Here is a 144,179-nt window from a genome sequence, read left to right as displayed (position 1 = left end):
GGCATTCATCTAGAAAACTGCTATCCCTCCCTGCCTGTATGCCTCCACCTGAACTTGTTTTTGAACAATATTTCTACTCTGGGCAGAGCTCACCCACAGTTCTGCAGCAGAGGAAGTGCCATTCCAACTCCTCAGGGAAAAACCATAATTAATCTCTTTGTTAGTTTTTTCCTAGGGAAGCACTTGTTTCTGATAGCAGATTTCCCCCCCCCCGCCCCTCCTGTACTGCAAGCTTTCTTTTAAATAAAGCAGTCATTTCCAATGCATGTCACTTTCCCAGATTACTTAAACTGCAGATGGCCAACCAAAGTAACAGGGTTGGAAACATTCCCTGGCTCAGCTCGTAACTGCAGAGGTTGGATGCTGGATTTGTATTTATTCCCATACCTTGAGTATTACATGAACCAATGGGAAGAGACACAATCACACAGGAAGCAGCAAAATTTAGGGTAGGGACAGGCTCAACAGAACTGGAGGAGTCTTTTGTCAAAGATCCAGATGAAAGCAAGCAAGGTCTTCTTCACATATGAAAAACATTTGTCTGTCTCCTCTACCATCTTTTTTTCTCATGGTGATGTATCTTCCGTGCGTGCCTGAACCGCATGCCAAACTGTTGTATGTCTGAAGCCACGTTGTCAGCTATAACTAATAGTTCTTGTTGTAGAGCTGTTGCTGACCTAAACTTTTTCTGACAGTGATTTCACCCCATTCACATGATTGGTGTCTCCTAGAAAGTGAATGTGTCAGATGTGATTGCTGGAGTAAATTGATGCATGCAATTCAGCTGCTCATACAATCGGTCCTGTTCTTAGCATGGATATTTCAGCAAATGTTATGTCAGATGCATATCAAGCATTTCATTTATCAGGGATGTACATCTTTAACAAACACAGCCAAATCCATATCCAGCCAAACATGTGAATGGAAATACAATCAGTGTGTTATGGGTCTTCTTAAACTAGAGATACATTCAATTCAGTAGGTGATTTATTTGCTAACTAAGAATGATGTATGTGATGTTGTGGATGATATACCTGACTTAGTTCAGCACCTGACAAATCCAATTCAGGAGGTGACACAAGGTATCATTTTTGCAGAAATATATCTGATGTACTAGGTTATGAATTTGATATAAATTAGGTCTTTTTCTTTGGTGAGCAATACTTTACTTTTCTCCTAAGGTATTTGACTGTAAACTGTATAGGATATACATATCTTTCACATTAACTGCTAATAAATGACATGTCCATTATACCCTGTAACATTTATCCAGCCTTTTGAATGCTGAAATGAACAATAGGAAGTGACAGAAGCATTGCTTTTAAAGGGTGCTTTTGACACAACATGTGAAAGATGGATATCAGATTAGCTAAAAGAGAAACACCAAACATCTGGTCTGCCAGCAACCAAAACCAAAAGCCCTTCTGCAGCTTTTCAATGAACTTTTAGTAAAAGTCTGCAAAAGTATCAACTCTGCTTCTGAACATACTGGTTTGGAATTGCCTGTTATGAGAGGAAAAAAGTAATCTTCCATGGAGATCAGTAATATTTTTTAATTTTGTTACAGTGATTTTTATAATATTTTGAAGCCATCCTGGACCTCTGCACACACATATACTGAACTAAAGATATAGCACCTTGCCAAATGACATGATCCCACTCAAGCTTTTCAACAACAACAACAAAAAAATCCTTCATCCAATTTACATTACGGTTTTGACATTGCTATCATCAGCAAGAAAAAAGTATTAGCAGAAATGAAAGCTAAAGATATCGTCTGGTATTTTTAAAGTCCTTGCATCTATAATGTACTCATTGCTGGCCATGCATAGAGAAATGCATAGAGCCTGGCTAAAACAGCTTATGTTTTAAGATGATAAGCGATACATGAAGGTCAGGGGAAAAATAGATCATACACAAACCACAACTTACTAAAAAAAAAAAAAAAAGAATAGAGAATATTGCTTACTGAGGCACATTTTAGCTAACAGCCTTGTTCACTTAGCATACATTTTGCCAAATCCAGTGCATAGAACTACCAAGCTTCAGAATTACAGATAGCATATTCCACTCAAAGGACAAGCACTTTTCACTAACAACCATTGCTTCCTCAGAGTTTAATGCAGAGATGGACAAACTTTCTTTCAATTGCATTACACCAAGTAAGGCAATTTCCTATTACAATGAATCCAAAGGATCCTGTCTGGTGCTCAGGGCAGTTCTAGCATGGTCAGACCAACTTCCAGCTACACAAATAGTAACTTAAGACCACCAGACATCAGTGCTGCTGCTTCTTGAATTGCAGAACGCCACCAGAGCAAAAGTAAATAGCAAATTAGGTCTGATAGTGTAACTATAAATGTCTACATATCAAGAGGCAAAAATAAAGGGGTATTAAGCTTAAGTTCTGAGCCCTCAGGCTGGATTGAAAGAAGGGGTGGTTCCCCATTCCCCCCCCCAATCATATATAGCTACATGAGGCAAAATTACTGCACCTCGAGGGCAACAATAACCTCTTTGAGTTTTGCCTTGGTAAGGGAAAATGATCTAATCTATGAGAGCAAATACCTGTAGATTATGCAGATCTGGTTTTCAAAAGGTCTCCTACCTTATGGATCCACAGTTTTGAAGTGATAGCTAGGTTAGAAGTGCATAGGCAATTAACAAATATTTTGCTACTGATATAAATTATGTTATTAATTTTGGGGGAAGGAGTTGTTGATTCAAAGGTACTATAATGAGTTTGTCCATCCCTCCCCTCTGCAATCTGGTGACTTTTCATGTAAATTAGGCTTCTCTCCAGACATTTGAACAGTCAGCCAAACCCATAATGCTGGTGGTAACCTGAAGAGCAAAACCAGAGCAAGACAAGTTTTCTAGAAGATGGATGCCTGCACTAAGATCGTCAGAATGTCTTGGGGACATGTCTTAATTCTAAACACAAGGGGAAGCATTGGGCATGAAAAAATTTTGAGGTGGCAGCCTTGTTTTTAAAGGCTAGAAATCCTGGCTTAGACTGGTGAACGGAGTTGCAGGTTAAACAGCAGAGATATTGAAAAAGCCATGCAAGAGAAACCACTGAGTAAAGTCAGGGAAAGGTTGTTTGACACCATCATGAAAACATAGCCAACTCCACTCCAAAATCCACACATTCTGGGTCTAAAGACAGTGTAAGGAAAGGAAGCTCAATTTTTTTCATGGCACATGACAGATCGTGCTTCACACTTTCTATGAAGGAACTCCAAGTATACCAGTGCTTTAAGATGGACCTTAAGGATTAAAGCCTTATCCTTATGAAATTATTAAAAAAAAAAAAAAAAAGACTTTTACATTCATAAAGCCAGACTTTATTAGAATGAGATGTGAAACTGTTAACTATTTAGACAGACTATGTCTAAACAGACATAGTCAAAATAACTATAAAAGACAATAGATGAAGAAGGACTTAAAGTGTGTGTTCCTATGCCTGTCTCCTGTTGTGCCCCTGCAAGACAAATTTTCATTTTCAGGCTTGTTTTCATTCAGCTCAATGACTTTCTGGTTTGCAGGAAATTCTGCATAAACCCCTCTAGAACTTCTGTCTCCTCTGAGTCTTGACTGTACCTCTGTTCTCTGCCTCTCTCAACGGTCTTTCAGATTTTCTGCTCAAAATGCAGTCTCACAGATCTTTTCTGCAAGTCTTCCTCTGCTGCCTCTCCTGCCTACCCTACCACATCATCTTTCCCAAGTGTTCTCAGCTGTTTTTTCCAAAATCAGATCATTTCACTGACTTTTTTAAGAAAGTATAACACAGAAAATGAGACTAAGGAATCATAACAGATCCTTCGACCCAGTATGAGCAAAAATTCATTATTATATATTTAGACTCCAGTGCAATTCAGATATTAGAATTACTTGACTTGGGTCCATGTTGAAAAAGAATATTCTCATTTCAATTTAATTATAACATACATTATCCTAGCCCACCCCCACTTTAAAAAAAAAAAAAAAAGTGAGAGAAATACAGAAAGCTTAGATTTTTAGTCTAATTCTACCAATCAAGAAAAGGTTTGTTATACTACGTATTCCTGTCTACAGCTGTTAATTTCATAGTCAGAACATCTCATACTTAAAAGAACTGTACCAACTGGCTGTCTGACGTTTTATTAGTCATATACTTCTCATTGCTACGGATACCCTGAAAGAAACTAACCAGTGAGAAAGAAAAGCGTGTTAATGAGATCAGGACACTTTTGGTGCCCAAATGGCACTAATACCTAAGCTCTCTGAAAAGAAACACTTGCTATTTTGATCAATATACCAGAGTTTGAAGGAGTTCTCCAGAGCTGCTGAATTCAGCTGCAGAGCCGTAACCCCAGAGTAGAAAGTGAGAGATCAAACATAACCAAGACATTCAGCATACAATGCAGAGAAACAACTTCAAGACAGTATTTTCTTAAGAAGCACGCTCAAAATATTAAAAACAAACAAAACCCTACCAGGATTATGGTGCAAACAATCAAAATCCAATTCCAAGTATGTAGAAACAACACTTGAACAGAAGTCTATTCTTCCCATGTTGCCTACAACCTTATCAATCTCTTCTCCTAGCACTTCAAAACACTGCAAGATCAAAAATCTCCTATCCTCACTCATTTTCTTCTCCCAGGAGAAGAGACCCATATTTTTATCTATCAGTTCTGATTGGCCTCAAGCTGTAAATATCCCCACCTGGCTTTCCACTTATAATTAGGGCAATTAGCCTCTGCCTCTCTGGGCTCATTGCCAGTACAGTCCAGTTGATTTTTCCCTAAAGATACAGAAAGCTCTATCACTGGAAAAAGGCTGCAGCCACAAGCAAACAGAAGTACAAGACAAGAGAGTCCGGTGTGATATACTGTGCTACGTGGTTCGCTCACTGATCTCACTCAGGAATATTCTTTTCTGCAGGTACAGACTAACTTGATCTTAAGTCATCTGAATTCTATAGAAGCCTTCCATGTACATCAGAAGGTTTCAGTCCAATCTGTTATCATCATAAGTACAACCTGGAAGACACTTTTCTGCCTTATTACATCTGTTATCCAGTCTGATTCTCACCTGATACAGGCTAGACTATTATTATTTTTCCAGTGTCTAAAACCAACACTTTAATTCAGCTACTTTTTTTTCTTTGCCAAACCCTGAAAGTCACTGTTACCACACTTTGATTACTGCATCACTTTACTCAAGGAACTTCAAATGAAAGACTCAAGTTTTTTTAAAAAGAAAAACACCTCCCCCATGGGAAGCCATAAAGTAAGAGTCACATAAGGTTTATTATAATGTATTGTATGACAGCTGAGTTTAGCCTAAAGATACACTTGAAAGGTTGCATATTTTCATGCATCTAGAGCTGATAAAAATGTGCTCCTATGTGTATGTGCTAAGGTGTAAACTTTGATAAAAGGCAAAAATGTGGTTCTGAAATCTTATGTTGCATTCTGCCATCAGCAGTTTATTGCCAGCTGAAATGCAGTTTATAAACAGTGAAGATGGATCTAACAATTCATATCATTATGGTCAATCCATTTTTGTACTAGGTACAATAAATTTGAGTTTCTTGAAAACTGCCTGTTAGGTGTAGAATTTTCCTTTATGGACTCTGAAGGCTATTTTATTTCTTCAACTCAGCTATTACTTTAGAAACACTCACCTCTAACAGTTAAGAAAAGAGGCTCAATATCATGTGATTTTTATCAGGTAAATGTAATCTAGAAATAAGAAGATTACATGGAGTTTGTGCCTAAACAAACTGAACAAGTTCTTGTCTTGCTATTTCATCCTTATAACATAATTCATTATACAACTTAATGGAGGAAAACTCTTATGTAACACTGTTCTTATTCGGAGAAACATGATTTGAATGCGTTTTTTTCTGATGTTTATGTAGAAATAATGTAAGGTTAAAATTGAAAATATTAATACTTGTTACCATTTCATAGAAGTGGAAGAGCATGGTAAGCACACTCCAAAGATTTTACTGTGCACGTAGTTACAGGGGTTCGATGCTGAGACACTAAGACAACTTTATCACACAAATAGTTGTTTATTATTGTTCTAGTCCATGTCTCTGCTGGTGCCAAAGGTGGCGGTAGCCCCACAGTTTGTGATCACCAGTGGTTAACAGCCAACTCTAATAAGATTAATAAGCAAATAACCACAGAGACCGAGTCTCTTGGATCATGGTCTAGTAATGAAACCATACGATTTGTACATTTTTAGGTTGAAAATAATTCTTAGGTTTCATTTTGAAATGGCTTTATGTAATAGCATGTTTCATTTGCTGTAGTAAAGTAAGTTTTGTAATAGCCCATCTGTAAGTTCTCTAGCTTCTTAGGTTTTTTTTTTCAGTTTGATGACAGTGAAATAGTTTAGTAAACCAAAAAACACTAGTCTTGTTTCTTTCTTTAGAATTCTATTTCATGAGAATTTCCACATGAAGCATTACCATTTTTGTTCCTGTTCAGAAATGACAAAAATTCCTTTAGATAAAATAAAATAATAGTTAAACCAAACCAAACCAAAAACCTTCTCCCTATCTATCATCACCTAATTTTTAAGAAAAGAAAACCGCAACAAATTCTTGTTGAGCTATGGTTTTGTAGCAGACTCTGTATCTTTTCATGTTTTTAACTCACTGGTAATATTTAACAGCCTTTTTGACCTTTTCTGTTTCTCTACACCAAGGGCCTCCGACCCCATCTTGTTCTGCTAGCTGTCTCTTGGAGTGTTATACTTTAGATTTGTGTGATTTGCACCTTTTTTTTTTTTTATTTGCCTTGAGAGAAAACAGGGTTTTGTAGAGCCATAAACTGCCATTTCACTTCATATTCAGACTTGATTTGTATTCAGGGCTAAGCAGCATTCTGGCCCAATGTATTTGAAATGTTTCAAGGGAAAGAAAATCCCAATCTCAGGTGTGCTTGAACTGAGGACCTGGGAAGGAAGCCCAGATTTAGTGTTAAGTGTACTTTTGTTTGGTGTGTGAGATGATGCAATCCTGCTTTTTTATGTTGCTGTTGCTAGTACTGCAGTATTCGTGCTTGCACAGAGGACTGGCACTATAGCAAACTTCCCCACTGCCGTGGTTTAACCCCAGGCGGCAACTAAGCCCCACGCAGCCGCTCGCCCTCTCCCCCCTGGTGAGATGGGCAAGAGAATCAGAAGGGTGAAAGTGAGAAAATTCGTGGGTTGAGATAAAGACAGTTTAATAAGTAAAACAAAAGCCACGCATGCAAGCAAAGCAAACCAATGAATTCATTCCCCACTCTCCACGGGCAGGCAGGTGTTCAGCCATCTCCAGGACAACAGGACTCCATCACACCTAACGGTGTCTTGGGAAGACAGACACCATCACTCTGAACATCTCCCCTTCCTCCTTCTTCCCCCAGTTTATATACTGGGCATGACGTCCTATGGTCTGGGATATCCCTTTGGCCAGTTTGGGTCAGCTGTCCCGGCTGTGTCCCCTCCCGACTCCTTGTGCCCCCCCAGCCTGCTCGCTGGTGGGGTGGAGGGAGAAGCAGAACAGCCCTTGGCTCGGTGTAAGCACTGCTCAGCGGTAACCAAAACATATTATCAAACCTGTATTCAGCACAAGTCCAAAACATAGCCCCATACTAACTACTATTACTTTTAACTCTATCCTAGCCAAAACCAGCACACCCACTGTTGGTTCTGCTACCTAGGCAGTGAGCTGATCAGTTTCTGTTAATCCCAGGAGGATCCTCATCTTCACTATTCTATGTAGATGCCAACTGAGGAGCCGCTAAGTGCATCGTCCCATCCCAGGTGCAGCAAGAGCGTCTGGCTGCGGTGTCCATAAGGAAGAAAGGCAGATGTGGGAGATGAGAGGAGGCCACATTGCATCATGCCATTACCTTTTGGCAAGTTGATGTGATTCATACACTTTCAGAAAACTTTAACTGGGCTTTTCCCAAGTTCCTTGGGAGAAACACTTGCCTGCTGAGAAAAGGCAACAAAACACATGCATCCGCAGAGTATTAGCTGCCTCTGGGCATCCTTTCTTACCTTTTTTTATTTTCTCTGTGAAAGACAAGGCTCTCTACCATATTCCCACATCCTCCAACCATAACAAAGGCTGTGAAATGCTACATATAGCACAGTCGCCTAATTGAAACAGTCAGAAGTGATAGGTATTTGTATTCTGGCCTGCAGACTGATCAGCCAATCCACAAATTGATTGAGTGTTGCCATTGTAGAAGATGAGACAAACACCAGGACAGACTCCATAAAGTGAAAGAGCCTCAAATATTCCCATTTCACAGAAAAAATCCATTCAGAACATCATAGGTTTGCAGTAGAAATTTGAATTACACACTAGAAAGATTGATAGGACATACAGAAAACACCTGGCGTCATTTTGTCCAATACCACCAATACCAGAGTACAAGATCTTGACTGCTATGAGTTAGGACAAATAAGAAACTATGTCAGCTAGACTTAAGGAGGGACTGTCAGCAGAAGGAGTTTGAATCTATTAGACAAGTTACTTCATACAGTTACTATTAAAAGCAAACCTCAACTCTAAGCCAAGTTATTGACAATTGACTTTGTCCTCTTTTGTCTCTGGTCACCTGCCATAGGGACATTCACGCAAAATAACCAGGAACCTGGTTATAATAACCGGGAGAAATAGGGTATTCTTGCTTTCAACTTTTCTTGGAAACCTCTATAAAGAATTATTTTTGTGTAAAGAATTATTTTTGTGTAAAGAATTATTTTTGTGTAAAGAATTATTTAGACTCCCATAAGAAGTACAGCTGGCATCATTTTTGCAACTTTTTCTTAATATAACACAAGAGGACAGTGACCTATGACTATGCTCCCTGTGTGTTAGCATTGTACAGACAAACAGAACAGAACCACCAAGGCAGGTGTTATCATAAATCTTCCCTTCCTGTTTTCCATGCAACCAGAAAAAAACCCTACTCATTTCATAGTTAGCATGGCTCTAAATATAATATGTAATGTCTTCTGTGTGTTACCTATCTGTGTGCTCCCAATTAAGTACAAAGAAAGTTATTTTTCTTCCATGGAGATGATAAAAAACACCCTCCTTTAGGGATACTATTTGTTGTAGGCATGAGCAGATTGAGGCTTTATCTCTTATTTTACTATTTAGTTTTCATACTTTGATTAAAGTTCATTCGAAACCATTATGAAGAAGCCTTAGGCTTAAATTTGGTTGGATTTTTTTGGTTCGTTTGGTTTGTTTTCTTCCATCCTGAGTCTTGTCCTTCCAATCTGCGAAATGTCTGATACAGAGCCCAAATTAATTGTCAAATGTATAGATAATCTCTGTGCATCTTGGAAGAAAAATGCATTTTCAGATGTTTGCCCTTGATAGCTGAAGTTCTATTAGCAGCTGTGAATTGAACATTTTTTAAAGTTATGCAAATGAATTAGACATTTACAAACACAGACATGCAGGTCTGTGCAGACCACCCTCTTCTTAACAAAGCCGAATACTAACTTTTGTACCTGTTTATAAAAAGTGGGTTTTTTTCGGTTTTGATTCCCAAGCTGTGGCATCTCAGAGCAATCTACTTTGTGGTTGAAGGGTTGTAAATTACCACAAAGTAAGAGAGTGCATCAAGGAAAACTCTCCATAAAATATATCATAATATGCCCACATCTTGGTTCTCAGAGGGAAAAAAGGAGGGAGTAGAGCAACATTTTTATATTTGTATATAAAAATGGTACATTTTGGCATTGATTCGCTTCAGTAGCCATTACTGCTAAAGGTTGCAGACTCATGTTTCACACCTCATTGTCAGAGGCAGCTGACTCAAAGGTAGTGGTTTGGGTTGTGAGGATGAGGCAGGGAAGGAACCCCTTATGTGGAAGTAATTTCTGGGAGTTATAGATGAAACAAATCTCCAAAGTAACACGATGATTGCATTCCCCATTATGCTGATGTACTTTTAACAAACATGTGTCTAGGCTTTAAACAAGGATCATCTTAATTTGTTTTTTCTGTTTATTTCTGTAGGCATTCTAACCCTTTCCAGCAAATGTTTCCCTTCCCTTCTGAGCCAAGTCTTCTGTCCTCTTTTCTTCTTTATTTGAAATTTTGACATCTACATTGCAATCAGAACAATACTTGGTACAGCTAGTGTGTTGGACTCTAGCTCATTCCTTTGCATTCTGCTTTTGCCTGGGCCACCCTTGTTTCCAATAGACTAATTTCTGTAGAAGTTCCTGTATTTTTAAAAATTGTCCTCACATGGTCTTATGAAATACTGTAGATATCATCTTCTGTTCTTCTCCCTAAAGCCCAATTCATCAAAAAGTGTAATTTACTCCTGTGAGGGAAGCTGAGACTGGAGAAGGAAGTCTGATTTTTAGTTTTTGTTTTTAATTCAAAATTCAGTTCACTTTCAGGTCAATCATAATTTGGTTGTATATTAATGTTCTATTAGTTTATTAAAAGAACTTTTGTATGCAAAGCATGCAACCATTCTGATCAGTTCCACTTTATGTCAGACTGTGGGCTTTATGCTAAAAAAAATGTGTTCCTCAAATCAGCTTTCAAGTGGCTACATTCTACATATTTTTCACATTTTTACTAAAAATCTTAATAATTGCTGCTAAACTTGGTTAAATACTTGCTACTTATTTCATACCACATTGAAGGACACAGCAGAATACCCACTGACTGTAGTTAAGGCCAGAATTTCACCCCTCGCACCTGATCTATGGTTTTCACAGCTTTTTGTATCCTTTGTTTCCCTTATTTTATCCAACAGTAAGGTGACCAAAACTCAACTCAGTCTGAGGATTCAAATTGACTTGAAAAGGATTTTTATTTGATCCTCACATGTAACTATATATATGCTCTGGTTGAGGAGAAATGCTCTCCAATGCAATTACATTTCCAAGGGCCATTTTGAGATTCCATCTTATACAGCGTGTTCCATTTTCCACATCCTACAAATCTGTTCATCCTGGTGCATTCCTTTTTGCTTGTCTTCATTCATAAGTTTGACAATTGCTACCAACAGATACCATTAGTGAATTGTTACCAAATATATCTGAGAATTTGTCTGAGAGTTCTGCTAAAAACAGGAATGGGCAAGAAATGTACAGTGACGATTTGCTTTCCCTCAATAGTTTTAACTTTTAATTGAAGGATTTAGGTGGTGAGCATGTCTGAATCTGCTCTCTGCGTAAATTTCAAATAAGACACCTGCTATGAAGTTACATTGGAGGCTCCCAGATGCTCTTGTGGAAGGTGGCTCTTAATATTCCAGAGCTGCTGTTGGGCAGTTCTTTACATTACTATGATGAAAGAAATCAGATGGAAAACATTTTCTTTCCCGGCTTGCCATACAAGATCTTCATTTGTGGATAAGATGTGATTATATCCAATGAAATGTTACAGTGGAACATCCAGTGAGACATTACAAGCACATACTCATGGACCATCTTGCATTTTGAGCTATTACTTCCATGCTGTGGAGGCCACAGCTATGGACTGTCTAGCATAGCTAAAAGCTTATAGCAATACCATCGTGATACTGCATGGTGTAATAAGTGCCAGAGGAGAGACGTATGCATAGGGAAGCACACCTGTGACTTCTGCAGCTTTTCATTTTTATGAAAATTGGACCACTACAATTTTGCAAGACTGTTTCATCAGTCATGTCTGAGCAGTGCTGTAAGTTACAGCCTATTAGGGGAAGTTAACCAAGCAGATTTCTTTTCCCAGTCTCAGAACAGAGCTCTTTCTTTTTTCCCACTACTGACAACATTTCTCCTGCTGTCATGAACATAAAGTCAAGCTTTTTCTTTGCTTTTCCTTCAGCTCAGAAAGGTTCCTTTCCCCTGTCATGAAGCAGCGTCCTCTCTTGCCCAATACTCTCATAAAGCAGAAATTGTTCACCTGGTGAAAATTATTAGGGTACATACTTTAATCTTTAAAACAGTATTGTTTATGGGCTTTGCATTACCTAAATTGGGTTAGATTTCTGACAATAAGATCATTTCTGATCAAAAAAGCTACTGAAGATGTATCCTTATTCACCAGATCAGTAGGATGCATCATCACAGCTGCAACCAATTGTTTGCTAGTCATTATCAACTTTTCTTTCTTTTATAAATCCTGACACTAAAATGTACATCCTGAACTGATTTACACAGATCTTCTAGGGAAGAGATACTATAGGATGTATCAATCAAAATCAATCTATAACAAGAATTTTTTTCCTTGTCAACTTTGCCATGCTTTCATAGATCATGTAGCCCAAGAGCTGATGTGAGATTTCTTTTTCCTGGCTATAATTACTAATGCATTTAGTATGTTCTCTGTATGCCTAGCATAATGAAGGAGCTGCACATTAGTTCAATGTTGAAAGAATTACAACATTATTGAGCTCATTTATCAACCAGAAAAAGCACATTATATTGATTAAAACAGAGTAGTTAGGTTCTTTTGTGATAGAAAGGAGAAAACCTAAGCTTGAAAGAGAAAACTATTATTCTGCAGGTTATTCCAAATAGAAAATTTACCTCAATTCGTTAAGCAATATAAGTCAAAATACTCATTCCTCAACTCTTGGCCTGACCTTACTGTCAAAAATCTTGGATGAATGTTCAGAAGGAAATGTGATCACAAATCAAAAGGAAAGACTCCTTGGACAGCAACTGTGCATTGCTCATCACAATTCAGTTCACACTACTGTCACAAAGGTAAAAAGTGCACATGTGGGAGCAGAAATAATAACAGCAGGAAAAAAAGAAATAAAAAGGACGCAAAAAGATATAGGCCAGATTCTCAACTGATGTAAATTTGTCTATGACTACTTGAACAACAGAAATCAAGCTGATTTACACCACCTGAGGAGCTCATTTCCTTATAGGTTTGGTGTCGTGGTTTCATAACTTCCCACTAACTCCCTCTTACAGTGCTGTACAGTTGGACTACAATGGTAGATGCTGCATTTGTTCTTCAGCACAATATCAAGTGGAAGAATAAAACTATTACAATTTTCATTATATTAAATTGAGGCAGGTTTTGAGGTGATAAGAAGTGGGTGACACACAATAAATTCACTAGAATTTCCTGTCTCAGCTACTACTCAGGAGCAATGTAATCTAACATGGGTAATCCAGACTTTTTTGAATGAACTTTTCAAAAACAGTTACCACTTACAAAATCTCAATTTCTGACCTTTTAGAAATGGTTTTCAGGGATTCTGAGAGCCCTGTTGAACCTGCTGAGATATTTTCAAAGTCTGGAAGGAAGCCCTAAAATAGGTCCTGGGAAACTGAGGCTTCTATGATTCAGACTAAAGTGTTAATGGAAATGGATAAGAACAGTGAAATAGTAATGATTACTGATCAGTGTCGCAGGCTTATGGTGCTATTACAGCTAAGCTGTTTTCGTACCTCAGGAAAAAGAAGAGTATTTAAAATCATAAATGTAAAAATATAAGATTAGTTTGTCTTAAACTCTTCAGGTAGTTAGTTACTCCTCAGAAATATGAGATAAAATTCTATGTTGAAAGAGCCTGTTTTTGGAGTGTGGGAATGGAAGGGGGAAAGATTAGTATTTTGATGTACCAAAATGTACATTACTACTTTTTTTGTATGTCTCATGAAGAAAAATAGCTCAGTCGTTTCATCTGGAAAAGTGGATCACTGTGTATGCCCACTACTTTTATCCTCTGCTTATTCTGGAAGGAAACTATTCTTAATGCACCATAAATAGTAATTTCACTGACATGACAGAATATTACAGCACTACAGAAGTCATTATGTTCCTTAGTGTCAATGATCTGCAAAGTAGGAACAAAATTGTGTTTTCTTCCATTGACATAAAAGTCTAGTAATTCCACACTATTTAGTGGGATTACTCCTAAGGTTCACCTGTGTAATTGAGGCAGGAATCTGACTCGATGAAGTATGGAAGTAGAGCTTAATATGATGGACCATAAAGACATTAAATTGAAGAGCCTTTTATCCCCCTATCAAGGAGTACCCCATAAGCTTCTGGTATATGCATTGCGACGGCTCCTGTATTACTGCAGCTATCTAAGCAGGTCAAAAAACAACATATACAAGAGTCCAAACCAAGAAATAAACACAGTTAAAATGCCAACACATCTATGACAGATTGTAATGTCTCTCCAGTCTGTCAGTAGTACAGGCAGTGAGAGTCAAAGATCTGCTGGTTAAAGAAACCCCTAGTAAGTTGTAAATCCATAGGTTATAATAGCTCCAATAGAGCCTTCAGATTTTTTTTCTGTCAAAAGTCAGTGCATATAATTGTTCTTCTTCCAATTTTGAAACGCCTGTGAATAGTATATGTAATACAGATTAATAGGCTTGAAAAACCTTTATGATACTGTGCCAACGAGCTCAACACTAAGCAGGCAAAATTCATATATAAACATTGTTGAAGCATGAAGTTTCTCGCTAGGGCAGGGAGCTACATGGAATCATCTTATTACAAATAGTTCTTTTTGTCTGTTGGTGGTACAGTCATGTTCTTTCTTATTTATTTTTTTTAACCATAGATGTGGCAGTGCTAGCCTGTGATCCATAGTTGTAGTTCCTCTCATTTTACCCACATATACGTTTTAACTATGTACAGAAAAAATGGAATAAAATGTCAACAGCTGCTATTAAAATAGTTTAAGGTCTTTGACAGCCCTTGAAAATAAAATGTCCTCCTCCTATCAGCTCCAAAATCTATATCAAATTTTCCTTCCTGACTTTTCTGATTTATGGATCATTTTGAGTGTGACAGATACTAAAACTGTCTCCATGTTTATGTTTCGTCATAAACACACTGTATTTATTTCTTTTTTGTAAAGGCTGCGGCAGAGCAGCAGAAAGGAAGGTTGCCTGCATATGGCCTCCTGTCTGCTTTACGTTCCAGACCTCCGGAAAGAGGAGGTCACTCTGTCTCCAAGAGCTGCAGGTGTGCCAGATGTGGCAGCCTTTAGGTGGAGGCAGAGCCAAAAAGGAGCTCAGAGGGAAAATGCAGAGGCTGAGAGAGGCTGGCAGCCTGCGGCTGGCCCTCGGGGCACAAAGAAGGAGATCCCCTCAGGGCACGGGGAAGGATGATATCCCCTTGGGGCTGCCTGCCTGCAACAGCTTCAGCCCAGGTAACTGCCTAAAGATGCTCAACTAGAACGTGCACCAGGAGGAAAATACTCAAACGGCAAGGATACAACAACCATTCCCTTTAATTTGTCTCAGCCAGTAGATCAGTGGTTTTGCCATTTAATGAGTTTACTCAGTCCAGTTTATTCATTTGTCTTCTGGTTTTAAGACACTGGAAAACCATTGATACGCTTGCTACAAGGAGAGAGAATAAGAGGTCCTTCTCATGGGTTTGGCCAGCTTGAGGTCCTGTTCTGCTCAGGAGAAAGGATTTGCAAATTTTTTATATGCATTGACTTCCCTCCTGGCAGGAGAGGTATATGTTTTCAAAACAGTAGAGCAATCCAGTTTTGAATTATACAGCATTCCCTGACTTTGCGTGACACATTTTTACATTGCCACCTAATAATGGTTTGGGGTTATGTTTCTTTCCATAAATGTGTCCAGATTGATCAAACTGAGCATTAATAGTAATGACCCATTACTACTAGGTGATATTTGTACAGAGCTAGCAACGCATCAGAATCACGAGCTGAAGAGAGTGTATGTATAAGCAATGCATATAAAAAACCCGAGTGCCTCAGCAGTCCTTTGGCAGGGAAGAGTTCAGCAAATTGCATCCCCATGCAAGGTGCCCAAGCCTCAGGGGTAATTCCCAACGTCATTTCTGTAATTCACTTCCCTAGCAGAGCGGGCATCACTGCTAAGCACCTGAGACAGCTAGCTCTAGAGACAGCTTTCAGAAACGTTTACAATTTTAACCCCCAAACCTAACTCCAAGCAAATTTAACCTGTGGAGAGTCATCGACAGCATCCAGCACTGAGGGTAATCCTGCGAGCAAAAGGTTACTGTGAACACTGCATCCTTAATTGGTGGCTCTTATTGGGACTGCAGGTGAGAGGTGCTAAGCAGTAAAAGAGGTAATAAGTTGCTAAGATTAAGCTAAAACTGTAGGTGATATTGTTAGCCTTTGTCTCTAGACAGTGCCTCAAATAACAAGTCTAGCCACATTTCTTCGTTCTCTTTTTCTATTGAAACTAAAGTACTAGCAACAAAACATATGTGGGTGAAAAGAGTAAGTTCACTATTCCCTTGGAAGGATCAAAGCCAAACAAAGCAGAAACAGCTTACCAAGGACATATTTAGGGAACCTGGGGAGCCAGGGAATGTCTGTTGCCATGCTGAAAAGGGCCAGGTGGGCAGGTGCCAAACCTGACAAAGCAATTCTCTATAGCACGCAGAACCAACGCTCCTTCTGAAGAGAGCAGATTACTCAGAGGAATGCAATAGGCCTGGGCAAAATCTGAGATGTTACAGTAAGATATTGCTTTTGTAAAATAAAAGGGATATTTTGAATTGCTGAGGCTAAACAGATTTATCTTAAAAATTACTAATTTGGGCTTCATTATTTAGAAGGAAGGAAAGAGTAAGTCAGATGCTAGTCTGAGAGTCCCTTACAGATAGATAATTGAGAGACATGACTTACACTTTTCCATGCCTTAAAACACTGTTCTGTATTGGATCAGACCTAAGGCCATCTAACTAGGCATCCTGTTTTGAACAAGGGTAAAATTGGATGCAGGGATAACAATTGGCAAATGAATACCCTCCCTGGCTTTAGCTGTTTCCAGCTCACGGACTTTGTAAGCAGAAGTAGTTTCTTCCACCATGAACTCTTCCCATTTACTCCTCAATCCATACAAACCTTAAACATCTATAACATACTTCAGCTGGCAGCTCCACAACTCAGCTGGCCTTTGCATGAAGAACCTCGTTCTGTTTGTTTTGATCGTGGTGTCTCCTACCTTCACATAGTGCTCTCAAGTATTTGAACCATTGATCTCTCTCCAACCTCACCGTGCCACACATAATCCTGTGAATCATCGTCATAACTCTTCTCAGGTGTCACTGCTCCAAACTGCAGTGTCCCAACATACTCATTCTTCACACAGAAACCACAGCGTTACCTTCGATTGTCCTGGCTGCCCTCTTCTGAACCTTTCCAGTTCTCTATACCCTTTTTAAAATGGGAGCATGGGTACTGAACGCAACATTTCAAGATGCAAGCTAACCATGGATTTATACCAGTGACATATTAATGCTTTCTGGTTTGTTCTCTATTATTTTTTTCTAATAATTCCCGGCATTTTGTTCACTTTTCTGAGAACTACCAAGCACTGAACTGACATTTTCATGGCACTTGCTATCCAATCAATCATAATCCCTGCTGTTAACAGGGTTACGAGAGAGAACCTCACTCCTGCAGGGTAATGGTAAACTCAAGAAACCATCATTTTATGCGTGAAGTTAGAATTATTTTTTCCTATGTGTACCACTTTACATTTATTTGCATTGAATTTTACCACCTATTTTGTTCCACTCTCAGGAGGTCCTTCTGCAATTCCTTCCAAGCAGGCTGCAGTCTTTGTCACCACACTGTTTGCTTCCTTTTCCAGCTTATTTATCAATATGTTGAACAACATGGGTTCCCATCCAGGTCCCTCAAGAACTTCATTTGTGATTTCTTTCCACTGAAAGAACTGACAATTTACTCCTGCTCTCTGTTTCTTGTCTTTTATTTACCCATAAATACTTATCTATGTGAAGATTTTCCCTCTTATGCTCTTTAACCTATTCACATTTTTAACTATCGTATTATTTAAAACACCCCAAAACTACTAAAAAGAAAACAAGCTATAAATGATGTCTAATACAGAGCTTTAACAAAGTTCTAATCCATTTTATCAGAACTCCACTGCCGAGAATCAAACTATGTTTTTTCTAAAAATGAGGTGCATCCTGACTTGGCTTATGCCAGCAGAAAACTCAAAGATGACGGCAACTCAGGCATGTATAGCTAAGCTAGCTTTACCCTCTCAGGCTTGATTGCACAATTGCTGCAGTGGTGAAAAGCTCAGTGCAACCTAACCAAGTTGACAACCGCTCGCCTTCTCAGGAACTTTTTCTTTCAAGCTATTTTGGCTTTAAATGTAGAAATGTTGAATGGGTACTGCAGACAATCAGTTTACAAATAGCAAAGAATTTCAGTAAGAGTTAGTGATGATCTGTTGTTTAGCAGTTCACAGGAAAACCCGACATGTCTATGGAAGGAAAATATGGGTTATGTCTACGCAAACAAGAAAACATTTAATTCAGTTGCTTGAGAGGAGTTCTTCAAAGCATTGTCCTGATTACTGTGTGTTTCCAGAACTGAATGGCATGAACAGTGGTGAGCGCTATATGAAGAAGAGAGAGAGAGAACTGTTTGCCTTATTCAGCGTGGTTTTATACTGAAATTAAATTGTTGGCATTCTTTCATTGGCTCAATAACTTTATAAGTAAGATTTTTAGCTTGTTAATTTCTAGTCTAGTTAATACCTATGACACAATACCTCTGACTATGTGTTTCTTTTTCTTGTGCTAGAATTTTCACTGAACATCTGAAAGTCTGTTATGCTTTCAGCTTCATCAGTGTTTAACAAGAGCTGAAATTCAGCTTTAAACAAAGCCAAGCAAGTTTATTTTTGCTTCTTGAAGAATCTTTAAATTTAGATAGTTATGATGAAATCATTGCCATTTATTTTAAATAGTCTTTGGAGATGAGCTTGTATTTGTGAGTTCGATAAGGAAGTTGTTTAGCCTCTAACAGGTAACTGTTTGTTAAATATAAACATTTTTTCATGATTTAGGAAATGTAAATAGTTTTGACATTAATGTATACTGGTAGCATCAAATGATTTTGATGTGTTCTACATTCACCTCCTCCAAGCTTATATAACAAAGAAATCAGAAAATTGGTTCATTCTTGAAATGTAAAATCAGGCAGCAAAACATGCAATATTCACAAGTATTGATCCCAGAGGAGATTTGAGGTGTTAAGCACTGAAAATGTTCCCTTAAAGGAAGCCTGTTCTTTGGGACAGCGGACATTCAGGCGTTTATGCTATGCTTTTCAAGCATGCAAAGAGCTGACTGTGCCATCAGGAATGACAACTTGTGGGAAGGGTGGTGAGCAGAAACACTGATGGAGATAGTAAGAACTGAAGCAGCTGACATATCTGTTGTGTAGGAGTATCTGATTTTGGTGCCAACATTTTACTAATGAATCTGAGTTATTTAATTGCTCAGCCCATGAAAGAGCAAGACTCCAAGCACGGCAATACAGCCGCGTATCAGACTACGTACCACTTATGTACCTATTACCTAAGGATTACCACCTAGGTAACAAACCCAGGGTAAGTGACTTTCTTTTGCATAAACAGCACTCCAGAACTACACCCAATTAATGGCTCTGGTGAATGGTAAAGATAATGCAACATAGACATGTCATATCTGTGGGATATGGACATATCAGAATGAACATTCACTTGATGCATATATTTAATAGTCTGTGGTACGTAGGTGAATGTTATTCCCTAGAGCTATCAGGTATGCAAAAGTACTTTGTGGCTTGTGAAGCTAGATAACTCTAAAAGTAGTACTTGCTGAAGGTATGGCACAGCATTCTTTTCTTCCTCAGCCAGGAAAGCCCCAAGCACTTTTTGATCTCTGACTGTCATATGGAAATACACACACAGGATCTGAGGATCCAAAGGAAAACAACATGTCCTGCTTGAGCAAAAAGGAACAGGCAAGGTTTTAAAATTCCCCATATGTGCAGATCTGGATGCAGTGGCGATGCATCTGGATGCCGAGTACCCCAGCAGCATGACATCTCTTGGACCACGGGACATAGAGAACAGCCTGCAGTGAACATATGGGCGAAGGGGTAGAATAGGTACCAGGTAACCCACCTGGTAAATCAACACCCTGCTCCATCTGAAGCTTTCCTGACCATGCTGCCAGTGAGACAAGCCCCAGCAGTTCTTCCAGACCTTTCTCCTCTGCAAAAATAGACACGTCTTCATTTGGAGACTATTAACATCAGTATGTCCATTCTACAGCCTAAAGAGTGAGTCACAAACAATTTGTGTGCTCCTGTTGAACAGAAGGAAAGGGCACCACTGAAAAAGAAAAATGTATGCTAAATCCAATGGGCAACAATGGCATGTGGTCAGTAGGAAGGAATAAAAAAAAGCAAGCTACCCCATTATGTATAATTTACGAGCAGAAAAGGAACTAAGTTAGCTGATTTAATTTCAGTTATTTGCTCATAATTTAGGAGACTTTCTAATAACTCAAACTATTGTGAAGATAACAATTTGGAGCACTGTATAGATTAATTAGCACTAGTACAAGTCATGTGCTATGTATCTTTCTGGTACTTGCAAAGATATTTCTGTTAGATTTTGACAGGTGGCTTTACAGCTCTTAATGCATTTAATGGACATTTGACACCCAAATGATCACCTATTTAAATTGTTCATGTTCTCAAATTCAGAGTTATTTTCTGAACACATGGTTGGTAGGTTTTGTTTGTTTGTTTTTATTCTGTAACCGTTAAACATATCACAGATTACAGAATTTAGAGACAGTTAGAGGTTGTTGTTGCTGTAATTTCCAGCTGAGTAGGACATGCTTTGAAATTAATTTCTTATTTTCAAGAAAGAAGAAAAAAATTCTTTTCAGTTGCTGACACTTTGATATAGGTTCACATAGCCAGTAATAATAAAGGCAGTCCTTAGCACTGAGGAAAAACTAATGCAGAGACTCAGAAATGGAGCAAGTGGAAAAAAGTGCACTCAGGAGTAAAGAACAAGCTCATAAGAGGTCCATAGCCTAGGAGAAGAAAAAGTACAGCACACCTTATTGGTCAGCAATGGCAAGAGGCTAGTAGAAAAAAAGATGCTCTAAAAATGTTTTATTGATGACAAAAACAGGGGTATTATTCTTGGAATGAAAGCTCTGGCTTAAAATAGCTCCAGTATGTTTCCAAATCAAAATGGAGAAGCAAACAGAAGAAAACAACTGTTCCTAGTTGTATTTAGGATCTCCTGATGTTTGACTAATAGCTAGCTATTCCTTCAAGTAGGAGAGGACTTTATGTGCATGGTGTAAGTAAAGCAGTGTTCTTAATACCAGAGTGATTTGATACTATGTGTTCAGTGATTTATCTGATGTTTCCTTTTGTTAATAGATTTAATATAGATATTTACTGAGTATTTTTCTTTATTTTGTAAGATAATTCTTATGTTTGTCTTGTTATACACACGTACAATATACATACTATATTTATATGTGTGTATATATAGCTATATTTGGAATATGAGTGGTAGAAATAGAGGGGGAAAAAACAAGTACTTTTTGAATTCCTTAAAAAGGCCTCACGCATACTTTTTGTAGAACAAGCAATGAATGAATGCTTCTATATTTGATTATTGCTTATTAAGTACAACTATTATAACAAAATAAATTAGCTTGGACTACAAAAGTTATTACGTTTTCCTTGATAGTGAGAAAATACCAGACAAAATGTATCTCTGTAAAATTATTTTTACTTCTTTGTGTACCCATCTTACGCATTGAATGAGCTTAGGAGGCAGAGTGAAAGTGGGAGCTGTAAGAAGAGCATGTGATCAGGTAATTGAAAGCTGTTTCCCGATACTCAGAGTGACAGAATTACAATTTTGCAGAAAACTAAATATGTCAGTTCCTTATTTTGGTGTGCTTGACTTTGCTATCTAATTATTATCTTTTCCAATTTAGCCTTTTATTATAGAGCTTTCAATGAGCTGAATTAAGTACTTGCATCAAGGGGAAGGGTTAAAAATAAATATACATAAATTGGGTCTTCAACTTCGGAGATATTCAGACCTTGATTTGGTTGAGGTTGGGCGAGCAACCTGATTTAACTTTGGAGTTAGAGCTGCCCTGAGCATAGGTTTGAACCAGGGGACCTTCAGAGGTCCCTTCCAGCCACAATTATGCTGTGTTGTGTGATAATATATCCTGCCTGAACAACATCAAAGAAGTGAAGATCATCTTTTCTACCTCTTAATTTACAGAACCAATTATACCGATTATCATCTGCACTTTGTTATTGGTGGTGTGTAAGGTAGAGTGTGTGGTGGGGGTGAAGGGTCGGATGGAGAAGAGGCACCACTGGACTTACTTAGGGCTCGAATGAGTAACTAGGAATAGACCACTTTTTCCCACTTTTATTTCCCTCCGTGCATTTGGTCCCAGTACTTCCCTCCATGCCATGTTTAAGGTTGTGAATTAGAACTGAAAGGCTGATCAAAGCCTTTCATCCTTCCCTCTTCTTACACCTCTTCCTCAGCCACCGATGTCTTTCTAGTTCATCATTTGCAATTGTCGCTGATGCCAAAGCGTTGGCATCAGCCCAGCCCATAGATTAGGATGTTCATGTTCAGTTATTATCTTGGTCAGTTTGCTAAACCTTTCCTGAGGAAACAAGCTACAAAAAAGAAATCTTGGCTGTCAGCTGATTATATTGCAACCACACCTGAGCAGAATGGCAGAGGAAAAGACAAGAGGCTTCTCAAACTCCTGGGCTTTTTCCACATCCAATTTCAGACACCGATGGCAAACATCAGAGATGTCAGAACTTCCCAAAGGGTTCCTCAAAATCATTTATAATGAAAGATGTCAAGCAAACTTATCAGAAAGCCACTACCAGATCACTTGATAATAAATAGACTAAATAGGAACGATATTTAGAGTCACTAAACAAGCTACAAGATGTATAAATTGTGATTTGCAGCTAGACAATCTTGGGATGTTTATACATGCATATACACACACACACGCATGCACACAAACATACACGGAAGAAAAATATAATATTCCCTAAGCCTAAGTGAATGATTATTTTTGTAAGACTACTATATAGCTTTCTTACAAAATATGAACTGGTGGTAGAAATTTAAAAAAAAAAATGACACAGAAGATGAGAATGCAAATGGGAGTTTACATAATGCAGAACTTTTATATTGGAGTAAAAAAAGATGTGTTTTCCTATAAATCCCAAAAGATTGCTTAAAATATCATTGCACAATAAACTACCATCAGGAGCTATGTATAGAAAACCAGATTTGTTGGTAGTCCTGAAACACAGTATGAAAATATAAAACTCCATGTGCTACTCTGTAGGCTGGTCTGAGAAATCCAGTGATCTCTTTAGACTTATGAAGTGCATAGCAGTAACTTCCATAGTTAATAATATTAATCTTCATTATCTGTAAATCTATTTATCAGTACTATTAGCAAATGTAATTCATTACAACAAATAGAAGTAATATTACTTGTAAAGGTAATTTACAAAAAAACAGATACTTTCTATAGTAGCATGCTTTATATCAGACCATGGTAATACAACCTCAGCCCATTTTACACTGTTGGCTAAGCTTATGAATTGTGCGTGTGTGGGAGGGCACCAACTGATTAAATGTAGTGTTTGCTACAGAATATTGTGCCATGGCATTGTGCAGCACAGGAACCACCAAAATATTCCAGCATCTGCTACTTGGCTTCTTTCATTGAACACTGTATGTAATATAGGTGTGTCTGTGCGCATGTATGTAAATGTACACATGTATACAAGTATATGTATGTATGCACATTTCCCTTATATGACCTCCCCTGGTGGGAACTTTAGACATCAAGATGCGGTTGTGTTCTCTCTAGTCTTTGGTCATCACTCATAGCAAAACCCATGCCAACAGCCTTCTGCCTGTTATTACTGAGTGACTGCTGTTTCCAGCTGCCTTCATAAAACTAACCCTGTGGTTATATTCCCTGCTGTGTGGTTGTTGAAAGCCTTTTTAGAGTATGGTAACTAAGCTCTGTTGACTCAGGTGTCAGAGAAATTATTTAGCATTTTTTAATGTGCCGATTTTTTTTCATGACTTGTTACAGTCAGTTGTGCAGTCAAGTTTTCACTTGCACAGACTTTTTCAAAGTCTGCTGTCACAGAAGGTTTTTCTAACAACCATAGTTTCCCTCTCCCACAGTCTGAAAGGAAACTTTTTACATCATTCCTTAAAACAGAAGATCACAATTAGGGTCAACTGGGAAGATTAAAAAAAAAAAACCAATAAAAAATATAAAACTTTTAAAGTACTATTTGCTCATGGTTCTTGGCCTACTGCTGCCTTCAGAAAACACTCCTAGAAAATGCCCTGGTATAATGTTACTGATCTGGCATTTTTAGAGCAACATGATTTTCTTAACCTTCAGTAATTCATTCTTAATTGCAAAGTGCTTTCAAGCCCTCAGATGGAAAGCAATATAGAACTGCAAAGCATTAGAATTAATAATACAAGTGAAAATTAAACGTTTCGTGAAACACAGGTAACAATTTGTTTATATGTCTGTCTGCACAACCCTTTTTTTGCTATGTTTAAGGAGATTTGTGTATGTGAAAAGTAATTTATATTGCCACGGTGTTTTTCCTAGGCTTTTACGCTCTCTTTTCAATGAGCCACTTTTAGCAATTCACGCTTTTGAAAAGGCTCAGCTTCTGTGCTGTAAATGCATGTGCAATAAGAACTATGAAAAGTGTTGCTCATGAACAATTGACAAGTTGGTGAAGAATATATGAAGCTTATTTTTATCTTCTTATTTATCTGAGGTTTATTCTTCACTCCTTTCCAAGTCAAAATAAAGTTTACCAAGAGAAATATCAATTGAAAATTATTTACTTCTGCAAAAGCTATCTTTCAGAAAATATATGGAATTAGCTTCCAGTTAACCACCTAAGCAGAGGATTAAAAAATAATTCCACATGCATTATATTTCAACACATATCTTTATTACCAGTGTCCATATGCTTGCCTTCCAATCCTTATATTTTTTAAATTGACAAATTCAGAAAAAAAATAGTTATGATGCCATATATAACTCTAGCTAAGAGTCAAAATCTGGTTTCCTTAATGCAGATAGAATTGCCTTGATTATATTTTAAATCATTCTCATTCTTATTTGTTCAGAAATTACTTTTTTTATATCCAACATTAATATGAAATTAAAAGGTCTATTTTATTATCAAACTTGGATGTCATTTTTAATTTTACTTTATTTATGCCTAATTTAGTCTTAATGGGTAAGTTTAAAAAACTGTATAGGAGGGAGGAAAAAACATTTCCTATTTAAATATTATCTAAATAAATTTTTTTAAAAATATGTATGGATATCTCAACAGTAACTGAAGGTAAAAATTTCCAGTAGAATTTATTCTCCTGTTTAGAGAAAAAAATCAAAGTTAAAAAATTTGATAATTAAAACATATGCTATTTGAAGAGAAATATTTTGAATATATACTGATATATAAGATACATCTGTTCTCACTAGGAATTTAAGTTAGCTGCTTAAGCCTGAACTCATCTTTTTAGACCTGTTTTATAATCAGAGGAGAGAAACAGACACACTGTAGTGATCCATCTTATTGCAGAATAAGAATTAAATTAGATTAGAAGTATTCCCTAGGTAGGTCATATAAACGGATGTCTGCATTTTTTTTCCTGTAAGAGGAGGTCACTCATTTCTATGACTAGCTAAGACTTAGATATTTCACTCTTAGACATTTAAAGGTTCCCACACTACTCTAGCAGAATTTTGTCACATGCACTTATCTATTTAAAATCCTACAAAGGCATTGCATTTTGGACTCTACAACTATCCCAACAGTTTAAAAATGCCTTCCTGCTAAAAAAGAAGTTAATATAAGATTGTAGTAAAACAGAGTGTACTGTATTTGTCACATTATCATGCAATTATTCATGATCTAAAGAGAAAAGGAAAGAACTTCTTCAATGAAAAGCACATAGGTTTAGAACGCGACGCTCTTCACTGAAATATGGCATTGACTCCTTACCACTTTAAAGTAATAATATTTTGTTCTTCAGAAGATCATTACAACTTCTATTAAAATTAGAGCAAAAGATATCTGAAAGAGAATGTATATATTATGTTGCAATATGAGTGTTTCATACTGTATTCACACTGTGGTGTTGGACAAGCTCGAGGCATTTAATATTGGAGGAGTTTACAGAGTGTGACATCACAGCCAGTCTGAGTTTTCACAAATACTTAAATGCAGTCAAAATTTCTCAGCAGATACTGCTGAAATAATACGTCTCGTGGGATTTTATCAATGTCATTGGAATTATTTTGGGGAAATGAACCTCTCTTTTTCATTTAAGTTTACTGTTCTGTATTTCTAGATTTCTGACTGTTGTGATGTATAGTATTTGTAAGAGTAAAGTTGCAATGCAAAATTCTGACACCTCATTCTGAAAATCCTTCAGATTTTTTTCGTTATGAAAAATTTGAAAAATGTTTTCACCTATCACTTTTAGATATAAAAATTATGGAAGAGTTCCCACTTTCACTCAGCGTTATGAATACTACCAAACTCATTACAGAAATCAATTGTAGGAATAAATATTGGGAAGAGGCATCCATAGTTAATTAAGTTTCACACTCTCTCCTGCCAGAGTTCAGCAGCTCTTCCAATAGGCATATTTTGGAACTACGCCACCTTTTAAACAAATACCACCTGTCTCTCTGCTGGAGACAAGGAGACATCCATCAGGCTTGATAGGCTGTGAATCTTCTAAATACAGTGAAAAAAATATTATCTGAGTTGAAAGCAAGGGGTAAAAGGAAGACTCTGCAACGTAAACTCCCCTACTTTGTGGTAATATCCATCTCAGTGCATCTAATTCATAAAGACACTATTCTAATGGTTTCCAATGGATTCAAGTACCGTGGGTATCATCCACTGTCTTACTGGAGTTGCTGCTTTCTCCTAGTTTGGCTCCAGACTTCTCTACAACAGTAAGTTTTAAAATCTACTGCTGTTTTCTTGTTCCTTTTTATCTTGTTAGTAAAACAAAACCATGCATTTTCTTCAAGGAAGCTGTTCGAAGTTGTTGAAAAGTCAGAATTTCTTTTCACACCCTACCCCACCGCCCGCCCAAAAAAAGAAAAAAAGACTGCTAATTCTGAATGCAAATTAGAGGTTTCTCAGAGAAAGGGAAGTTTCAAGTGACTTGCACCACTTTACCTACAGGTCATTCAACCTGACCTCAACCGTGTGAGCTATGACTACTGCTCCCAGGGAATCAGGATCAGCTTGAGGTGTCCTGGGAACTCAGCTGAAGGAGCCAGAGGAATTCCCTAGACTGGAACCGAGATCTCTAAAAAGTCTGAAATTCCGCGGGGGGTTCAAGACCTTCCACTCAGTCTTCTCTCTCTTAGTCTACTGAAGACCCTCACCAACTAGCAAGCAGAGACACTCTTCCCTGTACAACACCATTTCTCCCACCTACAAAGTTACTTACGGCATGGATAGGTGAGGTACCATCATCAGGCTAGATCTTGCAAAAATGTAGACAGTCCCAGGGAAAATTTTCCCATTTCTGTCTGAAGATTCCACTAAATAACCCAGCTTGAGGATTCAGACCTTTAAGAAGTTGGGTAAGTGAGTGTTTCTCTCTGATGCTGCACTCCGTGATAGATCTCCTTCACAGGCACCCGGTCCTAGACTTTCTCAGTGTCTCTCCAGTGAAGTCACAAGGGAAACAGGGAACTTAAAGCAAAAGTTTAGCTGCTTAGAAATAAACCTTTTGCTACCCACAAAATCCAAGCAGAATTATTTATGAAAGCTCTTTTGTATCATAAAAGGAAGGATAAATAGATGTTATGTACACATAAAGCTGTTTCAAGTAGGGCTTTCCCAATTCACCAACAGAGGGAATAGAAAATGCATTCCTTCTGGGATGTTATTGGACGTTACGGTATTTTTTTTCTGAGCCATAATATATGCGATTGTTCCACAGGTTTTAACAGGAGAGAGAACATCATCTTGGCTATAGGGTTTTGATGTATTGTAGGGGATGGCAGTTGTTTGTCTATGCAAGAAGCATATGAAAAATGTTTCTCTGTTTTCAAATTTTTAGGGTAAAAATTCACACAGCATTCATGCACCCCATCCACAAGCTGTACTGAAGGTAGATCTGGGAGGGAAAGGAGAGATGTGACTTCTGGCAGAACTTGCCAGTATTATTCCGATTTAAGGCAATTAATCTTTGTCAACAATTAGTATGACAGACAAAATTGGCTTAAATGATTGATCTACTCTCACAGTGACATAACAGCTGATGAACCTAGCCATATAGGTCAGAAAGTCAAAATGAAAATGATAATGAATAGCATTATGCAAATTTATATCAAGTCAAAGAACGGGGAAAAAAATCAATCTTAACAGTAAATTCTCTTATTCTTAAGAATGTCTGTTTTGACAAAAAGAAGTGAAAAGGGACAGATGAGAGACCTTTGGAAGCTAGTCCCTTCCTAGTTGTAACACAGAAAATTGTTGCTAACAGGACTTATAGGGACTTTTGCATTAAAAAGCTGATTTTTCTCCCAGTGAAACATGTTATGCAATATTCTTTACAGTTGAAATGCAGCTGTGCGAGAACTACAGTGAGGATTAACAGTTTGGAAAAGACAAGCAAAGTCTGGTAAAACTATTTTGTATGAGGTAAGAATTAATTATGCATACATCACACAAGATTTCTGCTCTTGGAAGTATTAATCCATTGAGCTTGGGAGTCCCACCACACTCCAGGACCTGGGCAGCCTCTGATTGCCCTCCAGCCTGTACTGGGGTGAAACTGGAGTATGCACAAGCCTTTCTCCCCATCGCAGGAAAATAATCCAGGCCTTGAGGTCTGTGGTTAACCTTAGTTTTGTACATAGGAAGACGGAAGAAATATAAATTCCAGGGGCAGCACTATAAATAAACTTGAAAAGTCAAAGCACTGATGATGCTTTGGACTTTTGCGATCAATACAGTACTTCCCTGATTATGAGAGCTTGTTGTATGGGGGATACTTTTTCATGTCTAGTTTATGTAAGCCTTTGTACGTATTTACTCATGTGTGTAAAAAAGGGTAATTCCTCCAATGATTACACCCTCTGCGTATCAAAGGTAACTATACTATGCATTTGCAAGAAACACAGTACTTCTGAGGAGTTTGAATCCGCTGTGAATGCCATAACTGAAAAGCTTTCAACTGCTCACTGTATTCAGAAGTTTCATCATTTGACACGGGAGAGCCACAGCATTTTTCTTCCTCTAATGTCAGAGTGGGTAAGGCTGTTGTTATGTTGGAAGGTTTTACTACCAGTGCTAGAGATTTTCTCAGTATTTTTACTCCCCTATTAAAAAAGGAACACAGACTTTAGAAGGACTCACATAATTGACTGTGATCTTCTGTTTCTTTTCATTTTATGAGTAATTCACTTTCAGTCTAAATTAAACACCCTTTTAAAAGCCAGGCCTTGCAGACTCTGATTTCTATTCCACAGTTACTATGTATAAATTTATTTTGCACAAGCATACTTTTTCAAGCAATACAAAGCACTTAAGACACACATCATGCCACTGCCATGGCTCAGTGTGCTTATGTTTTCTAAGATCAGAGCGCTGGCTGTCAGAGCAGTTAACAAGTATGCTGCTTCAATTCAGCATTTCTAGAATTTTCGTCTAACATATATGATCTCTCAAGCATAATCAGGAAGGAGATTATCCTGTCAGAACCTTCATAGTTAGCTTCGTCTCTAGAAGCTTGCAGGTTTCCATAGTGTTTGGTTTTTCCCAATGCAAGTTATACGGATGCCCTGTCCTTCTCTTTTACTAATTCATTTTGAGCAGAATTGGAAATGAAATTCACATTTTGCTATGCATCTACATTACAGCAGCAAGTAAGGTCTGTCCCAGCTCAAAGACTTCTAGCACCAGATTCCTGTTTTTTCCCATCACCACTGTAATTAGTGTTCTGCTTTCATTAGTGTATTGGCTAGTAGTTGTAGGTAGCCACGATCTTTTCTTTGAACAAAGGGAAAAAAGAAAAGGGTGAGAAACGAAGACATAAAGTGCTGCAATTTCACCTCCGTGAAAAGGAAACCCCTCCTTCAGGATTTCCCAGCAGTGTTGATGTTACAAGGATTAGATGATTAGAGTATGCTGTAGGAGATCTAAATTGCTCAGCAGCTGCTGTTTGTCAGAATGGTTTGAATGGAAGAGAGGCCTAAAAATTACTTTTTAGGTGAGGTTACTGACCAGGACAGCTAAAATAGCCTGTTAAGAGACTCTTGAATGGAGAATGAAGAGGTAGAATACATTTCTTATAGCTGTTAAACTCTGGATGGACAGCAGTATAACATAGCTCTCAAAATAGGGAAGAAAAAAAAAACAAGTGAAATATATTTCATCTGCTTTAAGAAATGTGCCTTCTCATTGTGCAGGCAAGTGAGTTAGGGCCAAGGTTGCCAAAGATAACGTGCCTCAGTAAAAGAGCAGAAAAGAATGAATAATAAACAGTTGTAAATCTTAGGGAAGTAATGTGGACCTTCTGTGTCAGCAAACAGCTGGGTTTCCAAATGGTCTCAGTTCCTTAGTCTGGAATTATGATGCTTCCAATACCCTGTTTGACCTTGGATTGGAAGGGCAAAAGTAATACTTCTGCTGGCTTCGGACTGGATTTGCAAAGCTAATGGGAAAAGGAAACAAATGGAGAGCCTGTATTGAGTTTATTGCATTTTGGATCACTGGGTCCTGTATCACTGTTTCAATTCTGCCCCTGAAATCTGTGCAAGCTCTTGAGCAGCTCTCTTCCCTCTGTATACCTCAAGGTAAGGAAAAATGGCAAGGGGGCGTTCCTGATACTTACGTCCTTCATGTGGGAAGGGGTACTATAGATCTAGACTGGGCATGACACCTTCTTTCTTCTGAAGAAAGAGGGTCAAAAGGTGGTTGCTAAGTTAGTACTTTATCACTTTTCTTAAAGGGAATATTTCTTTCTATCCTCAGGAGGTTGTTTTCTTCGCTGAGATTGAGCATTTTTACATACAAGGGGGGAATGACTGTATTGGTAGGTCAGTGTCCTCATGCAGGAAGACTTTTGAAACGTCAGCTTCTCCTGAATCAGAACAGAAATTGTCTTATGTCCTTGTCAGTCACTTCAAAATCTGTCAGTTCTTTCTACTGGCCTGCTGAGCACTGAACATGCTACAAGCTGGTTATTATGCTTTTAATAAGACATATAGCCATGGTTGGTTGCATCTTATCATACTCTGGTCATGAAGTACAAGAAGTCTTCTGTCATAAAGGGATGCCAGAAGGAATACTGTGAAAGATGTTCTTTTAAAAACTCCTCTTTTTCTCATGCTGGAGGAAATAGCAGAATTACTAACTTCAAGTCCTAAACAGAATGAGATTTGTTTAAATGCAATAAAGCAGAAACAAGCTTTGTTCTTACTTCTCTTTAGAACTTTAAGATTTTAGATGTAACCTTTTCAGTCATTTTTACATGATCAAAATATCCTAGTCTTCTGTTTGCTTTTTAATCTTACATGAAAGCTGAATAAAATATGAATCAGTGATTTGGACAATAGCCTAAAGGGCTTGGAAAAACCTGGGTACATGCAGATCTCCTGCGTGACCTTACACTTAATCTTTTCATGGCTTTGGTTCTTCACTTGCAAAATCAGGATTTGATAGGTTTCTGCCTCACACACATTAAGGCCTGTGAAATGCTTCAATATCAAAATCTCCATGGCTGATATTAAATAACCTAAGTAAACAGCTAACAGTCATTACTCTGGTAGCTGAAGCTTTAAGAAAAACACCATATGTTTTGAGACTCACAATAACACCATGAAAAGTGGCAGCATGACAATACTGGCTGTGTTTGCATGTCCTCAGGACAGATTCCCTGGAGAGAGCCCACACAATTTCTTCAAGTGTCCTGAAAAAAGAACCAAGAAATGAGGAATTCCCAGGCATTTAAGTATATTTGTTTATGAAGAAAAAATAAAATGATTGCTTTAGTTCAAGGATTTTATGGAGGAAGAATTCAATACACTGCATGAAAAAAAAATCTTGAAACTATGGGGCTTTTTTTCAGATGTTCATGTTGGGGCTTCCTATGAAGTGAGCATTAAGACCATCTTCTTGGTTTGTTTGTCTATTTTTGCACCCATGCCAGCACGCTGGGGTCCTGAAATGAGAAAGGTTCCGTTTTGGGGGGGCTTTTTTCTTTTAAGACTTTTGTCTATCAACTTAGCCAATGAGACAGGCCCTCATGAACAAATACGTTGGAAGAAAGAGTCTGTCTTGGAGTTTGTGAGGGCTTAGAGGCTGACATGTTTGGACTTTGTTCCTGAAGTGAGCATACTACTGTTTTCTTTTCCTTTCTTTCTTTCTTGCTCTCTTTCTTTCTTTCTCTTTTTTCCTCTCCTTCTCTCTTTCTTTGCCTGCCTTCCTTCTGTCCGTCCTTCCTCTTTCTTTCTTTCTCTCTTTCTTTCCTGGTCACAGCTTAAAATCCAAGAGAACTAGACCTTCCTCTACCTTCTGCATCTTTTCCCTGTGACCTTGCACTCAACCCAGCAAGTCTCAAGGCTCCACAGTGACCTAGAGGTTCCTGTTGCAAGCCAGAATAACTTTTTTCACCTCACCTGTGAAATTTAGCTGCACACCATCTTGCTGTGCCTCCCAGCACCCTCCCTCTCTCCTCCACTCAGAGGATGATTCCCTGCTTGCCATGCCTGCTTCTCCTAAATGGTCCCGCAGGCACTCCAGGAATTTTCCCTGGATGCACATGCACAGAGACTCACAAGGGACAAGTACACTCTCGCTCTTTTCCAGCTTTTTCCTGACCTGCTGCCCTAGCCATATCAAGGCACAAGGCTGTCTTGCTTCCCGGTGCTCAACCCACATTCTTTTTTATTCTGTAACACAGGATAAACTGCAAATAGCTCCCCCAGGAAAATTACCCCTCACAGAAGCCAGTAAGAAATGTTGAATTGTTGTGTGCAAAAATGCTTCTCTATCCTGGACTCTCTTTTACCATCGTCTGGCTCCAGTTTGCCTAAAATGCCAAACTTCCTTTACCTCAAAGAAAACCTGAGGCAGAAATATCTCAGGATAAATACTAGGCATCTAGAATAATGCTGTTGCAGTGTGACATTTATAAAGGTATCCATCACAGAACTGATAAGACAAGATAGAGTCAGTGATAAAAAGAAAAGAAGGTACGTTCATTCTTCCTAGTAATTTTAAAACATCTAAAGTATCCATTCATTCATTTTGTTTTGTTTAGGGGCTCTTTAATTTACTACTTATTGTGGGTAGTTCATATGGATGACAGTGTTGCAAATAAAAAGTTCAGTTCTTCTGAAAATTCCATATAAATGGAGTTCAAATTGAAAAAAGAAAAACACCAGAAATAAATATAAAATTAGCATTAACAATTTTCAAATAGATTTTTAGCTGCTTAGTATCCTCAGATAGGTAGGCAATTCTGCTTGCTTCCATCCAGCAGACTAGCTTAGTGAAGACAAACAGAAAGCAAAGAAAGTGCTTAAAGCTCCCTCCCTACATTTTTTTTCATAATAAGTTGCTGTGATCCTTCAAAACCTAGTACATGCACTCATGATGTGGGGAATAATATGTACTTTTTGAGGGAATAGTCAAGAAATGTCATTCTGAAGGTTGGTTTCATTTTCTTTCCCTACTACTCTCCAGGTGATATTGATCATAGTTCCTCAGTCACCTTAAAATGCATTAATTAAAAACAATAAAAGAAAGGAAAGAGGGAAGGCAGGAAGCAGTATTTTGTTAAACTCTTATGTATTAATAGTCTCTCAGAGCTTTCTTAGTAGTCATTCATTTTCATTAAATAAGTATGGATAATTCTTTCAGCTAATGGGCTGTACGTAGAAAAAGAGAATAAAGACCCCCACTGAAACTTTGGTCAGGCTGGGTACTCGGAATGAAAATCAATGGATTGGATCTCAGAGCCTCTTGTTCATGTTGAATACGGATGGCATTGTTTAGCTAAAAGCTGAAAGAATACCAGTGTGAACTGGAAACCCTGTGGTGTCTCCAACTTTCAGTTACTCATCAGTCTGGGGCTCTGTCAATACATTTTGAAGCTAACAAAAATGCAGAACAGTAGGCTAACTCTGCAGATCAGTGCCATAGCTGTAATCTCTCCCTAGCATAGAAATTGTATGTTGTGCCTGGTTCCTTGAACAAAAGGAGACAACCAGCTTGAAGGCCACGAATGCAGCTAGGAGTCATGGAAGAACTGATACGCTTGATGTTACACACGTGCTTATAAGAATTAAGGAGCTGAGCTTCGAACCTTGAACTCTTTCCACGCTACTTCCATCAGAAACAATCTACTTACTTCATTCTACCAAGACATTTTCCTCTGTCTTTCCTAAGAAGTGAAAATGCAGAAATAAGTCCTTTTAAAAGTAAACCAAGCAGTACATAAAAGAACTCTCCTGGTTATCAGCTCCTACTGTGACTTTCTCAGGAGGCCCACCTTCTCTGTCCTTACCTTTTTAAAATCTAGGCTGTTTTGAGTAGACACTGTTAAGATTTTGTGTTTTTTCTTCAGCAAATCTTCACCTCATTAACGAATAAAGGTCATGCGACCACTCACTTTAAGTTAACATAGTTAATATCTTTTTAATATAGTAATTCATTAATATCTCTGTCTAAAAAGAAATCCCATAAAGGCTGAGATGACTTATCCAAGTGAAAGCCCTCCTTTCAGGTTGGAAAAAGATACTCAATACAGTTAGGTCTGCCAGGTGAAAAGATAGGAAAAAGATACAGAAAGTTGTGGTCATCACAGTGGGCTAGCTCTATGTTACTGATGAAATGACAGTACCAAAAATCAGGCATTACTGAAATGTTAATGGTACTTGTCATTGTAATTAGGCCACTGATCTTTAATGAGGAACTGGCTTGCATGATTTAATTACAAAATTTTGTTAGGGATATGCTGCTAGGGATGTGACTGTATATCATCAAGACAAAGGCCTGACTCCTGTACACTGCAGTTTGTTTGACAATTTTTCACTCGCAATGTGTGTCTTTGTACAATGCAGATGGTAAAGTCTGACTAATGTAGAACTTGGTACTAGTGAAATAGCAACAGTCATTCAAAAAGCAAAGCAAAGAAAAAAAGAAAAACCTAACCCCGCAAACCATGCTGCAGATTTAGAAAAATCTTCAAAACTTGGGGTTTATCAATTAGTTAGGAAGACTGGAAATAAAGAGAAAGAAATAATGAAAAGGAGAGAGGGTTAGAGAGAAAAGAAGGACATTTATTCAGTTACATGATTGATTGGGTAACTATAAGCAGAAAAGTTTGAATCACACTTTGTCCTTCTCAGAAATGCTGGAAATAACATAGGACAGTAACCGCTTACTGCACTGATCCAGTGAAAATGAAACAGTTTCTTCAGAACTGCAGTTTCACCTTTGTCAGTTACTGAATATACCAAGAGCCTGAATTAACCCAAGATAACCTTTTATAGGTGTGGGGGGGGATCAGATATTAGGTTTCCCTTGCAACTGGAAGGTGAGTTGATACCTTCCTACCACCCTGAAAAGGGCATACTTCTGACCTCATGACTCCTGATAATTTAAGAGATGCCACTGTAATAGGTCCATTTCTGTTCACCTTTGCCAACAGGGTTTATCATCCAAAGTGGCAATCTAGGAAACCAAGTGTGGTGAATATGGATGTTCTGTGTAAGGGTCCTGTATAAAAGAGCTCAGTTGCTGAGAAGTCCATATATACCACTTCAGCATGAACTAGAAAACTGTATCAAAGTCCAAGAGACAGAAGACCTGAGGCCAAAGATGTCTTAAGCAATAGCTATTATTTCTTTGGTAGAGGTGGCTTGTCTCATGACCCTCCTCTACTGTGTGTCATTTGAAACATTGGCCTCATTCGGAACTGTCAGTATATAGATTTGTTCTTATCACAAGTTGAGACCTTATCATTTCTACACAATATATAAGTAGTGATAGCATGGGCTGGGCGCCACCTTTACTGCTGGTGCCTATGTGAGGTTTTAGTCTGCTGTAAGAATCGCTGTCCAAATAAGATTTGGGCAAAAACATTACATTCCAGCCCAAACATTCTATGATTCTAAGAAATGCAAGGGGAAAAATGGACACATGTATTATTCTGGCACTTTATCTGTAACGAACCTGGTGGGGGCAGGGAAGAGGGGAGGCCTCTCATCTGCCAAATAAGGTCGCATCAGCAGGATTCTTTTCCAAAACAAGTTATCTCTTTCCAAAAATAACTGTTCACATCAAATAAAGCAATACAATCAGAGACGATCCTATGGAAAAAAAGTAAAAAAGAGAAGCTCTTGATTTTTTAGGACAGGGCTTAAGGTCTACAGAAAGGACCTTATAGATAAAACTAATGTAGCTGTTCATTATCATCTAACTTTGAATTGCTATATCCTGACAAGACCTGCCACATTCACCAATGTACCTTCTGTGTGACAACTGAATAAACATTGGGCATCTTGCAGAATGATGAGTTTATAGAGTGTGGGAAATGTTAATTGTTGTTCTTTATGACTTCCTGACAGAACTTCGAACTTATGTCCTTTTGCAGTACTTGGTCCTTGAGAACAAACATGTAGCAGAGTCAGCAAGCTATACCACACCTACTTGCTCCACGCAATAGATGAAGTAGATCCTCAACAGCTTAGCAGCTCACCAGCTGCAGAGCCAGGCTGACCAGACCAAATTTGCAGAACCAGGACTTCTGATTTTTCTGTAGGCAATGGTGATCCATGTGCTGTGGCCAGAAGTAAAACTTTAACTGTGAGGGCAGCCCTAGTGAAATGGGAACAGGGACACAGGCCAGACACCACAGAAAGCAATTCTTGATCTTTCTCAAGTCTAGATTTATTTTGCAAATGTTTGCAGTGTCAATACGCTGCTTTGAAAAATAGGAACAGGGATTCAGTTAACAAAATGGTAGCCGCAGCAGATCCACCATACAAACCACACTATATCCCTTGATGATGGATTTGCCTTGCCTTTGTAGAGTTGCCTGGAGATAGTTCTTCTGGGAACGAGACCACAGTGCTGCAAAGGATTTGAGGAGCCCTACTTAGTACATTTCCATATTCTGTATCTCTGCCAAGAAGATGGGGGCAGTTGGAAATATGTTAATTTTGCAATATCTATAATGAAGCCATGTCCAGTTAGCCGTTAAAAGCAGCTATGTCATTTGCCACGCAATCACTTTTGCTGACTGAAAGAGAGAGGAAAGAAAGTATTCTTTGTGGAGCTTCTATGCCAAGTCTACAATTACCAAGTTTCAGTTTTATTACTGCTTTTTGTAACACAAAGGAGTTACAGTAGAGTGTATGATAATGCCATGTAATAAAAAGTGTAGAAATACAACTTCTCCCTAGTCATATTGTAAAGTATGATTAGCAGCAAGTAATGGAAGGTGTCATTCTTTACTTGGCATTGGCATTCTAATTATCAAAGGCCAAGGGAGAAAACTTTATGGCTTGATTTTAACTTAATTTATTTTAGGCATGGACTGTAAGAATACAGGCTAAGGCTTGCATGAAAAAAATGTAGGTGGAGTTTTTCTCTTGCTGCATGTACATGTAAATTTATTATGAAAATATTTGCCTGTGATGGTATTCAGCTGGGAAAGGAACCAGGGTGGTCTGCAAATAAAATACTTTATAACAGGAGGTCACAGACTGCAAGGAGAGAAAATTAGTTGACTATATGAGAAATATTAAGTAGCCCTTGGAGGCGTCCTCTGGAAAAAAATGAAAATCAAAACCATAATACAGGCTAGTTTGTGGATTTTACTTTTTCCTTAAATTATTCCTGATTACCTGAGATACTTACAAGGAAAAGATCTTTGTCTGCTTGAAATTTGTCTATGCCTGTTCTGAATAACAAGAAAGATGTCTAAAATTTCCTATATTTATATTTTCAGAAAGAAATAATTTGTGAACTACAGTACCAATTCTGTAGTCATTAACATAGATGCAGATCTTTACTACTATCAGCAGTCCTACTGAAATCTGCGGTGCTATCAATGTTTGATGTTATTTGAGGCAAGGTCACAGAGAATATCTTTTATTAGACAACCTGATGCTGCTAGAAAATTCTAACATGCTTTTGGTTACTTAAGACATCTTCCTAGTATCAGAAGGGAGATCATGTCTCATAGCTGTGTTACAGCTGCAACAGCACTACTCCTTTAAACCTATTTGCATAAGTGACTGAAAGCCTGACTCTTAATAGAAAAATGATGCCTGAAAGTGTCTGCACCACCACTACTACAGATGTAGTAGCATGAGCACTTTTTTTTAAGCATTAATTTTTTAAAATTCACTTCTCTGCCCTGTTTCCACATTATCCCCTCAAGTGCAGAGCTATAAATTTGTGTGAATCACATAGTGAACCTGAGTTAGTAAATACCACAGATGAAAAATACCCTTAATAGAAAAATACCATCTTATTTTTAAACCAGATGTGGTTCTCAGTCCGGAACATCTACCAGCACAACTGAGTCAGTAGCATGACGATATGAGTAAGTGGGGAGGATCACAGGTTAAGATTGCTTAAGTTGACACCATTATTGAATGAATGGCTCAAGAAATTCTACCCTGGGACCTACCTACATCTTAGAGAGGCCCCCTCCCATCTGTTTAGCAGCACCTGCTATCATGCTTTTAGATACGAAAATAGAATTATAGGATCACAGAATCACAGAATCATAGAATGTTTGGGTTGGAAGGAACCTTAAAGATCATCTAGTTCCACCCCCCTTGCCATGGGCAGGGACACCTTCCACTAGACCAGGTTGCTCAAAGCCCCATCCAACCTGGCCTTGAACACTGCCAGGGATGGGGCAACCTGTGCCAGTGCCTCACCACCCTCACAGTGAAGAATGTTTTCCTAATATCTAATCTAAATCTACCCTTTTTCAGTTTAAAAGTGTTACCCCTTGTCCTACCACTGCATGCCCTTGTAAAAAGTCCCTCCCCAGCTTTCCTGTAGGCCCCTTTAGGTACTGGAAGGCTGCTGTAAGGTCTCTCCAGAGCCTTCTCTTCTCCAGGCTGAACAACCCCAACTCTCTCAGCCTGTCTTCATAGGAGAGGTGCTCCAGCCCTCTGATCATTTTCGTGGCCCTCCTCTGGACTTGCCTCAACAGTTCCATGTCCTTATTTTGGGGCCCCCAGAGCTGAATGCAGTACTCCAGGTGGGGTCTCACCAGAGTGGAGCAGAGGGGCAGAATACCCTCCCTCGACCTGCTGGTCATGCTGCTTTTGATGCAGCCCAGGATACGGTTGGCCTTCCGGGCTGTGAGCACACATTGCCAGGTCATGTTGAGCTTCTTGTCAACCAACACCCCCAAGTCCTTCTCCACAGGGCTGCTCTCAATCCATTCTCCGCCCAGCCTGTATTTGTGCTTGGGATTGCCCCGACCGATGTGCAGAACCCTGCACTTGGCTTTGTTGAACTTCATGAGGTATGCACTTCTCGAGCCTGCCAAGGTCCCTCTGGATGGCATCCCTTCCCTCCAGCGTGTCGTCGGCAAACTTGCCAAATTTCATGCACTCAATCCCACTGTCCATGTCACCGACAAAGATGTTAAATGGTGCCAGTCCCAATAACGACCCCTGAGGAATGCCACTCATCACTGGTCTCCACTTGGACATTGAGCCATTGGCCGCAACTCTTTGAGTGTGACTGTGCCGCCAATTCCTTATCCACTGAGTGGTCTGTCCATCATATCCATGTCTCTCCATTTTAGAGACAAGGATGTCACGCGGGACGGTGTCAAACACTTTGCACAAGTCCAGGTCGATGTCATCCATTGCTCTTCCCTCATCCACCAACATTGTAATCCCATCACGGAAGGCCACCAAATTTGCCAGGCACAATTTGCCCTTAGTGAAGCCATGTTGACCATCATCAATCACCTCATTATCCATGTGCCCTATCATAGTTTCCAGGAGGATCCACTCCATGATCTTGCCAGGTACAGAGGTGAGACTGACTGGCCTGCAGTTCCCCAGTTCTTCCTTTTTTCCTTTTTTAAAAATAAATCTCATCCAGCTGAAACTGCAATTAAATTCTTGATTATCCCAGTTGGAATTCCTTCAGAAAATCAGGTTTAATACTTCTGACCCTTTACAATGGCTGCACTGGGATTTTTAAAAGTAGAGTTGACAAAAGTGTGACTCAGGGATGGATTTTGTGCATACATGGGGGGGGGGGGGGGGGGGCAGGTAGTAAGTAATGTGTAGCCTCATGTTATAGACTACCTAATGCAGAACCTACCAAGACCATGACAGGAAATGACTGTATTACTGTACAGCCCCCCTTCATCCAAGTGCAGCTGAATCTTGGTTTCCCTTATGAAAGACAAATACTTGGCACCATATGATGTCTCTTAGTACCCTTCAGGGCATTTGTTCACAGCTGACTCAAAGAATATTACGATCTGTTGAACCACCATTCAGTCTTCCATAAACAAGTAATCTGTGAAAAGCTTCCATATGACTAAGCCATGTCTTGCTTTTTCTGTAAAGATGTCAGACATCGTAAAGTACAATGTAGCTGTGGAATCACTTGATGAAATAAGAAATAGTGGTTTTGATGTCATAATAAAATTAGTCATTTTAGAACAGCTTTATTTTCTGCAGAGAGTAGTGAAAAAACTTAAGCATCTGCCATACAAAGACCCATTTCATAAATAGTCAGAAGTAACAGTAAAAAAATACACACACACAGAGCCCTCAAAGATGGTGAAATATTTGCCAGTACTCTAAGTTGTTTCTAAGTGAGGGACAGATTCCTTTGGTGGTATAAATCAGTGCAGCTCTGCTGGTTTCGTGAACTACACTGATTGAAGCTACAATGAAAATCTAGCCTTCTGACAGTTTCTCTGGAGTTATTCCTGGCACAGAGATGCATCTTTAAAAGTTCAAATGAAGACACATCCTGTGCTCTTATGTCAAGAGCTACCTCTATATAGGGTATTATGAATATAGTGACATCTAACAGACAATAATACCTTCTGGGAATTATACCATGTCCCATTTATTCAGCCAGAGGTATAAGTTGTTTTCTGAGAGTTTATTTTTAACTGGTTGCCCTGATCTAAACTGAGAGTAAGTAACATCCAATTTATCATGCTAAGAGGCATATTAGATACCTCAAAGATTTTTGGCTGGTATAGAGTATAGTCACATTATTATCTAAATGAGAAAACCCTACAGTCTGCATTTTATTTTCTAAGGTCACCATTATTTCCTGTACTTTCACAAGTTATTACTAAACCTCCCCTAGTCAATCAGTTACTTGTGTTCCAGCCTTTTATCTACCTTAGCTCAGTGGTTTTTGAATATTTTGGTTTGTTGATTAAAAAGAGAGGAAAAAAAAAAAAAAAAAAGAAAAATCAGTCCCAGACTCCACAGAGCCCTTTGGAAACTTTTCACACACACATTGCTGTGAAACACCTATGAATTTGCTTTTCTATGACTGTCTTTAAATCATTTAGAACTGTCATTCAGGGAGTTTCAGACCACTGATTGAAAATCATGCCTCTAGTTTTCTTAGTGTCTCAGTACTATGTAACTGTTCAAGTATAACCCCTGAAAAAACCAGGGGAGTTGTGACCACTCAATTCATCCTACATGTCCCTTTTTTTTTTTCAAGCAGATGTAGTACCAGATGTTGTTGTTCTTAGCAAAGCTCTTGCAATAGCTTTGAGTATTCCTCATCATCGCATACACCCTTTCAAAAATTAGGGGGTCATGCAATATCACTCATACTTTAAATACCCGCTGTCAAGTCTTTAACTATCAAATCAATGCTTCCCTTGAACAGAAAACTGTGCTGTCAGTCTTTCACAAGGCAATGCGCATAGAATGTTCTTGCAACTGATGCTGTTATGTTTGGGGTGGGGGGAAATGAGAAAGAAGGTCTGTGGAGTAAGATATCCACATAACATATAACTGTAAAAATGGAATGCAGTGAATCCAAAGCTATATGCAATATGCAATACAGTAATGAGCAATCAATTCACATCTACAAAATGCTGCTTAATTGCAGAATCAAGTCCTTTAAACCTGCCAAAAGTTAGCTGCTTTCTTTCCAGCCATTATAACAGGCTATCCATCTATTCACGTATGACCACATTTCAAGCTATCAAACTTACAAGGTACAATTTTGGCACACATAATTACTTTCTAAGTATTACCACAGAAATCTCAGCATTCAAGGAACAACGGGTAATGTCTTCTCCTAGAAGATATGTAGGTATACAAAGGCAGGACAAATATTAGGCTTGGCCCATGGACCTTAAGCTAAGATCCAAAATGCATTAATCTATTGCCACAGTGACCTGACTGCCCCAAATTTCTGGTCAGATGCTTCCCATCTTCTCTCACAATAAAGAGATTCAGGTCTCCCCCAGAAGTCCCTGGCTACACTGCACTGCACATCAGGGTGGCCTCCTGAGCAAAAAGGACACATAAAGAACCAACCCCAAATCCCATAGGGTGTAATCAAAGGATACACGAACATTTTTTTCAAGAATTTGAATTTTTTTTATGCAAAAAGAAAAAGGACCAAATTGCGTTGAAAGCAGGTAATCACAGGAATGTAAAGAAGTCACTCCATACACAGTTTAATCTCAGATTTAAGCCTCTCTTTCCCTCTGTTCTTGGTTCTCTTGAACTAGATCCGTGGTTTTCAGATATAAACACAGGGAAGGAAAACAACCCCAAAACCCCCACAACTTTGTTGCACAAGACCTAGATATACTCATTGGTTTTGATTTGGTTTATGCTCAAGCTTATTAACTGACACTAGCAGAAATAAGCACAAATAAAATCACACAGTGTTTCATGAGCTTCCTATTTCCCAAGCAATCCTGTTCTTAAAATTATATTGGTCATTATAATAAAATGCATACTCCTTGACCCCAAACTGCTCTGGGATACTGAAGAACAGAGTATTTCAGCTTATCCTGTGCTTATTAGTCTAAAGTTAAGTTGTTGATGAATGAGCAAAGCAGAACATATTACTGGTGGAAGAAAAAAAACCAACCAAAAACGTGTAAGATAGGACAGTATGCCTCCTACTGTAGTAGAGCTCTTACTAGTTGCTCCCTTGGGAAAAGCGGTGATGAATCTCTCTAGTTTGCTATCCGCAGAGAACAGTATGTGTACTTGCCTAGTTAATCTACCTTCCTGCCCCTGAAATCATGTTCTCCTCCTAATTCACCACCCAGGTCATTGTACTGGTCTCCTAGAACAAAAATAAAACATACAATAGGCCGTGAATATTATCGCCAACTCTGCTTAATTTATTTCCTTTTCCAAAGGGGAAAAAGCCAGTATTTGATTAATTTTGTGCCAAACTGTCTTCTAAAAATGTGTAGTTTTGTCCATCCCAGAGGTCAGAGACACATGATCTCTCATTTCTAGGAATCCATCCTTTGATGTGCAAAAACGTCTGGCCAAGATCTTCACAAGGGGCTATGTTTTTTAGTTCCCACCTCAAAGCATGTTAAATGGCCTGATTTTGGAAAGTGCTGATCAGACTCTGTTTAAAAGTCTATAACTTCTGAAATATCTCAGATTAGATATCCTAGAATTTAGGGACTTCAGAATCACTAATTGCCATGATCATATTAACCCCCACCACTGGTTTCCAGTCTCCTTTCAAAGTACTGAAAATAGGTATTGGCGCCTAGCTTATCAAATTCAGTTACTATGGATTTTTTTCCTCCTCATCTGGTAACTGAATGTATAAAATCTTGCTTATTTGAAATGTTATATGAAGTATTATATGCATTGCAAATCTAAAGTAGCTACTGTTTTGAGCTTAAATTTTTATCTAAGTCAGTAACAAGAGGAAGTCTGGTTAATTTAACACAAGACAGAACCAGAGAAATTTGTGGGTTTCCATGGTGAAAAGCCCGAGTCATAAAGCTGGTTAATAGTACAAAACTTGTATTTTCAGAAATTCTCTAATAACTGTGGTTTCAATATGTGCAAAAATGCTTTTAATTTTATTAAGCGATAGCTCTTATCCATGCTTCAGGGAAAAAATTATAATAGTCTGCCACAGAAGTCTAGGATCCTTTCTAATAACATGTTTAAAACAAAAAAGTAATTACAAAGTCTGATTTAACCCACCCACAGATCAAGGAAATTCAGGGATGTAGTTTCCCCTCTGCCCTCATGGTTACCTGGGCTTGATTTTGCCACTTTTGTTCACCCAGTGCAGCGTGAACCTCATTTGATGAATTGAGCCATTGGCTGAGACTAACCATTGGCCATTATTCTCCATTAATAATTAGTAGCACTGAAAATAACAATCCGTAAGTCCTAGGGACATATTTGTATTTGAGTGTCAGTAGGCTGGCTTCTGGTGAAAGACAGAAGAGTGATTTGCTCTCAGAATAAAAGAAATATTGTTCTCTTCTTCCACACTCCTTTCACCATGGTTGTATCTTCAACTGTATGAACTTAATCAGACAGATGCAGACATATATGATCTATTAATAAAAACCATGAAGAAATCAGTTTCTGTAAGCATTACCACGTTAACTGGAAATCACTTTTTTTTTTTTTTTTTTAAAGTTTTTAATTGTGTGGCTACACGATACAATTCGGACAAACTTGCATAACATGCATCAACCTGTCTGAGACTGGGGAAACAGCAAACGAAGACATGAGGTCTGGCTTAACTAGAACTAGTTGAGGATTTTAAAAATTAAATTGATTTTTGTCAGAAAGTCCTATTTTGAGGAAATCCATGTTATTTTTTAGATCTATTTCACCAATTTATGCTAAGTGTAGACAGAGTAGAGTTTTTGGAAACCTCGCTGATTTCTTGCAAGCTTGCCTACAACATTGCTAAAGAGCTTACATTTTCAGATTGGAGTTTCTAGAGCAATTTGCCATGTAGCCTATTTCTGAAGCTTCCCAGGCTTTTTACAACTAAGTCAGTCCTTCTCTGAGAACAAATATTTAATTTACATTCTCACTAAGAGTCATGATTGCATGACTCAATCTCAGTAATATCAGAGTTGGACTGAAGTACAGGAACTAGGAGTTGTTACTTCCTGTCCTTTTTAATCAATCTTCTCATTGAATTATCTTTTTTTTTTTTTATCCAGACCGGCCAAATAGCAGTTGTTAGTCTTTCTCTCTTCATTTATTCCAGCCTCTTCAAAACAGAGTTAAGAACGTGTTTTTACTCAGCAAATGAACGCGCGTTTGCATAAAGGTGCATTTGCAGTACAAAATTTATACTTAAAAGCTGGGATTCTAGGCACATGATACTCAGAGAAATTTAAAATTACTGGCATGCTACTGATTTGTAAATTAGTACTTGTAAATGGCTCAAACGCAATCTTTGTGTTCAATACAACTCTTAAATTGCCTATTTGCAGAGGATAAACACTAGATATTCAAAGAGTATATTGCTTATAACACATATGTCTCTTGGAAGTCTGCTCTCCTATAATATTTATTTAACAAAGAGAAAAGGATGCTTTCATGTGTCCTTTAAAAATCAGGAGTTTGTGCTTTCATAATTGTTAAGCACCTCTAAGTAGGTCAAAGACTATGTTCTTGAAAAGGTTTAAATGGCTACTTACCACTTAGAAATAAAAATGCAATTAGGCCAAACCACGTTTTTGAACAATCGAAGAAAATACTATTACTTAGAAAAAGGCTTAGAGCAAAAAGAAATTAAACACAGGAATGAAGCCGATTGTCATTGTTAACTTTGCTGCTTCTGTGGGGTTTATTTTGCCTCAGAGTGAGGATAAATGTCTGTGTGTGTTTTGCATGCCTCCCTTTAGCATGTGTTTGCCCATGTTTGCAAGTGTGCACTCATTCTCGGACGCTGATACAGCCATACTCATTGCATGTGCCAGCACGTCTGCACTAACAGCATACTAAAAGGAAAGAGTCTGATGTAGGCAAACTCTTTCCCTTTCTTCCCCTCATGAAATCTTTTCCCATTTCAGAATCAACAGCAACCGTGACTGACAAGCCCATTCTCACCTTCCAGATAATAATTCCTCTTTGGAATTAGTCTTCCCTCAACAGCTTTTACATATCTGAATATAGTTATCTCCCAAACAGTATGTATCTCAATTTTTGCATTTATTAAAAAAAAAAAGTCATGGGAAATTTCCACCCAAATAGCCTTCTACTTTTGTGAAAAGAAAGATGGCCACTAAAAGCTTAAAACACTTGGTTTGCAACTTGACCAGTGGAAATTCAATTCATATATCTTTCCATGACCTTGGAGATGAATTTCAAAGTAACCTGAGCCTCAGTTCATATTTTTACTACTTCCCATTGCTTTCCCTATCTATGCTGCAGAAGTTATGCTTTCCTGCCCAGTAATGTCTGGGAGAAGTTTATCTGACCTTACATTAGACATCTAAGTCTGAGATTAGGTTTAGGTTTAAGTTTGTTGTATAGTCAGTGGATGTGAGGGGCAGGTCATCTCATCACAGGGTAGATTTCTATAATAAAGCATCATGCGGAGAGCTCTCTTTCTTTTCAGATATCAAAGGGAGCCAGGGAAGACTAGCTCTTACTTAAACCTGTACGGCACCAGTGTTAGAGAAGGTGAATCCCATCCTACATCTGGAATAGTCTGTCCCTTTCTATTAAGCCCATTGTCAAGGATAAACATGACAGAATAATTTCACCACGATGGATTTATTGATGGTATAGCTTCTTCCCCTCAGATTTCTCTCTTACTGTCTTAATTAAAAGTTCAATAGCTGGTTTTCTTTGACTCCAGCTGTACAGACCTTTGTGGACTTAATAGTTTAACAAATTCCACTGGTGTCAAGATATGAAATATGGCATTTGGAATAGCATTATGCTATAGATTGTTCTTCTCACTGCTTTGAAGAACACAAAACAAGATAGATATGTTAAATACCAAATCCCACAATATCAAAAGAAAAAAGTACAAATAAGAAAAAGCGTGTGAATGGTTTGTGGTGATTAGGAAAAAAGGCATGTATGACTACCTGGATGAGGAATATGTTCTTAAAGTATATAGACTGCTTTTGAGTTCCCCTGGGCTATTTATTTCCTTATTTCTTAAACCCACATTCATAATTGCTCTAAAATAATACTTGAAACACTAGGCTTGGCTGGCATGTTTCCAAAACCAAGACTCCTTAAACTCAAAAGGTTTTGGGACCACACTATAGAGCATTGTCATGAAAGGAACAGAAAACCATCTGTGGTGACTCACAGCCACTTGATTAAGGTTGGTTTTTTTTTCATTAAAAAAAACAAACTAAAAACACATTAGTGATTATAGTATACCTTTCCAATATGCAATGAGGAAAAAAAAAAGCAGAGGATTCAAAGATAATTACCCTGTAAAGGCGATGTTCAAATTATCCTGTCACATCCCCATCTTTTTGTCATTGCATTAGCTGACATTATGACCTTTACAGGGTCTGCTTTGAGAACCCGGTTAGCATCGGGCATAGCTTCTAAAAGAGACATTTTGCAGTTGTCTTTGTGAACAATAAATAAAAAAATAAAAACAAGCCAAAACCCCTCTCATCTGTGCATCTCTCCTTACATTGTACTATTGTTTTATCAGAAGAACACAAGCAATTCCTCGGACTCTTTCATTCCCCTCCCACACCAGTTTGCCCCTTCTGCCTTCAGTCCTCTATCTGCTCTGCCCATGCCCTTCCTGTGTTGTATTCAAATACCCCCTTATTCCCAAATTACTTTCCATGTGTATTTTCCTTCCAATTACATATCCACTTTTTGTCAATGTCTCCTTTGGGCCCTCTTTACCTACCCTGAAATCTCACCGCCTTCAGATCTCTTGCCCTCCATCACATTATTCTTTTTAGATTAAGTTGCTTATTTGATAGCCTATAAAATTATCACACTCCAACAGGTCAGTCCTTAGTCCTGATAACAAGATCCTTTCTTCTCTCAACAGGAATTACAAGAAAAAGTAAGTATCTCCCATCCTGGTGGAATAAGCAATCAAATTGCCCTGATTGATTGCCAAAGCTCTCTGACCCTTAAAATCTTCTTTCATACTGCTTGCTTCTCTACCTCTGCTGACTCAGATATCAAACCCAACACTTCACAGTACCAGACCAGGCCTGGAGAATACTCAGTCTGCTTGTTATGTCCCCCTCTGCGAAATAGGGCTGGCGTGTCTCTCATTTGGGTGGTATTTACCAGGGTAGACCAGCCTGCTACAGTCCTAGCTACTAGACATTAGCCCCGAAGATGGCTGGCTTAGCTAGACAGTCCACCAAGGTGTAGGTCTCTGACCTGAGTAGCAAGATCAGTGTCGTGGTTTCAGCCCAGCTGGTAACAAAGCACCGGGCAGCCGATTGCTCACTCCCCCCCCCCCCCCCCCGCCCCGGTGGGACGAGGAGAAAATATAAAGAAACACCCGCGGGTCGAGACAAGGACAGGGAGGGATCACTCCCCACTCATGGTCACGGCATGAGACAGGCTCAGCTTGGGGAAGGAACACAATCGATTTCACTTACTACTGACCAAAACAAAACAAGGATAATGGGCAGTAAACCCAAGCCTGGGAACACCTTCCCCCCCGCCCTCCCTCCTTCCCGCCTCAACTCCGCTCCCGGTTCTCTCCACCTCCTCCCGCCGGCGGCGCAGGGGAACAGGGGACGGGGGCTGGGGTCCGCCCGCCATACCTGGTCTCTGCCGCTCCGTCCTCCTCAGGGGGACGAGGAGGACTCCGCACTCGGCCCTGCTCCGCCGTGGGGTCCCTCCCGCGGGCTGCAGTTCCTCACAAACTTCCCCGGCCTGGGTCCTTTCCGCGGGCCGGTCTTCAGTCACAGACTGCCTCAGCGCGGGCTTTACCACAGAGTCCCGGCCGTCTTCGGGGGCTGCTCCGCCGTGGGCTCCTCTCTCCCCGGGCTGCAGGTGGGCATCTGCTCCCCCACTCCCCTCCGTGGGCTGGGGGGGACAGCCTGCCATCTCACCACAGGCTGCAGGGGCATCCCCTCCTCCTTCCCTGACCTCCACACCTGCAGAGGGGTTCCTCTCACACCCCACTCCCCTCACTCACTGCAGGTTCCCCTTCTCAAACCTGTTCCCCACAGGTGTTACCACTCTCACTGACGGGCTCAGCCTGGGCCAGAGGCAGGTCCCACCTGGAGCCGGAGAAGCTTCTAGAAGCTCCTCACAGGAGCCGGCCCTGCAGCCCCTACCCTGCTACCAAAAAAGCCGCACCACACAAACCCGTAACAATCATACATAAAAAGCCAATCCAAACTATCCAATACCAAAAGAACCATTTTTTGTTCCAGCCACTTTAGAGGTGGATAATTGAATCATGGTGGATCAATTCCTTCTGATACATTCTTAGCAGGAATATATATGAATACATATATTCACTTAGGACATTCAGCAGCTCTGACAGAGATATGTGATTGACTTGTTTAATGGGTCCTTTGTCAAGCATCTGCACTAAGCCTCTTTTACTTTGGATTGTAAAACCCCAATAAAACCTCTACACCATTTTTCCAGATTTTATAAGTATGTATTGCAAAGCTCTGCTAAAAACAGTAAAAATGTCTCTCCATGGAAGTACACTAATTATTATGGGCAATATTAGGAAAGGGTTTACCACCAGGTTTAAATGAGCAACTGATTGACAGTGGAATATGTTGGATTGTTCTGAAAGCATAATTAGAGAAATCTCACTCTCATAGCTATTAGTGTTATTTTTAAACCTGCCAAATATAGATCAGAAGTCAAATGAAAATATCTTTAAAGGCTTGTGATCATTCATGCAAGTCTGAAATGTATTTGGGAATTCTTCGTCAGGACATCTTATATATCATGGCCACGGGACTTTAAAATCACAGTACTGATGAAATGTCGCTTCAGGAAACACTTGAGTGACATTTAGTATTTAATGTTTCCCTGGACTTCTCTGCAAAGATTAGAGAAGAAACAGTTTTAGATTCTGAATCAATATTATCACACCCGAACTGATAGAACACAAAACAGAATATTATCCCAATGGCCTGCAGGTGAAGTACATTTCTGTAAAAGAACTTTTTGCACATCTCCTGGAGTGCATGTATTAAAAAGGTTACAGGGTTCTCCCTGCTTTCTTGCTAAGGATTTTTTTTTTTTTTTTTTTTTTTTTTTAAGATATCCATGAACACATCAGGTGTACCCCGGAAGGGAAATCTGGTATTTTAGAAATATATATACACTAGAAGAGGCATAATTTTAAAGTGAAACTTAAGGAAATCAAGACTTTCCTATTGAAGACAAAACACAGGAAAGAAAAAATAAAAAAAAAAAAAACAGGAAAAAAAACCCATGAAACAAACTAGCATTGATATGCTTTTTAAGATTTTTGAATATTTCCAATCCTTTTGAATGAAATGTAAGGAGAAACAGCTGCTCTGAAGAAAAAAAGAATGTCCTATGCAGTTCAAAGTTAGGGCTGGTGTAACAGGTTCACTACCTGACAAGAGATGCAAGCTGCAAACATGAATACAGAAGTTAAGGAGATCCGTGGAAGATCTCTTTGGAGGAGGATGTCGGCAGTGTTTAGGTTCACTGAGAAATGAAGTGTCTGAGTTTCATTGGCGGTCTCTAATTCCTGGGGTTCACGTATTAGACAGTGTGTCCCATTCTTGGGACACATATCCCACTCTTGAGATGTGTATCCTGATCACATCCCTCACAAACAGCAAGAAGTATTCTGTTATTACTCTGTATACATATTGTTTGCCTTTGAAAGGCAACGTGGATGGAAAGCTAGGGAGGCAACTGTGTTGGATTTATTTTAGGGCAGAAGGAAGATGAGAGATGCCTAGCAAAGAGTCACCTAGTTACCCCCAAAACTCAACATCTGCAAGATTACTGCAAAAATCCCATATTCACTAACACTTGTTCAGCTACATGTAGTAAGTGTGCTCTGGCAAGTATTCACAATCCCTTTTGTTTGCTTTCTGTGAATATTCAGGAGAATAATGTTTGATGAAAGAGATAGTGTTCCAAACCCTTGTGCAAATATGTATTTATGCCAGAAGTATTTGCATGGGGATCTTGAAACTGAGATTTTTCACATAACAATAGAGTTAACCCCTATGCTTCCAAATCCTGCAGAAAATGGAAAGAAGTTGTTCTACCATACTGTTTAGCTGTACTTTCCTCCTTAGTTTAATACATCAGGTTAATGATCCTAAAAACAGTGACTTCAGCAAGACTACTTACAATGGCAGAATTATCTATAAAGACATAGGTTTCAGGAAGGGACAACCTATCGACTAGAGGCAGGATTGTGATCTGGGTTCATTTAACTGCTGCTACAGTACTGAGTCATATGTAGGACTCAATTCAGTTACCCAGACATAGGTGTCAAGTGATGTTGAGATGACCTGCAGTATCCCACTTGGGTTCCAGCTGCTACTTTGCTTGTCCCCTGTAGCTCCTGCATCTCACCATCCAGCCCCAGGCAGATGTGTCAGATACCCTGCAAATCCCACTAAGTGCCCACGGTTAGAACACTGAATTGCACCCTTAGTTCAGGTCTCAGTTTCTTGGCAGTAACAAGGAGGTAATCTTCCTCTCCTAGGAAGGAATATCATGATGATGAAAACCATCACAGTCTGTCCCCAGATATTACCTGTTGTTGACAGTATGATATTCTTGATTAACTGTGGTTTTATTGAAGTAAATCCAGATAGAAGCATAGGGAATAAAACAGGATTTTATAAACCTAAAAATAAGTATATTTTTAAACAGGAAAATTATTTTAAATGAATGTTATTTATGGATTGTTTTTACTACAGTGATACATGCAATAAAAATGATACAGCATTCCAAAATTCACAATTTATATAGATTACAGAAATATCTTTTCGTAACTCTTAATCTGAAGGATTATGGATGATCAGCTATACAGGTATTTATCTACCCTCTAGAGATAAACAGAGGGATTGGAAAGGGATACAGTAGCAGCTGTGACTGATGTACTAAGCTTGATTAACAGGACAGGACAGTCACATGTGTATGTGCACAGAGTATACAGAAAATCCCACATGCCTGAGTGTTCCTCATACAGACAAAGATGGCCAAAGTTACATGCCATGGTAATAAACTTATATGTAACAAAGCAGGTCCGCAAAGTGCTAGGAATCAGTGACCAGTAAAACCTTTTCATGTGTATCACCCAGTCTCAGACAATTCCTGTCCATACCTCCTTAAAAATATCAGTCTTTGAAAATGAGTATTCCAATAAACTAGAAGAGGAAGGAGTCACTTTAAAAAAATCTGTGCCAAAGGAGGACAATGTTTCAAATGTTTCATAGCCTTCCCTTCCTATGTGCATTATCCACACGTAGCTGTAACTCCAACTGCTGCAAATTGCAAGTCTTCTAGTACCAACAATTTAAGGGCTACACGCATGACATTCAGCAGTTCCACTGGGGAATAGTAAGTGAAGTAATTCCACTGTTTAGAAATCCCAGAAAATCACAAGTAAAACAATCTAACTTTATTGGCATTTTTATTCAGTAATCAACACTTTTTCTTGACAGTTAGAAATACCAAGAAGTTAAAACACTGTCTGAAATTTAAGGAAATACATCTAAAGAAGGGACCAAAGTCTGACACATAGGCATTACTATCTGACTGATACTCTTAGACCACTACCATTAGATTCCCCCCCACCCTGCCCCTCCCAAATGGTTGAGGTTGGAAGGGACTTCTGGTGGTCACCCAGTCCAACCACCCTGCTTAAGCAGGGCCACCTAGAGCAGGCTGACCAGGACTATGTCCAGGTGGCTTTTGAATATCTCCAGGGATGGAGACTCCACAGCTTCCCTGGGCAACCTGTGCTCGGTCACCCTGTCGTGGTTTCAGCCCAGCCAGCAACAAAGCACCAGGCAGCCGATCGCTCACTCCCCCCCCCCCCCCCGCCCCGGTGGGACGAGGAGAAAATATAGAAACACCCGCGGGTCGAGACAAGGACAGGGAGGGATCACTCCCCACTCATGGTCACGGGCAAGAGACAGGCTCAGCTTGGGGAAGGAACACAATCGATTTCACTCACTACCGACCAAAACAAAACAGGATAACGGGCAGTAAACCCAAGCCTGGGAACACCTTCCCCCCCGCCCTCCCTCCTTCCCGCCTCAACTCCGCTCCCAGTTCTCTCCACCTCCTCCCGCCGGCGGCGCAGGGGAACAGGGGACGGGGGCTGGGGTCCGCCCGCCATACCTGGTCTCTGCCGCTCCGTCCTCCTCAGGGGGACGAGGAGGACTCCGCACTCGGCCCTGCTCCGCCGTGGGGTCCCTCCCGCGGGAGACAGCCCTTCACGAACTTCTCCAACGCGGATCCTTTCCACAGGCTGCAGTCCTTCAGTCACAGACTGCCTCAGCGCGGGCTTTACCACACAGTCCCGGCCATTTTGGGGGGCATCTGCTCCCCTCCGTGGGCTGGGGGGGACAGCCTGCCATCTCACCACAGGCTGCAGGGGCATCCCCTCCTCCTTCCCTGACCTCCACACCTGCAGAGGGGTTCCTCTCACACCCCACTCCCCTCACTCACTGCAGGTTCCCCTTCTCAAACCTGTTCCCCACAGGTGTTACCACTCTCACTGACGGGCTCAGCCTGGGCCAGGGGCGGGTCCCACCTGGAGCTGTGGAAGCTTCTAGCAGCTCCTCACAGGAGCCGGCCCTGCAGCCCCTACCCCGCTACCAAAAAACCCCACCTCACAAACCCAAAACACCCTCACACTAAAGAAGCGTTTTCTGATGTTTAGAGGAAATATCCTGTGTTTCAGTTTGTGCCCATTGCCTCTGGTCCCATCACTAAGCACCACTGAAAAGAGCCTGGCTCCATCTTCCTTGCGCCCTCTCTTCAGGTATTTGTATAAACTGATAAGATCCCCCCTGAGCCTTCTCTTCTCTAGGCTAAACAGACTATTTCTATACAATCTTTCTGTCAACATCATTCTTAAAGATGTTTGCATAAATCTGTTTGCAAAATTTTAATCAATAACAGGGGCATTGTACAATATGATCTGCATTGCTCATTTCAACATTGAGTTTTAAACTAGACCTAAGTTAAAATGTTACCACTGAGAAGAATTAATTTCCTAAAGGTAATAAACCAAAAATATGTCTCACCTTCAAGTGGAAAAGAAAAAAAAAAATTGACAGTCATGCTTATAACCGATCATTACTAAAATACTGAGAGAAGAGGAGAAAAGGAGTGTGTATTATAACACAGATCAAGGCAACATTTAAAAAAAAAAAGTGGTCAGAATGAAGGAACAGGTATACTGGGTTAAATTTTAAAATGCCATCCTGAGGCAGAGAACAGAGAAACCAAATAATATAAAAAGAGAGGGAGTGATATGAATTGTTCCTGAAAAACTCTTTAAGGAGGCAGAAATGGGGAGCTTTCAAAATGGAATAAAAAGACAAAAGAACCAAACAAAAAGAGGAAATGGAGGGAGAAAGTAAGTGTACAGAAGGGGAAAGTAACACTCTCCTGATGGAGGTTCCATGTTGGGATAGTCTATGAAAAGCAACAGTGAATTGTTTATGATGCTGCAATACAAGCTATTGCTGATGTAGGAAGACTGATTAATAGCTAAGGCACACAACTGGGAATGAAGACATACTGTTTCCATTTCTGTTTTTCGGACACTCAAGGCATGATTTTGACCCAGAGATTTGTATAAGTGCATCAGTAGTATTTCAATTAGTGCCAGCACTTGTGCATCATTTGCAATATATATTACTAATTTTACAAATTAATATTAAGCTGATACGTAAGTTAGCTAGAAGTCCGAGCCAGGCTCTTCACAGCAGTGAATGGCAGGAGGACAAGAGAGAATGGACACAAACTGGGAAAAGAGAGCTTTTGACTTGATATGAAGAAAATCTTATTCACCATGAGGACTGTCAGGCACTGGAACGTGTTGCCCAGAGAAGCTGTCAGTGTCCAGCCTTTGAGGTTTCCAGGACCCAGCAGGATAAAGCCCCAAGCAACCTACTCTGATCTCATAGCTCACCCCACCACTTTCAGCAGGTAATTGGACCAAAGACCTCCCAATGTCCCTTCCAGCCTGAATTATGCTCTAATCCTATGATTCTACCTAAAAGAGAGGTGCAATTTTACCTCTGAGCATTTTGAGCTAACTAAAAGCCTTATGACTGCATTAGGGCAGTGCTAAGCTAAATGTAATACACCCTTTCTCTCAGAAAGGTTTATGAACTTAGACTCGTTGCCACTTGGATGCAATAAGCTTGCAATAAGCTCGGTCAGTTTTCTGTAGAAGAAAGTCAGGCTTATGCTTCTTAGAATATCACCTCCAGACAAACCCCTTATACCTCCATTCTGTACCCATAATACAGGATATTTCATAAGGGTATTGTGAGGATACAGTCTTTATTATATGCGAGATGTTAAATTTCTGTAGTTACGAAGAGCCTCTAATCATAAATTAAATTAAACAAATCATATTTCAATTTTACCAAGTAATTACATGCCTTATCTGAGAAAAAGCAGGAAACTCCATCCAGTTGGGCAGGATAAGTCTAGCTGGGAAAATGGGCAGCTAGATGTCACTGTCCTTTGATTTTGGAAGGAAGTTAGTATTTTGAAAGAAAATCATTACCATCCTAACTAGCGTAAAGCATCAGAGAAGAGGCTGGTAATTTAAATGAGCCCAAAGACGCCCACAGCAGAGAATAGCTTTAAGCTGAGTTGCATTTTTCTTTTGCTCCTGGAGTCACCTTTTTGTGGTCTCAGGCATAAAATACTGGGGAAGGTTGAAGGCATGGCAGGATGAGAAAGATGCTCTTGGGATCTCTTGCTTCCCCTCTGAATTGAGTTCCACCCAAAATTATTTGGTTTTCCTCAGAGATTGCTCTCGGAAATGCTGACCACCAGCAAGCATGAGGAGTCCACCTGACAGTCCAAGCCAACCGGCATCCCATGGGAGAAGCCACAGCTGTACACCCTCTGAAGGGGATATTGCTGGGCGCAGAGGGAATATTTGCATTCCATCCCTACCGGAGGCCAGTGGTGGGGTCTACATTGCACTTGACATGCAAGCGTGAGAATATCTTTCAACTAAACAAGTTTTCCATGTTGCTGTCTTGGGGCCAACCTGCAGAGAGTCCCTCTAGCCAGGCTAGTAGCAAGTACTGAGTATTCACCTGTGTGCAAAATACTCCAGACTGCCCAGCCTTTCATATTCTCCCACATTTCTCTTCCCCTTAGGAATAGAGATCTGAAGAGCTTCTCTTTAATTTTAGCCATGCGGAAGCTAGGCATGTTAGGAAAGCCTCTGAAAGCACTTTTATTTCCAGTGATAATAGATAGAGCCTAGATACCTATCCTACAGGTAGGAAAAAGGAAGTGACCTGAATCTCACACAAAGTACCTGCCCATAATGGTCTAGAAAAATTGTGGCAAAACCAGGAACTGAATGTAGATCATTTAAATTTTTATCCAGTACTTCAGTCACAAGTCTCTGTTTTGTTGATGACACGTAATTCAGGAAAAAAAACCCCTGTTTCTATCATCATTATCCTGTCTTTTAGGAAATCTGGCAATGATAGGCCAGTCTCTCCCCCAAAACTGAGATGGAGTTGGCTAGTCCGTACCTGGTGACTTCTCAGGTCATTATTCTTAAAGAAATAAGATCATAATATAAATTTTAAAAAATTTGTAAGATAATAAATTCTATCTAAAATGTATATGTGAAAGAAGCACTGCAGATCACTGTCTCAGGCTCTGCACAAAACATATTGATCTATAGATTCCTCTCTCATAATAGCCACTTTGTTTATTACTTCAGTTTTCTTTCTGCTACAGTGGTTCTTATAATAAGCTCCCCTAGTGATTTTTGAAACATGGAAAAAATCTAACCTTATTTTGTCCAGCTGTTCAGACAAATTAACAATGCCAGCTCTGATCTTAGTTAATATAGAAACTAAGGCTGAACTGCATGTTCAGAAATCATTTGTATGTAAGAAGCTGTGCTCCTGATCCCATGCCAGCTTAGGGGGAAAGACAGAGGTAAACAAAGATGGCATCCTGTGGCCCTGAAACAACTCTCTTTACCAAGGTCTACTCACAGTTATTTATTTATTTATTTTATTTTCCCTGCTCATTATGGAGGCTTTGTATTAAGCTCTACAGCTGCAGGGGATATACAGACACCAACTTGATCAGGAAATTCTGTAGCTGAGAGACTTTATATTTGGCATATAAGCAGAGTTATGGCACTAAGGGACTTGATTTGCCCTGCTCAGGTATTCTGTACAATCTTCAGCAGCTAATGCTTTACCAGTTACTGCAAAAAGCAGAGAAACTGAAGAAAAAAAATAGATTATTCAGGCACCTAGACTGCCACCCACAGGAAAAACTAATCACTCTTCAGAGTGAAGTGGGAAAAGTCGTGGTGGAAATAAAGCTGCCCTTGCTAGGAAGAGGTCAAAGGAGCACTGCTTCAGTCCTAGTTGAAGCACATGCTCCATGAGAAATACAAAGTATTTGGGGGAAAGCACTCCCCATCCATGCACCCTTTTTTAACCCAAAGGATCACGACCCAGCTCCACCCATGCGAGCTGATTCCACTGCATGGACACCGTTTGCTCTTCGTCTTAGCCTGCATGCTAAGGTGAGCATTTCACCACCAAGTCACCTCATAGTTTACAACAGAAAGAGAATCTTTCACTGGAAGAGCTGCTCTGTAAAACTTGGCTGCCTACTATTTATTCTAAACATGAATAGCTCAAGCTGACTTGTCCTGTATTCAAAAATATGCTAAAATATAAAACTCACCCCTCCAGGAATAGAGCGCAGAAATGACAGACAAGGCCACAGGGATACAGTATCCAAAGGAGTTAGACATTAAAACCAACTGTTCGCATGGGCTCCTGAAATCTCAGAAGAGATGTACAACAGCTGTATTTAAATGCCCATTACTGGAAACAAATGGTTTTGAGTATACCTTTTGTGTGTTCTCCTCTAGAAATAACTGGGTGCTGAAACTTTGAGCTATTCCAAGGGAGGAACTCTATTTTACGGCTTTTTTTGTTGTGTGTATATAAAAACATAAGGAATTCCTTACTGGATGAGACCAGTGACCCATCCCTCAGTCTGTCTCTAATAGTGCCAATAGAAAATATTATTTGTGGAGAACACATGCATGGGGTGGCCTGTACACCATTTTCCGCACTGTTTGCCCCAAGAGCTAAAGGATACCTTGAATCTTCAGCACTCTTCCACTTTAAGCAAGCCTTGCAGGAGGGTCGATCCTATCCCTTGCTCACCTCTAGACTTGGGCAGCTCTTTCACAGCCTCCACCCTGAAAGCCTGTCCAGTGGTCTGCAATCCAGCATTTCTGGTGGGTGCTGTGGTATCTAGCCCATCCACATCTAACTCATGCCATGGAGACGTTCTTATAAGCTCCCACTCTGCTCCATTTCCAGACACAGAGTAGTAGGATGTCTTACAGCCAGCAGACAGTCAGTCAGCTTAACTCTGAGCTGATTCCTGTGATCCACCAAGGACTTCTGCTGGAAAATGCTTCGTGGCACAGGAGTGTTCACGGAGTGTTTCCTGGGTCCCTCTCTGTGCGCACGCATCAGTTGCACCGCATCACAGTTCCTTGGCCCAAGCATCCCTAAGGAACGCCACGGCTTACTTTCTGCCATCCTGAAAAGTGAGCCCTAGGCCTACCTCCACAAGCTTTTAGTCCATAGAAGAACCTTTCCTCCGGTCTGTAATAACCTTTAATGTGGAAATTTATCAAAAGTGTTTTGAAAAATCCGAAGAAGTTGTGTCCACTGGATCCCTTTTATCCATGTGCCGGTTGACATCTTCCCAAATTCTGACAGGTTAGTGGAATGGAGCAGGATTTCCTTTCACAGAGGACTGCTGACTCTTTCCCAAAACCCTGTGATTTATCCAAATGCTTAGCAATTTTAATACAGCCTCTACCAGCTTGCCATGGACGGAGGTCAGACTAAACGATCTGTAGTTTGCATGACTGCCTTTAGAACCTTTTCTGTAGATAAGCTAGTCTGGCACTGAGGCGGTTTGCAGGGGTGGGTTTCAGACATCAACCAGCAGTTCTGCAGTTTTACATCTGGATTGCTTCAGGTCAATCATATCTTCTCTTGGTGCCCTACTGACTATTAGATCTACTTGGTACAACAGTTCCTGTGTATTTATTTCAAGTTTTTCTAGGTCTGATCTATTTGCTGCAAAGAATCTCCCCAGAATCTTGTACATGCAGTAAAAATGAAAGCAGTGTTTCACTGAACTTCTCCACTATGGTCTTATCATTCATGAGTTTCCCTTTTACACCTCTTGTCATCAAACAGTCCCACCAATTCCCTAGCTGGCTGATTTTGATGTATTTTAATAACTTTTCATTATCAGTTTGAGCATCCTTTGCAAGATGCTCTTCAAATTCTTTTTTAGCTCTTTTAATTTCCTGCTTCTATTTGACCTGCTATGTAGTATGGATTTTTCTGTTCTACTCATTTGAGAAAGCTTTCCAATTTTTAAATGCCAGCATCTTCTGTATGATAGTCTCTTTAACTTTTTTATTGAGCAATGCAGGGTTTTTATCTGGACAGTTTTGCTTTCCTTTTTTTTTTTTTGTTTAGTTTTACCTAGTCTTCTAATACAGTATTTTTTAACTCCAGTTTTCTTCCTTTTTGGATTTATCCCTTCAGTTTTTTGCTTTGCTTTGTTTGACTAATTTTCTCTTTTTTTATGTATTTCTCTTTCTTACAATTGCATATCTGCATGCTGGATTTGTTTAACATATTCCTTCCCACTACAATGGTAAACCTAGTTGAACTGTATCTGATATTATAGAGTGACTTTCCTAGTAAAACCTTGACCTAGCGCAAGGTCAAGACCAAATCCAGAATGTCTTCAATGCTTTGTCCTCCCTCTGCACACACAGCTAAGTTGGCACTGTAGGTGTTCCAATCTGCCTGCCTTATTTATTGATAATATGCTTTTTATCTCCTTGCTGGCCTTTTCAGAGGCTCACTGAAAAATAACCATGTCTGCTTTATAAGTTGCATCAGTCTTTGCCCCGCTGGCTTTCCCCTGCTTTTACCAGCCTACCTCCATTATAACTAGGGTGCAGCTGTCCTTCCTGTACAAGATGCTGCTGTCCCCAAAGATTTCTCAATTCTTAACACATCTAGATCTCTACACCATCATCCATGGGTTGACACTACATTCAGGGGAAGGGATAGGACGGGAAGGGACGGGAAGGGATGGGAAGGAGAATTCATAATGGTGATTAATCACATAAATAATTCACACAATTCTAGTGTTAATGCATGCTTGAGTCCATGGTAGTATATCTGGTAGTGTCTGTCAGAGTACATCATACTGTTCCTATTGCTTTCTTTTTATAATGGAAAAATAGGTGGAAAGGGAATAGCCTGACACATAACAGGATTTATGTGTTTCCCTAATACATCAATTTCTAGCATCTGTGTAGGTGCCATGTAGGCATATCTGATGTTGTTCTGCCATATGTATTAGAATAATATCTTCGCTAGGATTTGATCTTTTAAGTGTAAGTATGTTTACCACACAAAAGAGGAATGTGACAGAGGCAAACAGAGAGAGAGAAAAAATGTTTTTTAAAAAAAGAACTTCTTTATTAAAGAAAGATTACATCAAAGGCAAAAATTCACAAAATACATCATTAAATAAAAAACTGCTACTTTGAGGAAAGGGACAAAAGGAAAAAAGTCTGAGAGAGAATGACTTTTGTTATATGACACAGCTCAAAAGACTTGGCTTGAAAATTCATATTGTTTTGGTCCAGTTGAGTATTATAGAGAATTAGGATAAATATGCAATTTTAAGAGGTTAAAGTTAGATATAAGGTTATTCCTCAGAAAAGCACAACTATGTAGTTTCTGTTACCTTCTTTTGTTTCAATTGAAAATACTGGAAAGAAAATTCTTTACATTTTCCTATAATCATTATCTGAAAAAAAACCCAAATAAACAAGAAAAAAAGGCTTACAATAATAAACTACTGCCCATATATTTGAGGTACCTTATATCTGTTTGAAAAACCTGTTTTCTTAAGGGAAGGGAATCCTGTGATGTTGCTTCCAAGGATCGGTCATTTGCAAGGCTTAGGAGAGGTGATATAACCTCAGTCTAAATGAAAGGGAAGGGCTACAGAGCCACTTGTCTGTAGCTTCCTCACAGACAAAAGGGTGCATGGACTGGACAAGGCAGTGTGGATTAGGCTAAAGTGAAGGAACAGGCAAGGTTACAGTTTTGTCCCCTCTTACCACCTAACTTCGCATCTGACTTGCTCAGAGAAGAATTCCCACCGGTGTCAGCTTGACCAGCCAAACTGGTGTTGGCTTTGGTGTTTCCAAAGGGCAATGGAGGCTTTCAGGTGACTCCCAGAAACTGCCTGTGTAATCCAGCCATTCAGAGTGATTTACTAGCTATCACAGTGATAAATAATACAGCAGGACTTAAGGGAAATTTCACCTGACTCCTACCATTTCACTTTGCCAAAGAGTAGAAGCATGCAGATGGTGAGTTACAGTGAGTTACCATGTCTCAAATGAAGAGAAATCACTTCTCAAAATATGCTAACTCAAAAATTGGAATAGTATGAGATTACTGGGAGTCTACGACGTAGGCTCGCTGTGCCATCATATGGTAGGATATGAGCCAGTTCTGGAACAGGAGCCAAATGGCTGCTCTAATGTGGCGTGGTACACGGTTCCTGAAAGGCATTGGATATTAGTTTAGCAGCACTTAACTACTGCTGCTCAAGAGCTTCCAGAGTGCTCAGTTCAAACTTTGTGAGACTGAACTCACATCCATCTACATCCTCCGAACAGATTTAACTTACGTAACTTTGCTAATGCTGTAGAAGCTGGTGGCAGAGCAAGGAATTGAATCCTGATTACCGAAAGCGGCAGGCATGCTAGTGCTGGATCATCAGTCCACCCACTATTGATATTCATTAATGCCACCACTGCTCACACTGCGATGTGCTTTGCAATACTGATAGCTCCCTTGGTAAAATGGAAATCATGCAGGTGCTCATCAGTGTGAGAACAGGTGGTAGAAGCATGCTTTTAAAATATGATCAAATGTTGTAATTTGGAAATAGGAGACTTACTGTTTCTGAATTCAGCTCAGGATAAAGCCAAGCTGATAGCTAAGGATGTCCAGCATGGCTTGGTTTCTTTCTTGTTGTGTTTTGTCATCTCATTCATGCGTTTCTTTTGCTACCAAGGCTGTTGCTTAATTCCTTGGCAAATTTGGATCCAACAACAGTTTCCATTATGGAATTAAAACATATCTTGTCCCTCATCTCCTCTTCTCCAGACTGACAATAACAGTACCAAATCTCTAGTGAGAATGTTAATAGTTTGGACACTTTATAAAAGTGTGTGCATTGAAAATATTCTCACATATCCTGGTGCCTAAAGCTTTTAATGCGCTATTTCCCCATGTTTCCAAAGTTTCTCCTTATGTTTTACATGTACTGAGGGATAATTTATTCAGATTTATGTCACTTACCTTCCCTCAGAAACAAATACACTGGTCTATTTTCTCTGGACTTTATATTAGTTTAGAAGATTAGCAACTTGTATCTATTAGAAATGTATTTTAATAGAAAGGAGTTCATCTTTCAGGAGAAATAGTAGGTTGGTAATCTGAGAATCAGAATTCTTCCGCATATCCTTACAGCAGACTTGGCATGTGCAGTAATCACAGAAGTGTCTTTACAAGGTTTTTGCACAGCCTTCAGAGATCATTCCAGATGGGAGAGACTAGTTAGGAACTGCTGCAGAGTTCCCAAAGCCCGTTCTCTCTCTGACTTGGTTTCAGACCAAGCAGCATGTCAGTAACGTGAGTGGTGATGCTGTTATCCTTTATCAAGGACAGAACTCAGTCCGGTAATTTAGCACTTCAAAGGTCTGCCTGGCTTTCAGATACTACTGATCTGGTCCAAATGCTGAACAGTGACAGACTGCACATCATACTATCAATCGCTTGAGGTAGCTCACAAAAAATTTAATGTGCAATTAAGAAGAAAAACATATTTTCAAGTATCAAAGGGAGTGTCATTCTTATTTTCATATTACTACTGTTCAAAAATAAATCAGAATCAGAACTAAGGAAAAAAAGAGGTGTGTGTTAGCATTCATTTTGGCAAAACTTCAGCCAGTTATTACTTTTGTGTTTAGTTCATTTAGTTCTAATGACTAATAGTACAAGGTCTTAAGTAAACAGAAAAATAATGGTGCCTGCTAAGACTACACTAAGCAATGCCCAGTACAGTCTTTAGGGAAAATTTGTGTCTTTCATGGCCTCTCTTCAAGATAGACCCAATTTTTCTTTTTTCTGCCTCTCTGCCAACCAGCCATTTTTGCACAACTCTCTTAGGTAATACCAAGCGATTTGGTATTGAGGTTTCCCCCAGTCAGCAGTCCTGACTTACTAATCGAGTCAGCTTTCTTGGTTTTGGTATGTTTAGCTCCTGTGTTTCAATTATTGCCTCATCATTTTACTTCCTGTCTACTCCTCTGCCATGCTTTTGATAAAGTAAAGAGTCTTGTGGGGCTAGAAAGCCACTGAATCATCTTGCGCTGTAATGATGGATCTGGATACCTGCCACCGGGGCAAAATGTTACTAGATTTAAATTGAGAGAGCTATATTTAAGAGAGAGAATACTTTTAATTAAGAGACTGTACTTAAACTAAAAGGCTTTGTATATGTTTACAACTTCCTGGCACTGCTGCTGAAGGAGAGGCATTTGTGAACCTCAAGAGATACAATAAATCTGTTTTTTTTTCCTCCCTTTTTTCTTCACAAGTGTGTGACAGAGAAAACTGCTGCCCTAGTTGGAGACCAAAGAGGAAGAAGTGACTGAAATAGATAGGTTAGTCTGGTGGGTAAAGCATTAGCAAGGTTCAGCATGCTTTATGAATTCAATGTAGTAATTGCCCCTCCATTCTGTTGAGAGGACAAATACACTGAACACAATCAGGATACATAGTAATAGGGATTAAAAATGTAGATTGATCATAAACGAGACCTTAAAATAGATCAAAAAAGTAGATTGATCATAAATTGGACCTTAAAATAATGGTGTCTCAGTCAGTATTCAAGGTACCTTACCATTCCCCTTGCCTAAGTTTAAGTAAAAACTGTCAATAAAATGTTTTTTAAAAGGTGAAATACAGTGAGTGCTGGCAAAACCACTTTGAGTTTGTTAGAAACCAGACTCTTCTCCCTTGAAATAGTTTGGGAAAGTAAAATGTCACTACAATATGTACTTTGTTTCAGATTTTTGACTGTTGATTTTGAAAAAAGAAATCCAGAAGGACTGGGAAAGAAAGAGCTACAGCAAAGAGCTGAATTTTACGTTCAAAATAAATCATATGAAGATGAAATATTCTATTTTGTCATTTTCTTTAAATATGTCTGACAGAACAAGGATTGACTGTAATAGTGAAGTTGTTGTGAAGATTTTTTCACTTCTTTTGAACTGCTGGAGAATTTCCAAAGCTGGCTCATGCTACAGAAAACATGAAATATTTGACTTTTCTTCTGAACTTGTCCACAGTTTTCACCTGTTCAACAGCTGGTACATTTTCTGTTGGCCCAGATCTCCAAAGTTTCAGCATCTTGTACCACCAAAGGTTGTGTTGCCTTGCAAATTGTGTTAGTAAATGTCTGTTTGCATTCCTTGCTTTCATGATAGATGGGGTTTGACAGTACCATCAGCTGCCTTCAGAACTAGCCAGATATTGTCTGGTACCTTCTTGCCAGAGCCTCTTTCCTACTAATTGATACTATTTTTGTATCTCTTACCTCCTGTTTCATGATTTCTTCTCAGTTCCAGATCAACTGATTCATGGTACTTCATGTCCTTCTCTTTTCAGCCTCTACTATTTTGTATCTAGCTTTGCTATGGGCCAGTCCTAAATATTTAGCATTTGGTAGACTTAGTAGACTCAAATATTAAGAAGCCATGCCTTCTTATGTCTGAAGATTGTGTTAAAAATAATGTCCATTAAGTGCAATGCATTCTCTCTTCTTCTTTGCCATCTGGTTCTGAGTTTTTAAAGATTCTTTTGTAAATTTACAGTTTTAGTAAGAATTGGTTGCTACTCAAACTTGAAAAGCTGACATTATCATGTTGTTAAATATACCTCTAAAGGACACCCAATATCAAGAAAATACACGATCAATTTGTAATGCTTGCTGCAAAACTAATTTCTGGGTTGGTTTGATAATATTCCTATGTGCCCACCTCTGTTTGGGCAAATGACAACTGAGTACACGTGCAGTTATATAGATGAAGCTCTTCATGATAACACATTTGTTGTTATGCTGGAAAGGATAGCAATTTGCTTTAAACTGAAAGTAAAGACTAGGACTGCCAACAAGATTTGCTCAAATGTATACCAAATGCTAACTTTAAGCAAATGTTTATACAATTACAAGTTTGTATCTAGGTTAGGAAATTCACATGCAATTAAGTCTTCCATCTTTACAATCTGTCCCACAAATGTTCAAATCATCAAAAGTTTCTTCCTCATCCACCCAGTTAAGAAAGTAACTAATCCTCATGTTTGACCCTAGAATATTGCCAGAACTTGGCCATTAGTCCCCTCCAAGAATTTTCTTTTAAGCAGAAATCCTTTAGTCCTACAGATCTGCATGTTGCTGTTGCTCTTCTTCCCCTGTGTCAAGTGAGCTTATTCAAATCCCCATTTTGTTTTGCATTTTTTACCAAAGAGTAAAACCCGTGAGTATTTTAAGAACCTGTTTATAAAAGGTGCTATAAAGAGGTAATGGTTACAGCTGTGAAACTGGTGCTTTAGTGTCTCTATCCCTATCCCAACCTCCTCGACTCCATTTATTTTGAAATCAATGTTTGCATCCCACTTGCATAACAGAAACAGCCATGAGTTACTAGCCTTAATTTGCATGTGCGCCTTCCACTGTGGTGTCCATGCATTTCTCACTTCTCAGTGTTTGGCTCATGAGGAAATCTGCAAGCCTCTCACAGGAACCCAAATCAAGAGAACAGGCTTCCTAGAGAGGTGGTCGATGCCCCAAGCCTGTTAGGTTTTAAGAGGCATTTGGACAATGCCCTTAATAACGTGATTGAGCTTGGTCAGCCCTGAACTGGTCAGGCAGTCGGACTAGATGACCACTGTAGTTCCCTTCCAACTGAAATAGTCTAGTCTGGTCTGGTCTGGTCTAGTCTAAGAGTGTAAGCCTCTTCCAGAGGCAAAAATGGATCTGGTTGCCTTGTTCCCTGCAGGATTCAGCACCTGCCTTTTCATCCCTCCTTCATAAGTCTTCTCCAATTTTCCTCCTGTGTACTGGAAGTATCCACTGTGCATTCAGTCCCTTCAGGATACTGACTGCTGCTTTTTTAATGTACGGAGCTAAAGGCTTGCTATATTCAGACATAGCTTTGCTGATGTTGTGAGAGATTTCAGGTTCTACAACACACAGACTCCTTCTGGTACTCCTTCGCTTCACTGTCTCTTTCCAAACCTCCCTTGAAAAGAAATTTTTGATACCAAGTTTTACTTCTTAAGTTTTTCCTTCTTTTCTTTTAATTATAATTCAATGTAATTATAACAGAACTATTTTTACATCCCTATTCTCTGCTGGTGTAAATCAAGACAATGTCACTGATCTGGCAAAAACACCAGCAGTGTGAAAAAATGAACACATTAGTCTTTACTTCCAAATATCAGTTCTGGGCATTTTTTGTATGAAAGGCAGTCTGCACAAATGAGGATTGTGGAGCAGGTAAAATACAAGACAATAGCTATATTTCAAACCACTGCAGTTCACTAGACAATACTAAAACCTCTTTAGAGACATGAATTTCTTGCTCAGAGTAGCTTAGCTATGTTATGTGTTTGATTTTACTGAATAGTGTTATATTGCTATATATACAATCCTGGTACAGATGTTCAGCTGGGGTAAATCAGCATAATATTATTGACTTCAAGTGAGCTCATTCGCATCTCAGGTTTGTTTTGCATTTTCTACCAAAGAGAAACCCGTGAGTATTTTAAGAACCTGTTTATAAAAGATGCTATAAAGAGGTAATGGTTACAGCTGTGAAACTGGTGCTTTTTAGATAGATACACCATGATAATTTTTAAAACATGCTGCTTTCATTTGTCATTTCCAAGGCACTACACATTTTTCTCCCTCTGTGCTGCACACCCACTTCTACAGGCAGGCTTCAGGGAAATCTTGAGGCAGGAGAACACAGACAAAACAGGGACTGCCATTGCACTCAAATCAGCTCCAAGCAGAGTCCAAGCAGCTTGGGAAGGAAAGCAATGGTCCCTGCAGCCCTCTGTCCAACTGGTACCAGCCTTTGATCAACTGGAGGACTGTCATATGTCATCTCTCCCCTCCTCCCATACACACACATGTTCTGCCTGCTTCTTTAGGCAGTAAACGAACTTAATTATTTCAAGTTTCCAATGCATCTGTGGGTGAAATGAGGGGATGTTTGAGGCTGAAAGACTTAATTCAAATATACTGCTGGCACCTTTCCCCCTGTTTTCCCCTTTTCTTCACAATGATCTTTCTGAGTTGTTTGCAAAGCTGGGCATCATCCTACTAACCATTTGTGCAGTTACCACACGATGGTCTCATCTGTCCCACCTTCCTCCAGGCTGTAGTGGTTGAGAATGTCCTGACCATCAAAAGCCATATTATGGTCAAGATACATGGCATCCACTGCTTCCCTTTTGTCAGCTAAGTGAGGCAAAGAGATTGGTTTGATGCAGTTTGTTCCTGAAAAAGCCACTTTGGCTGCTTCTCATCATCCTGTTATTTTCTAGGTGCTCGTAGATATACTGATTAGTAATTTCCTCTCCAGTGATGCATTTTAAATTGACACTGACCAGCCTTTATTTTCTTTTTTCTGCTTTATGTTTTTAAAGAGAGTTACTAATTTTATTTTCTCCAGCACTGTGAAGACCATGCCGATCTTTCATCATATATTAAAGATAATCTTTCAGAGGTTACTTCAGCTTTTTTCTTTGAGCATTCTGCGATAAGTTTCACTAGGTCCTGCCTTACTTAAACGTTCATAACCCATGTTTTGCCTGATGTATTTTCTGGAGTCCTAATCAATTATTACAGACCCCTCCCCACCAAATCCATCTCTGAATTGTATTCACAATTAAAAGACTCTATGTTTTCTTTATCTTTTTGAATCAAAAGCATTTGCAGGTCTTGCATTTTATGTCCCTGTCTTTTGTAACATATTTGCTCCTCAACATTTTTTTATTGTATTTCTAAATGTCTATGCTAATTTTTCATATTTATCTCAGCCATCTCTTCTTCTATCTGAAACTTTTGTAACTTCTTTTTTACTCCAGGTAATTCCAATTCTTCATTTGCATTTTCCAGTCTCAAAGCATCCTGATATATGTTGTCGGTTAGGCTAATATTTTGTCATCTCTGAATTTTTGAAAAATGTATAGGACCATGGTGCCTTGTGGATTTTACATTGTCCTGAACCCTGTCAGCCATTTATTTATCCAAATAAACAATGTCTAAAATCCAAAATGAGCTTACATTTTTTAGTACGAATCAGGGTAGACACTGGTAACATTCACCACGGGATTTGTCAATAGAAATGCTGTTGGTGTCTCTGGTGGAATTTCTCCAAGGGACAAGGTCTTACAAATTAATTAACACTTTCTTCTTCAGTCCTGTGGAGGTCTGAAGTTATGCAATGTTTGCACATAAGCAAAAAACTGCAGTATCAAGTTGTCCACAAAAATGGAGACACAATCAATAAAGATAACAGTTCTGAGGATGAAAAGAAAGTCATATTCAACTCATGCACCCCCAAAAGCTGAAAACACAGAAATATTCTGAAATGGCCCAAGCCCATGATCTGTTAAAAGTTCTTGTACAGAGATTACTAACTGCTTTGTTTAACAAACATTACATTTGGCTGGGATTGAAAGAGGTGATGGACAACCTGCCTGTACTTGTAGATGACTGCTACAGATGCGGATGGAGGAACATCTAGCTACCTTGAAAGGAAACTAAAGTGACTGTCCCCTTATCCTGGATGTGGAAGGGTAGTGTCTGTTCTGAGTCTCCCACAGAAGGAAGTTTATGAAGAAGGTCAAGGGTCTTTCACAAAAAGAAGTCCCAACTAAATAAGAAGGAACAAAAGTTGAGACATTCTGAAGCTATAATCATATTTCTTAGCTGGGGGGGGATTGATCCCAAGCTGAGGGTCTACACTCTTCAGAAGCACATGGAATGAATGGAAACTGAGTATGGCTTTGAAATACAGGCTTTGGACACTGGCTTCTATTTTGTCAGCTTTGGCACAAGATATTTGATCCCTGTTTTACTCACACAGTTCACACAGATCGTCATGTTGGCCTTACCCCTACATTGTGGCGCAATGACAAAGACTGAACACATTTAAGAGGCTATGAGAAGAATATTCACCAAATTGCCTTTGTGGTACCTTTCCTGCAGTACTTCTAAAAACAATGGAATTGGCTACCTGGCCTTACTTGTTCAAGCATTGCCAGTCTCTGTCTTTACATGATTCATATCTCCCATTCAGTAACGATGCATTGAACTATGATAATAAAGGCACAAACATTATTGGACAGTGTTGGTATCTCAGGCATGTTTATTTTCTGGTATTCACGAAAGAGGAATATGGGTACTTTCCCTGCTCATAGATACTTCCCATTTAAATAGTCAAAATACATAGATGTACCAAGTCACTTCTGAAAAATTGCATAAACTTTTACTGAAGTATAAACCACCAATAAATGGCATGATTCATACATCACTTTCCCCCTCTCCAAATTCCAGTATTCTATTTTCATCCTATATTCTCCTGAAAGCAATATCAAGTCATAAACCATGAAGCAGAGCAGCTGAGCAACAATAAGTATTGCAAGTGGAGTGTCAAAAAACTGCTGAATTAAAGTGGAAAGAGTCCAAACTAGAAAAATGCTCTCTCCCCTTTCTGTAGACCAATCACGGTCCAATAACATTAAGTCTAAAATCCTCCCTAACACACTGAAGTTCCTTCTTTTTGTATTGCTCTTCCCTTTTTGACACTCCATCCATTCAAGCCACTGCCCCTGAACTCTGCGGTAGGAACTTAGATAAAATAGGGCTTAATAATAATTCTAGTATCAGAGCTCTCTCTAGTGGTGACTGTGCTACCTCATTATCTATTATTCATCCTAGCTAAATATAAGGAGTGCGTAGCTCTCAAATGGGACACCAGTAAATTCCTCCTTTTGTGACACCCATCAGAGAGATTTTAGGCTGACGGAGGTATGTTAGGATAAGAATACACGAGTGTGAAGAGAAGGGCGACGGATTCTTAGTTGAGTTGGGACCTTGGACTTTGGGCAGATGAGGTAGGGATGTAATCATCCCACCACCAGTTACTTAAACTAATCAAAGGGCAGTACAGACAAGATCTAGTGTGGAGTTTACCATCTCAGCTCTCTACTTTGCCGAAGACTGCTGTTTCCAACAGTAGCACTGACACATCAGAAGGTCCGATGGGGCCTTAGCTGGCTCAGGGCAAAAGCTGGCCATTTATTTTAAACTATTACGTTGGCACTTTTACTCTACAACATCCTACTTTACATTGAAAGGGCTAAGGGGTCAGCCAGCTTTTCTTCTGCTGACTGTGCTTTGTTGGCTGTCACAGGAGGGGAGGAGTGGATAGGGAGGTTGTAATATAAACTTCAACATAAGTTTGGTCAAGGTTGGTTGGTCTGCCAGTACCCCAACACAAGTAACTGAAGCTGTATAATTTTTCTTTTTCAATCTGTTTCCAAATGACAAGAAGCTGCTGTGAAGGAAAAGAGAGGCTAGGAAATATGTCAGATTGTGTAAAGCTGCACTAGAGCATGTTCTGCCTATGGAGAAGGCAGAGAAAGGCAGTGTGACGACTCCACCTGACAGCATAATTTTGACCCCTTATCCTTCGTGGAGGAGAGGTTCTTCGTGAGAGAGGATGAGCAGCCTTCTGTCCCTTTATCTACTGTCAGTCAACATAAATGAATACCTCACTGAGTCTTTGAAGAAATGTCCATGGAAGATGCACAAGTAAGAGCTTTATGATTTACTTGGACTGCAGATGAAAAGGCACAGCAGAGCATAGAGGAAGAATCTGTGACTCACTTTAGCAATTCATTTATGCATTACCATAGTGGCCACAAAAAGCCAAGTCCTTATCAAATATTACTGAACGTATAGCCCATGCTCCATTAAGCTTGCAGCATAGGAACTGCCACGGGTAAGAATACACAGGCATTAAGAAGGGAAAAAGTAACACAGATTAATGCAGGAGTCAACTCAGTTTGCCTTGCAGTTAGAAGCATCATAGAAATGGTTGTTAAGAAGCACAAAAAACCCCATAGCTCTCCAACTGCAAAATGACACAATCATTAACCTAAAACTAAAAGCTCCAGTTTTTTAGTTTATTAGAGGATTCATTTATCAGAGAATCCGATAATTTTGCAAAGATAATGCAAGAGTAATAGGCAACTGCAAGGAAAACAGCAATTTGAATGAAGCAGAGATAGTTAAGGGATCCAGTCTCAACTGCAACTGCATCAGTTGAGATGCAGTTGAACTACCTGAAGTTACACAAACATCACGCAGAAAAAGACCTGTGGTCCTCGTGGACACCCAGATTGAACATAAGCCAGCAGCATGTCCTTGCGGCAAGAAAGGCCAATAGTGTCCTGGGCTGCATTAAGTAGAGTGCTGCCAGCAGGTCGAGGGAGATGATCCTCCACCTCTATTCACACCTGGAGTACTGCGACTACTTCTGGGCTCTTCAGTACAAGACAGACATGGACATTTTCACCACCATCCGTTCAATGTCCTTAGATCTAGCAGGCATTTGCTCTATTATCCCGGCTTTGGTCTACTAATCTAAAGCCTTATTATGGGTCACCTTCTCAATGCTATGCTTTCAGATAGAGACAGGGACTGCAAAGTTTCTCCCTGATTCAGCTTTTGCCCCAACCTGTTCAGGATACTGATGGAAATGCCATAAACGACAAAACTGTATAATCTGGTCTTTTGCAGTTTTTCAAGAGGTACTCACTGGCACTGAGGGACTGGTCTTAGGTTGAAGTATGCCATCTCATGCATTTATTTCTGAATAATATTACAGACTTTAGGCTCCCCAAATGAGACCTTTGCTGCATATGAGTCATCTATACTGTATACCTTCATGTCCTAAAGGCCTTAAGAGGTAGGAGCTAAGTCTTCCCCTCCCTTCTTCCAGTATGCCATCCAAAGAGTTTTGTTGGTCTCCGTGAAGAGTTTATGCAGCTAGGTAGTATGACTGGTGGGGAGGGGGGTGGATTTTGGCCTTCAGGGCACTGCTGTGATTATTCTTCTGGCCAGGTCCTCTGTATAGAACATGCATGAATATTCTTGGGTACAGAATATGCAATAAGGAACAGAGGGAATAGTTTCCCTCAAAAAATCTAAAGCATCACAAAAACAATTGTCATTGTCAAATTCCAGGTTCTGTGCAACAACACTAAGTATTTTACTGCAAACTGTGTTCTCCAGGCTTATATTTATGGCCACTAACAGGCTTTTAATGCTGGCTTTAAAAGACATACTGCCATCGGCTGAAAAGTTATAAAGATCTTCTTTCCACCTATTTTTTTCAGATCAATTTGGGGTGGTCACTCGGCAGTAAATTGAGTCTCTAAATCAATCTAATTTCTTCCTTTTTAAAGATCCCTTTCCACTCCTCTTCTTAAGCAGTGACATCAACTATTTTAATCTAGCCATTCTAAATCATTAGATTCATACGGGTAATAGAAAATCCCTAGAAATTTAACAGTACTTGGATCTTAATTACCAAGAAAGCCATTGTGTGAATTAGATTGGAATATAGTATGCTTTTATATAGCCCCTTTCACACATAAGGTGCAGTGGCAGTGAGACGTTTATGATGAACTGAACAATGTCTGATAATAAAGCTGCATCACTCCACTAATTTGAAGGGTCCTAAGAGTGATACACTTTTCGTCAAGGTGGCTTTGTACCAGGATTCTGCAGTCTAGAAGACAGGTTTCTGTCAGGCAATATTTCATTTTCCAAGTCTCGTTACTTGTACTTTTCATGCTTGGTAAGGTAAGAAGTGACATGCTGAGTCAAAGCTGTGCTATCTACGGCCAACTGTACATCCATACTGACATGGCAGCCTTAAAGAAACACAAAGTTATTATAATTAATAAGCATGTTTGCTTCTATCTGACAGGGAAATCAAATACATACATTGGGGGATTTCACTTGGCATTGGCCAAAAGTTATGCCGTTTAGCCAAACTTACCCTCTGTATGCAATGATAATGAAGAAATTCTATGTAAACTTTTCTTACTTTTATTTCATGAAATAAAAATATAGTGCCATTTTTTTTTTATAATACTCTCCATAACTGATAGGAAAAAAACAATAGATGAGTCAGTTTACATAAGTTTCAGTGAAATTTTTGTTTTGATAGAATAGAACAAGCAGCTGTCTATGCAACACACTTATTTACATATTTTTGTTTAAACTACAAATTATTCTGTCTTGATATGTTTCTGTCAAAGAAGAATTTTCTCTAGGCAAAGAATACATTAATATACAGCATGTTAAACTGATATATCAGTTTAGTCTTAAAATTAGCAATGTCTTCCATTTGTCTTGTACAGGGCGATCTTTTGCATATGATACAAAATTAGTCCATTCTTGAATTCCAGAAAGAAAGCCAAAACTCTTCAAGTGAGCTGGATACTGTTGGTAGTATTTTAAGACTCATTTATAATTGTTCATCTTTTTAGTCTATGTTTTTACACTTTCTCACTTTCGAGTTTTATCACATTGGTCATCTCCCTTATAAACCATGCTTTGGTGTGATGTCTCCAGCAGATGCAAACCTCAGAGATATATTCTCAGTATTAAGTGTCTTTGGATAGTAAAAACAACACGCCAGCTTTCCAAAAGAGCTCCATTTCAAATAGCTCCTACTTTAACCACATATAATTGGAAACGATGTGGTCCAGCCTTTCTAGTGGTATGTACTAAATGCTCTTTAGGGATCCAGGCTGGCTGCATAGATGCAGCTGTAATGGCACAAACACAAAGACAGAAGTTGAAGAGGAATAATCTGCTGTGCTTGATGTGGTGTGTAGGCCAAAAAGTTGACCCACCAAGAACTTGCTTTGCATACAACGAGGAATGCAATAAGCAGTTTTAACTCCTTTAAAAATCTGATCTCAAGGATGCAAAATGCTTTGGAAAATCTGCCCATACATTACATACAGTTGTTTATTTTGTTACTCACTACATCAGAATTTCTATTAGAGTCTTTGTTAGCATAACTGTCTGCACAAATCCCTAAACATAACTTCTGTTTCATCTTGTTTGCTCTTTTCCTTCTGCTATTATGGTTTTTTCTTCATGAATGCACTGCTTAATTATTCCATCCTCAAATGGCTTCTTCACAACATGTTTAAAAAAAAAAAAAAGTCTTTCTCTACCAGTCCCCAATTCTTATTTTCCTTAATTATTTTCATTAGTTGCTTCTGCACTGTCATTTTCCCTTTTATCCTTTCCATGCAAATATATTGTGTTTTACTCAATACAAGCAACTTAAATGTCATGTTTATCTTGTCACTCTCCAATCCACTGTGAGGATGGTGGATCACACTTTTACAACAGCACATCAGGAGGCTAGATATCTTTGTGACCCCAAAATACACAGACAACATAACATTTAACTTATACGAATTTCTACTACTTGTATAGATACATATATTGATTATTACACATAAATGCTAATTAAAGACTCAGTCCTGCCCTGTACTGAGTCCCAAGGCTTGCAAAGAATTTGGGTGATCGTGGCAGCTCCAAGGGGACTAATTATATGACAACATTGTGCTCAGACACAGTTAAAACTTTGCTATTGAAACTAATTTTCAACTTTGACAGAAACATCCGTCTCTGTTTCCTTCAGTATCATCGTATGTATTATAAAAGGACTTGAAGGTCCAATAGATGCAGGAGCCCTATTATTCAGGGTACGGTGCAAAACACTATAATGTGAATCTATGTTCCACAGTGAAGAGGTTTGGCAGGAAGAACGGGAGAGAATGGAGTAGCTCAGATAGGTAGTATGACGTTCAAAATCACAGACTTGAGCAGGAGGGGAAGGTCTTTCCTTCTATAGTTGTACACCCTAACAACAGACTTTTTTTTTCCCCTCCAAACAGGAGTTTTGCTGTGGTTGTCTTGCATAGTATACAATACAAAAATGAGAGAGAAAACAAAGGCAGTGCTCTCCTGAATTCACAAAAATCAAAAGAAAAATTGTTACTCATTTAACTAAAGCTGAGGTGTTTCCAAACTTTGTGCAGTACTTTTCACTATAAGACATTATAATTACAGTAGATCTTAGCAAAAGAATAGCACATCACCATGCAGTACAATTTAATGGAAAAAAAACCTGCATGGATGTTATAATAAATGATCATTTTGTATATATATAAAAAATATATATGGACTTAAAATAAGCTATTCTTGATTTATATCAGTGGAGGGAGGGATGAACATGGTCTTTGAATTACAGTACAAACCGTGAACAAAATGCTGTTGAATACTTGCTTGGTTTTTGTATTGTTCATTTTGAAGTGCTCCACCATTATTAGCTTGGTTAATATTCCCCAAAATATTGCACATCAAAATAAATTGAGATGGTTATAATATATTATTGTAAACAACCACTATTATAACCAACCAAGCATATTAAAACCAATGTACTTCTATTAAAAAACAAAACAAAACACAACAAAAGAAAAACAAAGCAGTGTATAATTTGACAAAAAGTTGTAATAAATGATAAATTATTATAATTTCCTTTAGTTTTCCATATTAATATGTTGATCATGATAAACACATTTGGTCTTTAAGACAACATAATATGAAATCCCTTTGATATTTGCTGCAATTTAGCTGTAAGTCTCTGCAAGCATGATAGCAGTCTCCAACAGTTTGGCATGATGGTGCACAAGGGAGACTAATATGCTCCCATCTTCATGAGTTGACTGATACTATATAAGGAGGTCTAAAGGAAGAATAGCATTACTTAGAGACATGTTATGCAGAAGAGGAAAAAAAGAAGGCAAAGTAATGGGTAGCAGAGTGGCATCAATTTTCATAGGACTTTTATGACAATAGAGTGTTTCCTCCCCATCATGGGAAAATACTCTAAAAATACAGTATTAGAAAAGCAAACACATTTCTTGGTCTGACCTACAGTAAGACAGCGCTCCATACAACAGAATCCCTGGGCATTTAACTAGGGAATAAAGTTGAAGCTAAAGGGAAGAAATTACAAATGTGTAATTTTTCATTTCTCACCACATTCATTAGACATTATTTTTCATTAGACCAACTCCTCATTTGGAAAAAACTGATCAGGCAGTAAGGAGCCTCTACAGACCTTTGCAGTTAGCAACGACACTTTAACAGCCCAATCTTGCCTGAGCCAAACACCCTCCTTTCTCCAAACTCTTAATCCTTCAAGAAGAGTTTCCAGCTCTTTCAGCAGGACCACCTAATTTCTTCTGCACTGGGATGGGATGTTTTTGTCATCCTCCACTTTGCTCCCTTTTGTCTGTGTTTTGCTCTTTGTCTCCACGTGCAGCCTTACCTGCTCCTTGTTTCTCCATTACTGCTCTGCCTCAGAGAGCTCTCTGCCATCCTTTGCCCCTTTGCTTTTTTCTCTTGTTCAACTTTCAGTTTTCCCAAACACCCACTCTGTGCTGCACTTTGCCCTATCAACATTTCTTGAAGCTAGAGGAGACAATTACACCCACATTTCTTTTGGCAGTTTAGGCATCTTGAAGTAACTTGTCTCTCATGCTACCCTTGATGAGTGCTGGCTTCCTTTCCCTTAATCAGTTCTCTCCATAATTACTTCTCTCCTTAATCAGTTGTCTGATTACTATTCCCTCTCTACCAATGATGATTGTTCCCATCATCTGACATTGACAGTCAGCCCCACCTTGCTCATACTAGGAGCTTCTACTCTCCCTTTTTTTGACACTCACATACTGCTGCTAAAATCAGTATAAACCTGAGCATCTCGCACAAACAGCCAGTATGGATTTGGACAGGTGGGGGGAGTCTGCTGGACCACTTCCACTAAGAACATTGTCACCCGTGCTCTTCTGCCGGGTGCAAAGGGCTGCAGGAAAAAGGCAAAAAAGACAAATTCCCCTTTGAAGTGCAGCTTTTTGTGCCCGATGTGGCAAAACCTTGGACCCGCTTTTATTCCTCACGTTCTTTTGCACCCCTGACTTTTCTGCACATCAGCCCTGTCCGTACTGTTTTACCACCTTATACCCATCAGATGTAACCAGGTAGTGAGAAACTAAACTTATGGGTATTTGTCCTTGCCCAGACCCAATGCCATTGTCTCACGTCATCTTTGGTAATTGATTTCCCTTTGCACATCTCTTTCACTAGACTGAAATGGGCCCACCCTGCCACATACTGCATCGATGCTGGTAGTGGTGCCTCGTGAGATCTTCTATCAAAGCAGAGGTGCTTTGTGGTCTATCTTTGAAATTTCCTTCCCTGTTTTGCTGTCATCCTGAAATATCTCAGGGATATAAATTCCTCACCCTTTGTACCTGGCTGGGGAGGTAGGCCAGACTGAGGAAACCAGACAGAGCTCTCAAAAAGTTGTACTTGGGAGATTTGGGCTTAGATTTTTGTTGAGTATTACACAATATCCATGAAGAACCTATACTCTCAGCCAAAGAAACCTGTCCTCTCCCTGGTGGTGTTCACTACATATCCCTCAAAGATTTCCAGATGAATTCAATTCACTTTCATATATTTGCCAGCTGGCATTGGAATATTTAGTGGCTAGTACTTGGAAAAAAATGATGGGAGGCTTTATAATCACTGTCTCAAACTGCATCTTATCTTTGTGGGATTTACATCTTAGATTTGACAAAAGGTAGGGAAATATAACATCAAAAATATAGAAAGGACACATCCTCCTGTACACCAACATCCTGCAAAACAGGTTTCTTAAAATCTTGCAGACCCATCCCTTCCTTGACTCTGGAGATACAAGTACAAGTGCTGCTGCAGTCAGCGAGGTAAAAGCAAAGTTGTTGTATTTCATCCATTAGAGAAGGGACTGGAGGTTTCCAGAAACTCAGTGGAGAATTAAAGACTGCTTAAAACAAATGAAAAAGAGGAGTTCAGTTTTTGATGAACTGGCCTAGAACCATCTGCTCAGCTGGGAAATGCTTTGAAGAATTCTTCAACTGGGCAATCTGCAACTGGTTAACTATGTCCTTTCTTTACCACTTCAGTTAATAAGGAACTGAAAATGTGACTATAGCCAATACTTGCAGAGTCCAATCCAAAAATTATCAGGCAGACTGAGCCTGATTGTAAATTTTATATGTGTTTTATAACATTTTTCAGCAGCAGAGAAAAACACATTTTATATTTTATTGGTATTACTACGAATACTAATAAAATGCCAGTTAGGCTAAGATTTTCAAGAACTGGTAATTCTAGATCTTTGACATGACCCCATATGGCTCTTCTTACATTCCTTTTCAGTTCTATGCTTTCCTGTTCGATACCCAACTGGACACCTGGTTCGCAGAGAATAGGTGCTCACCAGTTTAAGATGGGACCCTCTGCAATGCCTCATTTTGTTCAAAAATCACTGCTTCCTTCTGAGAACAGTCTCTAGCTGCAGTTTAATTTCCTATAAGAACGTTTGTGCTACGAGTGTGAAAGCGCTTACGGAAAAAATCCCGAGTTGTTTTCAAGAGCACTGACAATGCGGTGGTGGGTGGTAGAAGGTTAGAAGCTGTAGCGATCTGGTGGGTTTCAGGGGCATGGGTTTCACAGGCAATGATTTCAGTCTTCACACAGAGCTTTCCCATTTTTTTCTTCTTTTTTTCCCCCCTTTAAGATCAAAACAATTATCTCTGAAAGCAATGACAATCTCTAGCCATTTCTGAAAAATGGACAGATGTATTTTTTAGGTTTTGGATACTTGCCCACTCTATGTGGATACCAACACCAGGAAAAAAAGAGCAACTATTTCTTTCACCCTCAGTTTTCCCTCATGGCGAAGGAATGATTTTTAAGCATTAACTAGGAAATATATGGAGCTCAGAGGGCTAAGTAGAACCCAGGGATGCAGGGAATTCAAATATTTATACTCAGGCATTTGGGCTGCTTTTTTCCCCTCCCCTCTCCACAGTGCACATACTTATGCTTCTAAATCCGTACTTGGGGATTCGAAGAAAATATTGTATTTATTGAATTCCTGAGTTTAGAGATAACAATTCATTTCTACTGACAGACACTCCTTTGTAGTGAAACCCTTTCAAAATCAGGCCAAATTTATTAGAGACCAAAATCTGGACTTGCAGATTTTCAGTAGTATAGAAAAGTAAAACTGCCTCCCAAGGCTCTTGTGTGGGTTAACAACTAATGTTTGCAAAGAAGTAAGAAAATTGGAAAATATTAATATTATCCTAGTACAGGAAATTAGCCACACTTACTTTTTTCTATTATTAACAGTAGCTGTGCATCAAGTACCCTTCACATTGCATTGAACACCTAGCCCATTCAGTTCACCTGTCATTAACATAATAAGAGAGTAGACAAAGTGAAGCATTGCAGCAGTGATATAACTTGCCATAATGGAGTGCTTCAAAAGATGTTCGAAATATTTTTAAACAATTAGCCATCCTTCCTTATTCAAGCAGCAGCCATCCAATCAAAAAAAAAAATGCAAGCCATGAACAAAAGCAGGCAGAGAGTGAGGAGGTAAAGGTCATGCAACATGGATCACCGGTTGTTCAAATTATTTTCAGGTAGTTTGGCAGATCTCCAGGGGTGTGATTCAACTTTGTACAGGTTGCAGAGCAAAATCCATTTTTGATTTTAACAGAACAATTTCACAGCACGATCTTCTAAACTTAAAAAAAAAAAAAAAAAAAGGCAAAAACCTTGAAACAGTTTGGTTGTTCATTTTGTAGAGGAGATTTCTTGAGCACATAGCAATTTTCCTCCTCATTCTCTGCAAAAAAAACCACTGAGACACAGCATTGGAAAATTAGATATCGGATTAATTGGACAAGTGAGGAACTCTGCCTTCCTATTCAACTCTTGGCTCTCCGATACTATCATTGTATTGGGTTTGCTTGGCAAGGTTTTGGTAGTGGGGAGGCTACGGAGGTGGCTTCTGTGAGAAGAAGCCAGAAGCTTCCCCTATGTTCGATGAAGCCAATGCCAGCCGGCTCCAAGATGGACCCGCTCCTGGACAAGGCTGAGCCCATCAGTGATGGTGGTAGCACCTCTGGGATAACGTATTTAAAAAGGGGAAAAAACAAGGTGCAACAGCAGTTGCAGCCAGAGAGAGGAGTGAGAACATGTGAGAGAACCAGCCCTGCAGACCCCCCGGTCAGGGCAGAAGGAGGGGAGGAGATGCTCCAGGCGCCGGAGCAGAGATTCCCCTGCAGCCGGTGGGGAAGACCACGGTGAGGCAGGCTGTGTCCCTGCAGCCCAGGGAGGTCCACGGGGGAGCAGATCTCCACCTGCAGCCCAGGGAGAGAGGACCCCACGCTGGAGCAGGGGGATGCCTGAAGGAGGCTGCGACCCTGTGGGAAGCCCACGCTGGAGCAGGTTTTGTGGCAGGACTGGCGACCCCGCGGGGGACCCAGGCTGGAGCAGAAATTTGGAGTGGAGTTGATCCCAGAAAGGAGGGAGGGGTGGGGGGAAGGTGTTCTAAGGTTTGGGTTTACTTCTCGTTATCCTGTTTTGATTTGACTGGTAATAAATTAAATTAATTTCCCCGAGTTGGGTCAGTTTTGCCCGTGACGGTAATTGGTGAGTGATCTCTCCCTGTCCTTATCTCGACCCACGAGCCTTTCATTCTATTTTCTCTCCCCTGCCCAGCTGAGGAGGGCAGTGATAGAGCGGCTTTGGTGGGCACCTGGCGTCCAGCCAGCGTCAATCCACCACAACCATTCACCATTCTCTTACTTTTATTCATCTCATTACTTTAGTTGCTTTTGTTTGTCTCGCTTTTGTCATTCATACATCATATGCCACCTGACACCTTCACATTTTATAAGTTGTTCTCCTTTGTGAAGGAGTTGGATTTGTAAGAGAAATAGTAAAATCAAAGTCTTAACTTGCAAACTCTTCCTTATATTTTTTGTTTCTGCAATATCTAGCATAATATGGCTCTGTTCCCTGACAGAAGATATGAAATTCAGCATAAGCAATAATGTAAGGTAGAAAAGCAACACATTGGCCATAGCAAAAACAAAGGACAAGTAAATGCATGTCCTTCACAAATCTGACTCTACCAGGCAGACATAAAGGCAGTAATGAGCCACATGAAATACAGAACAAATGAGTGCACTTTTTAATCTTTACAGGATACTGTCAGGCAATGAGGGATATTTTTGAACTTCATTTTGACAGTTCTTGCTCCATATTTGGTGTCTAATCTCTGAGTACCAGCTTGCAAAGCATGAGAACATCCTAATAGAACCAGGATCTTGTTAGCTGAAGGATTGCTCTGGCCCTGTAGTCCATCACTGCAGTAAAAATAGCTAAAGTCTTGCCTTTGTCCATTGGGGTTGAACTTTCCATGACTGATAGATAGCATGGGCTCTTTCAGCATTTGGAAGTTATTCCTCTTGTCAGTTCAAGATAGCTTAAGTTTGGTGAGTGTGGTTCAAGATGTATTTGTGTAGCTGATTTTTTTTCAGCTGATTTGTAGCTGCAGGTGCCTGCTTAAGATACCTATTAAGCATACTGCATTGTGTTGCTACGTTTTTTAAATCAGCGGCACGTGGTCACAGCAATGGGTGTAAACGATCAGGAAGGTGAAGGGTAATATTATGCACAGTAGCTGGTTAAACCCTTTGTAATCCTGCAAAGAATTTTATCCTGTAGAAGCACTTTTGTTACAAATTAAAGGCCAAATCCCTCTTATCCTTTCATTCTGCCAGGAGAAATAAAATCATAGTAACTTCAAGTAAATATTTCCAAACTTAAGGTCAGAGAAATAGGATAAAAGTGGCATTTTCTGCTTCTCTGGAAGCAGGTTCTTACATAATGGCGCTCTCAGTTGTGGTGTTATGAATTTGGGCCAGCTGGCAGGTGCATGAAGGTGGCCAAGGCATATTGGAATTACGTTTCACAATATGTTTGTGTGCAAGAAGGAAAGATTTAACTGCAGATTGATCCCTACAATCCTGATATAGAAAAGCCTTCTTATACTGCAAAGCACTTAAGTGCTTTTTAAAGCACAAGCTTAAATCCTATTTTTTAAAAACATTCTTAAAACTCCAATGTACATTAACGTGAGCTTGATATTTAGCACATATAACTACAGCATTGCTGAAATGACATGTTTGTAAATATGTTTTTTAAGTAATTTGCTGTTTCCCAGGAAAACGGAATCAGCACAGAAAGTTCTGAAACAAAAAGAAGAGGATGGAGTCCTGGCAGAAGAAGAAAGGTGGGCAAGCAGTAGCTTCTGAGTATGACCAAAATAAACTGAGAAACCTAGTAATCTGTGTATATTTTTAAAGGTCAACTTTACAACTACTTTGCCAGAAACTCTGATTATCAGAAGGGTTAGGTAGCTTTTTTGTGCTCACTAAATCTGTCATAGAAATGAAACATATAGACTAGACTTAATGGCTTTAACCTTCGGCATTTTGATGTTGTTTCACATTTCTTTGAAGATTATCATGTAACATTGTATTCTAATACTGAGTTGTTTTGAAAATTTACTGCTCATTGACAACTGCAATGATTTTCTGCCAAAGGAGAAGCAGATTAACTAATAACCTATAATACTTTTATCTTGTGTTAAGTGTGGTATTTACAGTGGAAACATTTCATTAAATATATTTAGTTTGCAGGTGACTTGCTCTCAGTCCACAAACAGCAGGCTTCTCAAAGATAAAGAGTTTTGCATTTAGGGTATGTGTTATCAGGTGGTACATTTTTGCCCACTTATGATTTTAGAAGGTTGTCTATAGCTAGGCTTTTGACTCCTTTTGGTAGTCAATCAATTAATCTCTGGAGTCTGGATGATCATGCGATAGTAATGAATACTGAGGGATAACATTACAAAACATTCTCCTTTATTGTGTTCATTTTAAAACAAGCCCCTCCTGTGTTTTTCTCTCCTGGCCTAATGATTGCCTCTTTTAATCTCCAGGCTAGATCCAGCCCTACGTCATTGCATGGGAGTCAATACCCTGAGTCAATACCTCCTCCCATGTTGCCTTTGCCCAAGCATGTTCTTTTTCTGGCCGCTCTCCACGACAGTCATGACACCAGGGGAAACCCTCTTAGGGTTGTCCCATGAAGGAGTGCGTGTTGCCATAGGGTATGTGTCACAGGACAAAGCCAGGCCAAACGGTGGGTTCTCACAGATCATCCCTTCCCAGACCCACCACCCACATCTTTGCTCTGAAGGGAGTGGTCTTCTCTTCCTTTTGCGTAACATGTATTATTTTAGGCTTTTTGTTCTAAACCTCTTATGCTTAAGCATGCAATGTGCTTGTGAACAACGAATGATAATAAATGTATGTCTCTGAAGTGTCTATCTAAGTCTTGCAGTGAAAAGTGCCATGCATAGTATTGCATGAGTGAAAGAATCTAAACTATGGATAACAGGAGAACTGAATTTTAATTTATATGTAAAACAAAGATTGAGGTTAAAAAAAAAAAAGTCAAACAGCTTTGGAAGAAAAATGGATATGCACTTTTGTTCCTTCATATACAGCTGCAGTGGCATGGGTACTATATTTGAATAATAAAAGTAACTGGAGCATAAAATTAATAATTTTCCACTGACCTCCATATTCATTTAAAATTATTTTTCCTTGCAGACAGGTAAAGCTTTGTGTCAATTCTCATTTTCCTTAAGCTCTAGACAGTTATTCCAATCCAACATAACAGAAAGTGAACAAGAGCGTATTAACAGCCCCAAAAGTCTCCAACGCCCTGTTAAGCATAAGTTCAGGATTCAGGTGGAGGCTGTATGTGCACATTAGTGTAAATTTTCATGACTCTCACACAGAAAATAAATTACTAAAAAACAGTTGTATAAAATGTAGAAATTAAGTCCATTTTCAGACATCCTCACATCCACCATAAATCATATATCCTTTCTGGGTTGTAAAGCTTTCAGCCTGAACTATCAGAAACTCATTATATATGATCCAGCTACCAACCATCTAACTCATTTACTGCAAAAACCTTAATATTTTTCCACTTAATTTTTATATGCAGCTTAGAAAACAGACACGTGTGGCTTCATATAACATCTGGAAATACTTTTTCTTCATCTAGTGTTCAGTTGTACTCATTTTTCCTATGCAGAAAGGAAATTCTAGCTAGACTAGAAATTCTCTAGCAATATGACATACTTACAACAATGTCTGAGTAAGTGACCCCTAATTGCCAAATGTTTCTATCCAACATATACTCAGGAAGGCCATTTGTTATGCTATATGAAAACCAGGTCCATACAAAGGACAATGCATAGTATCTTTATGAGAAATGCTTTTTTTTTTTTAAATGTCTCTATTTGGTTGATTCAGCATGGACTTCCATGATAGATCAAGGTGAAAAAGCAAGAAAGACCAGGAGAAAGATAAAAGACACAATAATTTAAAATCCCCTCTGTTAGTTTCTTGTTCTTTAGATTAGGGTTCCTTAAGGATAAAGTATAGTCTGTACAGTCATTATAAGCATTTGCGATTTAAAAAAAAAAAAAAAGAAAAAAAAAGGACAGAAATAAAAGAAAAAAAGATTAAAAAGACACAGAAAGCAAAGAAGGTGATGATTAACTGGCAGAGCTTTTATTGTAAAATAACATGAGCTCAGCATAAAATGTTACAATTTTTAAGAGGTAACAAATCAATTCATTAGATTCCACGGTCTTATCTCATTCTTGTTACAAAGACAAAATTTTATCCATGCCAGTTTGGGTAGGTGCACTTTGCTAATCAGGATGAAACTAGGGATTCTTAAATACAGATCCAAATTTATCACCAATCAAGTTGTTCTGCCAGTGGAATCATAGGACTGCTAATGTTAGTTCAGCCAAATCATTCTAATTAAAATTCAGACATTTAAAGAAGTCACTTAATCATCAAAGATTGTCAGTTCATTTCAAAACCACCTTGCTCCAGTGATAGTCATAGCCAAGGTTTATAACTTGCACAACCCAGAAGACTACCTCACGTTACAGTGAGAATGTGATATGCATGTAATAATTCTGACGCTAACCTAATTTCTCTGGAATAGCACAAGCGGTTTAAGGTCTTAAGCCATTTCCCTCAAAAGTTCAAAAAGTGGTAAAATTTCTACCTTGCAAGCCAATTCAAAGATGATTTTTTTCCTTTTCCTTAAGGAAATAATCGATTTTCTTGACCATAAAATTTATGATTTTTCAAATGAAGTGTTGGAAACACTCACCACTAAGTTTTGATAATCAGCAAGAGATAAAATTTAATGAAACCATACGAAAGCAGCTGTATGCACTGTGGTACAGTTCTGCAACAAAGCGACAAGAACTGTATCACACAGACCTGCTCCTCCGAACCTGCCCATCAGACTGATAATCAGGCCTTGGGATCTTACAGTGCCTTGAAAGATTCATCTTAAAGATTTATTTTTCACATTGGCTTTTCAATTTGCTGTTTTAAAGGAATCAGCTACTTTAATATGAATGCATGTCAGGTGGGCCCTTGTTAGAGCTAGGTTGTGTATTTCATATTGATCCAGCCTAGTTTAAAGTGGAGAGGTGATCCAAACAGCTCTCAATGGCTTGAACTGGTGGGCAAGAAACTTTTCACTGAACTGAAGTATGCTTCCACCTTCAAGTTTTTAGATACAGCTTCCAAACTGCTTGATTAGTACTTTTATAACTATTTTACCTAGTCATTTGGGTAGATGACTCTGCAGTATTATATCTTCATTGGGTGTTAATGCCAAATCATAGCTGCATAGCATACACAATTCTGAAACAGTTTTAGAGGTGCACCCAAATTAGTAAGAGTTTACATTCAAGCTTAATGAGTTAGCTCTTGTCACTGCACTGCTCTGAATGAACTATAGAAACAGCATTTGCAATTAACGTGTTTAGGCCTAAATACTGTCTTTTAATAATCTGCTTATTCTGTGTTTAATTTTCTGTTCGTTTCAGAACTAGAGCTTTTTAGATCATGCAGTTTGATATTTTATACATATACCGTTTTTTGTGACCAACATAGTTAATAAAAGCAATCTTTCAGTCAAACCTTGTTAGTTTTTTATTGTAACAGACTGTCCCCAATTTTTCAATTATTAATGTGATGGCTTTGCAAGGATGCTACAATGTACCAGAAAGGTGGATGGGATCAAAGAAAGGTGAGGTAAGCTTCAAAATTGTAGTAACTCGTTGTGCTGGTTTTGGCTGGGATAGAGTTAAAAGTAATAGTAGGTAGTATGGGCTACATTTTGGATTTGTGCTGAAAACAGTGTTGATAACACAGGGATGTTTTGGTTACTGCTGAGCAGTGCTTACACTGAGCCAAGGGCTGTTCTGCTTCTCCCCCCACCCCACCAGCGAGCAGGCTGGGGGGGCACAAGGAGTCGGGAGGGGACACAGCCGGGACAGCTGACCCCGACTGACCCAAGGGATATCCCAGACCATAGGACGTCATGCTCAGAAAATAAAAGCTGGGGGAAGAAGAAGGAAGGGGGGGAATTGGGAGTGATGGCGTTTGTCTTCCCAAGACACCGTTAGGTGTGATGGAGCCCTGCTGTCCTGGAGATGGCTGAACACCTGCCTGCCCGTGGGAAGTGGGGAATGAATTCCTTGGTTTGCTTTGCTTGTGTGTGCAGCTTCTGCTTTACCTATTAAACTGTCTTTATCTCAGCCCACCAGTTTTCTCACTTTCACCCTTCTGATTCTCTCCCCCATCCCACTTGGGGTGAGTGAACGAGCGGCTGTGTGGGGCTTAGTTGCTGCCTGGGGTTAAACCACTACCCTCTTTAATGATTTAACACATAAAATAGTCTGAAGGATTGTATTTTTATTTTGCTGAACAGACTTTTTAACTTTCAGCTGATACCTGAATTTTGAAATTCCAAAATTACAAAATGAAAAATGGAACCACCTTTGAATTTGAGAAACCCCTGCATCTCTTGTCGTTATGAACAGAAAATCCATCAAAGAGAAATGTTTCTTTAAGGATGTGCATATGTTGTAAATTGACCCAGGGATTTTCATAGAGAAGTTTCTGAAAGGCTGAGCCCTGCAGCTTCCTTATTTTGGAAAGGATTTCCCTTAATCAGCAAATAATTGGAAATCTAATGCTCCTCCTGGCTGAAAACATATGTGAAAAAAATTCCACTACAGCAATAAACCATGGTTATGGAACACTAAAAAATAATAGTAGCAATGGCAATAGATTTAGTAAGAAACCTAACCTTATGGTATCCAGTTAATGAACCTCGTGGAGTATTCCAGAGTATTTTTTCCACAATGCTTAGAAAAGAGACCATATGGAGCAAAATCAGTGCAAAAACTAAAATGAACAAACCCAGATTGAGGGCTAGAACACCATTTTGTGCTGTCTGCAAAAACATCCTACAAGGCAGAAAATGGTTTGAGAAAGTATCTGGTTATTGCCCAGTCTCCTCCTGGATAATTTTGCCAGTCTAACCTTACTGTGGATGCTGTGGAGGCAGCACGCTGTCCCACCCTTGGTCCCCACTCCCACTAGCAAGCATGAGAAGCTTATTCTTCCTTCACTAGACAACACCAGAAACTGAACACCTTTATATGTTCCTTCACTGCCTAAGATATATAGCAAATGCTAATCCGTAAGAAATTATTTTTAGTGCTAGCAAAACCAAAGGGTGCAAGCTAAACAATCAGACACGCATTTCACTGTGTCCCAAGTGCAATATTGTTGTGAGGTCCCCTCCCGTTCAAGCTCCTCTGCTTGAGTACTGTGGATAAAAAAAGTAGGTTGTGTGTTGCGATGAGCTTGTCTGCTTGACTTAAGTCTTCTTCTGTTGAACTTAAGAGAATGACGCAGAAAGAACAAGCAATGCTTCCTAGGTCTGGTGAACCACCCAGGTTCATTTGTCATGTTTTACATATACCTTTTTAAGGATTATAGTTTCAGACACCCATAAAAAGAAAAAAAAATAATCCATAGCACGTGGATATTACAAATCTATGCACAAATAAAGCACAATACCCAGCTGAATCTAGATTCAACAAAACTACAGGAGAAAAGAAAACAAAGAGAAACTTTATAAAAATGTTCAGTTTCCATTTCAGACAAGTAGAATGTAATCAATTAAAACATCTTTACTGCAGGATTTATATCTGCCATGTAAGCAGAATATTGATAAAAGAAAATTTGTCAAAATGTTTAACAATAAAATCTGAGAAGCTTTGGAGTCCCTCCTGCATATGAACCTGCTTATACAAAACAAGAAAAAAAACCAACTACTTTATGGAAACAAAGTTTAATTAGCCCAGCAATTGCCATGTGGATCCTACAAAAAACTGAAAATATAGCCTGATTTCAATGAAAAGACAGTATTTGTGCTACATATGCTGCCCAGCTGAGAGAAACTTTTTATCCACAGATTATAAACATTTCAAAAGAAGTCGTCATTGCTAGGAAAAAAGCCAACAGTCGTAACTCAAGAAATATCATGGCATCTTGCAGTCCTTCCTTCTGCCTTGATTGTATATTGCTCTAATAGAATTGTTGCTTTGTATTTTACTTTATATTAAAGTTGTTTAAGAAATGTTCCTGGTTCACTCTAAAGAGTCCATTTTAAAGACAGTTATACTAAATCTGGGTTAACCCCCCCCCCCCCATGCTAGATGCCTTGTAGCCACAAAAGCCTTCAACTACTTTGATTACTGCAGACAGAAATCATCCTTTTAATTTTTTTAAAGCTTGAAATCATACTGCATTTAAGGGTAAAATCATCCTGGAAGATTTTGTACACACTCACTTCAATGATTAATGAAACTCCAGAATTAAATCGATAGTTGAAATATAAGGAAAATTACTAATTGCAATTTCATAGAATATTTCAGATACTAACTTATAGTATTTTGGCTGGATTATCCCAGCAAATGGTTATAATTATGTCTTTGCATCATGACTGTTTTTATGTCCTTCTCTCTAGAACTGCGCATTTCACAGGCAAAGTGATGATGTTATAGGCATTGACTACCTAAGGCATGTGCATACTCCATTTTAAGTTGCAGAGCAGCAGTGAAAGCGCTCCGACAAATGAGCTGCAGGAGAAATCCAAGCCCAAATAAAAGGTGGATTGAGCGGAGATCAGCAGAGCAGGTCTTAGAGACCAGACCTTATGGCTTGTTACAATTGCTTCTCCTCCAGCTGTCGCAGCAAGGCAAGGAGAATGTCATGTTCATATCTGTCATGCTCTAAATCAGATCTGTGCCAAGTCTGAAGACAAAGTCATCTTGTAGCCCCTTAATCCTAGCATGCTTTGTGACCTTATTAACCTCTAAATATTTTTAGCTAGAAGTCATCTAGTGAGTTGTCAGATCATCACTAGGCCACCTGTAAAACCTTTTTACTCTTAGATTTTTATAATTGTTCTTGAAAGTTGAGCCAAAGTCAACTTCTCAATACTTAGGCTAATATATTGAATAGGAAGTCATCAGGATCATTTATGCAGGATAGAATCTTAATATTTACCAAAAGAACCCTTGCTAGGGCTAACAGCAGCAATACAGCTTTTAAACAGGTCTTTCAAAAAACACATCATTTTTACTACATAATAACAGTGGGTTATAATAGAAATTTTCCAGGCTTTAATAGGTACATGAAAAGAATTCAGAGACACTCTTGGTCTTCCTACCTTCTACAAAATTGTGGGTATACCTCCAGGTTACAGATAAAATACATGTTTTGCATAGTACAGAGTAAATAGCTAGATACACACCAATGAAGCCCATACCCTCACTTAGATAGACTTTGGAGCAATCATAAATGCTTTAATACTCCAAATAATGGTATTTGTTAAAAATACCTTCTTAAAATAATTACATAATTTTATCAATATAGTATATATTTTAATATATGCACATACATAAAAATACATATGTACACACATACACACATCCTTTCTAGGAAATCTATACATACAAAGAGTCTCATATGTGCATGCATATATTATCTCTCTATAAAAAACCCCGAATAGTTATGCTCACATAGGGCAGGAGCATAAAAAAAATACATAAGAGAACTATGAAGATAGTTTGGGAATTTGAGAGCCTTTCCTGCTCAAATGCCACATCTATGTCAATTTCTAATACAGCGAGCATGGTTGTGTGTGTGTAGGTATGTATGTATGTAAATGTCCTTTTTACATTTAGTTTTCTAAAATTATTCTTGAAACTTGAGCCAATGGCTGATTGCTCAGTAGTTTGGCAGATATATTGCATGCAAACTACCATCAGAACAGTTAAAATTATACTGAAATAGTTGTTGTACCTGTCTTAGCTGGTTTATCGTTTCTACTATTCTACAGATGACTGAGCATCTTGCTGGTTCAATAGTCAAAACTCCTCTTTAATAGCTCAAAAACGATCTGAAGGAACAAAGGCAACAGTACAATACTTTCCTTTTACTATTTCCACTCTCTCACTGGGGAGCCTCCTTTTGACCTTTCCAGAAATTAATCTCTTGGAGGTGCTCTCATTGTAGATAATTCCTGCTAACTACACCTTCTCTGTTAAACAAACACACAAAACTATCCATGTCATAAGCAACCTCCCATAGGTCCATTATTTCTCCTTGTAAGAATTTCATTACTACTTTCATATCTCATTTGATATTTTCCTCTCTTCAGTCTAGTGATGGTATTAAATAAATAAATTTAAGCACACTGGTTTCTCTACTTTAAACATTCAGATGTATTTCCAGGACACTTAGTATCTCTCTATTTACATTTTTATTACTGTCATTTGGGAATTGATCCATTATACTTCAATACAGCTTCTGTGTATAGTCTTTAATGTATTTTCCTGAGAAATGAAATAGGGCATTTGCTGTTATGAAGTCAGCATTTTGTCAATTTAAGCCTAGAGGTGAGACTTCCTCCTAAATTTCAGTAAGTACAGCTTTCTTAGGTCATTAGATTCACTGACTAGTTACACAACTTTTTGCCAGCATTTGCCAGAATAATTTCCCTAGGAAAAAATACAGCAACAATCTAAACTGCTCTGTTAAGGAATGTCCCTCCAAACCCTCCAGTTGCTGTCTTCCAAATACGCACTGTGCTCTTCATCTCTAAACGCCGAGGAATAGTGAAAATTAGTTACGACTGCTGTCAAAGCGTTTTCCCGGTAGCTCAATGTTAGAAGGTTATTGTAAACAGTTAATTGGTCATTAATTGTTTAAGATCGTTAATGATTTTATGATGGTCTACTTCAGTGAGATTTAAAATATTCATCAGCTGCACAAGAAAAATGTCTCAGCTTCCTCTTTCTTAACTTTCATGGAATTTAACGGGGTAACTGGACTGGATTAATCTTACCTCGCCATGGATTTATAAGATCAGTATTAACAAAAGTTGCCAGTTGCAAATAAATAAAAAATACAACTGTGGGTGCAGACTGCACAGCTGCATAACAGCTGTACATCTGCATACAGACGGTGCAGGTTTGTGTGCTGTCAGCTCCTTCTTCCACAGGGCTTTTTGAAAGACTTACTGTGGTTCTGAACTTCCAGTGTTTAGTGTGACTTGACCTTTTCCTTTTTCTCACTTTTCATGCTCACTGTAGTGAAAATTCACACAGATGTGATGTGATGAGCAAGCAAGGCTTTAAAATCACCAGTTAAGCTAATTTCATGGCTTCTGATATACTCTTGGATGCTTCTGCCCAGTGCCAGCATAAATATTGGATATTGTATGAGATCATAAGAATTAGGAATATAACATCAGTTTAAGTGTAGAAAAACATGTTTATATACACCGAGGTCTAATTCAAATGCTAAATTGACCGATTTTCTGATATTTAAAGTGGAATTGCAAATAATTAATTATACACAAAACTGGAGATTGTGTTAGCCTGCATTTCAAAGTCAAATTGACCATCTTCTCTCTTCAGAATAAAGACATAAGTGCATAAAAATGGATTGATGGACTGTTGCACAGAATTTCTGATTCATAGTCTTGCAGTTAGGTGAATGACTAACTAGCTGTAAGATTGAATATGTGACTGTCATAATTCTATGGCAATAACCCTCTGAAGAAAACCCTTGAGGGATTATTCTTACTCATTAGTAAGCATCCACCATATGACAATCAGTTTAGTATTTAGAGGAAATCCACATTTCCAAGCCCAACGTACATCTAGTAGTTTCAAAACTTGCTAGAAGATGAATATTTAAGACTGAATGCCAATTTACACAATATTGTCACTTTATCTAGTATAGTGCTTAGGTAGTTGATTTTCTACTGTCAAAATTTTCAACAACTGAATACTTTCCACACTTAGCCAAGGGCTTTAATGGATGACATACTTCAGTATCTCTAAAAAAAAAAAAAAAAAAAAAGAACAACTCTCTGCTCTTTTTAAAAGAAAAGTCACAATATTTTACAGTTAATAACTTAGTGAATTTAGCCTGCATTTTTTTCTCACAGAAATATTAAAATTTTCTATATTGCATTGGTTAAATTCATTGTATACAATTTTGGTGAGCTTTTTAAATATTTATTTACTCATTAAATATCCATATTTCATGCTGGATATTTAAAATTCAAAATTCATTCAGACATTACAGTGTGTAGTTTCTGTGCTTTGAGTGAGTGAACTCAATTTGATAATGAAGAGAAATGTTTAAAATAAAAATTGAGACAGAGAATCTTTCCTGAGAAAATAACACTTGAGGGAGAGGCTTCAGAAAATGGAGTGAAAGAAGCACAGACTATTACAAACATTCCTTCATTTCACTGGCTTTGCTAGAATCAACATTACTATTTAAAAAAGAAGATTATTTCAAATTTTACTGGCTGTGTTCACTGGTGACATTAAACTTTTACATATCTCGTAGAAGAAACACTAAAAATGGGACAATCAAATATCTCCCTGTGTGGCTCACTTAATTGCCCATGCAAAGGCATGAGTAAATTTGCACCATTTCTTCTTGGTTTGTTGTTTGGTTTGGTTTGGGGGTTAAGGGAAAGGGAGAAATTATCTCTCTTCTATTATTCTAAATATTACTAAATACTTGTTTTTATATGAAGTGTATTTCACTTCTACCTTTATAAGTTTATTGTCGGCTCATTAACAAACATATATAGAAGTTTCATCTCTAACTAATCAGAATAAAGACAGTAATCAATTATATCCATTCCAAAGCTTTCCAGATATCATTGTTCCTTACCATGGTACATTGATGCTCAGTACTTTTATACTTTCCAAAGTTTTCCAAATTGTGTATGAAAATGGCTGCTCTTATAAACTTACATCAAGGATTAAAATCACAATTATGTTTGAAAAATAATATATCTTAAGAAAATAACTTTTTCTGCTCTATTTCCCACAATTTTTGTTCACTTCCTGCTTTTTACGTGAAACTGGCCTTGCATTTCTTACTTTGTCAACAAAAAGGTAGACTATTCTACCATATCTAAAACATATATAATAATTTATAATCTATCTATGATGATAAACAACTTTGTGGTCTGAGCTATTAAGAAAAACATAACCACTATGATAGCATACATAATTATTTTCTATCTTGAATTATTTTGTATCTTGCCATTCTTTTAAAATCTATGAATAGAGCTATCACTTAGATAAATATTTACACTGGGAAGTGTGCAATGAAAAATTCCTGTACTAATACACCCCAGATCTGTGAAATGTACTGGTATGAATCAAAGAATGAACCTATGTGAAAAATGTATGGAATACTTTGAAGGCATTTTTGAGTAAATTTAACTGAGGAAGAAGGACATGAAAATCACACATAGAAGATAATCCAGATACGCAGGGCTGCAGGGAAAGAAGATAAGACTAGCACCATAAATTGGATAGCTAGTGTTTGCAATCAATATTTTTGTGTATAAATGAAGTACTGTTGATAGATACTACGTTTTAGTTAGAGAAGCTGCAAACATTAAATTAACGGCAGTAAAAATTACTTAGGTAAAAGTTCAAACAGAACTCGTACAGTTCTAGTAAACCTATGCTACCAGTTGGAGTGAACAAGCACTGTTTTTAATACTTTAGTATCTTACCTCTAACATAATGCTTAAAACTTTTTCTAGTCTGAATAGTCAGAATGGAGTAAAAAATTCCAACTGTTAAACTGTTTTGCTACAGAAGTTTTGTAAATAAATGGTACATATTAAGTACCTTGCTTTGATTGATTAGCTCAAGGAACACTATTTTTTCTTGATTGTAACATAATTCTGTGGCGGGGGCAAAGGAATAAAGACTTAAGAAAGTAAAATATTCAGGAGAACCTTGTTGTGAAGCATGAAGGAGTCAGGTTTTTTAAACCCTGATCTGTACTATTTACATAATGAGAAATATCCCTACAGTTGCGCTTTTTTTTTTTTAAACATAATAAAATGTTAATTATAGGCAGAAACAAAATGCAGGTGTTTCAAATTTTGGTTTCCATTCAAGTTGCATGTTAAGACCTCTTTAAAAGTTATTTCAGGCTCTTTTATCACAATAATCTACTGCAACAGCATCCTCATTAGATTTCATTGTCCTCCACTGGCAGAGAGATCAGAAGCTCTGTTACCTGAGAGAACAGCCTTACCCCATTGGTTTGTCCTTTCATTTCTCTTGGCAATGGCAATATTGACCACCTCCAACATATTAAGACTGCAATATCCTGCTTATATCTAACATTTACAGTTAAATATATAATGGTGCCTAGAGAGGGGAAGGATGTTAAAATCCCTGAGAAATTCAAGAGAAATCCCACAAAATTTTAACTTTGTGAGGCCAGAGATGAATAAGGGAAAGAAAATGGCATTGACTTCTCTAAACGGAGCTTAAATTCACCAAGAAAAATGCATATGAAATGTGATGGACCCAATCTGTGAAAGTGTCTCCTGTGCCCATGGGCTTCCTGCATATGTTCCAAGTCTGTGTTAAAGATAAGTGCTATTTGGAGCCTATGGCGGCATTTTTGCAAGCCACGTATAGTGCAGAACTATTAACTTCTATGCAAGTGCTGTGCAATCAACAGTTTTATTTGGCTTACCAAGCAGCAGTTTCCACTGGCATCCTACATGAATCCCAAGGTGCTTATATTCCATGCTAACTAAGATAAAAATTGCAATGTGGGGACAGCACCAAATGAAACCTGAATGGGAGGTGTATCTTTGTGTCAGGTGTATCTCTCTGTTAACTACCAACCAAGTTGGCACAATACCCCAAATCTGAAGCTTAGAGAAACAGAGAAGCTGAGAAAGCACCTAGCAAGATTAGGGATGACTCAAAAAAAAAAAAAAAAGGCCAATTTTAATCTTTTGCCTCTGCGTTGTACATTAGCACGAATGTGGGAAGAGTGGAGGTATCTTCTCCTCTCCATGTATGCTGTTCTGTTAGCACCTCCCAGAAAGCTGAAGATGTCTGTGGGGCTCTTGTCCTCAGCTGGACAGGGATTTCTGAATCTGTCCCTCTGAGCACTGAAGATCCCAGTGGGAGAAAGTATCTAGGAATAAACAAATACCTGTGGCAGCAATGAAAGGGAAGATCAAAACTGTCTAGTGGTCAAAGGTTGAAGAGATTTGGAAGTGTCGAGATGGGTGTCCGTGGTTATGGGGAGAGTCCTACTATCCTCTGTACTGCCTGTTAGAGTGGAATGAGCTAGCATCTTAACAAATAATTCTCTTAGCAATGGGTCTGATTTTCTTCAGAGGTGCCTGGAAGCTTTCATATATTTCTACATGAGCAGGTCCCCAAGGCACCTGTGATCTTACCCAATAAGGTGCTCAGGGTGCTACCACCCCAGATGGCTTTGTTTCAGTGAGAAGCAGGGAGGAGCATAACATGCTTTAACAGGTTGAATGTCCATAGTTACAGAAGACACAACACAGCTTTGAAGTTTCCTGGGATGACCGGGTGCGTGCTCCTAAGCCTGCATTCAGTGATGCTGTTGTCCGTGCTAACTCAGCATGGAGCTTCACCACGCTCTCCCTGCCCAGGAATTATTGATCTTGCACTGTGAAGATGCAGGGATGGACTGAGACAGTGATTTGTCAGGGCTAGGCATATGCAGAAGCATTCTCAGACACCAGGGTCCTGATGCTGGCTCTCTACAAGTAGCTCAAGCATCAGACCTTTGTGCCCGCTTTGGGGAGAATGACTACTTGTCTCAGATTGTATGTTGCCCTGAAGATGCCTGGTGTGTTGAGGCTTCAATTCCTTTGGTACCTCTCACTCACCTGCTGGCTGGTTAATTGAATGTGCAGCCTAGCAAGTTTGAATTTCCCACTTTCCACTGGAAACTCCTAAATTGGGCTAGATGACCACTTCATTCACTTGCCCCTCCACAGTCATTGCACAAGAAACTGAGAAAAGTGGTTTTAGTTGGATCGACTTAAATCACTGGTGCCAGAACCAATTTCAGGATGAGGGCATCTACAGCTGCAGCTAAAAGTCTGAATTGCAGTTAACTAGATGGTGTTATAGCAGAGACTAATTAAGCACAGACAGACTCTGTTTTGATACCTAAAAGTGGGTACAGAGGCTTATTAAGAGGGACTGGGATTTGTAAAGACAACCTGACAAATACTAATAATTTCTAGAATACTTAGTGTAGTGTTATAGAAAAGACCAGTCTGTTGGTTTGGTGGACCTGAGGGCAACTATTAGTGGATTACCAGGACTTTTGTGTGCATTGCAATAGCAACACAGGGTCATGACAGTAATAAGACTACCTTTGAACTTAAGCATTCTGGTCACTTCTGGTCAGCTATGTATTTTAGTACAGAATAAATTTTGGGTGACAAGGAAGTCTTTCAAAACCATGGCATTTTGAAAGAGTCTACAGTATCCCTCAAAAGCTCTTTTTTTCTCTGAAAATTGATTTCCTAAGCTCTACACAATGAGCTGATAGGAATGATGAGTACAAACTAGATTAAAAGATTCTGGCTGTGAAGAGTATTTTCTAACCAGACCTTTTCACAGGAAATTTACATGGTAAAGAGAAGTTACAGAGAAGCTTGGTTAATGTCCTTGGAGACCAGAAGTCGGGAGCCACCATTCCATTTACATAATATTTCCTCCCAGTGGAATATGTATTGATTTATAGAAAGTACTTAAAATAAATTGTTCAGATCTATTTCAACCGTATAATTTCTCTGATACAGAGCTTGCTTTAAATCTCTCTCTTGTCCCATTCTAAACGACCTTATATTCATAAAAGTGTTTAAAGGTTTTAAATTTAAGATGCAACAATAGCCACCTGATGAGTTCTGGACAAAATCTAATGAGTTGAGTCTGAGCAATTGCAAGGAAGATCCAGAGCCCCTGAATCAGATTTCTAATATTTAGTGCACTCATAACTCCTGCCTCTTATTTTAATGGAGGTGGCAATATTAATTGAACCAGGCTCATTAGAGAATGAACCTATAGCACTTCCAACACTTATCACTGTACAGAAAGAACAATCATTGTCTTGGTGCACCTACACTCTTTTCATTCCAGTGAGATTAATTACTCTGAAATTAATATAATTAAAATGTGCAGTATATATTTTACTATGGATAATAAAATATATCCTCCCTACGACATAGACCTTGCATCATACCGAGAAAGCAATCTTTAAACCTAAAATAAGTTTATCTGTAACTGATTCAAGTCAGTCTTAATATTTGCATATCAAGTGGACCTTGGAGACCAATATGTGCAAGTGTGATATATACATGCATATATCTACATATATACATTTTTTCTATAAACAAGTATAACAGCATCAGGTTCAGTAATGAAACTATAAGTAAGATCCTCCCTTAAAAGACTGGGGCTAATTTAATGAGGAATCCTTCTCTGGATTTCTACTGGAGTAGAGATGATTACTAGGTAGATGTTAGCATTGTGTTTGTACTTGTTACCAGTTCAGTTCTATGCTTAATGCTCTTCCCATTTACTTTCAAAGCAAAAATCCTATATCCAAAATATATTAATAATTTTCCAAAAGCTGTTGTACCCAGCTTTGGGAAAAGTTCTCTAACATGACATGGATTACAAATGCTGAATATTTTAACAAAGCAGCTGAGCCCCTATGTAATTAACTCAGTGGTATATGGATTTTTTTGGAGCTCTGCAAGTGCCTGGCTTCTGTGTTCATCCATGGTAGCATTAGAGACGAAAGCATTTCTCTCTACTAGGAAAGGAAAGAACAGCTTGTCAGATATCATGGTGAATTTTTTTTGACCTCTGTTTCCTTTTTACAGAGATACTGTAGTTCCTAGTATCTAAGGGCAAAGGTTTCTCTTTGTAGATAGTTATAGCAGTATTGGAAGCAACTACTTCACTGAGAATTGCAATAACTTTTTCCAGCATCCCAACCTTAGAACAAGCTTTTTGAACGTTTTGCTTTCAAGCTCCAGGGGTTTATTGCTTTGTCCCAGTCCGAATTCTTGAGAGGATGCAAAACAAGGGAACTATAGCAGGTCTTGTTTAGGCTGCAGAATAATTCAATTAACAGGTTAAAAATTAAGATTCAGTATCAAAATGGTTCTCATATACATGCTGTGCTTCCCCCCCTCTCCACCACCCCCAGAGCAAATTCATTTTGATTTATAAATCAACCAGTCATGCATTTTGAAAGTACAATAGAGATGTACTTTAAAACACCAGACTATTTTTAAAGATATAGATTCCAACAGAATTCTCTATGCTTAAAATGTTTACTCCAATTCCACTGGTAATATCTTTAAGACTAGAATGAACTTTTGATGTACATTCACTATTCTGGGTATCCACAGTGAAATTCTTCTGTAAGCTTTACAACGGTAAATGCACAGCAGTTCAGAAGGACAGCATAAAACCTCAGGTTCACTTAAGGGCTTCTTGGGCAATCCATTCTGTATGCACATGATTTACCTTTCTGGTTTTCCTTTGCAATTTGAAAGATTTCGTGCCATGTGGAATTAAAGAAATTATGTTATGCTATGTGTATGAAAAGCACACAAAAGAAAAAAGCATACACGTATATGTGCTTATGGGAAGAGACGTCTAACCATTACTGAATAGACAATTGGAAGCAAAGTACATTAATAGATATTGCTAATCTAAACGCACATGCAGAGAACTTAAATACTTTAAAATCCAATTGCAGCTAAAGGATCACCGTAACACACTAGGAAAATCTGATACATTTTAACTTATTAAAATAAATTTAAACATAATAAATGTGCTTGCATAACTAACCAGCTCAGCCTTCCCCAAGAAGAAAAGAAACAGACCTGAACTTTCATCCTCAAAGGGGTATATGTAACTATTGAAATATTTAACATTTGAGTAGCTTACAGAATTACTGTAAGAAAACCATACTGAAATATATAATATGAATGTAAACCTAAACAAATCTCATCATAATAGCTTACACTTTTTTTTTTCCTTCTTTACCTTCATATTGTGCGTACATATACCGCCAATTATGAAGCAACACAACTGTGGTATAGATGTGGTAAGCAAATTTACTACATTATTATTAGCACACCATGCTTGTTCCATCTCTGTGAATTAAAATAAGAAAAATGTTTTATTCGTATGTATAGAAGAGATGATCAAGCTGCAGAAGTCAACACTAGTACATAGTATAAAGTCAAACATGGAAACAGTAATAAAAAGAAAAATTGCTATCTATAAAAAGTTCTGCTTACATGTGCTAGGAAAAGTTTATCAGATCACATGCTGAAGGACAAAAGTCATACAGAAACACAGGACCTACGTTAGCAAGTTGCTGCATGAGTATTTGTTACAGGGCAATTAGAGCAGTGACTGTGGAGTTCTTATCTATGCTTCACAGCAGAGGAAAACTGCGAAGGATCAGTCTATATTCACAGTACAGTAGTATCACTATATATTGCAAATGTAAACCTTGATAATTACTTTTTGCCAGTTTCACGCACCCTGCCACATTGGATTTACATTTCCAAAATGTTCATGTGCACAAGCACTTTCAAAGTAATTCTGTCATTGGTTTCATAAGGAAACATTAGCACATGGAAATCTGACACAAAGAAGATGAGTCAATATGTTGACAGGATAATGCTTCTTATATTTTCCCAAACAAACCTGAAATTGATAAATTACTATGAGTTTTTAAGCAGGGAGGAAAGTAAAGCTAGCCTGGCTGGTATGTTTTCATGCAACACTGGAACTAAGAGAAAAGGAGAAAGAATTTCCAAGAAAGGCTTTGACACAAAACTAGTATCCAGAACCCAGAAGAACAAGACTAATGGATTAAGAATACCTTTTGCATTAATTTCTTGTGAATCTTTGTTATTGTTAACCCTTATATTAAGAATAAGATATTTCATTTGCACAATGTCAAACAGTCATGCTAAGATATGAAATAAATAGCCAAATGTTTTTCATTATTCCTTTTTCATTGTCATTAAAACACTGGTATCTGCTCTATCAGTAAGGGTTGTACAAGATTAGAAAACATATGCTTTTTCTGATATCTTTGAATTCATGCATTTCTTTTTATTTTCTTTCTAATTGCAACAGCAGGACTCTAACCTGGAATTTCAAAGTGAAGCCATGATTATTTCTTGTTCTCACATGCTTTTATACCTAGGTTTTTACTCCATGGAAATGTAGCATAGGTGTGACTAAAAATGAAGACAGGTGAAGCAGCTTCTGACACGTACAATGCAATTTCCCTTATGCTTTCTATTAGTGTTTTAATAGCTAAATGGACTTGAAACAAAATGTTATCTTTACCTTTGAACTGTAAGGTAAACTAAAAAGAGCTAGTAATGGCTATTGCTAAATTGGGGCACTGTGAATGAGGCGGCGGGTTATGCAAGTGGAACAACAATCTGCATATAGCTTGAGTGGGCCTCTTTAGTAGCCCATTTCCATGAGACAACACTGGAATACAACTACTTTAGTTCAGTTATTTAAAAGGGAGATACCTAAATTTAAACTAGTCACTCAATACTTCCTGTCAGTCAGCTGAGAGAAGCAGGTACATACAGAGCTGAGTCATTTGATTTATTTTAGATGCTATTTTTGTGGATGACTCACCTTCTTACAACAGGTATTTCAGTCTACTGACTATAAAGGCAACCTAGGGCAGTTAGCTCAGACTTTGATGGCTAATTTTTAGATATTTAAGGTTAAGTAGGACTGATCTCACCCTCTATGACTGTAACACTCTTCCTTTTTCACCTTCCCCCCAGGGCTCAGATGTTCATGCTCCAAAGATCAACAGCCCAGCTCTGATGTGGCACAAGCATGTGCCCTTGGCTCAGGCTTCCAAAGAAACACAGATTGTGGGAAAGAGCTGTGAGAAAGCCTGCAGATAGAGCAATGCAAGTTATGACTGTGAAGTTACAGGCAGAGGTAGAACCATGAAGATGGAGAGCACAAGTAACTCAAAGCATCAAGACTAAAAAGCATCAACATGGAAAAATACAAAATCTGAAATGGGAAAAAACCCGAATATGTGAGCATGTTGATACCATTGGATTTGGTGCATGCTTTCAATTTACTGATACTACAGATCTGTTCCTGGGAGCAGTGGAGGCTAACACTTCTCCTGGCTAGGAAAGACCCTGCTGGTGTCCTGATAGGAGACTGAAAGGTCTTAACAGGAAGGTGAGAATGTTAATTACTTCCTTAGTAATCAGTTAAAACCTACATATCTTATGTGTTTACAAGCCAGAAAATAACTGTTCTATACTTTTAATCCTACTTTAGAGACTCTTCATGTACAGTTCTAGATGCCTGAACAAAATGGCCCAGAGAGGGGATGGTGATATGGTTACTGAATATGCTTTCTACAGAAATGTGTAAGACAGACCCTCTCACAAAGTATGGTTGAAGCTTATTTGGTACTTGCAGTCTGAAGCTTGTCAGACAGAACTTCAATGAAGTAAGAGGAATGGAAAAAAAAAAAGCGCAAAGAGCAATGAACCATCAGAGCAGTTCTCTCAATGAGATGTGTTGTTTTCAGCCTGACCTCCAGTTAGAAAATTGACATTTGAAATTGCTTCTCTCTAAACCATCTGGGATGGTGCTTGTGAGAGGCTCATGACTGTCACAGACACAATGCACATGGATGTTAGAAAGAAAAACAATTTGCAAGAAGCTCTTGCAGACTAAGAAATAGTGTGCACAATACATACTGAAGGACTGCAATACAAGCATTTATATCACTAGACTATAAAGACACCAGATCAACAAGTTTGTACCCAGAAACTTGACTGAATATGGAAATTTTCCATTAACTTTTTGAATGTGATGGTGAATGTTCACAATATCTGCAGAAGCGCCTGAACCTTTCTAAAAAAATCTACTAATTGTTCAACAGTTTCTTTCCTTTGAAAATTTTCAACTCACCATTTTTTGCTTCGGAAGCCTTCTCATGCTTACAAGCATGAATAGTTTTTACTTTTATGTGCTTTAACCCCTTATTATTTACTATGTTGCATCCCAGAAATTCTTGTGTTATCTTACACTGGAGAGAGAAACTTTTGTGTTGGCTTGTCAAATAAATGCATTTCACTCCAGTGGATTCTCAGCATTTCTTGGCCATCCATTTCTTAGTCCTAAGTAATCCTCCAGAGCCAATATTCTCTGCCAGCACTCTGCCATACTTTAAATCTTGCACTATTACATACTAATTACACCATTTAAATAATTAGTAAGAGCAAGAGGAGTGATTTTTTTTTATAAGGCCATAAATGTCACAATATTCTGTACACAGGTATATTACAGTTTTATTAAAATAGAAGATCCCAAATCTGTTCTGAGTTATTTTTGTTAATGTTTTTTTCTTTTTTTCTTTTCTTGCTAAGTGTCAGTATGGGTGATGGGAGTTTTGGGTAACAATACAAGCAAGTCTTTTATGCTGCACAGCATGTCTGATGCCTTTTGGGAACAATTAGTGTACCACTAATGGCATGAGTATCAAAAATTGGAACTGTAGTATTAACCTGCTCACCCCTCACCCCTTTTTGAATTTGCTTAGGTTATTACCAACAAAAAGTTTATCCAATATTTTGTTGTTGACAACTTATATAACTGCAGTATATTTTGGTAGATTTTCATGAGGGTAAGAGGTTGTGCAATTAGAAATAGTAAGTAGTGAATGCTGTTAAAACACTGTAAAAACATTTATCCAAGATTAAGGACTGATTTATTTATAGTTCTGGTGTGTCATCATTTAGGTACTTAACTATTGTAATATGAGTTTACTAATATTTTTTAGAGTTTGAAGAACATTTTTTGGTAACAAGTTCAGATGTGACCTGGATCACCTAACCTGATATTTTCCTCATTTTAGAGAGATACATGAGATCACTGGTATTATCAAGATTGATATTCTTTCTGTCTTACAAATTATTTCATTTATGATTTCATTTCCTCATGAACTGCTCTTCAGGATCAGTAGGTATGACTGCCTCAGTAGTGAATTTATTCATTTCAGCAGGGAGAAAGAGAGAAGCTGGGGATTACAGTAGAGTGTTTTTAACATTAAAATAAAACATGACAACATGTCTATTCCAGGGGCAAAGAGAGACTAATAAACTGCATACCCTTTTATTGTATTAGGTGTTTTATACCATCTGTACTTAGTTTCCATGGGAAAAAAATGAGGAAGGTTAACAAGGTACATCCCAACTGGACTTCTTAATTATGGGAAGCATTTTTATTGGTGTTACTGACTGTGGGTATCATTAAAATCTATAGCCCCACAACCAAAAACCAGCCCTGATTTCCCTAAGCAAGACCCTACATAATTTGACTTTTATTATTATTATACAGTTGTCTTGACTTTACACCCAGGAGGGAATCTCAAAGTCAACAGATTCTGCAAGCATTCAGGGAACCTGCGTGGGCTGGATGAAGCACAGAGGGAAGGTTTCATTCCCTTTTGTCTTAATTATACCACTCTCTTTCTTTTCTTTTCAGCATTTAGTCAGTGTTCCTCTATTACTGCAGCTTTATTTTTCTTTAAGTTTTATTTGTTGCCCAACAATATATTAGGATTTCACTTTTTTTTTTTGCTTTTGAAAATGCTGCAAATTGCTTGCCATTGTTTCAATCACAGTCACATCAGCTTTAGCACAATGCTAAAAGAAAAAGCAAGCCAAATTTTTTGATTAGCAGTAATGTTCTGGTCTGCTCTGGGCACCACTGACAGTGCTAAAACAGAGACTGGAGTTCAGAGGTTGTCATTTTAGTGCAGATTGATTTTACAACATAAAAAATAGATTTCTTTTAAAAATTAAAAAAATTAATTTTATCTGCTGCTAAATAAGATTGAAACAAAACTGATTTTCTATGCAGGAGAGGAAAATAATACAAGTAGGGTGGCAATCATTACCAAAGATGTATAGCAGAAGGAAGACGTTTGATAATGGATTATCAGCTTAGTTTTGACTTCTCATGAATTTGGGTGGGATCCAACTGGACATAAGTGCCTTAAACTGGCCTAAGATCAGTACAGTTTGTTTCATTTCTTTTGTACTGCTTTCTATACATGGCATAAATCTGATGCTCCACACCAGACTCTGGATTAACTCTTGTGCTGTGGAAAGTCTGCCACATCTCACCAAGCCAGATGATGTGTTAAGGAACAGATATCTGACCAACAATTTCCATGCCCTCCCTTCTGGCGCCCAGCCATGAAACTTGTGCTGCATCACAAACCAGGGAATGGACCTGCCCCAGTGGCAGAAATCTTAACCGTCCAATCCAATCTAATTATTACAGAAAGAGAAAGAAAATGTCCATGCAGAAAAAGGTTAATTTAAAATAATAATAAAAATAACAATATCAACATCAATAATAACCACCATAATAATATATGATATGATAATACAGTTAAAATTGCAATATGCATACTTAGCTTCTACCCCTGTGTATACTAAGGCTGGTGGTTGAATTCTGGTGTTGGCAGTGGTGTCACAGTGAGTTGTCAGCACCTGGAGTCCTACAGTGGGAAGAATGTCATGTTCATGCTGATGATTTCTTCCCCACTCTGGGATCCACTTGGGTTCCTTTCTATATGTTTGCTAAGACGCTTTATGCTTTCACACCTTGCTCATTCCCCATGGACCTGGAGCTCCACGTTACATCTAATTTTAGTATATATAGTACCTTTCACATATGTCAGGTTACGTTACTATTACTTTGTTCTCTTTGCTACCCCCAAAACCAGTTTTGTCCAGGTCTGCATTTCTTTAAGCTGACCATGTGGTTTTTTTTTTGTTTGTTTGTTTGGTTTTTTTTTACAGCTGTGCGGTCCCCAGTGCCAACCCTACCATCCCATGTCTGCAGCCACTAACGTGGTGGCATGGGGGGCCATGGCAAGGCCCGTCAGGGGTGCAGTGATAAACGGTATGTGTTACACGAGACAGGAGTGAAATAACAGCACCTTTTTGGGGGGTGGAGGGGAACACTGAAGAAGTTCATTTGAAAAGCGATCATTTACAATTCAAATGAAGGTAAATAGAGATATTGTTTCAATCAGATTTATGGCATAACATCTGATCTGAACTTTGGGGCTGAAGGCTTCTTAGAAACATAAGGAAATAAATCACACAAGCCCTTATTATTAAAACAATTTTCTGAATTCTCTTACAATACCCAACAGTGCAACACCAATGTATATGGTTTTTTTTAACCTTCTGAGGTTTCACCCAAGCAGACGATTCTTCTAAGAGGCTTAACAGCGTGAAGTAACCTTGAAAGGTAATATTTGCCGGAGTCAAAACACCATGCTACAGCTCAAGATCACTGCTGTTTGTTTCAAAGCAAAGCAATCCACTGAGCTCAGGCCCCCAGCCACACTGAACAGAGGACTGTGGGGTTGCCATTCCCATTTGCACACCAGTGAGCAAATGTTGAATAATCCAAGTAGTGGAAATGCCACTAGCAATGAAATGGAGCTCCCAGGAAAAACAGATTGCAGATTTACTCTCTGAAAGCATATCTGGAAGTGCACCTTCTGCATCATGTCTCAGGTTTGCAGACATGCCTTCCCCGAGGGGCATTTCTCATGCTGCACATCTCTAATTCTGTTGAGCATCAGTCCCAAGAAGCTGCCACAGAAGAGAAATAGAAAAAAGCCTCCTTCTCCCACATTCTTATTATGACACTAGTAATCCAATCACAAAAACAGAATAAATATCTACTTGAGAAATAAATATCCAGTTAACTGTAGGTTAGACTTTTCTAGTAGGCAGTTCCAGTAGAAAAATAGAAAAGTACCATCTTTCTCCACATGCCTACAAGGACATACCAAAGAGTTTGGTAGCTCTGAGAAGGGCAGATCTTTCCTCCATTTGCCTGGAAAAAGGAAATAGATTATTTCACATTTTTAGGTGGTGCACAGCCGACACTTTCTTTCTCACATTGCACCTGCAGGACCACAGTGTTACTTTTTCCAGCCAGAAAGGGAGATAGGAGATGAGCTTTAGCCCTTTGCCATCTCTTGCATTACTCCACTCTTTTGCTTATGTATTGGTTTTGTGTGGCAAGGTTTTGGTAGCGGGTGGGGTTACAGGGGTGGCTTCTGTAAGAAGCTGCTGGAAGCTTCCCCTGTGTTCGACAGAGCCCATACCAGCCGGCTCAAAGACAGACCCGCCGCTGGCCAAGGCCAAGCCAATCAGCGATAGTGGTAACGCCTCTGTGATAACATTTTTAAGAAGGAAAAAAAGTTGGGACGGCGGTATTCAGCAGCCGGAGAGAGGAGTGAGAACATGTAAGAGAAACAACCCTGCGAACACCAAGGTCAGTGAAGAAGGAGGGGGAGGAGATGCTCCAGGCGCCGGAGCAGAGATTCCCCTGCAGCCCGTGGTGAAGACCATGGTGAGGCAGGCTGTCCCCCTGCAGTCCATGGAGGTCCACGGTGGAGCAGATCTCCACCTGCAGCCCGTGGAGGACCCCACGCCGGAGCAGGTGGGTTCCCGAAGGAGGCTGTGACCCCGTGGGAACCCCGCGCTGGAGCAGGCTCCTGGCAGGACCTGCGGATCTGTGGAGAGAGGAGCCCACGGAGCAGGTTTTCTGGCAGGACTTGTGACCCCGTGGGGGGCTCACGCTGGAGCAGTCTGTGCCTGAAGGACTGCACACCGTGGAAAGGACCCACGCTGGAGCAGTTCGTGAAGAACTGCAGCCCGTGGGAAGGACCCACGTTGGAGAAGTTCGTGGAGGACTGTCTCCCGTGGGTGGGACCCCACGCTGGAGCAGGGGAAGAGTGTGATGAGTCCTCCCCCTGAGGAGGATGAAGCGGCAGAAAATAACGTGTGATGAACTGACTGTAAACCCCATCGCCGTCCCCCTGTGCCGCTGGGGGGGTGGTAGAGAATCCGGGAGTGAAGTTGTGCCCGGGAAGAAGGGAGGGGTGGAGGGAAGGTGTTCTGAGATTTGGTTTTATTTCTCATTACCCTACTCCGGTTGATTTGTAATAAATCAAGTTAATTTTTCCCCAAACTGAGTCTGTTTTGCCCGTGACAGTAATTGGTGAGTGATCTCTCCTATCCTTATCTCGACCCACAAGCTCTTTGTTATATTTTCTCTCCCCTGTCCAGTTGAGAAGGAGGGGGAGTGATAGAACAGCTCTGGTGGGCACCTGGCGTCCAGCCAGGGTTAACCCATCACAGCTTACAAGAAATATCACACTTCTATGAAGTACCAGCCTTCATTCTGCTGACCAAAGTAATAACGACAGATTTTACCCCCAAATCACTGAGCATCCAAGGACAAACTAGCCCTAGCTGCCACAAAACCATTTACTAGAAAATAATATGAAGTAGCAGCTGGAAATAACTTTATAGAAAGAGAGATCATTTGTATCTACAGAATCTTAAGAGTTTCTCAGAATGGAGTTTTTATCTTCAAATGAATAAAGCTACACAGAGCTTCTTGTAGTAATGTACAGTAAACCAGTAAGCAGTTATTTTTCTCCAAAACCATTTAGTTTATGAATTCCAGCTGCTTATTTCTTTACAGCAATAATAACGTGCCAGGCTTTTATTTATGGCTCAGCATGCAGCTTTTAGCAGTTGATAAACAGCTATTAATAATATTTAAGAATAGACAACCATGTAATATACACATTAGTTTGTGCCAGAGAAAAGGTGGAAATAGCACACAAGAAAAAAAGTGGTTTTGTGATAAATGCTTAAGAAAGATTGCCTGAGATCAAAAAATGAGCCTGATTCTGATTTCACAGCAGTGAGACTCAGAATTAGCCATACTAGAATTACATCACTATCATCCTTGTGTGAGATAAGATCCACAAAACCCAAGTGCACCAATATTGACATATAACATCTTAGTAGTTAGCAGTGTTACAAACCTAAAGAGAAATCAAGACAAACTCATAATACTCCAGCCTCAAAATACTATTCTGTCATACCTAGAAAGTTTTATAACCTAAACCCTATATTCTATGGGTCATCAAACTATAGCATTTAACCAATATTTTCTTTAAAATTAGTTCAATCAAAACTGTTGGACATTCTGCAAAAGATACAGGTAAAATAAATTTGATCATGTACTTAAATTCTAAAGATCATATCCAAAAAACAGAATTTCCTGATTTGGTGAAATAAGACAGTTGTTTTTATATGCACATGCATATATATCCCTCTTTATATTACTGTTTTTGTGCTTCTGTTATTTGTAGAGAAGATACCTCACACTTTGTTGACAATGGGCACCAAGGGAAAGTTAAAAGACATTGGATAAGGATGTGAAGGAATGTCTTCTTAATAAGATGGTCAGAATTTTCAGTTTGAATTGTTAGCAGTTCGAGAAACAGACTTTAAAGAAGGTCTCTGTGAATCAAAACAAAACAAACAAGCAAACAAAAAATACCTTTACACTCTAAAATAATGTTTTAAGTACTTTGAGATATACACAGAAAAAGATGGCCACATGTAAGAAAGCTTTTGTATTTGAAAACACTATTCTAAAATATTGGGCATGAAAGCATGCAGATTGGGCAACTTTCAATGCTTTCTAGTAGCTTCACATGGACTCAGATTCTCTTCAGTTCTTTTTAAGCATTAACCCCTTTCTTAACCCATCCCCCAGTATGAAATGTTGGATCTGCTGATATCAAGTTCCCACTGAGAAAGAATTTCATTGCCATGACAATTTCTCTCTATGGGAATTAACTAATTATGAAAAATCAACAGGAAAATACGTATTTTCAATGCAGAAAAGCACATATGGTAAGGAATTAGATGTAGAAGAATGTGACTAGGGAACTCTGGAGCAGGAATTTTGTCTAAATCGAATAAATACAGGGAAAAAACAGGAAGCAAGAGGTTAAGCAGAAGATAGGGAAATAGCAATAATTTCTCCTTTTACCTTCCCACACCACCTTTGGAGTAGAGTCTTCTGTGTCAAAGCAAACAGAAGAGAGGTGGGGGAATGAAGAGGAGTTATTCTCCAAGCTAAGCACTGTGAGGCTTCCCATGTGGAGGGAGCAAAATCACATGCTACAGTGATGGCAGACCTGAATGACAGAGCCATCTGAGCTTCAACGACCTGTCTCCAGCACAGCCCTTCTCCCAGAAAAGGCTGGCCTCCAGAAAACTTCCTACTTGAGCCAGGAGGATAATTTTTTGTATTTAATTAAAAGATTTGCTCCTACCAGGAAACATAAGTAAGGAACAAAACCCCCAGAAATCTAAACACAAACACGCAATGATCATAAAAATATCAAGGGGTAAAGCACAGATAAGGCCAGTCCTGGAGCTGTTAGAGAAAAAAAAAAAGCTGTATCAGGTCAGCAAATACTCCCATATAGTCCTTAATGTTCAGCAGGTGGTAGCAGTGGACGGTACAGTGGGTAGTAACTTTAGAGTGGGTAGTAAAACCTCAGAGGACCAAGGATCCAAGAAATTACAAAAAATTACCCAAAAAATTACAAAAACACAATGTGAAAAAGCTGACAATATGAATTGCTGCCTTCTTCCAAGTACTATAAGCATGGTAGCAGTACTGCATATCTATGTCACCAACAGCAGCAAGACATAGTGCAAAGACTGCATCTCTGACTTGGCAGATAATCTGCCTGAATGGTAGATGGACTCTGGGGACAGCTCTGGTAAAGCAACGTTAATCTGTGGAGGTGATTAGGGTTGCCACGGCAAATTTGCAGCTGTGATGGGAAAAGAAAAAGGTCTACTTTTTTGCCTGAAAGCATGTCAAATACTGTTTACTGCTTAGCACAATAATCCATCAAGTGATCCCTGTGGTATTTGCTAAATCTTCATTAAGTTTAACATGCAGAATAGTTACAGAGCTTGTAAAGTCATGTTAATTCACTGACACAGCACTGTTTCCTTCGCAGGATCCTGTGAGAAGCATCAGTGCTGCACCTGTGAGAAGACAAGAGACTGAAAAGGTTCCTGATGCCCAAGAACAAAAATCAATTACTTTCTCCAAACATTAGAACAATGCAGGAAAAAAACAGGTGGGAAAAAATTTTTGCTTCTTCAACTTTACTTAGGGTACTATCACCTTTATAGGGTTTTCTTAGCTGGCTTAACAAGTTACTTCAGGGATCTGAATCCAAAACTGTATGACAGAAATCAGCCGGGTATTAATATTCAAAGGAAGCATTATATCCTCACAGGGAAATTGAGAGTATTCACAGATGACCATGAAAGGAGTGAATTTCATTACTTTTCTCAGCCATGATGATTTCGTTTCAGCTGAAAATTATGAAGCATGCACTGCTATTGTTCCTGCCTTTCAGAATCAACTGCATGGAAATTGTCAGACAATATGAGGATTTCAGTAAAATAAAAGGAGTGTTTCTTTTTGAAAGAAGTACAATTGTAAATGCTTCATGGAACAATAAAAATGCTATTACTGGTAAATATACCACCCAATCAGAACCACACACATCTAACACAACACAAAAGACACAGTCATTTAAAAACTACAAAAGAGCAAGGATATTGAGTAGCCAGAAGCAAAATTTCCCCTGTAAGCAAGGACTGTGATAGCAATTAGATTCTAAGTAGGATTAGGCCCATTGTCAGAACTTCAAACAGTCAGAGGGAAAAAGTTCATATTTTCACTAGATTGTAGTAATGCCAGCAAGTACGAAAGTCATGAGAAAGACACAGAAGAAAAGCTAGCTTAAATAAAGTGTGTTTCTAAATGACTGCAGAATTCTATTTAAAGTAATGCTTACAATAGGAGGATTTCAGGAAATAAGAGTTTGTGACACCAGGTATGTGTTTGAACTAGTTAAAAGATTTTAAAAAAAAAAAAAAAAAGAGGATAGGTATGATATCCATTTTATTTTATTTCTGGGGACTTTTCCAAAACAGTTTGTAGTGAACACAAGCAAGTCCCTTAAGCAAGATCTCACATCTTCTACCAATTATGCCTTTTAGGTACTTATTCTGTTAATATACAATGCTGTATATTCACTTTTAACACAGTGAAAATTCTTTCTGTAATCTGTACATAAATGAGGTTTTATCTCTGAAGTTCTCATTCTATTTGTCTAGACAAGACATATATTTCCCAGATACACACTTCATCAGCAAAAGAATATTTTTTTAGTTCATATAAGATAGACATACATATATATATATGTAATTTCACATATTTAGTCCAATTATAAGGTCTAGAGTAGGACTTTGTTGTATTATGGGCTCATCACATCAAGGTCACAGCTGAGAAATAAATGACAATGCAAAGGTGGGCTACACATTCCATTATTTAATGCAGTCAGGGCCTCCCTCAGCTATAAAAATTATTTCTATTTTTCGCTTATAATACTTAAGAATGCAACATTAGTGCTTAAACATATAACTAAAAACATGATCCAAGTGAAGAGTAGGTGCCTTCCTTGATCTTGTAGAAAGTTTAGCCATCTCCCATGTTATTTACTAGGTATCAGAACTCCTTAGCTAAAAACCTTGTGAGTCCTAAAGTACAGTTTCATTTCATTTTTCATTTAATTTCATACCATTTCATTTCTCTGTAACCTTTTGTTTCTCTGTAACCAGGAAGGTGACTTGTGCTTTGCCTTTTGCTCTACTGGTACATCCCCCTACTATCTTCAGCTTTTCCCCCAAGAGGTAAAGTAGGGCACCGTGTATGTTCCTTTGATCATTTTACATAGCCAGAGAGCAGACATAAAGCCAGTCAATGACCAACTTGCAGCCAAGGTTTAGAGGGAACTAGACTTGCCTTCTGTCTGTATGAAAAACAGCACAACAGCTGAGACCTCATGAAGTGAAATCTAGTGAGTTACAAGCTCTTTCATTTTTGGTAGTGCCATTACAAATAAAATTCTAAGTTGATTTGTAAGTATCATTACAAATTCTGTAACCCATGTTATTGACTCCACTGAGCACAGCAAAGATGTGAAATCCAGCATCATATCAGAACATCTCAGCTAAAAATAAAATTTCATGATATATACTTACCAGTAGTATTTCCAGCTAGGAATTAAAATTTAAAGAGGGGGTAAAAGTGAAGACGAGAATTTGAATAAATTAGGGTCGCTAGATAATTTCAAGGCACTTGCTGTGAAATCTGGTCCCACTGAGCAAGACAGTATGGTGGGTTCAGAACACAGCCATTCTGGATTGCTGCAAGACACACTGACACCTACATGGGGGATGACAGCCTGTCACACTGATAGTGCTAATAACTGCCACCAAGAGAGTCTTTACTTACAAGCAATCACAGACACCATTAAATCCAATGGGTGGGCCAACTACTTTTTTCAGGGCCAAATGGAAGGAGCAATTAAGCCCACAGAGAAGCACATACGAAATGTCAGCAGCTGTATAAAAAAAAGGATAAAAGTAAGCTTGCTTCACTGCTAAAACAGGGTCTATCTAGTGCCAGCTCCCTCTGGAGAAGGTATAAGCAATGCATTGAAGGATGAGAACATGGAATGTCATTACAGGGAGTGATATTACAAAGACCTGCTGAGAACGGCACATTTTCAGAAACTCTTTAAGGCAAAAGGAGGAAAACATGATGGAAATGAATAGGTGGTGAGCTCCAGGAGCAGATGAAAATATCCCAGGGGGACCCTAAAGAAGATAGACCGCCTAATCTTTCAAGAAACACCCAAACTTTCAAGGAATACAAGCTGACATTCATTTTAGAAATATGGGTTACACGACAGGGCTAGGAGTAGTTCTGCCTGTTTCACACATGGTGGATGGGATGGGTGGATGGGAAACAGGAGAGCTTTGTCTCTGCTCTTGTATCACCACTAACAAAATAAAAGTGGCCTGCCAGGATTCAGATACCCTGGAGGACCAGGATATGTCATATGTGGCCCTGTCATGATAAACTGTATGTGATCTTTTGCCAAGAGTGTGCTATGAAGCCTGTGGTTATCCACGAATCACTAAGCCTGCTTTTCTACCTAGGCAGGGGACAGGGAGAAGAAATAGCCACCCAGCCTTCATCTTTGCCTTATTGCTTCCTCTTGGTCAAGATCTTGCTTTATCAGCTGCCTGCACAGTACTGGGTGACCTAGACAGGACAGGAGTTGGGTACCACGAAGAAAGCAACCCAGACTTTCATAGCTGATGCAGTGGTAAGTCAGTGATGCTATTTGGATCACTGCCTACTGACAAATGGCACCGGGTGGCAGCTGGCACACCTCAAATCTCCCCAGGAGGTCTGGTTCTCCCCACTCACCACTTGGGACAAGGTATAACTTTCATAGCTGGTGCAGCAGATACCATAAGGCCTATCTGTCTCACACATCCTATGCCCTGACTCCCATGCTGTCCCAGAGGGAGCAGGTCCTGTATCTTGCCCATTGACCTCCACCCAGTCCTCAGAGACACTCACTTCTAACCAAACTACATTCTGCCACCCTCCCAAAGCCACAATCAGCCCATGCCAGCTTGGTGGAGTCTAGCTATGGCTGGCACACTGAGGATGTTCTCTGTATGATGAAGCATTGGCACCCACAACTGTTCACCCAAGGTGCATGGCACAGCCTGGTCCTGGTCTGTGAATATGATTTGTCTCAGGCCCCAGATCTACCACGGAGATTGCACCATGACCAGCAGTCCAGGCAGTTCACCAGGCAGACGCTGTCAGCCTGGACTGGCGATACAGTTTGATGCCCCACTTGTAGTCTCTGGAAGCACTGCCCTCCTGTTTGGCATGATATTGCCTGTGTGGTTATGTCTCACCTGGCTTCCTGGAGGACAGCAGAGACCCACGGACTTATCAGGGTGATGCCAAAAGCAGAGTGGAGGGACCATGGAAATAAAACAAACAGTAAGTGTGGCAAATTTGTGACAGTAAGAGTGCAGGTGAGAAAACACTAAGGCTGGTGAACTGCAGCTTCCCTTGCCTGAAAGGCCTTACCAGTCTATTCTCACCATGAACATACATACAAGCCAGACAGTGAGCCAAGCTGCCGCAGGATGCTGCCTGAGACAAACGCATTGGCAATGTGGGTATAACCAACATGCAGTAGATAAGGCAATGGTCCGCTTGTAAGCACGTGTGAAAAAATAGCGAACTAGACAGACAAACAAGGTTATAATACAGTACTTGCCCGGATCTATAGTATGGACCCACACAGACTAAACAAAATAATTTTTTTGAAGTAAGTAATGGGAGCAGACCACGGTTTGCAGAGGTAGAAATTTCAGTGATAGCTCCTATGGGGAAGAGGAGGAAGAGCCTGTGGAGCACTGCATTTGCCAGAATGTCAGTTCTGAAAAGTCTAAGCAATAAAGATACACATTTGGTTCTTGTGACAGGCAGTCCAGTAGAAAGATTTCAATTACTGAAAACTGTACCTAACATTTCTGATTATTACCATTTTTTTCTAAAAACAAAAAAAATCATACAAGGTTCTCTAAAAGACTAAAAATTTACTTCACATCTCACAAAGCTATTGCATATTTTGTTTTGCACTGCTATGCAGCATCAGAAGCACTTGATGCTTTACCTGAAGAAAAAAGTTAACAGCAAGGCCATTTAATTATTTTGTCCCTATCTTTACACCTAAAAGAATAACAATACAGTGAATAGTGTCTAGGAAGAAAGTGTTACAATCCAAATTCACAGGTTTGCTTTGGAAGATCTGTAATTGTGTTAGAATTGTGAACATGGGGTACCTACTTCTTATTTCAAATCCTTTAGGAAAGGAGAAGCTCCTGAGCTGGAAGAAGAGGTCTTAAAAGAGTGTGAGAGGCCAAAGACTAGGAGAGAAAAAGCAAAGTGAGAAGGGAAAAGAGAAGGTCGAGAAAGAAAGGAAATTAAATACAAACAACAGTCAAGAATGAGGCTGGATAAAGGCAGGTAGATCAAACAACAAATTCACATCCTGACAAAATACTTTTCTTTTGATCTGTGTACAACACTAGGTCTGAAATAAATGCTCTTGCCTAACACAACCACATCCGCTATCAGCAATGATCTTGACTGGACCCCCATCAAGAAATCAGACTGTACCCTTAAACCACATTTTCTACTGAAGAATAAACTGAATTCACAGTTACATCAAGGCATTCTTTCCAACGTGGGAAAGCCTTGTGACGTATTTTTGAATTTTAATCATTACACGATCAAGACAAGGATCATAATCAAAATCCCATCTGTGAAAACCAACTGTCTATTTGCAAGGACAAATTTAGCCTGTACAAGCAACAGAATCAACTTGAACACTCTTCCAAAAATATTACTGAAATTACCCTGGGAAACTAAATATGGATGGATATCTGTATTCACAACTTCTGACACAAGGAGAGGTTTGGTTAGCATTGTCTTAATTCAAAACATACAGTTAAACAATAAGTTTTCGATGCTTGCAACTTTTTTTTTTTGATGTTTCCAAAAGCATTTGACAGAATTAGTTAGCAGGGGAAAAATGCTAATTTTGTTATTTACCATCAGTTAATGCACTTAGGATTTACTCATCTATGAGATTATGATGATCCAAAGAGATCTAAAAAACATTTAAAGCCATGGGTAATGTTGACGGGGAATCAGATATTGGTTTGGTAGTGGGGGAAGGAGGGAAGGGATTGCTTAAGAGAAGCTGTTAAAATGCTGTACGCCTTATTAAAATTCTTGCTGGTAAAGTACTACTGGTACTGCAGTGAAACTAATACTGTGGTACAGTATAACTGTTGTATCTCATTAATTATGATAAGTGCTGGGAGACATAAGACTATGGTTTTTAACATATATTTACTTTATCATCTTAGGACATTAATGCCACAACCAAAAGCAATTAAAAGTTTTTGTGTGCAAAAATGAAAGGAATCACTCTATACTGCAGAAGTAACAGTCACACCTCTGATTCTAAGTCAGTGACAAAGGAAACACACCTTTCCACTCTAAATATTTTGTTACAAGAAGGAAATAAAAGTAACGAAGGGACTCACAGAACCACAAAATTATCAGATCCCAGAGGGACTGATTTGTGAGGCATGTTTAAGAGGTATATAAATTACTATAAAAGAGGAAAGGAAGATGTTCACTGATCCTATTCAACAAATATTTAATGTTTCTAAACAGCCAGACGAGAGGGATTTTATTTGGCATGGTACAAAAAAAAAGTATGGAGGAACAATGAGGTGAAATTAAGGAAGAATTTGCCCTGATTATTAAGAAAATATTTCAGAACACAACATATTTGAGGAAATAAAGCTGTATTTTAAAGGAAGTCATAAATGAGGAAGCATCTAAGAAACTAAAGCTATCCCACACAAAAACTTGAGACAATATTCATTAAGGATCAAAAGACAGATGAACGGCCCAGGAACACGCACAGGCTTCTGAAAAAAATCTGGAAATCAGTGAGGGAAGAAAGGCGTAAAGGACATTCGCCTGCAAACAGTGTAAAGTAGGCAGCAACAGGGTACCAGATACACACTTTCTGCAGTGCTGCATTTGACCTGCCCCTCTAGGATGGGGTGGAGGTGAGAGACACATGGTGGGTGAAGAGAGCTGGCATCAGTCTGTCAGAGAGGGAGGCTGTGGTGGGGAACAATGTACTCCTTTTGAATAACACCACCCACGCTTCGGAGTGTGGCGTTATGAGTTACAAGTTTTTAGTAAGTAATGTTCTACTATAACAACAGCCTTGACTATTCTAGTTATTTTCATAGCTTCAGAAATTCATAATCGAGAGTTGAATTTGAACAAATTGATATATATACATAAAATGCATATATTTAGTTTAACGTGTAAGCGATTTCACGCTAAGGTTAAAACCAATGCTATTATGATAAATTTGTTGCCTATATTTCAGTTAATATTCTTAAATATTTTAAGGTAAGACTAAACATGTTTTTTTATAGTTAGGATTGGGCTATTAATGAATTACGATCCTTGGAAACTGTTTAATGTAGAATAACACTGGGAATAAGGTTTCATATACTTGAAGCTGAAATGTAGAACTATTAATTTTATTAGAACATTAATTGCAAAAAGACAAAGAATAAAATTGAAGATTTGGTATTAAACAAGAAAAAATAAACATGCTACGAAATGCACAGAGCTTGTTGCCATTTTTGAATGTTGCAAGCGGAATGCAACAGACAACACACCTAGATTTCAAAGCAATTATCTTCACATCAGCTTTTGATTCATTTTCAGAAAAACAAAGCTCTCAAAGAATTTAGAATATAGGGTAAAAAAACAAGAACTTATAAAATACGAATAACAAAATGTTTGAACAGTGGAAAAAGTAGAGCAATTCCTGACCAGTCTACATGATAAAAAATGTCACTTCTAAACTTAAGGTGATCCTCAAACTTGTGCTGCAGAGCGGAGAGACTGAGAATGTCAGTAACTGGCCTCTTCAGAATGAATGCAACAACAAAAGAAGATGCCTCACAGCTCAACATCGAGGTCTGGATCTCTGACCCCACAGATTTGGCTTTGCAGTGAGAGATTTTAAGTGGTGCCCCCAAGGCCTTGTTCCACTGATCAGCACATACATAAAAATATTCAACAAGTCAGTTGTAACTTAGATATTAGTTTCCTACTACTGTTATGCACAAGTACAAATCTCTTTTGAATAAGTATCATGGCATGAAAAACAATTATTATAAAACATGAGAAGCTACCAAGGCATATGTTATATGATGTTAGGAATTCACTACATTTCTGTCTGTTCTGGGTAAATAATGCTTTTTTTGCTTGTTTTGTTTTTAAAAGCTTCTGCCAATATAGATATCTTGTGGTTTATGTGCAAGGCTCTGTGAGCTTTTTACCTAATGCAGGGTAGGTATCGTCTGTACCACCTGTGATGGTAGAGTAGTAGCTCCATCCAAGGATCAAGAGGTCCCAAATAAAGAACGATCTCAGTTCTGAAACAAGTCAAGAATAAATTCATGGTGAACCGGACTGCAGAAAGGTACTTGTTTCTCTTTTCAAAGAGGATTGGTTTTTTCACTGTGAAATCTCTGAAGGATTTGGGTCCAATATCACAAGCACCATTCAGGACAGCATGTGCCCAATTAATAGTTTTCTTGTCTTAAGCTCAGTGTTGTGGATTTGCTCAGCCATCATGACTAGAAATTTGCGTCAACACTTCTGGTCATGCTGTGTGATAAACTTTTCAAATTAGGAGGTACAAACTCTAATTTTTAAGTATGAACATTTATTTCAGATTAAACTGAGAAATGCAGTAAAAACACAGGCAGATTTAAAAAAAAAAAGGTAATAGGAGTTACAGATGTACACACCTTCACTGTAATTCTCAATAGCCATTGTCTTATTTATGTGTGGCTTTCACATGGAGGAGTTATCATCTAATGACTAAGTTTTCCACTAACATTTATATCACTTTTGAAAGCACATGGGTATTAACATAATCAATTCAAAGCTTGACTAGTTGTACTGCATTTAAAAAATGGGATGAATAAAATAAAATACAGGCAAAAATCTACCTTCTGTTGCTTGAATTTCAACTGCTGTTCACAGGCAATAAAGTCTGTGAGACTTTGTAGGAGTGGCAGAATTATGCAAGAGGACTAAGAAAATCGAATATGTTCTTAGAGGGGTTAATATTTGCCTATTGGATTCTGGCTAGTGTTTTTTGGTTGGTTGGTTTTGTACATACACAGACAAGAGAGAGCCTGGACTCTAGTTCTATTTGCATGGTCACTGGATCATCTATAGTGGGACCATGGAGGGCCACTAACTTTAGTCCAAAATCCGAGACTCCTGTTCATCCTCATTACCTACATGTTGACTTATACTGTGAATCCAAACTGAGTCATATATGGGTAAGACTGCTCCTTTGGCTGCTTGCCACGGTAGTATGTACAGAAACCCTAGTTTTAGACTAGAGCAGAGCATGTACAATCCATATCTCCACACACAGTCCAAGCTTAAGTCGAAGACCTTTCTGTCCCAATTTCCCACATCAGTTCTTCATAACCCTTGCTGTCTTCAGAGTCACAGTACCAGAAAAGCCACATTTGGCAGACTGAAGGAGCCCTCTGACCAATGTTTACCTGCAGTGGAACTTGCATGAAATGAGTGACACAGGACCCAAAGACGATACTCTTCTGCTTTAACATTTGACAAGATTCGACAGACAAGTAGCACTTTTTTAAAAGTATAAACTAAAGAAAATCTATGTTCATAGAAAAGAAAACTGTCTTGCAGGGATATGTGTGTTTTCTTTTTGATTTGCTAACTGTACTTTCTAGTTAAGAGAACAGAACTGAGCTTTTGTTGGTCCATGATCATCTATAGGGTACAAAATATCCTTACCAGAGAGGCTACTGAGACAGTCAAACAGTTTTAGAGAGACTACTTCAGGCAAGGTCATTTACTTCCCTGCTCTGCAGAAGTAACAAAGGCAGGACTACCCCGCCAGAACAGACCTTTGCTGAGCTCCGGCAACCAGGAGGGGAGAACAGAGCATCCAGGCCAAGGAAGGACATGCTCCACTGGTGCCCCGGCTGACACTGGAACGGAAAGTTCAGATTGTTCTGAGGAGGTCTGGGAAGGGTTGCACAGCCTGCAGAGGAAAATAGCAGCAGGCTTTTGGAAAAAGTGAGCAATGTGTTTTGACACAGCTGACGTCTTTGCTGAGCAACACAGAACATGAGCAATGTACGCGCATCTCAAGGAAGTCTCTTCGCTCCCAGACATCTGCACCTTAAGGTGTGGGATACCCCATACACTCCTCTCTGGGATCAGCTGCTGTGGCAGCAGTTTTAAAAAAGAAAGCATGCAGCAGTACTATCCTGGTGCACTTAAGGTTCAAGTAGCAGAACTGATTATTTACGCATAGCATTCCCCTGCTATCTCTTTGCCTTGCTGTAAAACCTGGTGTAAAACTTTTGACGTCCACTACTAGCAGAAGGTAAAATAGTTATGCTCCAAGTGCACAGCAGGGCTGAGGGGCTGTGGTCATCACTGTCCCTTTCAGGAGAAAGAGCAGCATGGTGACAAGATGTGAGAGGAGCACGAGGGATTATGAGGGAGCAGTGCAAAGGGTTGGGTGGTGCAAAAGGCTGGGTTTTTTCCTCTGAAGAGAGTCTTCCTGTGACTCAACCTTGAAAGTGTAGCTATGGATGGTCTAAAGGGTATCACAAGGTGGCTATCAGCAATGCTGTCTCAGTGCAGGGTTCCAAAAGCAGCACCTGAACTCTCATAACCTCCAAAATATACTTTTTTTTTTTTTAACTTTTTTGATAAAGGGACAAGATCTGTAGATGTTTCCTGAGCTTTACTGCTGCATTTATGTGCTAGTTCAATGAAGGAAGACCTCAAAATCAGTACACGCCCCCACAGTACTTTTTATGTCCTGGGAAGAAAAAGTCTTGGGAATCTCCTCTAGCAGAGAGAGGAAACGTAGTCATGAAAAAGTCTGGGAAGGACAGTGAAACTCCAGCCCCACTCATAGCTCCTAAAACTCTTCACCACTCCCCCAAGTCCATCCTTGGTCTCTTCCATTTACTTAAATACACGCTGCAGCTGCTACAAGGTAGATTTTGCACATATTGCTCAACTTTGGAGGAAAGTGTCTTATTTTTAACAGTGGCCAGAAAAGAGCGCTTGGTAAAGCTTTTCACACTGTCCCTGTACTGCACTTGCTGCCTCATATACTGCATTCTTGAACTTAAATGTTCTGAAAGACTGTTCTGCTTTGTGGTTTGGTTTAAAAAATTTCCAGATGTATTTTCTCTAACACCATACATTCACAACAGCTGCAAAAGTTAACATCTTAAGCATGCTTCAACCTTCCCCATCCTCCTCTTTGTAAGGAACACGATGTGCTTAACCCACCAAAGAACAAAAGGGGGGAAAAAACCAGCCTTTATTCTTTCTTATTATTTCTGTGTTAGAACAGTTCCAAGCAACAATTAAGGAAAGAAGGCATGACAAAAATGTTATCTGATTACAAAAGAACAAACTTTGAAGCAAGACCTTAAGGATATTCGATGACTGATTCTGGCTAAGTGTCTACATTCAATCTACATTCATTTCCTAAGAAGATGCCTGTGTTCCTAAGCAACTGAGTTCCAAAGCAGCTTGGCTCATTTGCTCATTGGCAGGTTTTATACCATTCTTTTCCTAAAATACATGCACAGTGATTCAGCTTAGGGACATGTGGTGAGGCAGCAGCTGCATGCAGTGGGACAGGGCTCTTCAGGGAAAGAGGTGGTTAAAAACAAGACAACACTTCAAGTCATCCTATCTACAAGTGATGCAACTCAAAGGCAGGCATTTACTATGAAAACATCCATGCAATGTCATATCTCACATGGATAGGACCATATGCAACATGTGGCACACTCAGGTAACATCTGGAAGAGCACACCATATAGCCTCTGTAATGCCTTCTAAGTCTCCCAAAGTGGGTCAGGTAGTGCCAGCGCATGGGGAGATGTCAGTGGCTTGGCCAATGGTGCCATACCCTCCAGATTGTGTGAAACAGCTGTACCCCTGGCTCTGCATGAATTGGAAGCTTCCCAAGAAGGGTGAGAAAAAGATAGGACAGTGAAAAATAAAGAAAAATGGAGAGTGTTTCTGGTTAGTATGCCTTTTGATTGGTGGTAGCAGAGCTGAGACTCAACATAACATCAAATCGTGACTGCCTTCTGCTCATGAACACCTTTTTTATATGATTAGTTTCAAATTCCATATTGCCCATGAGTTAGCCTGTTATACAAAGGACTCAGAAACCATGCTATTAACAAACAGAAGTAAAACTGATGGCCTAACAGAGACATCTGTATATAGAACATAATGTTATGCAGGATACAACTGCAGTTATACATGTAGCAATTGTACTATGCAAATGTACCTTCCACCATACCCCCTTGATGTCTCTGAGGCTGTTTTATGAACTTGATTAGGGAACCTTTCTGACTAAAAGGGGTAGCCCCAAACAGCCATACTTCAGGCAGATTACCTACTCATGGAGCAGTGACATGAAACAGTTATGTTCCCTTTATGCAAGGGAAAACGTATGGGGAATGAAGGAGACATCCATTCACAGGTCCTATAAACAGTATTACTCTTGCCTGGATACAGGAGAAGGAAAATATTGGAACAGACACTGCTCAACAGTCACTGCTTCTGCAGATTTCAGGTTTCACTGTTCCAGCTTGAACTGGTAGATCCATTTCTGGTTTTTGGATTGTCACGTTGAGGTGGAATTTCTAAAACACTTATTGCAAGGTTAGTGCAAACTGCATTTTTTTTCCAGTTCACCTTTTGCTTTTTGACAAAGAGCAATCCAGGATCACTAGAAGATTGTCCCATTACTACTGTTATTCTTTTAAAGGCAAATGACAAGAAGCCTAGACTTCATGTTTTCAGATGTTCAGGGATAGTTTTCTGAAAGGGTCTTTTGATGTATCTTCTAGGTAAGGAAATGACACCTTGCTAATGTAAGACCGCTGACCAGAGCCAGTGTACTAGCTTATTAATTAGTTGCCTATCACCTGTAGACAAAAACCTAGTTCTCTTTTCAGTGTTTTCATCTTGCTAGAAGATTACTTCCTGCAATCATTCATACAATTTCAGATTCCTCAGGCTTCTGAGGGGAAGTAGTCATAGCATGCTTGACTGTGCCATGTTCAAAATGAGATACGGCAAGACAGAGAACAGCTTCTGAGATGCTAATCCTCAAATCACTATCTCAAGATTTGGACCATACAGTCATGCTGGCATTTGACAGATTGCTTTTTAAGCTCACCTAGTTCTGTAAAAAGCCAGTTGTCATCTGTTTGTTAATCTGTCACTACACAGCATGCACATTTATGCATGGATATAATTCAGTTTTGAGTGAGCTCTTCTTAAAAAAGCAAAATCTTTCATACTAAAAGAAAACAACAGAAGTGAGAAAAACTAGTGTAACTGACCCAATAAAGTGATGGTAGGAGATAAGCAAGAAATGAAGTGTAAAGTTAAGGCTGTGGTACATCTTGGGTCAAAGGGGAATATCAAGGTAACTACGTACCGTACAGCTACAGTTACTTGATGACTGAAAATGAGGAGTATCCAGAGTGTTCTATAAATCGAAGTTGTCAGAAAAAATAGCTTGAAACCTGTAATTCCAAATAAGTTTCTGCATACTAGATTTATTATGAACATTGAAGAACCAGCAAATTTTCTCCAGCAGAAAGGAGCAGAACATCAACAAGGTGTAATGAAAGAAACAACAAGTCCACAAAATCACTAATGGCTTCTTATAAAGTTTCTTACTGACTCATGTAGTATATAAAACTAAATATAAAAGTATGAAAAACACACTCAATAGCAAACACTCTAATTGTTCCTGCTGCAGTGGCAACGTGTCACATTAAGAATGGGGATGTATTTGCAAAAACACTTCACAATGTTCTGTTATCTATTTGCATTAATGACTTTAAGTGTATAAACATTTGCATGACAATGTTATCAATATAGCTTCACAAGATGCTTTGCCTCTCTAAGTCTGCAGCCACATCTAACTCAGCTCATGTGTGTCTGCTACTTCTGTGGGAGAGGCTGCAATTCACTTGAAAAACAGACAATAGAGCAAGAAATACTGTGCAATGATGACAGCTTCACACATAACAAATGGCTGTAGTGGGCATGTTGGTGCAGTGCAAGAACAAGTGGTATAAAAGGGGAGAAACCATAGGGAATTAGTAACAGTTCCTCTTGATTCATGGATTATCTAACTTTACAGATTCAAGTTTCTTGGTTTGTGTCTTTAAAATGTGATAAAAATAAAAGTGTTTATAGATTTATCCCATGAATTCAAAATATTTTCATTTCATGATAAAGCTAACATTTGTGTATACCAACATGTAACAGGTGTCTTACAGAAAAATCGTAGTGGCTTTCAGCTGAAAGATTACCTTTACTTATTTTTTAAATTTAATCAGCTTCCAAAAAGTACCCATCACAATGGTATTCAGCCACAGCAAGACAACTCTGAAAAATTTTACTTGCTGAATGCTTTATTCCAATATCTCAATGCTAGTACTCTGTTACTAAAGAGTAAACTGATGAATTCTTGAAGGAATTTCCCCAGCAGAAGTACCTGGAAAGCAGTAACGTATGTCTCCCATCTTGGTAGTTTTAAGAGGATAACAAGGTTGAACTTTAAACCATAGGACAAATTAAAGCTTTTTACTTCATAAGCTTTAATAATTATTTTTAGCCATAAAGATATTTTCATTCTCTAATAAATGGCCATACTCAACAGTCATTTGTCAAGTTTGAAGCAGATTAAGCTATCCTGAAGTAGAGTAGCTGATCACTTAGAATCAATTAATCTGACTGATCAGTTAGTCCTTTGTAATGGTTCCTCAAAGCAATTTGTATTGTCTAAAATTACAACAGACAATCACAAATTTGATCAAGTAGAAAGGCATAATTGGCTGGCCTGGCACTACTGGTTTCACAAACCATGGACATCCATCCATTTTATAAAGCAGTTCCACACCTAAAAATACAGTACTTTATGCTTAGTTAGCTCATTTGATTTCATGACTCATTGTGTTCGGTGCTTAATGAAAGCTGTATGTTGGTTTTCTTTATGGAAGTGTTTGCATGTCCAGGTAGAGGAGAAGGTCCTGTACTACTAATGAACAGATAACAGGATGGCAGGAGACAACTTTAAATTTTTTAAAAAATCCTGTCCAGTTCTTGGGGCTGAAGACAAGTCCAGTAGTTCTCACAGCTCTTCCTTAAGCTTGATGACTTCATCCGAGAGCCTCACAGAGAAGACAACAAACCTGCCTAGCACAAATTAGGGATTCAGTGTAAGAGTGATCGGGTAAAAGAGTGTCTTACCAGTATACCACAGGTGAACTCTCCCTCCCTTTAGAAGGCCAGGACTTTGACTTGCAAAAACCAAAGTTTTGTTGAAATAGTCAGAATAACTGGAGTTAAAAAAATTCTCTTCTATAACATTGGATGTTTCAAGCTGTCACAACCTATGATATAGGGGGAATAGACATTAATACTGTAAACAGCTCCCACAGATACTGCCAACTACTGTTTCAGACAGTTGCTAGTACAGGTCCACTTTTGTTACCACATCTACTCAGTTCACCCTCCACTCCTATCTATTAGCTCTGCTGCAGACCTCCCCCCAACACACACACACAGAGTTTTTCTGAAGTGCCAAGGTTCAGATCTCATTTTCTGCTCCGATTTTGTAGAAAACAAAATTAAATTGACAAAAGAGAAATTAGTTTTTATAATGTGTAGCTCTTACTGAACTCATTAGATGTTTATGTGAATATTTGACAGTAATAATCACATATTATTTCTGTGTTAAAAAAGGTTTGAACAAGTGAAATTTCCAAACCCATGTCTGTAGTATCTCTTGTCTAAGGTATACAAACCATTTTATAGATCTACAGAAACGTGTCCATCTTCTGTAAGTGAGGCAGCATTGCTCGTCACCTGCCAGGTATTTGCACAAAAGCTTCCCTGAGCAAAAGTCACTTTGCTGGACATTATCAACGTATAACAAACAAAGATATTATTTGAGTTGTAAGATTTAACTTCCACATCTCCTGAGCAACGTGATAGGATATAGGAATTACAGACAGTTATTTTACTCTATTGTAACTGAGCTCATTTGAACTTAAATAGTTCTTAACCAAACAGATATGTAGACTGCAAATATTTACTGAGCAATGATGATTTCAACACCTCAGTTACTTCTGTGAAACCCTGTGCTAGAATTTAAGGAGTTAATGGGTTTCCTATAATACTGACCATACATTAAACTAAATACTACCTTTGTTTTATTTTTTAGAAAAACAATTTACTTTCAGTGAAGTTATAGCCTTAAACTTCCCACCGATTTTAGTTTTGCATGTGCAGTTGCTTTGGGAAAGAATTATGTTTAGTTGACTTGTGTATGCATTTCAGTAAACTGAGTTTTAGGTTACATGGACTGACAGTTTTATGTTTTCTAATGTTCATGGCAGTGAAGGGCAATGATTCAAAAACAAAGACTCCTTCTCCCAAGCCCTTCCAAGCAGTAGAAGGGTAAAAGGGAAGTTACAGCCACTTAGTCTGAGAACTCCTCCATTAAAATGATCTGAATCCTACTAGTAACATAAAAGAATATGGCTTGAATTTCATAAGGTGTTTTGAAAACTTTCATAACATTGTAATAAATACACCTTTTGACAAAGTAAACTAAGCAACCTCTTTCAACGGGAATGAGCTGCTCCAGGATCGCTTCTCGACAAAGATGTTGGGTGGGGGACAGAAAAGGATAAGGAAGAAAGAGCACATGTTAAGATTAAAATGGCAACTCTAGCCATTACACCTTCAAGCTCATTGGCATAATTGGCCTGTCCTAGACTCAGCATTATCCCCTGGAGTATTTGCCTGATAAGTATTTCTTTCAGAAGCAACAATAAAACAAGGTAAATTATTGTCATTAAAGTAATCTTATTTGGGTATGAGAAAACCGTGCAAGTAGGTTCCTTTCAGTTGCCTAAAAATTAATCTCTTGTACCACGTGAAGTCTGTGGGTAAAAGGCTGAACACAAAGAAGAGAGATACCTTATTAAAGGTACTCTGTCTAGCCAGATGATGAGTGAACGTAAACCCTCACGGATAATGAGGTCTATGAAATTAAGGCAGACATTGAAGAAACTGGGAACAGAATGATTGACCTGGAAACACACATGTACTAAAGAGTGGAATTCGGATCTTTAACACAATAAAATTAAATTGCTTGGGTGAGGAGGGGGAGGAGAGAGAGAGACCATTCAGAGGAATCAAGAGATAACAATCAAGAGATGGCTGTGAAAGAAGGCAGAATATGAGAATAAAGGGTTTCCCTGAAGATGTAGAAAAACTGGAATCAAGCAATATTTTAGCATATTCTAAAGCAGGAAGGGGAATTAGAAATAACTACTAAGAGATCCCACCATTTTTATGTCCTTTCCTAACACAAGACGACCAGGGGACATGACATGAAACCTACCCTTTGAGCAACAATAACAAAACTAACAAAACAGATGGAGAGAGCTGTGTACTCTCTGTACTAAGTCAGAAAGAACACTTTTTTTCAAGATATAACAGCTACTAGCTTTAAAGAAAGCTAACATGAATGAATTATCCATCTGCTGTACGGCAGCCTATGAAGGACACTGATGGGGTTTCCCTTTTAAGCTCATTGCACCAAGACAGCAGCAAATCTTAAAGAGATATTGGTAGGTTAAATCCCTTATGTTAAGTCTAGTAGCTGACAAATCCTCCTGAAAGTCAGGAGGATTCAGAGTCAGAGCATGAGACAATTTTAAGCATTTCAGTGTCACTCAAGGTTGGAACAAGTGACAAGAGTGTGTGCAGGTGTCGTGGTTTCAACCCGGCCGGTAACAAAGCGCCAGGCAGCCGTTCCCTCACGGTCCGTCCCCCCCCCCGGCCACGGTGGGATGAGGAGAAAATATAAAGAAACGCCCGCGGGTCGAGACAAGGACAGGGAGGGATCACTCCCCACTCATGGTCACGGGCAAGAGACAGGCTCAGCTTGGGGAAGGAACACAATCGATTTCACTCACTACCGACCAAAACAAAACAGGATAACGGGCAGTAAACCCAAGCCTGGGAACACCTTCCCCCCCGCCCTCCCTCCTTCCCGCCTCAACTCCGCTCCCGGTTCTCTCCACCTCCTCCCGCCGGCGGCGCAGGGGAACAGGGGACGGGGGCTGGGGTCCGCCCGCCATACCTGGTCTCTGCCGCTCCGTCCTCCTCAGGGGGACGAGGAGGACTCCGCACTCGGCCCTGCTCCGCCGTGGGGTCCCTCCCGCGGGAGACAGCCCTTCACGAACTTCTCCAACGCGGATCCTTTCCACAGGCTGCAGTCCTTCAGTCACAGACTGCCTCAGCGCGGGCTTTACCACACAGTCCCGGCCATCTTGGGGGCATCTGCTCCCCTCCGTGGGCTGGGGGGGACAGCCTGCCATCTCACCACAGGCTGCAGGGGCATCCCCTCCTCCTTCCCTGACCTCCACACCTGCAGAGGGGTTCCTCTCACACCCCACTCCCCTCACTCACTGCAGGTTCCCCTTCTCAAACCTGTTCCCCACAGGTGTTACCACTCTCACTGACAGGCTCGGCCTGGGCCAGCAGCAGGTCCCACCTGGAGCTGTGGAAGCTTCTAGCAGCTCCTCACAGGAGCTGGCCCTGCAGCCCCTACCCCGCTACCAAAAAAACCCCACCACACAAATGCAAAACAGCAGGTCTTATTCATGGACATATAGCAGTAACTGGAGGGAAGGTATGAACATAGGAGAAGACATCGCTCCCACTGGTCAGAGAAACAAGGATGTTTCGCTATGGTGACAAGGCAGACAGATGTGGTTACCTGTAGCAAAGACACCCCCATAACCAGGACTGTGGGATCAGCACTCCGCTACCAGTTCCATGCTATAGAAGGAGAGAACCAGCAGCTTTCCCCGGTGCGATGCCCCCCCTGCCCCGCATGGCCGTCACACGGAAGCGTACTCCATCCATGTCTGGTTCTTTGTCTCCTACTACTTTATATCTCTGAAAGAGAAGCCCAGCGCTTCATCGTGAAGACTAGGATACATCTGTATTTGAAGGAAAATACAGAAACCTGCTTTTCTGTATGAAACAAGATTTGAACTGTCCTGGGCCTAGAAAGCAGGAGCTGGCTGGCATGAAAACATTTGTGTCCATAAGCAGATGAAGAACACGCAGAAAGCTGGACACACAGTGAGTAACAGTTAAGCCTACAGCACTTTAAGCCCTGTGCACAAGATCAGATAATAAGCTTGATTCTGGCCTAGTCTGTGCCCTTTGTATGTGTGAATGTTTAAAGTGTGTGGCCACTTTGATCAGTCAGTCTGGAGTGCAATTTACAAAGAAATTGTTTTTAGGGGATAACAAGGATGTATTCATGACAGGGCCGTGCTGGTGAAGCTATTAGTTACATTATTAGAAAGGCCTATCCTGAGGAGTGTTGAGAAAGACAGGAATAATCAGCTGAAAGAAACCATGTACCTTGAAAGACAAGGAAAGAGGGAAACCTTCTATTTTAGCATTTCCCAGGAATGTTGCAGAGGTTACATAATTATACCATGTATAGAACTCCAAAACCCAAACTCGTGAAGATGGCCCACAACTCATAGCAATGGCAATGTTGTCTTCCAACTAAGTTCATACACACTGAGAAAACAATCTAGTTGCCCTGGCACATTACTTCAGACGTAGGAGTGTAAAACTGTTCAGTCTGGAATCCTGCAACACCGATGCTACATATGTAAGATGATTTTAATATTAAAGGGAAATGTACTTATTACTTGTATTTGATCTGGCACTCTGCCCTGGAGCCTTGGTTGCAATTTAGATATAACAATTTTTAGGCAACAGAATGGAGCCATTAGTACCTATCTTTATTAAAAATAAACCCTTATTGGAGCCACAAGGGAACATGATCTTTTCTAAATCATAGAAGAATTTCGTATAGGATGAACCGCTGAAGTTCATCTCATTCAACCTTCTGATGAAATCAGAGCTTACTGTACTAATATATTGTATTAGCATCCATTATTTCATGGCAATACAGTGTATGTTTTCATAGTCAGACAGTAATGGTTTTGTGTTTAGAGACCGTACAAGACAGAAACATGCTCTTTATTCTGATGTTTTCACAGCTGCTGCTGTTGTAATAGGGCTTAGATCCCTAACTAGGGCTTCTAGATACTACAAGTATCCAAGTAATAGAGTTAAGCAAAGACAAACAAGCAGAACATTCAACAGATAGTCTAGCATTCCAGTTAATGCTCTAGCAACTACTAGTCATTTTGCCACTGTCTACCAATAGATGTTCTAGCCCCATAAAAATGCGTAGCAGAATTGTTTTTTACTTCTTCAGGAAGACCGAAAATTTATATGCTACTACAATAAAACAAATACCATAGTAAAACTACAGTAAGCAGTAAGGATAAAGAAATTAATATTTCAATGACATTAAATTAAATTTAATCTTCAGGCTAAATCTGTGTTCAAATAAGCTGTGTCAAAGATATAACAGATCAAAGTTTTGGGGACCCTTTTTGCATCATAGTCTAAGATATAAAACATTTATTTGATTTTTAGCAAGTTTTAGCAAGCTAGCAAGTGGTAGCCCACAGAGAATTGTAAATACTGTAGACAACAGTGGCCAAAACGCCATTATTTGTAATTTGTTTGTACTTTTCTTCTTTTATTAGTACTAGTAGTAGAATTGCCTCTTGTTGACTTTGTCTTGTCTTTCATATCACTGCTTTTCTTCTGATATTGGCTAAATGAGACTCTTAAAAAAGGAGCATGTTCTTCTGAGAAGAGTTGTGCTTACACATGCATATATTTCAAGCTTTAAGGGAACTGGAGGCAGTGTTCTGAATTGAAGGTATAATTTTTTAGCATTGCTGCAAACAGCAACATAAGAGCTTTTGCAAGCTCTTTTAGGGTATGTTCTCCCATGGGCACCAATGTGTTCGTGTCATTTCTGTAAGACAGATAAAAAGAGAGCAAGAGCCTTAGAGAGATAGCAGTTTGTGGAAATAGAGCTTTGTGGAACAGCTTTATTTTATTGGTCATAGCAGAGACTATCATTCAAGGCCAGTCTACACTGAGTTTGCAAAAAACCTTCCCCACCTCTGGCATAGGAGAAGGCTTAGCAATAGCTCCTCTAATCCAGTGTTCTGCTCCAATTCATGCAAGAATATTTATAACATAGACACAAACATGTTTACTCCTGGGAATTGATACCAGCACCAAGTGGTTCTCAGGTTAGAATATATTCCCCATCTTCCTTTCAGTCAAGGAGTAAAATGTGCCAAAGACTGTGAAAATGCACTTAAGTGCTCCTCAGTATTGTAAAGTGAGACTGAAGGTGAGGTGGAAGAGCATGAAAGGAAGGCCTTTCTAAGTAAGAAATTTAAAAATAAGCTTTTACAGTTCCCCATTTTGTTGTCAGCTTGTTGTAACAAACAGGACCATGTGGGGCAGAGCTGACCAGATTACTATATATTTCATCATGCAGAGCATTCTCAGTTTCCAAAATGGGAAGAAAACAGATGCAAGTGATCATGACAGGAAATGAGAAGCTGTAGTTAGTGTAATGCTGCCTGACAGCAGGTGGCCATAAGCTGCCTTCACATATAATTTTTTAGTCTAACGCTGTTCCAAAGGCACATTTTCCCAAGAGGAATAACTGTTCAAATGCAGGAAAAGAAATGGAGCTACTGAAGAAAATACAGATTTGACAGTGTAGTGACCTGTCAAAATGGCATTTAGTGCTCTGGATAGAAATTTACTCACAAAAAAAATATTGTCTGGTACATATGATACCCAAAAATCTGGGTTTCATTTCAGATTTGTAAAATCAGCCTCTGGACGACTGTTTGAACAGATAAAGATAACAATTTTAAAGTTCACCTGCAATTGGCTAGAATCAGCTATTGCCAAATGGTTAAACAAATTATACATGTCTTCCCATCTACCTGAGTCAATTAAGATGTGACAATTTACAGCCAATTGGTGCATCCTTTCAAAAATGTTACTTCTTTAACCTGCTTGACAGAACAGATGCTGACCTCTCTCCTGTGGTCAGGAGATAAAGATAGGACTCTGACATCAAGACTAGTTAAGAGAAATTTGTCCTCCTACCAATGTAATATTTCACAAAAAAATAATCGTGTAAAAACATCTCTAGCTATATCATTCTTTCCTGGTTTTTAACATGAGAAAACTGTAGCAATTAAAGCTTATTAAAAAAAAAAAAGAAAATAACAAGCCTCCAGGTTTTTTGCAACAGCATTTAAGTAGCGTATTGTGAAAGTTTCTCTGATTTTAATAATCTTTTTTCCCCCAAATGAAGAGAAACAATGCTTAAGTGTTTAAATTTATAATCAGGTAACATTTTTCTCCATGTGTTCAGTGTTTCTGGTATAAAACAAAAGCAAGATACCATTACAGTTGTACTGAGCAAGGGTAAGAAGTATATATCTTTTACGTTGTCCCTAACTTTACCTATACAGACCCACATGGTGAAAATTCCTGTTGCAAGAAATACTTACAGAAGAGCCATTAGCAAAAATCAGAAAGTTTTCCATATGTTCCTTTAACTTCAATTTCTTCATAGCATATTTTTAAACAGTCTGTTGAAGGCAGTAGATTCTAAAAAAAGTTTGCCAAGTCTTTGTAAGGGAAAATTTTCCCAATGAGGCAACTTTTGTGAAAACAAATTATAAGAATTACTGAATATAGAAGAACAGACTGAAAGAAGAATACTCTTGGAATGAAGGATTTTCACTAGAAAGCTCATCATACAGTAACTGCCTATTGAAACTATTTTAATCAAAATTATGTAAACGTTATTTCTTTTTCCAGCAGTGTATCCTAAATAAAGTGGGCACAAAGTTCACATTAAATGCCTGGAATTAGGTTAAAGCTCATTATACTTAGGGAAAACAAATTAAACAGTGAGTCTAAGTTCTCTGGCAGTTCTATTAAACAGAAACCACTAACAATTCATTCTGTTGTTTCATGCTAAGTGCTTATTAGGTTGCAAGCAACTAAGTTTTGCTTAGCTCACATAATTTCCAGAATTTCCGCACCATTTATAGGTGTGTATATGTATACATTAAGATGTTTTGATTCTACAATTATGGTTTTGTGTCACGAGAAATTTTAGTCCATCTTTGTCATTTCTTGTATATTCCACAAGACCCAACTGAAAGTGAAAAATTATCCCAGAGGATTAATAGATGTTTTGGTTCTGTAAGATTCCTTCACCTATAGGGTTCTTCATCAATAAACCTGGTTACAAAACAACAGAAGCTCCAAACAATACAGCCTTTGTTTGCATAGTTAATTCTACTGTGTAAAAAAGAGCTAATCATTTTCCAGTCTTGCTTGTGTTCTGAAGCATTGCCAGACTGTGTTTTACATATCTCAGTTGATGAATGCGTATGTGTTCATTTGGATTTTATTTATAAGACAAATGCTTTCCAGTGCACTATTATGCAAATGCTGCTCTACTCAGAGTAGTTTCTCCCTAAGAGAAATTAAATGCTTGTTTGTCATTATTCATAAGGTTTTTTTCATTAGAAAACACTGGCCAAAGGGAAGGGTAAATCAATACACAAATTTCCATGCTGCTGCAACCAGACCTCTTTTGGTACCCCAGCAGTACTATTTTAAAGGTCATGCCTTATGGCACATTGCATCAGGTAACAAATACAACTAATCTTAATATATAAACAGCAAGACAGCTATCCTTAGCAGATAAGCCAAGAACATGCAAAAGACTCTTCCAAAATGCTCCTAAACATGATTGCACAACAGTTGGCAATGTCAGACAGCTGAAGAGTTTTGCTCTTTCATAATTCGGTAGCACTGCTGAAGTTTTCTCAGCTAAATACCTCCCTGTTTAAAATAAGGGAGACTGGCACTCAGTCTGATTGTTTAGCCCTTACGTTCCTACAGGTATAGCAAAAGACACCTGTGAAAATGGAAGCTGTTTTCAGAATAGGAAGAACACTGATTTTATTTGTAGAAGAGGTAGACTCTTCACTCAGAAGGCAAAGTGTCTAACAAGAAAGCCTAGCTAACCTAAGGTAGAATAAACACTGTAAGTATCAGTAGAATGCAATACCTTTTTTCCCAGTTCTAGCTCTCTAGTGCTTTAAAAGACCTTTCTAGACTAAACACAATGTAAGGAGGTGCCATCCACCCGACCTCCTTCAGACAGGTATAAAAGCAAACCTTTTACTCTCAGTGTGCTGTTAGCAATTTACAGTCTCCCACAATTGCTGGGCTACACAAATGGCAGAATCCTTGAGTTTTGAGCAGGCGCCATGTTGCAACAACGATTTGAATTGAGTCTCTGGCAGACTTTTGTTAAATTAAAAACAGATAGATGAAACGGTAACGAGCCCCTGGCTTTCCTCCATGCCTCTGACAGCTGTCACCACCCCCAGGGCAGGAGGGTCAGGTCTGTTCATGAAAAGCCAGTTTTCAGACTTATCTTATTATGCTAAACTGAATTTGAGCTTGGGTTTTAAGGTTTTCAAATAATTTCAAGGAGGCAGAGAACATATCTGGAATAATAATATTAGGCAGTAAACTAGCCAGCTGAGAATGGAATATAAAGAAAATTGAAAACAGCAGGGAACAAAAGCATAGAGCATTGAGTCTTCTGAATATGAACTGTGATAATAATTCTCCCAATTAGAAACTGCTCACAATCAAAAGCATGTTATGTTAGGTTAACTATAAAGTTATAAGAAAAACAGAGAATTTGGACCCTGAACTAAAAAGAAGATAGCAGAGGTTATTTAATTAATGATGGATATCATTCAACCTCACCTGATTCTTGAAAAATGGCTGAATTTTCAAAGTGTTAGAGAATCAGTAGAATTTATCTTAAGGATCAAGTAACCTAGTTTTTAATTAATTAAAATTATTACTGCACTCTCCAGAGGACTCACTATTAGTGAGGTTATATAGAAAGTGTTTCAACTCTGTTGTTAATGGAAAAACATCGGGTTTTTTTCCCAGCTCCACAGGATTGCTCACTATGTGCATGACAGCAATTTCCAGTGGAAATAGGTTTAATGCAAGTCCCAAACTCCTTGGCCTTCTTCAACAAGAAAAACTTGCTTTACTTCAGACAATTATGCTATGAAAAAGCCAATATACCATTCCCTTCTTCATTCTAGTGATTTGGGGAATATCAGTCAAGGAAAACTCTTTCCTGGATTCAACTCCAGTCCTCCAGACAGTACCGAGAATCTCTTGTGCCTAAGAAAGTCCCTATCACTATAAACCCTCCTATTTTTTCCCTAAGCAGAGATTAGGAAATGTTATGTATTGATGAAAACAGGAAGCTGCAGTATGCTTAAACCGTATTTTGAATCGTAAAACAGATGGAAATTACTTTCACATAATAGGCAAGCTATGTTACTGTCCAAGTTCATGCTAGCACATGCCAACGATAGTGTACCACTGTCATTGCAGTCCTCCATAACATCCATTCCAGGTCATACAACCCAGTCCAAACATGGCAGGTGATGGGGATTGTAGTTATACAGAAGTCAGTCATTGAGGTTTTTTCAGCCTACTGTATTTAAGCACACCAATACAAAGATTAAAAAATTTAAAATAATTTTGGTCTTTGTGTACTTCCCCACCACTACCTCAGTTTTCTTCCTTGAAATGAAACTGGCTGAAGGCAGATAAGCTTTCTTTGGTTGTTTGATATTGCTACATGCAGCCTTCACCATGATGCTCTGTGATATGCAGGTTTCTCTCTTGCACGCAAACATAACAGTCTCATGAAAATTAGGGACAGCTAAGTCTGGGACAGTGCTTCAAAGGCAAAATGCATTCATTGCGGAGTTGCCAAATTCAGCCAGTGGCTTAGTGCCATATTTCCAAATACTTTGTGCTGCCGGAAGAAGGTTAAGGTTCCTGCATGAAGAGGTTTTTCATTCATCAGAGTTGGATGGAATCAATATTACTTCAAGAAGACAAAGTGTCACAGTTCAATGATGAAAGTAATTCCTACATAGAGTCTCAAATAAAACATTAATCTTTCATTGACAAAAGATACCATGTCAATGAACTTTAATACTAAGGATAAGTATCTATTGTTTTTCTTTGTTACTTGCTGTTATGCAAGTGTAGCATGGAAAGAAATACAGTGCAGTTCAAATTGCTCAATGCAATAGCACAGATTTATCTCATACGAGGCATAAACGTACACTTTAGCAAGGGAGAATATAGATTACTGTTGACCGTTCCTCCCCCCTCAAGATGGACTGACTCCATGCAGCCAGCTGCCTGTGCTAACCAAACCTCAACTCAACTACGAGGATAGCGTCATTAGATTTTCCACCATCACTTCCTTGAATCTATGTTCACAGCTGCTACCATCTGACAACTAGAACTGTTGAGTCAGCCTAGAGCTACAAAAGATGGCAGCTTGTGAAAGCTGCTACTAAAGAAAAAATTACACTTTCTTGGTGGTTAAATACCTCAGGGCATGCAGTGACGTTTTCAGCACTGACAGTATCCAAGTTCCTCCTGCAGTGTCTCGAGAGGTTATGTTCCTGAGTGATTGTGAGAAGTCAGGCAAGTTGAACTGAGAGCCTGGAAATCGGTCTTTAGTAGAACAGTAACATTGTCAGGGTAGTAGACACACTGCTATCCAGATCTTAGGGACAGCACTAGTTAGAACTTAGCAGAAACAAGGACAAAAGCAGCCAGCCTTACTTTTTTTATGAAACATGATATCTCTTTGCAGAAGAGCTTTAGCCAGGAAAGGACCAGACACCTCAAAAGGCAAATTAGCTTTCCCAGCAAGAAAGTGACTTTACAAAATAGAAGAAACAACAATTAAAGGCCAAGACCAACAAATGTGTTGCAGGAACATAGGTCCTGCAATAGCCATCTTACAATGCAGCCTGAGCACCTATGATGCACAAATCCAGCTTGCCCTATATAAATACCATAGGTTTTTTGTTTTGTTTCGGTTGCTTTGTTTGTTTGGTTGGTTTTTTTTAAACTTTCATTGCTCTAAGCATTAGTAGTTCCTTCTAAAGAGGTGATAGTAGAACACACGCTTTGGGTATAGTGATGCAGCATACCATCTGGGGAATCTGGGTGTGACAATGCAAAATACATGGTAATGAAGCAAAGGATAGGCCACACTCTAAAAGAAGCAAGGCAAAAGAACTTATGCTTTTAGCTGTATCTGTTCTCAGGCTTGGCAAGCTGCAAGATTTACACATTTTGCCCAAAACTTCCTTCTAAACCTAACACCTCCCATGCTTGCTTTGGTTAGCACACAACCGACTACAACACTTGCTCTACTCACATGTCTCACAACTGAAAATGCTGTTGATGCAAATGAGTGACTGCGGTCATGCAGCAGGGACCGTGGCATGTGCAGTGCCTGAAAATGAGGATCTGTCTAGATTTTCAGTACTGCATTTGTCTTGAGACACAAGACAAGGTGACATGTCAACACTAATTGTGCTGTTGCATTCTTTAAGTGCCTGAAAATCAGTGGTTACTTTCCTCCAAGACTGCGAGCATATCATCCAGGTCACTAGCTTCAATATTTTAATTTGGGTTTGACAACATACCAAGACACTTATGTTACTAGAACCAAACTGTTTATACTTTTCTGAAGCAATAGTACAGTTATGTATAGTAAAATGAAATGTTTGAATTCAGTGTAATTCCCGGGATGTGCCTACAGAATTTAACAGTTCCTCTTTAGGTCTCCCAGTACTGGAGGTTAGGTGTGATGGTACACAACAGTTCCAAATGGAAGTAGGCAGTCTAGGTTCTATGGTGGTCTATGGTGAGATAGTTGATGACCATGTGGTTGTGAATGGAAGATCACTGTAAATGTTGCTTACACCAACATTTGACATAAGTAGCGTCCCCAAAGTTATTACAGGATTCCATGGAGCTAAGTTACCAAACTGCAACAGCCTGCATCGATAGCAGCGTACCCTCTGCTCCTCTGGTTAATGAAAGCAGTGGTCATGCTGAACACTGGCATATAAACTGTTTTTATGTTGAATTGCTGCCCTGAGTTTAAGTGGGGTTTGTTTGGTTTTTTTTTAAATATTAAAGCCTTATAATAGGTTATTCAGTTGATTGATTGTAATGCCAACAAAGCAAACCAAAGGGTCATGGCCTATTTCATGTTTCATAGTATCCAAAGTCATAAATGAGACCTTGTGAGCAGAATGGCATAATATTTCTTCCTCTCATATTTGTATTCACACCACCTTGCCTTGAAACTTTCCTCTAAAAAGAAACACTTGTGTCCCTGCCAGGCACAACTAAAAAGGCCTTTGAGACAGTTCTCCATCCACCTAACCAGTTGAGTCTAAAGCAGGCTGTATCTATATCCTTCTTTCCCTGAGTCACACAAAATTGCCCAACATTGTCTGTTGGGTACAACTGTTGCCTACTGAGAAAAGAACTGAAGCAAATAGCTCTAAACTGACATATGAACTATTAAGAAGAAAATTAACTCTCTCCCAGCTGAAACCAGGACACCAGCTAAGGAGAACAATGACCATTTCTGCTTGCTTGAGGGGTCTCTGTCTGGCACAAGTAGACCTTCAGATACATACCTCAACTTTCCAGAGAAGAATAAATGGTCATCAGGGCCTCTGGCCTCAACCTTACCTAGAGTAACTTCTTTTCCCTAATATCATTCATTCCCAAGGCTCAGTTGTCTGCCTCTAGGGATCCAAAACCTAGCTGCAACATAGCCCAGCTGTGTGACCTCAGCTCAGATTGGTAAGAGGTAAGAAGTCTAAAGCAGAGTCACATAGGATATAAAAGATAAAGTTATGGGGTTAAACTGTTGAGATACTGGTCATCTGTACCTCAAAGATTCAAAAGAAATACTAACACTGAAATATAGGAAATCCTACAGGGAAAAGAATTACATTTGTCATCTTCAATGGATTCAAGGAAAGGTGGCAACACAACATCATTAAGGGATCCACTACAGACTGCATAGTGTTATTTTGCCTTTTACACAGCTATGTCAAACATATTACAAAATATTTCACTTCCTACCCTAAGCCTGTCTTATATGCCTGGATACACTGCAAAGAGGATAAATATTTCGTGTTTTTCCTTTAAATCAAGCAGACTATTGGTATATCTGGAAAAGAGGCAAATGGGGTGTATTTCACAAATATACTTTGTACTATAAGACTGACAGATGAACACATCTGTACTGAGCCAACATTTTCATACTGAGAGAACTTAGCAACTGCAAATACCATGCATTATCAGCACCAGAAAACAATACAGGCTGATTTTGAACATAGATACCTAACAAAAAGTATTACAGTGTACACTGCAGTATATGCATTAAATTGTAGACATGCGTTCACAACAATAATTTCACAGTTCAGATGCTGATGACTCGCAGCCTGTGTTATTCTGGGCCTCTGGTCAGCCCAGTAATAGACTGGAATTGTCTTATTAGTCTTCAAAACTGAGAAGTAGACTAGTCCGTATCAAGCTTTTAGTGGCACTGCCCATGAGGGTTAACAATACAGAATTTAGACCTGTGAAGAAAAAGCTTTGGGCCATACAAGTGTGCATGTGTGCAATCCCACCTGTAACAGTCCCATCTCACCATCTCCTTTCCTTTGCTCTAGCAGCTGTAGTGCAGGTTAGAATAAGCAATCAGTATCTTCCTCCGTAACTGAAGTTTAGCTTAGAACTGTAGTATGGTGGGTCTCTGCCATCCTTTGAGGTACACATTTGTGGTGGGTTGACCCTGGCTGGGTGCCAGGTGCCCACCAAAGCCACTCTATCACTGCCCTCCTCAGCTGGGCAGGGGGGAGAAAATAGAACGAAAGGCTCGTGGGTCGAGATAAGGACAGGGAGAGATCACTCAACCAATACTGTCACAGGCAAAACAGACTGGACTTAGGGAAAATAAACTTAATTTATTGCCAGTCACCCAGAGTAGGGTAATGAGAAATAAAACCAAATCTTAAAACACCTTCCCCCCACCCCTCCCTTCTTCCCGGGCTCAACTCCACTCCCGGATTCTCTACCTCCTCCCTGCCAGTGGCGCAGGGGGACAGGGAATGGGGGTTGGGGTCAGTTCATCACACGTTGTCTCTGCCGCTTCATCCTCTTCAGGGGCAGGACTCATCACACTCTTCCCCTGCTCCACTGTGGGGTCCCTCCAACGTGGGTCCTTCCCACAGGCTGCAGTTCTTCATGCACTGCTCCAGCGTGGGTCCCTCCCAAGGGCTGCAGTCCTTCAGGCACAGACCGCTCCAGCGTGGGTCCCCTGCGGGGTCACAAGCCCTGCCAGCAAACCTGCTCCAGCGTGGGCTCCTCTCTCCACGGGGCCACAGGTCCTGCCAGGAGCCTGCTCCAGCGTGGGCTTCCCACAGGGTCGCAGCCTCCTTCGGGCATCCCCCTGCTCCGGTGTGGGGTCCTCTCTCCCCGGGCTGCAGGTGGAGATCTGCTCCCCGGTGGACCTCCCTGGGCTGCAGGGGGACAGCCTGCCTCACCGTGGTCTTCCCCATGGGCTGCAGGGGAATCTCTGCTCCGGCGCCGGGAGCATCTCCTCCCCTCCTTCTGCACTGACGTGGGGGTCTGCAGGGCTGTTGCTCTCACATGTTCTCACTCCTCTCTCTGGCTGCAGTTTCTGTGCCTGCTGCAGTTTTCCCCCCTTCTTAAATCTGTTCTCCCAGAGGCACTACCACCGTCGCTGATGGGCTCAGCCTTGGCCAGCAGCGGGTCCATCTTGGGGCCGGCTGGCATTGGCTCCATCAGACATAGGGGAAGCTTCTGGCATCTTCTCACAGAAGCCACCCCTGTAGCCCCCCTGCTATGAAAACCTTGCCACACAAACCCAATACAGTACTGTGGCATAGCGGCTCAGATAGCTGAGGTAGATTTCTGGGAGAAAGGAGAGGTTGCCAATGAATGGCTTAACAAGACAACTTGGCAGGAAGTGAGCAGGATCATCAAGGGAAAGAGGTGGCTGATCTCATTAGGCTCTACACCAAATGCAAAGAGGATTCTTGTTAGCCCCAGCCAGACTGGGAATTACAGGACACATGGGCTCCTTGCGGCACCGCAGAGCACCTGGCATCAATGGCAGTAAGGATGTTGCAATCATTGGCAGTCGCCTTGAGCACACAACAGGAAAAGCCCCTCCTGCTGGTGAAGAACCAGGGCTGGCCACAGGCACCAGGTTGCCTGTGTAAGACTAATGAACCAGCCAGTGACACTCCTCCTTACCTCAGTTCTTCCACTCCCTTTTCCGTCCATGTGTACTCCTGCATCAAACACCCCAACACTGAAACAGATATGCCGTAAGACTTAGCTGGTACAAACATCTGGGTGGAATAAACGTGTCATTCATTACTGGCATTTAGTCAGTCTTATGACCAATAACTCTTTGGGGGTGACAGCTGGGGACTGGATATATACCATACCAACTCATACAATATAACCACAATGTGTGGACATTTAAGAAAAGAAACAACGTGAGCCATTACTTGGAATACTGTGCATGCAATTTTGTTTAACAACTTTAGTTTAAAGCATACCATTAGCTATCAGCATTTAAATACAGTATACCAATAGTAGGAGGACAAACGCCCACTAAATGGGCCCATTAGTCACATGTAAATCACAACATTATGATCCAGCAGGCAAAGTAACTGGACTGGACAATCCACTCCCTGCTGACCCCAGGAGGCTCCTTAGAATGAAAGAGGCTTTGAAGACAGGGGTAGGCACTGCATAGGTAAGAGCACGGTTGTTTCTTTTCCATTGTATTGCACTGTTAAGAATAGCTTGTTGGTGCTATTCCAATAGAAAGCCTGATTTCTGTCATCACCCACATGCTTCCTCATACATCCCACTAAAGGTTCCTGTACACTCATTTTTTTAAAGTGAATCCTTTACAGTTAAGACTATTTTAGCCAGATTCAGGACTCACCAAGAACATTCACTACCTATTGGTTCCAAGTATCCTACTCTTCAAAAGCTGTATAAATTAATGTGGAGCTGTACAAGGTTTATTTCTTCCAGCTGCATCACTTAGCTACAGCTGAGAAATCCAGCTATAGACTCCCACAGAATTTTAGAAGAGAGATTAGCTAATAATTATTATATTGTTAATCAAGTCTAGCAGCATTTTAGAAGATGAGAAAAGCAAAGCTGTTGTGATGTTTGGTTCATTTGTTTTAAGTTAGGAAGGTTTTCAGAGACAATCACCGGGGAGAGGTGCTTCCACCTAGCAACTTCAAACATAAAGGCTTCAGGACAAAACCCTAGAACCAGAGCAGAAGAAAAAAGTTACAATTTATTAAGCTAAAAGATTAATCAAAAAGATAAAATTGTATCTTTCCTCCAAAAACCTTTGATATTAATTACCCTCTTTCACATCCTACAAAAATACCTCCCCCCCCCCGAAAAAATTATAGTACTTTCAGTGCTTTTTGTAGCATTCATTAGGCAAAGAAATAACTCAAATCCACTTAAGACCAGCAGAAAATAACTCTATCTACAGTAAAGCTGAGGGCAGGTCTGAACTTAACTGGAGCCACTGGCAGGATGGGCAGAGGGAGTGGGTAAGGGTCCCAGGTGAGGCTAGTCAGGGCAATTAAGGCACATTAGTGCCCTCAGGGCCCTGACATATAGTTGGTATGAAATGAAAGCAAGTATTTAAGTAAAACAAACACATGCCCTTTTAATCTTTGGCAAAAAGTTAGAAAGATAATTATTTGGTATTTAAAATCTTTTTACAAACAGTCTCTAGCTCAGAATTTGCAGTTATGTACAGACAAAAAAAGTATACAGGTTGAGATAATATCTATCTTATGCTTGACTATCTGTATACAAATGCACCCTTTTGATAATCAATGCTGGAAATCATGTTAGGAATGAGGGCAGGAGGAAAAGAACAGGTTACTGTTTGAAAATAAAAGTTAATTTCTCTTGTATCTGTCATGCCTGTGAAAGCAAATGTGGATCTTCAGCAGGAGAATTTGGAATAGAACCTCTTAAAAAAAGCTTTGCTAAAGAGATGGAAGTGATAGCAATTTATAGTGTTATGGTTTAATGCCTGACACCATCTTCTTCAAAGAAGTTTACAGTGAAGAACATAGCCATGTACAGTGTTAAGTTGGTGGTTTTATTTCTATCAGTAGTTTTTCGCATATCAATAAAAACATAGTAGTGAAGTAGCAGAAATAGATAGATGCCTTAACAGTTGCCTAAAGGGTTTGATTTAACAAATTTAGACCTGGAAAATGCATGAAGTTAACACATGCAGTGAAAAAAAGAGGTAAAGCTGTATCAAGAGCTGTAACAATGAGATACCGAAATAAGCAGGGTTTGCATTTCAGAGAATCTCTATTTTTGCAAAGAAAAAAAAAATCCACTGGCACACTACAATATTATCAAGGCTGAAAGGCAAGGACACAGCTAACAAACACTGTCAGTCAGTATCATGCTGAAAAATGTAAGAACTAGTGGCTGGAATCTTTCTAGGACAAGCCTAAACACAATTCAGGTGGAAGAGTTTTTTAGTGACAATGACCTATTTTAAAAGCCAATTTTACTAAATCATCCCCCCATCTGTAGATGAGTATCATGCAAATGTATGAAAAAATGTTCTTGACACCATATTTAAGATTGAGTGTAAAACAACAAAAGGAAGTCCAAATTGTATCTTGAGGACCA

This window comes from Harpia harpyja, chromosome 5 (assembly GCF_026419915.1).
Source record: "Harpia harpyja isolate bHarHar1 chromosome 5, bHarHar1 primary haplotype, whole genome shotgun sequence".
NCBI lineage: Eukaryota > Metazoa > Chordata > Aves > Accipitriformes > Accipitridae > Harpia > Harpia harpyja.
Note: the sequence above shows the minus strand (reverse complement) of the source record.